The sequence below is a fragment of the Chenopodium album genome, chromosome 19, assembly GCF_948465745.1.
Source record: "Chenopodium album chromosome 19, dcCheAlbu1.1, whole genome shotgun sequence".
Lineage (NCBI taxonomy): Eukaryota > Viridiplantae > Streptophyta > Magnoliopsida > Caryophyllales > Amaranthaceae > Chenopodium > Chenopodium album.
The window spans coordinates 9,428,996-9,573,174 of record NC_137852.1 but is presented as its reverse complement, the minus strand read 5'-3'; the positions used below and the strand labels follow the sequence as shown (position 1 = coordinate 9,573,174).

Genomic DNA, 144,179 nt, shown 5'->3' with positions numbered 1-144,179 from the left:
CTTGATTACCTGCCAATTAAATGCTATTGTTATAAACTTTCCTACGAAAATAAAATTCTATTCTATTCAAAATGTACATGTATTCCTTTGAACAGAACACCATCTAGGATTTACCTGATCTAGATAAGGAAACTTATGCTGAAGATCATGAGCCGAGGGCACCTGATCACGCGGTCCAAACCCATCAATCTCTTGAACCAACTTCTTCTCCACTTCAGGGTGTCCAGAAACTAGATACACAATAGAAGACAATGTAAAGGCGGTTGTAGCTGACCCGGCTAAAAGGTGCTCATAAGCAAGTGCACTGATATAATCTGAGGTGAACAAATTTCTTGACACTTTCTTAGAGTCCCTAGCACTTAATATGAGGGACAAGAAGTCCTTTAAATCTCTCTTCTCCTCTTTGTCGCGCTTCATAACAATTTCATTAAGCCGGCTACTCAAATTTTTATTAGTCCTTTCGACTTTCCAGTCCATAGTTCCCGGTATCCTCTTAAGAACCTGTCTAAATGGCTCCTGTAAGAATGGGATTAACAGGCCTAATATGATTGAAAATGATCCAGAGAGGTCCATTTTGAGTGTGGTTGTGGAATATATATGTTGGTTGATGAAATCTGAGACTTCAGAATTTTTCGGTTGATCATTTGTTGAGTTTGGCTTAGAGAGGTCAAAATTGATGCCAAATGCTGTTTGTCCAATAATGTCAGTGGCTAACCTGAGGGAAACATTAGAGAATAGTACGTCTTTGTTGTCGTTGTCGTTGTCATTGCCTTGTTTGTGAGGATGGAAATTGAGGTTTTGAGTTGCATATTCTATGGATGATTGCATTGTTGGTAGTAAACTGGCTAGATGAGATGGTTGGTACATTGAGATTATTGTGTTCCTCATTGTTGACCACCTTGTATCCCTGCAAATTATGGAATACTTGTAATATGGCTTTATTAAAATTGAAAGTTGAAAGTTGCAAAGTAAATATTAGTCATATGTGACACTTTAAAGGGACATTCCTACAAAGTACAAGAATTCTTGGTCTCTTGGAGAGTAAAAAGATAAATGTACCATATTGCCATTTTTGTTACATTACCCTAAAAGTAATTGGAATTATATCTATTTCTATACATGAAATTGTTATTATAAAAGATTATGAAAATGACATTATCATTTGTTAAAACAATGTAAAAGTCTAAAGATGCATCATTGATACGAGTATCTAATTTTTTGTACTAGTATAAGAAAACGAAAACCATGATCATTCTAAAGTACACGTGTCAACTTTTCAAAGACATTTTTTTGCCAAAATATTTTTCCAAAGTTAAAGTTTTTTTTTTTTTTTTCATTGATGTTGAATTAAGGAATTCTAAACGAATTTTTTTTTTACAATTTTGAAATAATACATAAATTTGAAACAGAGTATCAAGTATACCATTTCAAAATGTAACAATTTTTTTTTCATTATTTTTTGGTGGGGGGGTGTGTGATGTAGCAACTCCATATTGGCATGATTTGGGCCAAAGATTAGTTCTTGTTCTCTTCAGATTATTTTCAGTTAAGTTCAGTTCAGTTCAGTTCTTATCTTGATTTCCTTCTCTCATAAAATGTTCAGTTCAGTTCAGCTCTAATAAGTTCAATTCAGTCAATCAGAACAGACCCTTAGTTAGTACATTACTTTGTTGGTTTTTATTAAGCTACAAAAAAAAATATGGTTCTTTTTTTGTTTAAGGTTCTTTAGATGGACTTAGTGGTTGTACAATTTCAAATATCCATGTACCATGTTGGGATAATCATGCCTTGAGAAGACACATCCTTCTTTAAGGAAAAATGATTTTATCATACTAAATATTGCTTTTGACGCACCATTTTAAGATAAAAGTACAGAAAATTGTGCTCTCACAATGAATGTGCCAAAATCAATATTTGATGTATCAATATTTGTTTGAAGGTTCATTAAGAACAATGGTTTTAGACTTTTAGCACACTAAATATTGATTTTCGGATTTGCTTTCTATCTAAGACTAGTGGCTCGCTGTACGATTTCAAAAGTTCATGCACCATGCTAGGCTAATCATTCCTCAAGAAGACATACACAAGTACACAACACACCCCTTTGTCCCCTAAATGAACCTTAGGAATTTGTTGTTGAATTTAAATGACAAGGAAACTTAGCCAAATTTCAATAAAATTAAATGCCAAAACTCAAGACTTGAGGGTAAAAACATTAAAAATTCTACCGTAGTCGTCGACTACGGACAACTATGGTCGACTACAATAAGAGATTAAATCTCAACCGTTTATTTTTAAATTGACTAATCCTAGACGTCCAAGTCATCAAGTCTAGTTATCAGGTCATTACACAGTCATCATGTTTAGTAATCAAGTCATTGCACAGTCATCAAGTCATTACACAGTCATTAAGTCATTACAAAGTCATCAAGTCTTATCATCAAGTTATTAACTATAGTTTGGTTAGATTTGTTTTTTCAATTTTTTTTTTTTTTTTTTTTTTGCTTATTTTTTTCAATTATTAAATTCTTATATTTTGTTTGATTTCATAATTAAATTGATCATCATATAATCAATAGTAAAAAAAAATTAGAAAAATGATGACATTCATGACATGCAAAAAATTGAAAATTAATTGAGAAACATTAAACAATGGTAGCCATTATTGATCGAAACTTGCAGTTCTCGAAGAATAAAAAGGAAACAAAAAATTATAAAAATGAAATCTCCAAAACATGGGCAATAAAAAGCTACTGTGTACGCTCCACGTCTTATTTCTTTCTTCCCCAAATCTAATGAGTACATACAAAAACATAATTCATGGAGTTTGATGTAAGTGAACAAATTAAATGAAATAATAGATCAATCATTTTTCTCTGTTCTTGATTGGAAAATGATTACTTTTTTTCATTGGAAGATATAATTTCAAGATTCATCCGCAATTGTTTTTTCATTTTTTTTTTTAAATAGCAATCCGCCATTGTTAAATGTTAAGATTGAATAAAGGTTGAAAATGAGTATAGGTTGAGATGAATAATATTATTTTAATTTTTTTTTTTTAAAAAAAAAATTCCTTTATTACATGCGTTTTATCAGGGAAACAAATATTCCCTCCCCTATACTTTAACGCTCAATATTTTATACAATTATGTTAATCATGTGTTTTTAGGAAATACGATGGCGGATTTCTCTTATGCTGATAAGTTAGCTGTGATGATGTCAAAAAAAAAAATGATAAGTTAGCTGTGTTCAAGTATGCCATAAATTTTCTAAAAGCCAGTTAATTTGGATGTTTACGGTGCCTTGGGGTACAAATTTTAGGAGTAAAAGAAGTTTGATAAAAATTGGATTGTAAAGCTTGCTGAGTAAATGTAATGTGCGTTGATCAGTTGATGGACTTTCTTTCTTTTTTTATTTTTTTTTTTATTTTAGCAAATATCATGCGTTTTTTAGGAAAAAGATAATTGTTTGTTTTTTAAGAAAAGATTATTGTTACAATTATGTTAATCTGAAAATATATTCTTATCCTTAAATAATACAATTAATTCTTAAATACATATAAATACACAATACGAATTTTTTACTCTTATAAGAAAAATACGGAATTATTTTATAAATACACAATACAAAATTTTCATAAAAATACATGATATATTTATACATATAAATACATATTATTATATGGATTTTATACACAAATTTTTATATGGACTGTTATACAGATTTTATACAGATTATAAAATCAAATTAAATAAGGGTTTAACGCTCAATATTCAAAGGAAATACAGATTTGTATACAGATTTTTTTACACGTATAAATACATATTTTTATATGGATTTTTCTTTAAAATACAAAATTCGGAATTATATTCAAAGGAAATACATGATACAAATTTATTTATATTCGTATATACTATTTAGTTTATTTATTTATACTCTTATTTAATTTGATTTTATTTACAAGTAACATATTATTTCGCATGTGAAAAGAACATAAACGTAGTACGGTGTGTGCATAATCTCATTAAGACATAAATAAATAATATGTAAAAATAAGAAAAGTTATACAAATAATACATTCGTGCAATTTGAAATTCTTTTACATATTCCAAAAAACTTCATCAAAGAGTTGATTAACTCTAAAGAGTAAAATCCTCAATGAAGAGTTGATTCATCCTAAACCCTAAACCCCTAACCCTAAACCGTAATTGAAAAGGCAACATTTCTTTAGGGCATATTCTCATTTACTGAGCAGAGCTCCACTAAATTGAACTAAACTAAACTAAACTGAGTTGAGCTGAATTAAACTAAACTGAACTGAAGTAAACTGAATTGAAGTGAACTAAACTGAGCTGAACTGAATTGTTTATGATAAGGAAATCAGGAACTAAACTAAACTGAACTGAAATAAACTAAACTGAGCTGAACAAAATTGTTCATGATAAGGAAATCAGGAATTGAACTGAATTGATCTCAGCTGAATTGTAGTGAACTGAGCTAAACTGAACTAAATCAAAATTAAGCTAAAGATAATTATGTCGTTAGAATAATTGAATATATTAATATTTCCATTATCAATACCCTAATGTATTGAGGATACCCAAATAAAGATTAGGAGGCCCTATAAAATAAATAAATAAATAAATAAACATTGCTAGTTTTGCATGCTTAATTAAATAAGTAATTAATCAATTATTTATCACATATTTAGAATCAAGTTCTTATTGGATTTGTAGGATAATTTAAAATTATGGACTCATCATACATTCAATGTCATGTTTCAAAAGAAGTACATTAGAGAGAGTGAAGTGTTGTTGTAAGTGCGAGAGGCACTAAACGGCAAGAAAAGTGGGCCCATAATGAATCACAGCCCAAGCATCATGACATGTCCATAACTCCAAGTGGGCCCACTTGTGTTCTTGAAAAAAGAAGCCGCTGTGTTTGAGTCGGTTTCTAATCAAGTATTAACAAAATTAATACTTCATCTGAAATAACCCTGTACTTATAACATAACTATTATCCAAATAACCTTGTATTTATAACATAAGTTCCTTTCAATCGATCTATATTTGTGTCAATTAAGTATTAACTTCGTCAATCGTACTAGTAGACGAATAAAAGTCAAATATTGGGCACGCCTAAAGTTAAATTGAGGATATCTAAAGAAGATGTTAATGTTTTGTATTTACGCTTTATATGGGTTTCCTTTCTACAGAAGAGAAATCACCGAAACTCTCAACAATCGACGGATTCTTTTCCAAAGTATTTAGACCCTATAATCATGTTGGAGTTTTGAGTCCATACTCCGTAGGTACTTCCCTGGTTGGAAGGATATACACAACTTCCATTAGCTTTCCATATTTAATTTCTTTTTTGTACCCTTAATGGATAACATTTTGTACACATAATCTATATTGTAGTCAAGTCTTGAATCTGTCAGTTGTCCTATCAACCAATGAAGTTTGATGTTTAACTTGGGTACGCCTAAATATTAAGTAGGGATATCTAAATGCAAAATTTAAATTATGTATGCTATCTCTAAATACTAAAATATATTCAAATAATGCACGGGCACGCCTAAAGTTAAATTGGGGATGTCTAAAATAGATGTTAATGAATTTACGCTTATATGGGTTTGTATTCTATGGAAAAGTAATCATCGAAACTTTCACCAATCGGTGGATTGTTTTTAATTTCTAATAAAAAGGATATAAATACCCTTTAATCATGTTGGAGTTTTGAGTCCATATTCTCCAATTCCCTAGTACGAAGGTAATGCACAACTTACTTTAGCTTCCATATCAATTTCTTTTTTATACCCTTAATGGAAAACATTTTATACACCGTGATCTATATTCTAGCTAGTCAAGTATTATCTTTTGCAAATGTCCTGATTAAATAATGAAGTTTGATGTTTGGGTACGCCTAAATATTAACTAGGGATATCCAAATATAAAAATTTAAATCATGTATGCTAGCTCTACATACTAAGATATATTCAAATAATGGGCACGCCTAAAGTTATATTGGGAATATCTAACAGAGATGTTAATGTATTTATGTTTTACATGGGTTTGTTTTCTACGGAAAAGTAATCACCTAAATCATCACCGATCGCCGGATTCTTATCCACATTAAAGGGCTGATGGACCCTATGAGAACAATGGAAGTAGTGCTGATGGGTGGAGTTCTAGCAAGGAAAATTGTAATAAGCCCTTGTTGCTGGGGCACTGTAAAACCAACGGAGATTGTGTTTCCAGTTCTTGGAGGACTTAAAGGAAGGCAATCCGTAGGCATGAAGCTACGGGTAGTTGGAAGTCAGAGAAGGAAAGTGGAGGTGGTGGGTCTGGAGGCTGGGACTTTCAGAAGAAAGAGAACAACGTATAATGTGAATTGTGGCAAGTAATCTAGATAAGTTTTATACAAGGTCAAATGTGATTATCCGAAATCATGAACTAAACTAAACTAAATTGAGCTGAGTTGAACTAAACTAAACTGAACTGAAGTGAACTAAATTGAGCTGAACTGAATTGTTTATGATAAGGAAACCAGAAACTGAACTGAATTGAACTCAGCTGAAGTGAAGTGAACTGAGCTAAACTGAACTGAAGTAAACCGAAATTAAGCTGAAGATAACATGCCGTTAGATTAATTGAATATATTAATATTTCCATTATCAATACCCTAATGTATTGAGGATACCCAAATAAAGATTAGGAGGCCCTATAAAAAAACAAAAACATTGCTAGTTTTGCATGCTTAATTAAATAAGTGATTCATCAATTATTTATTAAATATTTAGAATCAACTCCTTATTGGATTTGTAGGATAATTTAAAATTATGGACTCATTATACCTGCAATGTCATGTTTCAAAAGAAGTACATTAGTGAACATAAATAGGATACTCTTAAAACATGTACTTAAAGAAAGTGGTAGGATATTCGAATTTATTAACATTAAAATTTTTCATAGATTATTATTTTTTTTAATTTTTTTAATTTTTAATTTTTTTATACCTTTAATAGAAAACATTTTATACACGTGATCTATATTGTAGCTAAGTTTTGTCTTTGTCAATTGTCCTGATCAACCAATGAAATTCGATGTTTCGGTACGCCCAAATATTATTTAGGGATATCTAAATTGGAAATTTATATTATGTTAAATTGGGGATATCTAAAAGAACTGTTAATATTGGGAACGCCTAAAGTAAAATTGGGGATATAAAAAAGAAATGTTAATGTATTTACGCTTTATATGGGTTTGTTTTCTACAGAAGAGTAATTATCGAAACTTTCACTAATCGGTGAATTGTTTTCCTAATAAAAAGGATATATATATCCTTTAATCATGTTGGAGTTTTGAGTCCATATTCTCTAATTCCCTAGTACGAAGGCAATGCACAACTTCCTTTAGCTTCCATATCAATTTCTTTTTTATAACCTTAATGGAATACATTTTATTCACCGTGATCTATTTTCTAGTCAAGTGATGTTTTTCTCAAAATGAAGTTTGATGTTTGGGTACGCCTAAATAGTGACTAGGGATATCCAAATGCGAAATGTAAATTATGTATACTAGCTCTACATACTAAAATTCAAATAATGGAGAGGCCTAAAGTTAATTGTGATATTTTATTTAAGGATAAGAATATATTTTCAGATTAACATAATTGTAACAATTATCTTTTCCTAAAAAAACGCATCATATTTCCTAAAAAAAAAAAATACAAAGTAGTCTAATGGAACTGTACTTCATGTGACCAAAATAAACATTAAATATTTAAGATGATGGCATGAAATTTTTTTGGATATAAATCAACGTTTGATATGGTAAATATAAAATTATGCAGTAATCAAGTAATTCATATTTTATATAAGATAATTTCTTTTTCTCTCGCCTCTTCCTCTCTCCCTCTCTAAAAAAACCCTAAAATCTCCGGCAGCCGCTAGGGGCTACCATCATCATCTCTTTGATGATGGTAAGTCCCAATTCTTTTTTTATTTCCTTTGTTTTCTGTTTTCTAGTCATTAATAATCCTCCTTGCTCTCTCTTTATGAGAGTTTTCTTCCCAATTTTTGGGTTTGTTCTCTCCTTTTGTGAGAGTTTGGTGTTTGTCTTTCTTATCTTCCCTTATGGAAGATTGGAATTTATTTTTAGGGTTAAATATGAAATATTGGATTATTCATGGGTTGTTATTCGTACAAATTTGCAATTGGCGTTGGAATTGAGGATGCGATCGACATGGTCAAGTAATGAATTTTCCCGAAACTATGTCAAGAAGATGGACTCCCTCATAGAAGGCTGCATATTTCAGCGAACAATCGAGGACTGTGCTTCATCGTCAGATCTAGTTTCTCATCATCATAGTTTCTTTAAAGAGGATTTTTACTTGATTAATTTAGATTGTATTTTACTTTTCTATATTGCTTATTGTAGATGCCGTATGGCTTTCAATTAATGATATTTTATCTTACCCTTCAAAAAAAAAAAAAAAAGTAATTCATATTTTCATTGGAATATTAAATTTAGTGCTTTATGTTGGAGTAATTTTTGTTTACAACAAAATCTAATATATATATAAATAAAGTAGGCATTTTTGGAGAGCATTCGGTGCGCCACATAAGCAAAGGTATATTTCGACCAATTAAAAATTAGATTTCTATTTTATTTTATAATTAAAATATTCACTTGCCACCTAGATAAAATTGACGAATGAGATTTAAGAATTTTGCCACGTCATTAAAAAAACGAATAATGATTTATTAGATAGAAATTATTTAAAAAAAAAACTAAAATTATCTTTTTTAAAAAAACGAATAGTGAATTATAAGGATTTGATTTATTTAAAAAACTAAAAATCATTTTTTTTTTAAAAAAAAAAAAAAAATCATCTATAGATATAGAACTATATCTAACATAATCTTGATAGTGTTTATGATAAGATATAAAAATTATTTCTTAATAATAATTAAATTAAATTTTTTTATGCCTACCACTATAAATTGACACATCCTACCACACCAATAAAATTTCATATCAATACTAAACCAAATCAAGATAATTTTTTGTTAGTTTTAGGTCTTGCTTACATTTTGTTTATTTAGAATGCTTAATGATTATATGTTTAAAAGAAAAGTTTACTCTATATACTTTTCAATCGTCACAACTAAGAAACGAGTGGCGATTGGGGACAATTAAGCTCCAATGCAGAAATTTGATTTTGTACAATTGCAATTTTGGATCAATTTCACAAAAAAAAAAAAAAAAAAAAAAAAAAAAAAAAAAAAAAAATCACTTCATGATATATAAATATATTGATTTATTTTATAAGACTGTAAAGATTAATTTTATATAAATTTTATTTTTACTAACATGTTTTATTTATCCAGTTTTATTAGATGGAGAGATATGGGAATGAATGAAGAAATAGAAGATAAGTAGTATACATGTTTAGTTTTATTAGATGGAGAGATATGGGAATGAATGAAGAAATAGAAGATAAGTAGTATACATGTTTTTATTAATTTTTTTTAATATTTCTATTTTTTAAAAAAAACCAATGAATAATGATTAAGGATTAAAATATGTAAACAAAAAAAAAAAAAAAAAAAATTCTTTTCACATTAAAGATTTTATCCTAATATTTAACCAATAAATTATCATATTTACAATTTTTTTTTGTTTTGAAGATATTATATTTACAATTTATTCATATTTTTAAATTCAATTGTCATATAACTGATAACCACAAATAAAATACAAATTATACTTTTGTGATAGGCAATAACACTTTAATTAGATTATTATGTGTTTTTTTTTTTTGGTCTGAAATTATTAAATAGTAAAATAATCAGTACAAAAATATTTTTTCATGAGATTTATATGTGAAAAACCGTGCATCGCACGGGCTTTCATCTAGTAATATAGAAGATTGATATAAATGTGGAGTACTATATTCGACATATTTAGATTTTTCATATCTTGTTTATAAGATCTTGTATTATAAATATGATCAGTGAATGCAAATCAGAGGCAAGCTTCAAACCTTTAATAGGACTTATCTATATTAGTGTAAGATAATTAGAGATAAGTTTTGTCACAAATTCACCCTTGATTCACGGTAATTATACATTAAATTTTATTTTCCAGAATAATTAAATTTAGAAAAAAGATAAATATTACTTCCTATATAATAGGGAGTAACGCTCTTTACTCTGTAAACATGATAGGGAAGATTAGAAATATCAATTTACTTCCTTCAAAAAAAAGAAATATCAATTTACTTTACATACTATATTGACTATTGAGCGTTAAACGTATAAGGAGTAGGGAATATTTTCTTCCCTAAAAAAACGCAAAGGACATTTAAAAAAAAAAAAAAATTAGAATAATATTATTCATCTTCAACCTATACTCATCTTCAACCTTTATGGGGCTTGTTAAATATTGCCCTCAAATCTCCGAGTAACGCCCACAAAATATAATTAAATTTACAAACTTACCATTATGTATTAGCACAATTGTTTTTAGTTAATACCATCTCCAATCACTTTCATCAACACCCCATTTCACTCCACTCCATTAACTTTCACCAACACCACCACCACCACCACCACCACCACCACCACTACCACCACCACCAGGCCACCACCTTCCTTTACTTACAAATCACCACCACTCAACCTTTGTTAATGTAGTACTGTAGTTAATTAGGACAGTTAGTTATTGGTAATTTGGTAATAGGTGTTCTTAATTGCTCTTAATATATATCAATTGCTCTTAATTCTGGCTCTTAATCACCACTGTGTGTCAATTCTCTCCGATATTCAACCATTTTTTCTTTTATAAGTTATGGAATCCTTCAGTTCAGCAATTTCTTCTTTTTTTTCTATTATTTTTTCTTAATATGTTTTTTTTTCTTCCGATTATTCGTTTGCTGGAATTTGTTACAAAATGATGAATTTTCTGGGTTCATTTAGTGGATTTTGGTAGGAAACGGCCTTTTTTTTCCGAAATCTCTGGGTGGAAACGCCCAAAAATTTCGAACCACCGTCCAAGATTCGATTTTTTAGGCGTTTCCTACTCTGATGTGCGAAAAAAATAGGCGTTTTGGCCAGAATGTTTTTTTTACGCCCAAAATTTATGTTAGTTTGTAGTTAGTATTGTTATTACAGTATTATTATTGTTAGTAATAATATGAGAAGAAGACGACAATGAAGAAGGTGGTAATTGTGGTGGAGGTGGACAGGTGGTGGTTGTTGCCAAGAACCAAAGCTGCAGCTCGGCGCTCAGGCATATATGAAATCAATAAAATTAAAGCATATGAATTTTCCATCATTAGGCTTTGTTAATAATAATATTATTGTTTTTGTTGGTCAATAGTCATTAGTGGCTGGTGACCACTGGAGAGGACTATCAAAATATTTGAGGTAATTTGATGAGTTTTATAATAAGGGTAGTAACGTATTTTTAGGTTATAAATGCGGGCGTTATTTGGAGATTCGAGGGCGTCGTTTAGCGTTTCACATATTGAACCTTAACATTTAACAATGGTGGCGGATTGCTATTCAAAAAAAAAAAAAAAAAAAAAAAAAAAAAAAAAAAAAAAAAAAAAAACCGGATGTGACAATATGAAGATTGTTTAGCTAATCAACCTTAGCAACGTATAACTTTTTTTGTAAGTTCATTAAGATATTTTACTCCATTTTTACTATTGTTGTTTGATAAAACGATTTTGTGCTACGTCTACTCGCAAGAAAAGATTGTTAATTTTCATGTCAAATCTAAAACGTCTGCTAGTAATAGCTGTGATATGTAACATGATCAGTTGCGTTGTTATTAGATTAAAATCGATTATATATATGAAACCAAAATTTTGATTATATGATAATCAATTTAATTTAATTTAATTATGAAATTAAACAAAATATAAGAATTTAATTAATTTGAACCAAAAGAATGAATGTTGTAGGTTGAACATGAAGGTTTTTTATAATAGAGGTTGAAGATGAATATAAGATATTTTTATTCAATTGTATAAAGAAGTAAAAAAAAAAAAAATACCTTTTGAGCAAATTAATTTAACCAAACTAGAGTTAATGATTTGATGACTAGATTTGATGACTGTGTCATGACTTGATAACTAGACCTGATGACTGTATAACGACTTGATTACTAGACATGATGACTGTATAATGACTTGATTACTAGACATGATGACTGTGTAATGACTTATTGACTAAACTTGATGAATTGAACGCCTAGGATTAGTCAATTAACAAATAAATGGTTGAGATTTAATCTCTTACTATAGTCGACAATAGTCGTCCGTAGTTGACCGTAATTGACGACTACGGTAGAAGCATCCGTAAAAACATTACCTGGTGAAGAATAGGCCCTTTTGGTGAAGGGGTGAAGCAGAAATAGGTGAAGGAATGCTTCTGTTAGGAATATATTTAAACTTCCTTATTCCAACTTCTCTGCATAACTCTGCATCTGCTATTATTACTAGTGGTTGTCTCCCCAAATGAAATCTAAATTTTCACCAATATTCAAATTTAGACACTAATAAATAATTTCAGATCAAAAACAATTTCATACATATTGTTAACATGTAACAAGCCATCATATAAACAAAAAAGAAGAGAGAGAAGCAAACCAAACCTGTAAATAGGGCCATAAAGCTTAGCTAAGGCGGCGAAAACATCTGGACCATACTTAGCCATCAAAGGAAGATGACCTACCAAAGGGTAAGGTGGAGGACCAGGCACCCTTCTAACCTTCCAATATGGTGCATACATATAGTAACTCACTAACACACTTCCTAATAATATTGCCACTAAACTTGAGGGCATTAACATGGGTGCCCTTAAAATGGAAGACACTCCTAAATCAACTACTAATAATAGCTTATTTAGAGCTTGATACATAGTGATTAGTGATATTAAAGAAGGTTTAGTGAAGAAGAAATGGTGGTAGTAATGAGGCTAAGCACACAAATTTATAAGTGGTAAGACTTTCTATTTAAAGGCATATAGATTGTGTAACATATGATTTATATATTTGTCGGTATTGGTTTTAATCATTGTAGTTTTGACACTACTTAGTGGTGTATAGGTAGTGTCATGCTTTCGTTTGATGCTGTTTTTTTTAGAGGAAATTAAAGGTGAGAATAGATGGATTTCTAAGAGGAGTCCAATAAGGTATGTTTATGTGATTGATTGAAAATATTCAAGGTGATGAAGACATAACCTAGTATTTGTCACATTTGAAAAGAAATCACTATGTTGTGATTGTTGTCACGTTCACAACGAGCTAGTGTATATAAACACTCTTGTAACAAATTTTATTTGACAGTCGGATGTGGAAGCTACTCCCGTGATGACATGATACCACATAGTGGTTGAGAAGGGTGAAATTTATGTATAAAAACTCTTGTTGACAAAGTTTTATGTAGTCGGGTGGGAAGAATTCTCCCATGGCGTATTGTTTGTAAAATGACATGTATTATCATGTCCATGTTCATAGTGTATATATGAAGTTTACATATATTTTAGACGTTTTTATATATCTGGATATATAATAGAAAGATAGATGCCTAAACATGTATAAAGAAAATCGAGAGAGGAAGTTACCTTTGGTAGTTAGTGCCTTAGTGGTGAGAGGCCAATAACCTGACCAATATTGTTGGCTAAAGAAGGGGCACAGATCAGTGTCACTAGACGCACTAGGATTGGACGGATTTAAAAGCATATTTTTTTGTCATTGTGTTTAAATGTTAGAGGAATATGATTTAAATATCAATGGTATATGCACACATCTTTTAATCTAGGTAGTACTTCATATGTGATTTTTGTATACATATCATTATTTCTTTCATGAAAAACACTCCTACAAGCTTTAATTAGCTATAAGACTATAATTTTATAATTGTTTGGTTGTATAGGAAAGACTAGGGGAAAAAAAAGGGAGGGTAAAGAGGGGAGGAGAGATGAAAAGAGGAAAAGCCGGTAGATTGAATTCCGGTCTAAAAAAAAGAAGATGAACGTATGGAAAGTACTTGAACTTATTGGTAAGGGTTTGTATTACAAATGCTATAAGACGAGAACCCCTCCTACAGTCTTGCCCTTCCCATCACTTTCAAAAGAACTTATTTGTAACATTGGATTTTTTACTAGGACACTTTAATTTGAGGTTCCAATCCGATAGGACACTTCTCCTTACCAATTAAATTTTTTTTTTATAATTATTTTCATCCTAGGAAACCTTAACGATGTTTAAACTTTTTTTGAGTATTTAAGTGCTCCTAATCTAGACACTAACAAAAGGATGTTTGCTTCAAATTTCCTAAGGAGGATAATTGCATGATTTGCATCTCATTAATATCAAATATTTCTTATGACCAAGAAATTTTGACACATGTTAAAGACAAGTGATCTTTAGCTTGTGTAGAAGGTTTCCAGACGCTTGAATCAAAATATGCCCTCCAAATTTAAGGTAGCTGTTACTAAGTTGCTCTTATCCCATACTTCTAAGAAAGACAAGTTATGAGTTATGTGGGTTGATGCTTATGACATTAGAGGCAATATTTTGAGTTCTTTGGAAGTTTCAGATACTGTTTTTTGGTTGTATGGTTGCTAAATGAGTTGCAGACATGATAACATTAAGAGGAAAAGATCGATTTGTTGTGATTCATAACAGAATCCCGGCTACAGATTGATTGATGCAATGGAATGTTCAGATGATACACTTTGCTGGTCAGCATGACAGTATTCAGCTGAGGTCTAGCAGAAAGTGCTGAATTAATGGCTTATACCAGTAGTAGTTTATAGCAAAGCATGCAACTGATTGGGAATTTTGGACAAAGAGATACGAAGAGCTATCTGAACGGCCTGGAGTTTGGACAAAAGCAAACCTACCTGATGTTTTTTTGAAGAGAAGGTCATCTACTGTTTGCAGAGGAAGGAAAGACATTTATAAGAAACGTAAAACTAGTGAAACATTGTTCAAGGAAGCTGTTTTAAGAGTGGCATGTATGCATTGTTGACGTGATTCTGGGAGATAAATGGTGTTCTTAACTCTTATTACTCCGTGCTACAGCTATTCGTTTCTGGACCGTTATAGCCAAGGCTGCAGCCACGTTTTTGTAAAAATTGGCTTTGCCTCTCCTGTTGTTGAGTTAATTCAATACAATACCCTGCTGCAATGAATACAGTCGTGAACTCTTGATTGAGGCGATGCAATTCTGAGTCTGGTAATCTGGTTGCCTCCAGTTACAATAATCCACAGATGCAGCTAGAAATACCTAGGAAATTTTTATGTTAAGAAACACTCTTTTATCTTCTTATCTTTCCAGTGTATAAATAAGTAATAACTACTCTCAGATGGTCATGTATAATTTGTGGACTAGAAGTATCAGAAATTTAAGCATGAAAGGCTTATAATTTACATGACTTCAGTCCCTAATCCATAGTATTAGTGACTGCTACTCTTGAGTTCCTAGAAATCCAAAAATAGGAAGAAAAAGTAAAGAAAAACAGGCAATCTTTACATTAGAATAGTTAGATTGTGTTATATGATAACTGAATATTGGTTTTCAACTGAATCCAGAAATTGATTACAGAATAGATGTCTAAAAATAGGCAATTTTTACACCTGTTATAGTGTTATTACAGCGTAACAAAAGGGACAGTACTTGCACCATATATGAACACACCCAATACAGATAATTATGATCAATAAATTATCAGCACAAGATAAATTAATCTCCTAGTTCCAACAGAAAATCATCAAAACTCAGTTCCCTGAATCGAAATCAAATCTTCTCATCACGCTACCCTCTATCGTAGGATTGCCCTGTAAAAAATAAATGAATTACATTATTGCAAAATAAATCACAAATATATCTTACTTGATTAGTAAAACCAATCCCAAATAATACAAGAAACAAACTCTAAACCGTCAATCAGGTCCCCTTGCATCCTCCTGCCACCTCTCTGCATTACAAATTAAACATATCGTAAGAAATCAATACCTAGAAACTACAAACTTTAACAAACTAGCATACAGAAACAAGCTTATCCTGCTATAACATACCAATAACGAGGGCAGGAGCAAAGCTATCGAGGCAAGGAGCCATTACAATACAATCAAAAGAAAATCACTCAGGTTTTGATCTTAAAAAACCCATTTGATCAATTAAGTCTTGTAGATCCTCACCCCAATTCGAAGGATCTGGCACCAAGTCTTCTACTGGTACATCCACCTCTTGTTCATCACCAACATAACCTTCCCCCTCGCCTAACAAGTCCTCGCTCAGTAACTCTTCCCAACTAATCTCACCAACATTTCCCAAATTTGCACCAACTGATGAGGAAATTGGGTCAGGTTCCAATATTGGCTCCTTAACATCACTGCTTGACTCATCATCTAATGCAGCTGAGAACAAAGTCTGGATTTCTGATTCAACTGATGCCAACCCTTCAGTAGCTTCCACTGCAGCTGATAGCACTTCTTCTTGCAAGTTCTCTGTGCTTGGACTAGCTGTTAACCTCCTTTTTCTTCCAATCTCAATGCCTTCAAACACTCTACCCTGCTCATTACGTTGCATTAAGTTCTGTACAAAGGCTGGGTTTGTAAGGGCTTTAGCCAGAAATGTCATCATCTGTTGCTGCTTTCTCTCAGTAGACTGAAGTCGAGACTCCATAGTACGGATTTGCTCCCTAGAGACTTGCTGTTGCTGTCGTAGCTTCACTATTTCAGACATCAATACATTACGATCTCTCCTTAGCCTTTCCATCTCACCCTCCAATCCATAGTGACCTATCTCAACACAAGCTCCTCCTTGGTGTTGAATATTTTGTCCTACATTTCTCCTCCTCTTGATGTTCCTTAACAAATGCTTTTGCCCTCCTAGAAATCCTTCATTTGCAAATTCCCAGCGATCAGGATCAACCTTTCTGAACCCCTGAAACATTTGAAATTAACAACTGGTAAGTTACTGGACTTAAAAGATAAACATTATTTAAGGTAACTATTTTAAATGAGAAAGTGTATGATGATATCCGCAATTCATCAGTCTCACAGACATGATCACTAGAACCACTAGCTGTCCATGTGTGTGAGATTGATCAACCTCGAATATTAACATAAACTTCCTTGGCTCGAACATATCACACCAGCTATGACATCAGAGAAGTCTCAACTTTTAATCATCTTGAACATATCACACCAACAATAACACCAGAGAAGTTCCAAGCAATCTTCAGTGCAATGATTCCATCAAATCTTCATATCCTAGAAGAATGATCAAAACCAATAGTAACAACTTGAACTGATCAAGGAGCTAAATTTGCAGTCACATAAAATCAAAAATTAAAGATAAATCAAGGGTAAATATCAAAGTTGAAAGGCCCTTTTGGCAACAAAAACCAACTCAGGCACAGAACCTCAGAAAATATCTCCTTTGTAATGGTCAACTCTGAAGCATATTACTAACAAACAGGTAGCAGGCAACACTTCAACCCTACAAGTATCAGCAAAATAAACATTAATCATGCTGAGAATGTTGCATTCTCAACATACTCATCAAATGAGCAATTCTGAAATTCTGACTGTACCTATATCAAATTACTCAATCCTTAACAATATGAAGAAAAAAAATCAACTTTCAAGTTCCAACCAACAACCCAGCTAATAGAAGATCACATAACATTTCACCAAACACATGACACCCACAAATCATATACCCAAACCCTAAATCAAATTACAAATGTTTCAGCCAAAAACTATAATAATCGAATAACACAGAATTTCATACAAGCATTTCAACAAATAAATGATACCCAAGTCAATCTCCTAAACCCTAAATCAAACAACAAAAGTTTCATCCAAATATAAACAAAACCCACATCAAGTAATACAGAATGTCACACAAGCATCTCAACAAATACATAATAGTGATGATACCCAAATCAATTACATAAACCCTAAATCAAACAACAAAACTTTCCTCCAAATTAAACCCAGATCATATATCACAAAATTTCATACAAACATTTCAACAAACACTTAGTAGGCAACAAAGTAAAACCCCAAAGATAGAAAAATCTAACTTACATAAGTATTCAACTGACGAATAAAGCTGGAAAAATTGTTATGCTTGAAGAACTTAGGCAAAAGCAAAGTAGAAAACTTGATAGAATCCCAAACAATGAAGCTATTACGAGCTTTACTCCAAGAAACAATGGTATCCGTTGAAGGGTCTTCCACCATATCAAAAGTCTTGATCAAAAATGGAGGTGGACCCATTTCATGGAGCCCCTCCATGGGTCTAGCAGAGAAGCTTGATACTGATGAAGACGATGAAATCGATGATCCTGTACCCGCGTTACAGGGGATAGTTACTTCTTCTTCCTTAACAATCACATTTTCCATTTTTAGGTGAAAAACAGAGGAATCCCTAATTCTGAAATTTGGGGAAATTTAAGGGGTTTTAATCTTAATTGAAGATGGATTAATTCTGAGTTTTGGGGTTAAATTGTACTTTGATAGTTGGATGATGATTTAATGGCGGGAGAAAGATGGGAAGTGGGGTTGAAGAAGGTTCTAGATTGAGGAGAGAGAAGAAAACAGGGGAATTAGGAAGGATCTAAGGATTTCTCTACTTATCTAGGAAGTTTCTTACTCACTATTTTTTGAAATTATTGTCTTTTTTTGGGAGAATTTTGACAAAATTATTAAAGTAAATAATCCAATAATGGAGATGTGGCCAAGTGTAAAGTAGTGGGGTTAGATTTTGATTTTGTGATAATATCTTTGTGAAGTTCTGGAAAGTTCTACAATTTATAAGAAGTTGACAATTGTGTTCAGGCATTAATTTGGACCGTTGGATCATTGCCCGATTTGCCCCACTCTTTTTTTATGATCATTGAAATTGACAATAAAACGACCCATTTGGTTGGAGATATTCGTAATAGGAAGTATTATTTGTAGCGATGTAACATAAAGTAGAGAGGAAAAATGTCTAATCGTTGCGAATAATTCGACCTTGCTTGGGCCAGGCTTGGGTTTTTGGGCCGCATCGAGCTGAGTTTGTTAAGCTCTAATTAAACTTCAACAAAGTTCGGTTAAAAACGATGCAAAGGCATCTACATTTAGGGGGACAGGACCAGACATGAAAACCGATCGGAACTGGACCTGACCCGGACCAGTAGATTCAGGTTCGGTCCTCGGTCCTTGGAAAAAAGAGATTCGGTCCCGATCCTAACAGGTTCGGTCCGGTTTTGGACCGGTGTACACCCTATCTACATTTATTCAAGATCAATTCAAAAGCGATGTCATTAGTTTACAGTGTGTGAATAGTGACGGAGCCACATTGTCCTGAGTAGGGTCCTTTGACCCCACTTGAATTTGCTGAATAAAAATTTTTGAGTGTAAAATTTTGAAATTTGTCATATTTTCTATTAAAATCTGATCGTTTGCTCCTAATAGAATTTAAACAAAATGTATTTTGACCCCACTTGATTATATTTTCTAAATTCGCCACTATGTGTGATACTTGATAAGGCTTGATTACAAGTGCTATATATCTTTTATTATTTTTATGAAATCAGCTCTCCCATCCAAAAAAAAATAAATGAGTATGGTGCAATACAATATGTAGGCAACATTGTGATTATGGCTTGTAATTGGTGGAAAAATGAGTTTATTAGTAACTGTCCCTTTTAATGGAAACACTGAGGAAATTTATATGTCTCAATGTAAGAAACAATTATTCAATTTTTATTATCTACTTATGAAGGTTTTTTTTTTAATTTTTTTTGACAGGAATCTACTTATGAAATTATGAGTACTACTGACGTGTCAAGCCTGCAATTGCAATTCATGTGTCATTAACCTAGTAATGGCCTAAAAATTCCCAACGTTTAAGAGCATATGTTGGGCCGTGGAGGCCCATAAATTACTGAATTCAGGCCTTTTAAGATCACTAGTATTAGGGCAACTTGAGAGTTGGGCCTTAACGTTGATTGGGCCTTAGCTGAACCACAGCTGATGGATCAAGGCCCAGATAGTTCATTCGTCCGTAAACAAGTTGCCCCCTAATTCTATTCATTTTCTGAAGTATTAACCATTATTATTAATTATTTTTTTGATGTTTAGAGAGCTACAAAGGCGGATGAAGTGAATCGATTCCAAGATCTCTTAGAGCCGAGAAGGGAGCTCTAACCACTTGACTTCTTGAGATATCTCTCATGAACCATTATTATTGGCCATACTAAGTTTGTGCTCGATAAATAAGCTTAATTACAAAAATTGGTAAAAGTTGGACATTTTAAAGTAGTTTTGAAACCAACACATAACTTAAAATCAATGGTAAACAGGATATGGAGAAGAAAACAAACGAAATGAGAGATGGGATGAGTTAAAATAGAGGAGAGAGAGAGAGTTTAGCTCGATAGTTAAAGCAATCTTTAAAAGTTTAGAAAATAGTAAAATAGTTAGATTAAAGAATCGGCTCCCATCCATCGCCGGTACCTACTCCCCAACCAAACCCCACTAAAGGCACCTTCTTCCCACCCCAGCGCCACATCCCTTCTCCACTGAATTCCGACCCCACCCTATCCCCCACAGAACCCCAAAACCCTAGCGAGCCCCTACTGAACCTCCCTCCCCGACCTAAAAATATAACCATCCCATTATTCCACCCCATAAGTCAAACCTCCCTCCGTAGCCCCCACCGAATCCGACCTCCAAAACCCTAGCCCTACCCCGAAATGTCCCCTTCCCCAGCGGTGGTTGGTTGTGCGAGCTATCAATGGCTGGGTCATACCAGCAAGGGTGGCGTTGATGTCATTGGTTGGGTTGTCATAGAGAATTGAGGGAGGTGAATGAGGAAATGTCAATAAGTGGGCCTCGCAGTTTTGTAGTAGGGCAAACTAAATATAAACTTTCTACAAAGAAATACGCATCAACTAAAAAAATTTCCAAAAAAAAAATGCGCGTCAACTATAGAAAAGAAGGGGAGTATAATACTATAGTTACGTATTTTTTTCCTTAAATAATTTAATCAATACTCAAAATTTATTTGTAAAATTGATAATTTAGAAATATTTTTGTGTGTTTGTGACAAAATAATACATAGCTTATTATTATTATTATTATTATTATTATTATTATTATTATTATATATATTTTTTTTTTTGGTTATGCATAAATATATGATTTAAATACAAATAAAAGTCAAAGTATTGATATACTTCAATTTGATAAGAATATAACCTACCACCTTACGTCATAACGTCCAGATTCGAGTGAAAGGTCCAAAATAAGCTACATCTTAGACACGTATTACGTATTGGGTTGGCACTTTTGAGGAGAACAAATTAAGGAAAGACATGTTTAGTTGAAAAAGGTAGAAAGTGCCTTAGATATTTAGGTTTATGTCTTCTTGATGGGCTTGTAGTTGTACAAGTAACATTGTTATGTAGTTGTCAAATTAAAGTATATATGGCACATCCAAGCAGGTCAAAAGAAGAACCATTTTTACAATGCAACATCCACTAATTAAGTTAATTCGTCGAATACTTATTTTTGTTATAAGTTAGATACCTGAGTCATTTCTGTATCTCCCAACTCAAATTTTACCGCTTTGTCTCACATCTATTATCATTACTTAGTTGCTTACCTTCTATGATTCCTCAAAACCTCATGATCATAATTCATAAGGCCATATCTTTGAGAGCTATTAGGTGATTATTATGTACTTGGTAGCAGTTGATTGTTGGTCATTACAATTGCTCTCATTCATAACTTTTAAAGGTACGTATGTTTGGGAGGTTTAGAATAAAAAGTTGTCATCGAATCATGGATCATGATACTTAATTAGTGATGCTTAATTAGTTTACTAATACAAAACGCACTACCCTCAGGCCTCAGCAAATATACAGACATACATAATTCTATGTATTGTGTATTATTAGAGTTGTATTTTATTCAATTAATTGTACCTAAACTAGAATTAATTAGGCGCATATGATGACGAAATTGAAAAGAACTATAAGCATACAACGTTAAAAATGCAAAAGCACCAACATAAATATAGAAGTAAAAGAACAATAAAAAATAAATAGAAAAGATGATGATTTTGATTGCCCTTTCTCCTTAACTAAACACAATGCAATAAACTCCCGAAAGATGTGTCAAGTTGAAGTTGCATACATCATCATTTCATATATGACCTCATCATCCTTCAATTTATACTCAAAACAAACCACTCACTAATTTGTCAACTTAATTATCTAATAACCAACTAACCTAGCTAGCTACAAATTCATAATTCTTAATATATAATCTTAAATTTGGTTATGGATGATGTAGTTGGACTAATCAATTGCCAATGATCAATTTGGAAGTTGGGTAGTTATTACTCCGTACTTAATATGACTTGATGAATTGTTTAAATAAAAGTAAATTTTATATATAATGTTTGAGTACATATGCTTTTAATATTTAATATAAATTATTGAATTAATAACCTCATTTTAAAAAAGTTTACAATAGTATAAAATTTTTGGGAAAATGATTTTTGCATTCCTAACATCGATCAATATTTATACTCAAACTCTTTTCTCATAAAAAAAATTATTGGCATAGTGGTATTGTGCGGTGGTAAAAGGGTGTTAATTGATAAAAATTGAAAATTGGATATTGTATTTATGTGACTAATTAGTTTTCAGAACATGCTATTCAAAAAAAAAAATTAGTTTTCAGAACATAACATCGTAAAATTATGAAAAAATGCTTATGAAACTAAGGGTCTGTTCTCTTCAGCTTAATTTCAGTTCAGTTTAGTTAAGTTCCAATCTGTTCAGTTCTGTTCAGTTCAGTAAATCAGAACAGGCCCTAATTACATAAGGAATGACACGATAAAACTATAAATATTCTTCTATTGATGTACAAAGCTGCATGGTAAAACTATTCTTCTATATTAAAAATTATTTTGTATTCATCAATTATAAATATGTAAAGACTATTAAAACTATATATATGCTCCTTGCAAGGACTTCACAGCCCAATTTATTCTCCACAACGACATACTACATTATAGGGGCAAAGCAACATTGCATGTGATATATAATCTTTATAAGAAGCAATATACAAGTATCTTTATAAGGATGTGGAGTTGGCTTGATGGTAGCACTCCCATCTCGTAACCTCGAGGTTACGGGATCGATCCTTGCCTCCAGCATATGCTGGAATTTCCCCCGCCCCCCGTTGTACCCGCCCTTGTGGCTCATATGAATCAAAAAAAAAAAAAAAAAAAAATATACAAGTATATAGTGTTCTACATTAATTAGCTATTCAATTAGCCACATGATTAAATTAGTCTCCCATAACTATATATGCCGAGTAGAGAATTATTATGGTAGCTTTGAGCAATATATCTAATAGATCATCTATATATGTAGGAAAAATAGGAGTGTAATTTTCAAGTTGCTTTTGTATAATACGATGATGTAACTATAAATATTAAGAAAAGAAAATAAAACATTTAGACACTAATATATATTGTATAAGAAAACTCCTAATACAAAATACAATTGATAGATTGTATCTAATTGATTGTATATATTGTTTTGAACAATAATTTTGGTTTGACCCGCGACTTGAATTGAATATGATAGCCTTACTAGTCATTATCAAAAGGCATTCTCTTTCACTATACAAGAATTCGATTTCTAAGCCTAAAACATAACTCTTTTTTTTATTGTTGCCATGCAAATCAAAATGGTTTCAATAGCACCAACTTGGCTTGATGAGTGCAACATGATCTTTGACTTGCTAATAGCCAGAATATAACGAACTAATGTCATTGGTGTGAGACCGTGTGATCCATGCCATATATGATGATACATAATAGAGATTCCTCATCTCCTAAATTTAATAATTCAGCAACAAGATTCCTACTGTAAGTCCGATCCTCTCTCACAACCAAATCCAATAATAGATTATTTTTTCTACCTCAATTATAACATCAATTTGACACCATTTTCTATTCCTTAATACGGAGTATTAAATAAAAATACTTTCACGTAGGAAGTATACCTTTAAGGCATGACAGAACAAAGTCAACTACATTACATAGCATGGATGAGCAAATAACATTTCAATAACCTTTGCTTTCATAACAAGAACATTGTTTTAAGAACCATTGCTTTCCAAAACCATTTGCCAACCTAAAAAAAAAAGCTTTGAAAAATTGAAATATAAATTGTCTTAATACACAAACATGATCAAAGCAAGTCATCCAATGATCCAATGTACAAATTCCATGTGGCAGACACATTAACCATTTTTTTACATCACTCCCACCACCAACGGCTCACATTAATTTATGATTTGCCATAAACTTGGAGTATAAAATATTTGTTTATTTTTAAATTTATTTTATATATATTTTAGTCCATGGAAAAAGTTTTATTGTGACAAATTACGTCATTTCAATATTCTCTCTCTTGAATTATTTACGATTTGCTATTATTATTGAGGCCCTCCTGTCGCAAAAATAGTAGTAATAAATAATAATATTAATAATACAATGACAAAATGGAGTTGAATGATTTTTAAAAAGCTGAAAAATCCACTTCAAAACCCAAATATTTGGAATTTCTTATTTTGCCCCGGTCCCTCACTCAATAATTAAAGTTTCCTTGATTGTTTTTATTTTAACTCCTATATTAGTCCCTTTCTTCCTTTTCTTCTTCAAAGAACTCGAATATTGCTAAACATTATTGGACTAGAAAAAGGGAAAGTATAAGTTCTTGGAATAGATAAAATAAGAGTTTATCATGTTTTTATTGTCAAAGAAAACGATTACTATAATTAGGTCATATTCGTTCCCTTTATTTCCACTTATTTCTCAAAATTATATATTGCTAAGTTTACATAAAGATTATTCAAATTCAATCACCTTTAACAAACCTTTTATTTCTGATGGGTAAATTATAAAATTGAAGGATACATAAAACTGAAAATGTCAATCATCATTCTTTCGCATTAAGTCGACTCATACTAAAATAACGCAAGATTACAGAGCAAGTGTTTACAAAACTAAAATCTCTTTTTAAAATTCAAGTGATAAATTTTGTACTTTTTTTTTTGAGAGAAATAAATTTTGTACTTTGATGCAATGTTAAGTCGAAAACATAACAAAATCAAGCGCAACATGATGGATCGATATTCGATGGTAGTAATATAATGCTTATTTGTAACTATGTTAAATATTTTCCTAAAATAGGGAGGACAAATCGAGAAGACTTTAAGCAAACTTACACTGTTTAAGTCTATCTAATTGGTAAGAATTTATTCTATTGAGTACAATAATTTCAGAAAAAGAAGATTCACAGTCAACATCATGAAAATGACGTGGAGAAATGTGATTGGCTCCATAGTTTAGGAAATGAAAAATTACTACAAATAATAAAAAATAAAAAATGGGTTGATACCGATTTCCACTCCATGGGTGAAGGAGAATTAAAGATTCCACCCACGTGGCAGGTGGGGAGACGTCACTATGACGAGGATGTTGAAACCTTCTACTATGTCGTCACCTTCTTAGGTGGGCCCACCCCACTATTTGCCACGTCAGCTTATGCTCTCTTCTTAATCTACTTCGTATTAATCATCGATTCTTCCCTAGGGATGTACATATAGTTGGATCCAAATAGTTTCCATTGATTATTAACAAGTTTTGCATATAATATGATCATATAATTGAATTAAATTAGAGTTATATGGAGTAGTGTAAATACTTGTTAATGAATTGTGAGATTATACTAACTAATTGTGTGTTACAGGCTTTGTAGTCTTTTTGATAATAAGGAATGAAAGACCTATCAAACGCAAATCGAATAACGTTTTAGGAACAAAGTGAGTAATGTTTTCTCTCTTCTTGTGCTTGAGTGGGTTGGCACAAATGCCGATCATGCCATGGGCTAACATGGATACGGAGTACTATATTTTTGGGGCACAACTACAACGGTTTAACTCGCTTATTTTGATGAAATTTTTATTTATTTTTTGTGTAAATTAAGTTTATCTAAGAGGCCCGCTAACATTGCATGATCTAGCATTTCAATACAACACGACTTGTACTTAGCCATGATCAAGATTGACATGAGCTAACGTTTCACATCCTACTTAAGACTTGAGCACGACAAAACTCAAATCGCTGACATAACACGTGAGCTTGTACGACCTGTCCGTGCCCAGCTCTCAACTCATGTGTAGAGGATGACGTCAAAGATCACAAGTACACACAGAAAAAGGAGGTTAAAAAACGTCAAAAAGTCAAGGGTGACGCCACTAACACCAAGATAGAGCACATTTAATATCCATCACTCCATGTGCTATCTCTCCTTCTTTTCCTGCCTTTCACTTTCTTTCTCCCTTACGCTACTTCTACTCTCTCTCTTCTAAGCATATATCCTGTATTTCTCTATTTGGAAATCTATTTTACTTTTGTAATTTACCACATTTTTATGCCCGTAATATTATTACGTCATATTCGGAGTAATTTTTTTTATTTGACAACAAGAATAATTATATTACGTAGTTTCTTACGTAATAATACTGCGTGTTTTTTACTCGCCAATTATTGGAACTTGTTTCCAGTTGTCTAAACAACAGATGTTATTTATACTATTTGTGTGTGTAAATTATTTATTTTTTCCAAAAATTAAATTTTGCTCATAATCTTGTGCCCCACCATGTGGAAAAATTGTTTTGTGTTGCATCATCAATTCATCACCATGTTATTCACGCCTTCTTGCTTATCCTTCGATTATGACTTATTGTTGTTGATCAATACGGCAAATTACGTATCAAAATTTAAGATAATTCGTATTATATCAGCATCGATCGAGACAGATTTTAATTTGAATGAGAAGCTCGGCAAGTTTCAATGTCACTTATGCACTTGTCTGAACTTACGTTATTTGTATAGTTGTACCTATTATTATTTTTATTTTAATGTATCGGAACTTAATTTGTTTAATATAGCATGAATAACACAAAACAAACCCTTAAAATTATAGAAATATTACGGTTACAATCTGATATTAAGTATTAAAATAAATCGAATTTCGCAATGACAATGGACAGGTGCTAGCATATAAGAATAGTTACCTTGATTATAACAAGTTACAAAATATCCCATCTTTATTGTGATCGACGGACGGTACATAATACTCAAAGGCTCAAAGTTAAAATCTGGAATCTAGTACAGTGACTAAAAGATTGGACATTAGCTTTTGAAAAGGATACATAAAAAAGACTTTAAAACTACGAGTATGACCATAAATTAAAATAGTAAATGTAATTAAACTATGCTGCAATTTCACAAATCATATTTAACATAGGCCAACTGAAATTAAATATAATTAAGAATCTATTTAATCTGATTATTTATTTGTTTGTTGAATTCTTCCATAAAAGTTAGGTATTTGGAATTTGGAAGTTCCCAATTAGCTAATCTCTTGCTCACACCCAAAATTGGACTTGCTTTTTTAAAATGCTTACGATTAGAGGAGCCCGCAGATCTATGGTAAACACTAAACACTTAAATAAAAGTAGCAAAATGGTACGGATTTTATTTTTATTAACACTTACTAATATGTAAAATTGATTTAATTACGTAACCCTTTACAGATTTCAGTGATATCATGGTGTTATACTTGGGGCTTGTTCTCTTCAGCTTAATTTCAGTTCATTTCAACTCCAATCATTTCAATTCAGTTCCTAGTTTCCTTCTCTGATAAACAATTCATTTCAGATCTATTCAGTCCAGTTCAGTAAATTAGAACAAACCCTTAGTATGAGTTGTAGTGTAATACTTACCTTGTATCACTAATGAACTAGTTATTGTCGCTCTATTGTTACAACCTTCATCCTTTATTTGACTCTCCTTTTAAAGTGTGACATTGGCTTTGTGAAACTATCATACAAAGAGTTGGGTTTAAAGCATGTTTGGTAATTTAAAGTTTGCTAGACTCCAACCAATTTGATTTCGAGTTAGGCTATAATACCTCAATTGGTAGGGAAGCTATCCTAACAAATGTCATTGCATTATGAAGTCTCGAACCCAAAACCTTATTAGTTAAAATTAGAACAACTTCTTTAACAGCTAACTGATGGTCTAGAGACTAACGGCCTTTTCAGTTCAATTAAGCTCTAATAAGTTCAGTTCAGCTCAGCTCAGTTCAGTCAATCAGAACAGGCCCTAATTGAATAATCTTCATTAGATTCGATTTTGAGTCAAACAGTTATTTGACTCGGTGATTACTCTTTCAAGTCAAGAGTACCATCGGTATAGACTCACTTCCTCCTGTCCGTACACCAAATTTAAACCAAGTCGAACTCAGGTAACCCACGAGATGTCGCGAATATCCAATCTTAAGTAAATAAAGTAGTAAAGATACTACCCCATATTGCAAAAACAATGAAAAAAGCAACCCCGTAATTGCTTAATGATGTAAGCAAGCAAAACACCACCTTCTCATCAACCTCCCCTAAAATCAAAAAATTATTTATATATAAAACCCTCTTCTCCTTCCATTTTACATCCTCTCCCCCATTTCCTCTTCACTCAACTCGTTGACATCAACACTTTCTCTCTCTAACTCAACTTTCTCTCTCCTCCCAAAAAAAATAAAATAAAAAATAAAAAATAAAAAACATGCAAGGAGTTCAACACCAAGTAAGGCTAGAACTAACAACGGCAGGTAACACGTCACCACTAGCAATCGACGTCTCAGAATCAGCCGAAGTAAGGATCCAACGGCTAATAACAGAGAATCCAGTAGTCATTTTCAGCCGTCCATCTTGTTGCATGTGCCACGTCATGAAGAATCTCCTCCACACGATTGGGGTTCATCCAACGGTGATTGAGTTAGATGAGGTTGAGATCGCCGCCATACCTCCCAACTCCGGCGAAGATTCCGGCGAAGCTCCGGCGTTGTTTATCGGTGGGACACGTGTCGGTGGATTAGAAAGCCTCGTGGCACTCCACCTCAGCAATAAGCTTGTTCCTTTGCTTGTTGATGCTGGTGCTCTTAGTCTTTCTGTCCCTCTTTGGGTATGATCATAATTAAATTTCACAAAAATAATAAAAAAAAAATGAAATTATTTTGTTACTATTTTTAGTAAGTCCAATAATAATAATTATAATAATGATGAAAATTATTATTGTTATTATTATTATTTTAGGATTTTCTTAATTAATCCCCAACCCCCACCCTTCTTCTAAAATGCAAAAATAATTAATAAGATATATAGAGTAATTACTTGATTAATTATGATGATAATAATATTAAGTTGTAATCATAATAATTGTAATTTTAAGGAGGAAAAGAGGGGAAAAATAGGGAAAATCGAAAAAAAAAAGAAAAAGAGTGTATTATATGAAAATTATGATGTTGTTTATTTAACTGTATGTATAGTTATTAAGTGGTATGACAAGTCAGAAGTGTGCATGATTAGATTACGTGTTTGGTTATAAATTGTATTGGTATCTTTTCATTTTTAGTTCTCTACTAGTAATGCATGAGATTATTGATTCCTTTTATTGTGGATCTGCTTCTATTGTTCACACCTATGGATAAAGTATTTGGTTTGCGAAATCTTATCATTTTGCTCCGGGCCTTTATAGGTGGAATTCGATCTCAGGTCTTGAGTGACTAGAATTTCGTGAAGTTTTACATTGAATACTTTTTCACGGGTTATGAATTTCCCTTTTTTTTAGTAAAGTATTTGATCTCAGGTTTTGGATACCTTCTCGACATTAATTTTGCAATTTGGTCATCCTCGTGATCAATCCATTTAGCAAGTGTGACATCATTGTGGTCATCGATGATGAAATTGGTAGGTTTTCAAAGGCTAGATTGGAGTCGAGATATAATCTAGGTAGGAAATTTAAGAAATTTGGGGATGAATAATGGAAGATCAAATAAAATTTACCAATATTGGTATAAAATACTAGAAATGGACAATAATTTTGTCCTGTAATGCCGATTTAAGTATCTCTTGAAGGATACTCTACGTATTGGAATCCATTTAAATAATAAACGTTGAATGCGCCAAAGCTTAGGGCCTGTTCTCTTACGTTGAAATTCAGTTCAATTCAGTTCAGCTGAGTTCAGTTCAATTCAGTTCAGTTAAGTTCAGCTTCTAATTTCCTTCTCTTATAAAATATTCATTTCAGCTGAGTTCAGTTCAGTTCAGCTGAGTTCAGTTCAGTTCAGTTCAGTTCAGTCAATGAGAACAGACCCTTAGCTTGTGTACTATACAACTATATTATACTTCCTCCTTACACGTAATATAAATATCTTTTTATCAAGCAAAGCTTGGTGGAGTTGGTGGGAAACTCACCTTGTAACTTTGATGTCACAAATTCGAGCCTCACTAATTACAAAATACTTGGGTGTAGGGGGATTCCCTTACCCTCCCCCCTTTATACTCAAGCGTTGACCTACGGAGCTGCGGTGACTTAACTTGTGAGAGGTGTCGGTTCAGTAGGGTCTCTCTTCTTACTTTTTATATATATATATATATATATATATATATATATATATATATATATATATATATATATATATATATATATATATATATATATATATATATATATATATTAGGTTGTTCACAAAAAGTACTCATTTTGTTACTTTAAAATGAAAACGTAGGTCATGTTTTGTTCATCATCTTTGGAATTATTTTGTGGAAAAAAAGTTGTTCGAAAATAAGTAAGATTTGATAAAGGTTAATAATAATAATGGTGCACCTAGCTTCAATTATGGTTGAGATACATTCTAATATTTCACCCACTCAAAGCTCTTTGGCTTGTTCTATTCATATCTCTTGTGATTTAGTTCTATAACATGAAATCAACAAATGGAGCAATGCTAATCAAAGCAGATGTCCATGACAACATCAAATACTATATACTATGTACTTGTATAGTTGTATTATATATTGCCATAAATTCCCCTAGATTTGGGTGAATCTTTGAATTTTTTTTGTGATGACAACATCAAAGTTGTGAACAGTGGGAAAGAGGGGGGAAGGTATTCAATTGATCAAGGTGCTTGGACATGCGGGAATTTGCAGGATCTATTACGACACTCTTATACTTGGCCCAAATTTGTTTTAATACACATCTCTTTCTAGTTTTTTTTTTTTTTTTTTTTTTTTTTTTTTTTTTTTTTTTTTTTTTTTTTTTTGGCAAAGAAAACTTAGAAACTAAAATTAGAAAGTAAAATAAAGCAAATCTCTACGCCTAGCACCAACAGCAAGAGAATTAGCTTCCTGCACCGAGTCCCGTGAAACCTTCCAAATATGACAAGTAGACAGTGAAGATAAGGTATCCCTTATTTCCTGAACAATCCAAATCATTGAAATATTGGAAAAACCATACTTAACCAGCAACCGAGGAATGAGCATACAGTCAGTAAGAAGACTAATTCTTGTAAAGCCCCGATGACAATCATGCTTAAGACCAAAAAGGCAAGCCTGCAACTCAGCATGAACCGCTGAGCTTGCCATGCAAGCCCGAGCACCACCCCCTACATATTGAGAACAAATGGGGTCCCATAAATATCATCTTGTACCCGCATTATGACTCTCGCTATCCCAAGCACCATCAAAACACATAACAATATCACAGGGTATTTGAAAATTGCCGCGAAGAATCTGAGTTACCGAGGAGCAAGAGAACCCGGGAGGAAGATTTTCAGAATAATCTGAAACATCTCGAACCGTTCTACTTCTGTCACTCCAATCAGTGGCTAGATCCAAGACATACCGTGGAGAATAGACCCTAGACCGAAACCTAATATTATTCCGGGTTAACCAGATAGCCCAACTGATCCCGAAGAAATGATCCACAACAGACTAGTTTGTAGCTTTAACATAGCTTGAAATGAGACCCGAAAACGAAACATGAAAAGGAAGGGGATCTTCAGGCTTAGGAAGGGAATCCCAAGTAATGGAATCCCAGAGACGACGGGAGAAGGACAATCCTTGAATAAAAAAGCCACCGATTCTGGCGAAACATGACAAAACACACAAACTGAATCAACGGGAATGCCTTTACAAACCAAAACCTCCGCCGTAGGAAGAGCATTATGTAAGACTTTCCAAGCCAGTAATTTCCATTTTGGAAGCACAGGTAAGCCCTATAACTTCTTCCACCAAGAAGAATGAATGGAAGTGGTAGTAGGCAGGGGTAGAAATTGAGAAAGGATACAAGAATAGGCAGATTTAGTGGAAAAAGAGTCATCCCTTGTGTATTTCCAGTACACAAAGTCACCAATTTCCTGCTCAGGAATACAGTCCTAAAAAACTATTTTGATATTGGGCACCCAACAGTCTTGAAGAATGTTAAGCTTCTCCCCTGAGCCTATTTTCCAGGCCAAACCCTTGAGTAAAGCTAAGCCCCCTTCTGCCAAACCACGATTTCCCTAGGAAGGACGAGGACAAGTACTAGAAGGTTTGGAGGAAAATAAGGAAAGGTATTTAGTTTTAAGGATCGGACCCGGGATGCTAAAAGCTGAGGATTGAGCCTCAACCTCCAAGTTTGCTTGGTTAGCAAAGCCAGATTAAAAGATCAAAGATGACAAATACCCAAACCCCCCAAACCTTTAGGGAGGTGAATCGCTGCAGAGGATACCAAGGCTACACCCTTGGAATCTTTGTTAGATTTCCACCAAAATCGAGTAAGAAGCGAATCCAATTGATCACAAATAGTAAAAGGAATCTTGAAACCGAAAGAACATGGTGAAAGGTAGCCACCAACACAGAATTAATAATAACCAACTTCACAGTCGCTGACAAGCGGAGAGAAGCAAACGAAGACAGGCGTTGAACCACCTTATCCATTGGTGAATACTTGGGTCCAACTTGTAGATTTGGGTCGTGCCAAATGCAAAGAATTTCAATTTATAGTTTCTACTATGGAGTACTAAAACTAACATAATTAGGATTCTAGACGCACTTTCTATCACATAAAAAAACTCACCAACTTCTACTCGACCCTTTTCATGTCTACTTTTACCATATATAGAAAATTAGAAATAACAATTGATAACCAAACAATAACCTATCGTTTTAAAGTTATTTAACAAGATAAGTGTACAAACTCAAAACTAATATATGATGAAGGAAGTATAACTGTATATGTCATTCTGAGGTCTGCTGCGGTGCTGCTCTATTCAACCACTTAATTAGGGTATGTTCTGATTTACTGAAAACAACTGAACTGATTGGGGGTGAATAGAGCTGAAATGAATCATTTATGAGAGAAGGATATTAGGAACTGAACTCAATATTTGTAATATTGGTAATAACAATTTCTTCTACTTCATATTATTAATGAGTGATATTATTGTACTACACTTACGTTACATGTATATATCATCCAATATGAAGGAACTTATATATATGTGACCATTTACAAGATCACAGGTATTTGTTTTTGTCATTACATATAAATCACTAATTAGAACTTTGATCACGAAAATATATAGTAAGTGTACAAAAATTATAAAAAACAAAGGTAAAACAATAAGCTAAGGAAATTTGGTATAAACGATTTTATTTATTTATTTATTTATTTATTTATTTGGCAGAAGTTTGGTCAAAACAAATACTACTTATTAATTAATGGTAAGTTAAGGAGAATTTCATTTTCATTTGATGTTATATATTAGCACATGCAATTGTTTGACAACAAAGGTAATATTGATTTGAGAGGGGGAGACTATTTGGAGCAATGCAATTCATGAGAAGGTCCAAATTAAAACAATGCGAGAGAGGGGGCCCTAGCAAGTAAAAATATAATGGTGCTTTCATAAACTAAAAAGATTCTAAAGGCGCAACATGGAATATGGATCTTTTAATTTAGTTTTAAGGCCAAGATTAATTTAATTTTATTTCAAGGGACAAGAATAACTTTGTCACCATGCTAAGAAACACCAATAAGGTTTATGAGTGAATTATATGTGGCTACACCACTAAGCACTTAGGATTCTACTTTTATTTTTCATTTTTTTAATTAGAGTTTGAAAAAATTAATGCAAGTTGCTTACATATAAGCTATAAAGTGGGTCTAACCCACAGTCAAATCCAAGAAACCTATGCCCTATGGGAAAAGATAATTGATGCATTTCATGCATTAAATTGTTATTATTTGTTCATGTGATATTTTTATGTTTTTCTTCAATAATTTTCTATGATGTTACTTTCATGGCATTTTTGGTCTCATGGGATTGCTCAAAAGTTGGGATCAATGAACAAGATATGTTTTAGATTTTTAGAGATCTTATGTATAGTACTGTGAGAGCTTTTAGGTTTGTTAATTCTACTGCTCTTTTACGATTATTCCACATACGAAGTAATTTTAAATATTGTTAATAGTATTCGACGAGCAAGAAGCAGGGGAAAAACTAGGGGGATGGGTGGGAGTCGTGCCACCCTCATTTTTTGATTTTTTAGAAAATATTATGATGATAAGAATATTTAGTTATAGTTTTGAAAAAATAAGTTTAAAGTTTTTTATTTTATTCGTTAAAAACTTAAATGAAAATTTTAATCCCTTAAAATGAATTTCTAGTTTCACCTCAAATCTATATCATATCATAACTTGATTTATAACTTTTATCTAGCTAGTTACAGATAGATCTGCTTTGCAATAGGCATGTTTAGTGTGAACAAATTGAAGATGTGATCAATTATAAGTTTATATCACAACCACGTTAATTATCACCTTCTATATGTTTGGACACAACGATTCATTATTTAAGCAAGAGTTCCATTACGAAGGACAACAAATTCCGCAATCAATGGAAATCTAAGAAAAACCTATGTACTGAGAGACCATCTATTATGATCTCCCAAAGCATCAGTAACAGAAGAAATAATATCCATATGCACTAAAGAGAAAATAATTCATCAAGTTGCACTCTTTGCTTATATATTCAACCCCTTAGTTTGTTAAAATGTATGGTTGTACTTTAATTTGCGTGTTTTGATATTTCTTATATATCCTAGAAAATGCATAAAATCTAATTTGACTTTTTATATGGTGTATATGTATCAACCCTACTCATATGAATCACATGATCTTTAACTTGAATAATGTGTCGGGGGTGGGGCTACTATTATTGAACGTATGTATGCATATTTGATGTTTACTTTGCATCCAATCTAGGGAACTCCAATCCATTGTTTTCTGATAAAATTGATTGCTAGTATGATCAATTGTCAGATTTGTCACTTGCTCATGAGTTTCTTCAAAATAAAAATAAAAATAAAAATAATCATGAGTTGATGATCATATATTATTATGAGTTGGTTTTAGAAGTTAAAATAATGGTTGTATTGTAAAGAAAATATTTGATAACCTTAAATTGAAAGTCAAAATCTTAGGGGGGGGGGGGTTTATTATTTTTTATTTTTTTTATATTTTTAATAATAATAATTTTCACGGCATTTAAAACTTTAATCATCAATATAATTTAATTTATATAAAATATATATATACATGTGTAAATTTAGACAAAATCTATTAGGATTTCACATGATTTTATTTTTCATTTACTTATAATAATAAAATAAGAAATTTTGAATAGTACAAATTAAAGTGTAACAATTTCTCAAAAAAATAAAAATAAAATAAATAAAAAATAAAGTGTAACAAGAAACCATGAAAAAAACCTAAAGAGAATAGTACATCATATATGCAATCTATTTTACTTTGAATAAAAGCACTTTTATAACTAACTTCTTTGTTTGTCACTTCTAATTAGGTATCCTCTATTCAAATTAGAGTATTACAGGGAGAGTTTATATGATTAATCACATCATGTTTTACAACTTTACAAGTATTATTCAGACTCAAGATTCACATGTGTTTGAGGTGTTTCCTCTCCTCCTAGATTGTCAAAGAGTTTTTTTTTATTATTTTTTTTAAAATTTTTTTTTTGTAATTTTTTTTTTATTAATAAGAATTTTTTAAAAGGAAAGGAACACAAAGTTTAGGCCTTATTAGGGCATATCATATAGCTCATCTGTCAATATATGGTAATAATTGCAAATTCAATTCTATCCTAGCTACATACTTCGTATAAGCTACCTATTCAAGAAAAACATAAACTCTAAAATATAATAAGTTCGATTTTTATTTTTATTATTCTAAAAGTGAGCAAAATATCTTAACAAGAATTTTTATAGTATATTGTATGTGACTAGCCACATGGTGTGATCACCTCACATATATACAAGGTAATTAATTGAGTAGTAAGGATTACAGTGATGATCAAATGAGGTTACCTACGTATGTACCTTAAGGTCCTTAACGGATGTAGGGTTACTCCGATCCAATGGAAAAATGAGATAACTATCATAAATAAGTGGAGTTATTATTATTTTATTAGTCAAAACAAAATATTGGATTTGAGGTTATTACTTTTATGGACAAAAGGGGATTATTCCTATTATGAATAAATCAGGTTACTTATACGAATGAATACAAATTATTCTAATAAATCAATGTAGCCACACCGTGTAACTAACCACATACAAGACTTATTAATTACGGAGTACTACTTTCAATCTAAGCTAATTTATTAAGTTTCTTCTGAATTAAAGATTAAGCAAGCACTCTCTATATCTACTCATATAATCCCCATAAAAAAGTGATTATGGTATACATTTACTCATTTGAATTAATTGCATATTCATTTAATTTAAGTTTAGCTAATTTTTACTTGTCATATTTTCTCAACTTTTGGAATATACCATCTTTTTTCTTTTTTGAAGGAAGAATATACCTTTGTTTCCCTAGTTAATTAATGAAATTCACTAAACATAACAACATAAATCTAAAACAAAACTACATCGTCATTTTTTTGAGGATGAGACTTGACCATGATTAAGAATTAAACTAATGTACCGTACAAATTGTTAATTAGAGGCGGCTAGCTAATGACCAATAATTTACCTACTGCAGGAATATTGAGAGCACTCAATGTAACAATAACAATATAATCATATAATTTAGTACTATGATTAAAATAGACCTAAAGGAAGATTCCTTTGTTCTATAATTGGCTCCATTGGTTTTGTAACCAAGTACTAAACAAACCTTCGTTTACATATTCGCTTTCTCTACTTATAGTTAATGATGGAAGTTGAAATTTGATTTGTAATGATATTAAATATTAGGGTAGATTGTTTTTGTAAGTGTCATTTGAATAAGATTCTTCCATTAATTTTATTGTATGAAAACAAACATGATGTATTTGAATTTGAATGATATACTCTGTCTATTGTGTAACTTTTACATAAAATATTTCGCCTCCTACTAATTATACGTATAGTCCGTAAATCAGAAGTAAATTCCTCCGAGATTACCAACTACGCAATTAGTGAAGTTGTTACAAACTTACAACACAACTAAAGCAAGTTCCCTATTTAGGAAAAGAAAGATGTGATAGAAGAGGAGTTTAGTGGCAATTAACCCCACCTTCCATATACTTTTGAAAAAAAAAAAAAAGATACAAAATGGTGGTTAAGTGATGACAATATGATCATCAAAAGACAAATAGCAACAACCCACAAAAGGTCCACAAAACCCACAAAAAAAAAAAAAAAAAAAAAAAAAAAAAAAAAAAAAAAAACATTAGTATGTGCATTATAATTTTCTTTAATTATACTATGTAAATAGTGTCACAATTGCACGCACGTCATGCAAATTAAAGGACACTTGAGAGCAAAAACAAAGGAAAACCCACCTTATTAGTAGAATCTTTTAGCAACCTAAAAGAATCTATATTTGAATCTTTTGTACATAGATTTCCCCACATAACCAATTATTTTAGAAGTAGGGCAAAAAAAATATAATTGAGATTAAAACCTAACTTATCTACCCCACCAAAGAGTTTTATCTTTTCTTTGCATCACTCAAAGTCCAAAAGTTTTGGTAAAGCTTCTTTAATTTTACTTTGTTAATTATTAGTATTTTTTTCTTCTTTTTTTTGTGTTTGATGTCATCCGATGCTTTAGCTTATTAATTGGCGGTTTCTTCTTTGCATTTGCACTTTGCTTATAATAATTCTCTTCTCCTCCTCCTCTCCTTTAATATCCCTCTTTAGTATAATATCGAATGATGTATATATGAGGTAAAAATGAGTTAATTTTGAATGATTATGAGGTTACTTTTTGAGAAAAATCATACATAAAACAGATTGTTTTAAAAAAAAATAAAAAAAATAAATTAAGACGACTTTTAACAGTAATGACATCTTGTCTTCTTATTTATAATACGTAGTAGCAGTCTTATATAAGAAGAAACCTCATTGGTGTTTATTGATGTCATGTCAAATTTGATTTTTGAGTAATTCTTTGTTTAGTTATTGCGCTCCAGAAATGTATGAGCATAATAGTTCACAGTAGTTATAAAGACTACGATGTTATAATTAATATTAGAAATTTCAAACCAAGTTGGACATTAGATTGAAGGTATTATCTTATGCACACCGTGAAAAGGCATTTTCTAATGAAAATTTAACAAAAAATGGCCCCCCGATATATAAGTGCGAACATTAAGTTCAGCGACAAATTATTTTGAATGATTGAAATGATTGTATGAAAATACCATAACTACTGTCTTTGCTCCTAATGAAAGACCTCTAATTTTGTCAATCTCATTTTAAGCAAGATGTATTCACTTTTATAGCTTTAATACATTCCTAACTCCTTGCAATCATTAATTCAATTATTTTTTGTTGGAATGAAATTATTTTTATCTATCAGAATAAAAGTGTGACGAAGGCTTTAGAAATCTCCAATTAATTTCTTATTCTTCTTATCGAAACCAAAACATTTACAACATTTCACAAACTCGTATAATACAAGTAATCTGAACAACGCATGTATAGACTTAACAACCAGTTTTAATAATTAAAAACCCAAATTTGAGCCATCCTAGACCTCGCAATCATGGTAGTATGGTACAATGAAATCAAATTTTCTTTTCGTGGTGCATCATTTTTTTTTCCTCAAAAAATCATTAGCTTTTAGTTTATGGCTTAAGAAATGAAGTTGCTATCAAACTCATTATGATATCATCAAATATCATTTATTTAAGTTCCTTTTTTTCTTGTCCCTTCACAAATCACAATCCTTAGTTCCTTAGTACGTTTGTATTTTTTTTGTTGCCGGCCAAACATAAAAATTCATTAACAATTGGCAATTGCCAATGGTTTTTCATATTAATGCCTTGGAAAACATAGTCATGTGCCATTTTTTAATTTATTTTTTTTGTTTTATTATCTTAAAACTAATCTAAATAATTTTAAATATACTCCAAATGATGATGCAATTAGCCAATAAAAGGAATCATATTGCATCACATTGAATCCTGCATCCCACTCAAAGTACAATTATAACTCAAGTATAAAAGAAATACCATTAAAACAGGAAATAAAAGCAAATACTAGTATATGATCTCCAACACCCTTGTTAATAGGTCCACTTTTCCACTCTTTTTCCATCAACTTGGCACGGATTTGCTTACTCTACTCTACTTATTTGGAGGATGATGGAGCCAGTTCATTACCACAAATGTGTCATGATTATCGAATTTGGTAATTATATATTAGTGGTCGTTTGATTGAATACAAGAAAAGAAATTATAATTCTGTTTATGCTAGCTTCTCTTTGTAAAGACTAAAGAGTAGACACTAGACATATATAATATAATATTATACGGAATATCTGATCTTGCGTCTCTTCAAGAAGAGTGTGACAAATATGCCATAGAGTATTTGATTAAGTGAAAACATTTACTTTTAAGGGGGATTACACAAATTACCTTAAACATTTAGGCTCCGTTCTCTTCACCTTAATTTTGCTGAACTGAAATTATTTTTGCTGAACTTAAATTATTTTTACTGAACTGAAATTATTTTTGCTGAACTGAAATTAATTTTACTAAACTGAAATTATTTTTACTGAACTGAAATTATTTTTACTTAATATTATTTTTTAAGGTGAAGAGAACAGGGCCTTAGTGAGACTTCCCGTATTTTTATCAGCCAAATTAAATAACTTTTTGTGTGAAGTGTGTACATTTATCCTTTTGTTTAGGGCTAATATTTTAGAAGTCTCAATTAAGCTTGTGATCTCTATTTGGATACACTACTTTTCTCCCTCCAATTCCCTACAAAACTTTTTGTTCTTTTCACTTGTGACTTTTTTTGTTTTATAAATTGATTTCAAAGGACTAGAACAAAAAGGAACGGAAGAAGAATTAATACTACTCGTTTAATTTAATTTTTATATTCCATGTCCTGTCTCTTTATATACCTGAGTAGTTCTTTGAAGTGGCCACAAGCCCACAAATATAAATAACAAATTGATGCCTTAAAAAAACAAGGTTATATGCACCCTTTTTTGCTAATGTAGTACTTAATAATATAAGTATTATACCACTGTCGTCAATACAAATTTAAGTACGTAGATGATAACGTAATTTACTGGTAAAAGGAATCATATGACATCACACACAATTCATAATCATAGTTTAATGAAATTAAGGAAAGTTTATAAATCATTAAAAACAAAACTATGTACTTAATACAAATTAACATTCTCTCATATTAGCATTCTTTAATCCACTTTTGCTCCCTTTTCCAATCAACTTGGCACAAAAGTTGCTGACTTCATTCTAATTTTAAATAGTTGGGAGGAAAGAGAGGGAGCCAGTTCATGTATACTGGCATAATCATTACTTATTCACACAAATTAGATTTGGGGTTTTTTAGGTTAGTGATGAATCTTACTTCATTAAGTCTAATCCGTCTTAAAAATATCTAGCTAAAGTATCACCAATCAGATTCACCTCACCTAAATGTACCTAATAAACTAACCATTACAAATATCGATATTGAAATATAAAGTAGACCCGATAAAAATAACCCTTGATTATAGGAATTATAATACCTAGAAATTGATACATGAATTCGCATCCAAAGCAACTTCATCTATTATGATTTATGATAAGTTATTTGACATTCAGCCATAATACGACTTGTTCCAAATCGAATTCAAACTTGAATGACTGAAATTAGATTGACCTAAACCAAACCCAATCCACACGACCCAAGCCATTGGTTCCTCTAGCCTAAGACTCAAGGGCGCTATTATGAGTGGTAGCAATGTATGCAGTCACTTTGCTAAACAATCTGGAACTAAGAGGAAGACTTGTGTTATACTGTTGCATACATGCCCTCTGCCTGAAATTCTCTGCCTAATAGAACATATGAAGTCACAATGCATAGAATATCAACAAAAGCTATACGTAATTAGTGCACATAATATGATGAACCTCTTGGTAAATTGGAGATGAAATGAAACCATCTATACATGTATCAATTTTTCCTTTGAAAATGGAGTTTACAGGCTTTACTCTCCATAATCAGTAGCAAAATAACCAAGTTACAGGTGCGTATACAGAAAGATGGCAAAGTAGACAAAAAACCGGAGTCAATTTTCGTTCTTATTGGTCAGCTAAAAAATTCACAGTGTAGGCTGCTATAGCCAAGAAGGAGACAATACCAGCAGACCTATGTTTTGATGTGTATCCATCAGAATCTGTTATCAGGACACTATTGTTAAAGTTGTATTGAATGTTGTATACCTGAAACTGGAAAAAGAATCAATTCCTGCTAGAAGTAGAACCGCCCCAGTGCATGAACTTCTTGACTTCGTCGTATAAAACCAGAATGGCAGCAGCACCAGTACTCCTAAACATGTTTGAAACAGCACCTCGATAAAATGAAGAGAGCCCTTCAGTCCTATATATTGTCTTCCAGCAATCAAAAGTTTTTCTGTACATTGGTTCCTTGAGGCCAGATTGCATCATCATACGCCTTCGAACAGTATCAAATGGATAGGAAATGAATCCAGCAGAGGTAGTCACTACTTGAGCCGCCAACCACCGTTTCCATAATGCCAGCTCTACAGAGTCCTTGGCAAGTACATCTTTCACAGTATCAAATCCTCCAAAGTATAGACCACGATGAATAACCATTCCATGGAAAGAAGCAGGGAGTCCCCTGTAAAGCCCACGAATCCCTTCTAGCCTGTAAATTGTACTCAAGAAGTGGTATATGCCCCGAAATTGACGGGAATCAGCCTTCCCGATGTCTGCAGCAAGTCGTGTGTGAGCAATATCAAGCGGATAAACAATCATCAATGTGGTGCAACCAGCTGCTGCCCCAGCAAAAAAGTTGGCAGCTGGACCAGTCATAATGGGTGGGCCATCATTGTCATTTTTCAGTACATCTCGATAAAGATCCTGCAGCACGAAATTAAACATAAGAAACGTATCTACGTAATTTCTTGTATGATATATAAATGACATGATAGAGCTTCTCTAGTTTTCTTCAAGTCTCCATTGATCATGGGCAAGGCAGCTTACAGTTGAACCTGTCCAAACCTTGCCTTTAGGGGGATTCCAAACTGATATTATTTTACAACACAGATAAATACAAGATGCATAAATTGTCTGTTTGTTCTAGAACTTGGTCACTCCTTACAAGAGGTTCCTACTGCAGTAGTTTCTCTTATATCAATCCAAAAGGTACAGCAGTGCACTTTCACCTACGAAAACTATAATAGTAAGGGCGAACATTCACACAAATAGCTCTAACTTTTAAGCAACTATCTTCCAACCAATGCACATACTAGAATTCAATATTTCATGGAAGCCTCCAATTACTAAACAGCAATGATTGTGCTAGCCTAAAAATTCCATGTGAAGTTACTTCAACAATTACTTTGTAACATTCTCCTATAGAAATTAGGCTCAGCATAAAAGAATTTGTTTGGCAGGAGCTGCTAGCAAGTGCATTCCAAAATGCAAATGAACTTGTGATTTGCCAGAGAAGCAGATCAGAAGCATAAGGATTTCACAACTCACAAGTTTAGTTCACAGTGTAACTCGAATCAACTAATTTAGCACCAGCCGCTAAAAAATGATTTGAAATCTAACTTGAACCATATGGTTCAGACTCTAGAGGAAAACTATTACAATGACCTCCCTCTATATATGGTGTCTTGCACCTTCCTGCACTAAATTGCCACTGTTCAATGCCAAGAAATTTGGGACAATAACACAAAAAAAAATCGGGTATAATAACAATTATGCAAATAACAACTAAATGATTTGATGCCAAATTTGGTAAATATAAGTTTCCTTTTGTTGGTCTGTGCATCTTTTCCTTGCAGAGTCCTTGTTCCCACAGCTGCTTAATCATGCATACAACTAAGAAGATTATTGAATTATGACGGATTTTCACCATGCCTTAACTTTGCTAGGACTGAAAATTACCACCTAGTCACTTTATTTCATATCCATCTCACCCAGAATTCTAACTCATTGATGGTAAAGCTATCACAACAGCAAGAGCAAAGGTCTCTTCCTACCCATTTCCCCTACTGCAACTCATTTCACATTCATGTTGCTTGTCCTTGACCAGCATTAACTATGGCATGCAAGAATTACAATACAGTGCAGGTTGCTTGTCCAAAGATATCATTAGTTATCAATTATTTATATATATATATATATAAACCCCTCCTAACCAGAATAGTGAGTAAAAAACCAGCTGAAAGAAGGGATCAGGGTGCATAAAGTTCTAACAGCCTTAACCCTAGCAAACCAAACTAAATTGGGACTGTAATATTCAAGTTCAGACCACATAAAGCGCAACATCTGTTGTCTGAAGTCTAACAGCCTAATAATTACTCAAGACTATACATGTTCATTATTATTAGATTTCCAAACTAACCACAATAAAATCCCGACGGGACTACATTTTTACTTATATGTTAAAAAAATAAATAATTATTAAACAACCCAGTGAGTACAACGAGCACCATGTGCATTTGTTTCAGTTAGTTTGGACACTCCTAATCACATATGCACTTTCCATCTCAAGGTGATAAATTAAGTGGACTTTGTTGACCAAAGTTCGATTTATGCAAAGATAAGGAAGTGGAAAACAAAGACTCATTATAGAGTGGAAGGACTATCAATAAGGTTTAAACGGGATATAAAGACTGTTCACCTTTGAGCAACATAATTTTGGCTACTTAAGTTTATGCTACTCAATGGAAAAGTTTTGGTCTAGATTTGACATCCATATCCAAGCCCATATGGAAATTTGGCTAGAATTTTGGAAAAATGGTCAGTCAAAACAGTTTGATCTACAGCTCTGAGTTAATAATATATATCTTCAGATACAACATAGCACCCTTTTCCATTCTGTACTCTGCAAAGGGGCCGTCTGCTAGTCAGATGTTCATGTCAAATTTTTTTTACTCATGCTCTCTTTATCTATCTCATAGCCATCAGACTCATAAGCTCATCCTAGCAGCATCATTCTTTTGACAAACAGGTAGCCTAGCCTACTAAGCACGTGTCGGGAGAGCTAGTGTCAATAAGGAGAGAATAGACTAGGCTACTGAGAATGTGTGGGGCGAGCTAGTGTCAAAAAGGAGAGCATAGACTTTCACAGAGAAAATTAAGGAGCTGGCTCTATGTCACACCCTTGTTATTTTGAAATCTATTTATGGGTATATAAGAGTCCAAAACATCAGAAGAACAGTTCAAGCATTTTTTTGGGAACAAAAAAAGAACCAGACTTCTTAAGTATCAATAATTAGTACAAGTGTAGCCTCTTTACATAGATATCATTATCTGGAAAATGAGGATCCGAGGTGGCAAGAACAAAAAAAACAAGGGGAGAGTTGGGCATTTATGAATAAGGACAGTGAGCAGGGTGGAGGTAGACAGCTAGGGGATTTTGGTGACTTTGATGGCATGGAGTAAAAGGAGAGAGGACATAGTATATTATTTAAAGTCAAGGATCTAAACACCCTTAAATCAAATAGGGAAAAAAAGACAGAGAAAGAAGAACAGCCAGATGACAAGATGCTCTCAAATATGAAAGCAAAAACAGCACATAAAATTAGATCCTACAAAGAAAAACATTCATAAAAAAGCTAAGAACAAGAATTGGAGTAAGAGAGCTAGACTAATCAAATTCAAACTCCATTAGACAATTGGTAACATTCTATTACTAAGCGTGGTTTAATCAAATGATCTCCAAATAGTACAATGAGAACTAGCCAAGGAAAATGTGAAAATTGCATATACTTACTGAAACTATCAGCATATACACCAGCACTCCACTTTAAGTTTTAAAATCATAACAGTGCTTGCTAATTTGGTATAGTATTATAACAACATATGCCACAGAAACCATATAACATATAACAACTCAATTATCTTCAATCCAACAAATCAACCCACAATCTTACCCTAACTGACGACCCAGAAATTTGCAACTCAAGGTTCAGATAATTTTGGGTTTTAACTTGTTTGTTTCTTATTGTTTTTGGGTCCATTTCAAATCAAGTCAGTTGCCTGTCCAACTAAAACTACTCAAAAAAAAGTGGCTCCAGTGAAAAAAGACAAAAATAAAAAAGCAATACAATAGTAAGATTTTAATGGATTCAAAAAGACAAATACTGAATGGAAAGAGAATATTTTGGTTTCACTCCAACTCTCTAACCTATACTATTGCTTTACTAAATCCACTACAGGATGGGGAGTATGTTGTGATAATTTCACCAGATGCAGAGGCTTTGAAACCTGTTTTATTTACAAAACATTTCTTTGTACTGTATCTCTTGTCACCCACATAACCACAAAGAAACACTTCGATTATAGAGCTTCAAGCCTAGGCTTGTAAAAAGCTAAATGGAAGATAACACCCCAGTAAGTCATAGGGTTTGCAAATTTCATAAAACAACACTCACTCACGCATAGTCATATGGTTCAATGGAACAAGGTCTGAGAATGTGGAAAACTGAAACCATATGGAATGAAGAAGCATAAACATCCATTATGTACTTTGGTCTCTTCCCCTTCTTTTCAGGGGCAGGAATGATCAGCCAGGAAGCAGGTACTTAAGTCCAAATAAAGCACCAATTAATCTCCATTTCTCAAATCACTAGTAAATCCAATTTCATTAGTCAAATGCCAATCCCAAGGCATTTTCAGTAAGTAAATACTTCGTCCTTTTTTTAGTAGACAAGATTTGACTTTTGACACTATTTACAAAATTCACTTTGACTAGCTTTTAAGATTTATAGCAATGATAAAGCATAGTCATGTGGGATATTATTTGAATCGCCTCAATGTAAATTTATTATTTCAGCTTTAAATAGTTTTTACATGTTGATAACTACAGATAGTAATTGTTAAAAGTGTGCGTTGAAAAACATAATAAAAGAAACGTGTCAACTAAAAAGGAACGGAGGAAGTAATTAGTATTGCTTGGAATTCTAAAAAAGTCCCTTCCTCTTCAAGAGTAAAAATAAAAAAAGAAAATGATAGGCCCAAAGACAACATATAATTTTGAGCCAAATGATACAATTTGATAGAAATCAATCACATCATAATACATCTAGAGTCACTTATTGCCTTACTATGCACAATAAAAAATAAAAATAAAATAAAAAATAAAAATATTGAATTAACCTTTTTACTCTAAAGCAAGCCCATCACTTTTTTGAAGCTAGGGAGTAGGAACTGATTTAAGCACACACAGTCAAAGTATGTAAAACTTGCTCATTCTATTCATCAATGTCCCTTTAAATAGAGGACAAGACTAAGTTCACTTCTAAGTCAAATGTTGATAGACAATACAATATAACAATATGAATTGAAATTTCTCACATGATTAGCTGAAATTCACTCAAGACAGCTATTTCTGAAGCTCCCTCAGCAAGCAAAGTGTCAAACCCAAAGCACTCAGGTACAAACTTAATACTCTGTCCATACGACAAACTTTTTTTTTTTCCCCTAAATTCAAATGTCTCAGAACGCCAAAATCTTATCGTTTCCCTTGAAGTAAAAGTCAATAGTTTTGAAAACAATAATCCTATCTTGCTCTATATCACATTAATCCCAGTTTTATCACTTCTATAATGCTTTTCCATACCCTTTATCTCTCTCCATTGACTTCCTACTATATCATCTACATTGTCCAATTCTATTCTTAAAAACCAACCAATATCAGCCATAGAGCTTATTTTGTAATGGATGAAGATGAATCAGTATTCTAGAGAAATAACAAGTTTTTACCTAAGTCTTGTGTTCCTTTTTATGACAGCACATGACTACAGGAGGAGGGAAATTATAAGGAAAATAAATTCAGAGGGGGCAAAATATTCTTCTCTAGACAAAAATACAAACCAATCCTGATTCATTTCTTTGATAAGAACAAATTTCGTTACACGAGGAAGGAAAAAGCTACATATACAAAACAAAGAGGACACTAACTAACAGGAGACGATCTCCGCATAAGAAAAAAAAATGATGCAAGGAAAACAAATCCATCGCACAAGACAGTCATTGAGATGCCTCCTAGCAATAGCACTTAACCAAACACATGAAGTGCAATAATTATATATCATTATATCTCACACAAACTAAAAAACCTAGTAAATGCTTTGCAATAAAACCAGACAAACCTGCACTACACCCACAACCCTCTTAATTACACACCACAATAATTCAGCAATCAGCACACTCTCAGAGTCTCAGACTCTCAGCACACAGATTTGTGACTTCCTCTCAATTACTAAAGATATAGCACAAATTTGAGGAGAGGGTTTTACTAAAGCCCTCAATCAGTGATTGTTATTAGTATTGAAAGTTTCTTCACCAAACATGGCCTTCATCCTTTTCAGAATCTCTGCTAAGTGCTAACTAGTTCAAAAGAGAGAATGGTTGTGTGTATCCAATTGTTGGTTAAAAGAGTAACATACAAGAAAAGGCACCACTGGTGTTCAACCAATTGAACTGTAAACTGTTGAATCAACATAGTCTTTGAACTTGCAATTGTTGCAAATCTGTCACGACTCACAACAGCTAACTTCCAGAATCTTAAAAGTTAAAACCATAATTCTTCTGTAACAGATATCATTCAAATTTCTCTGGCAATTTGTCATAAAGCAGACTAAAGCAAGTCTTCAATATCTCCACTTGTATGCAGGTCACAGAGGTCAAACAAATTCTTGACAAAATCTGGTGCTATAGACCAATATAAATCATGTCCATCATTAAATAAGAAGCTAAAGTTCAGACTTCAGAAATAAACATATTTCAGTATCATCTACCTACACATCCCAAGAGCATCCATTATGCACCCAGGTGTACATCCATTCAACCAAGGCTAACTTATGCTCATATGGGAAGGTTAAACCTCAAAAACAATGTTTCTCACAAAAAGATGCAATTTAATGAATCCATATCAAACCCATCATTCAATTTGGAACCAAAAATCAGTAAACTCTCACCATCCAACAATCTTTACCTCATTCACAAAAATTCTAAAACCAAATAACATACTTCCAAAGCCAAAACCTCAAACATAATGTTCCTCAAACTTATACTGAATTTTGATTAAATCCATTATTCAACTTGGAACCAAGATTCAGTAAATCCTCACCATTCAACCATCTCTATCTCTTTCACAAAAATCACCAAGAACCACAATTCCTCTTCCACAAAAATCAGCAAGAACCAAAGTCATGTTACTAGTTCAAATTACACTATAAACACAACTATCATAAAATTCGAAACCAAGGCAATACAACTACAACATCAAATAACATAAACAAAACTTTAATTCAAAAGTTAAAAAAAGAAAAGAAAGATTATATATACCTTAAGAGAGAAATTGAGAGCAACAGAAGGGTAATACCGAAGAACACTGCTACCATTACCCCTCCAAAGAGAGACAAAACCTTCTTCCTTGACCATACTAACAATGCAATCAAACATACCCTTAAATTTCCTGTGTTTTCCAACCCCAATTGCAATGTTACTCTCTTGTGTTTGCAGCAAAAGCTTAGCTCGTTCAATGGGTGCAACAATGGTGTGAACTACACCCCCCATAACTGCCCCCGCCATTAAATCTCTCTGAAAGCTCGTCGCATACTTCCAAGATTTGTAAGACGAAGACCCAGTTGATGGTTTTGACTTTGATGGGGTTTCTTCTCCTTCTTCTTCTGCCATCATTACAACTTGATTTACTTACACTACTAATTCTTGCTGAAATTTGATGGGTTTTCTTTCAATGGGTGATTGTGATTGTTAAAATGGTACATTGCCTTACTGATTTAGGTGCTGTGATTTGGGGTAAATGAGGGATTTTTGTTGAATTTTTCTGGGTTTTGAGTTGATTAAGTTGAGGGATTCTTTGAATGTTTTAGTTCGGATTTTTGTGGGAAATGAGTCTTATGATTTTTTAAGAAAATGGGTTTTTTTGGGGTTTGTATTAAAAGGAGTTTGGTGAATGATAGAATCGACTACAAACAAAGAACAAGGATAGGAACAATTTTTATTTCAACACCAAAAATTCTTTCCTTTTCTTTGGGGTCAATCTCTTCTAACACACGTGGCAATGATGATTTATCCAAATTCCAAAATCACTTCTTATTTCCATGAGTAAATTGATTTGGTTTTTAATTAGGGACGGAAGACGTATGAGTGTATGATTGATTCGAGTTCACCTTATTTTGTAATCTTATTACACGTATTTAGATTAAATAAAAATAAATAAATTAAATAAGATCGAATCAGTAAAAATAAGTTTTAATTCTAATCATACTTTAAACTATGAAGAATATGTGATAGATTAGTGGCCAACAATAATCACATAAAACTTTATACAAAAGCCAATGTGATGATCTTAAAAATGGAGAGTAAGAATCTTGTTGATTAAGTTTTCAATTCTTTGGGCACCATTTAGAATTGAATATATGATTCTTTCGTTGATGAAGGATAATGGTGTCTACAACATGGTATAATTTAAACACAATTGAAAATAGTTTTATTGGGAAAAACACACACTAATAAAAACACTTTTTCTCGAAATTGATTAAAGTTTTCTTCACGAATGTAGGCAAGCGGAATGCTGCAGTATGCATCTGAAAAACAATTGAAAATTAAATTAGAAATAATTTAATAATAAAGTACTCTGTAACATTGCAAATTTAAATTCATGTTTTGTTCACCATATTATTTCCACTTTTTTTTTTAATTTTTTTTAATTTTTTTTTGAGGGAAACATTATTTCCACTTATTACAAGAGCACAAGATATATAAGCTCAAATAAGAGTTATTAATTTCATATAAGATAAGTCAAGTACTTGTAATGAATAAGTTCACATAATTTCTTATTAGGGTAACTTAATCCTAATGTTAGAGATATATATTTTCGATATCTCATTTCTCTAACACTTAATTTACAAATAAAATAAACTAATTTAAGTATGTTTTAGATAAGTCAAAATCAAATGAATATTATACACTCTAAGGGATCGATTATATCTTCATGCTTTTAATTAGCCGCTTCTTAGATTATACAATTATTAATAATTTTTTATTTTTTTATTTATTTATTTTTTTTTTTACGGGCATGTGCCCTAAACAAGCTTTTATGTTGGGAGGGAAATTGGTTTTGATAGTTTTTTTTATGCATAAATTCTTCAAAAAGATAGGTCTACGTTAATTTATTGTAAAACGGGTTAAAATTATTTTAAAAGTATTTAAGTTATCCTTTATACTACATAATAGTAAATTTTATTTTACAAAAAACTTATAATGTATTAGATTAATCATATTAGCCTTTATAATATGTAATCATGAATCTATAAGTAATTAAACTTTCAAATAAAATCCACACTAACGACAAATTAAAAGTTACCCTTTAAGGGGTTAAAGTTATCATAAAAATAGTTACAGTTATCCTCAAACAAACCGTCTTACAATAAAATTAACGTACACCCATCTTACACAAAACTTATTGTTTTTTATGTGACTATGTGAGTAATAAATATAAAACTGTGTTTTCATAATAGGATATAGATATACAAGTTTATTCGAAATTATATGTAGAGTGACTAATTCATTTCAATACACCAATTTGCTCATTAAAAGGGAAGAAAAAATTCACCAATGATTTCAATACACCAATGTGGAAATTGTAATAATAATAGTAATAATTATTGGAGAACTTTTGTATACACCCGGTTTTCAGTAATCTACTGTATATCGGGTACACTTTTGTCAGATTTAGTGTAACTTTTGTCAAATTTAGTGTCACTTTTGTCAAATTTATCAATGAAACATAAATAACTCATATATATCAGGGTAACTTTTATGCGTTTTAGTATAATTTTTGCGTATTTTATTGTCAATTTATAACGGATGTTCAATAATTTACTGAACATCCGTGTTATTTAAAAGTTTGTGATAATTATTAGGGGTTTTGAGTTTATTACCTCTGAGTTATAAAATTTCAAAGGCTGGTTTGATATCCCAGAATTTTTGTTTTCGTCTAACGGGTTGACCTGGTGCAAAAAGTCAACAGGTGGCCCTTCAGTAGAGCAAAGCATGTATCCTATGACGCCACTAAAATAAAAAATAAAAAATAAAAATAAATAAAAATAAAATGGGGATTAGTAAAATTTTAATGCATGCTAATAATGCTATTTTCTTCTTGAAATAAAAAAAATTAGGTGCAACTGATATTTCCTATACAGAGTATCAATAGTTTAGCCATATTATAGTTTAGCTAGTAGTAATGTAAGTATAATCCAATTTCAATCCATTGTTGAGTATTCTAGCTAACACACAATAATTTTCGGCTTATCCTCATGTACATCAAATTCTATATATATAATTTTAAATTTTCAGCGCATTAATATGGATACATTATATTTTATTTATTTATTTTTTTTTAATTATTTATTTTTTAAAAAAGCATGCAGGCCACTATGACTCAATGAGCGAGGATAAAATGATATGATAAAAGAAACGTAGTAAACTTTTTACACATAAGAAAAAAGGGAGAGGGAGGGGTGCAATATAATTGACTTACCCAAGGAATCTATGACATGAAATGCATCCAATATCACAACATCATAACTTCCTTGTGGAACAGACTTCAGAAAGGCCACTCCTATAAGGAATAATTAGTAAATAAATTAAGATTTAAATTAACCAATTAATTTTAGAGCAACTTTTGTTGGTCTTACCATCTCCCACATGTAACTTCACTCGGGGATCCTTGTAGCCAATTGCTACGTCTGGGAAATAAGTTGCATAAACCTGAAATATGTGTCAATAAAAACTTTAATTTGGTTTAGAGTTTAGAGTCTCTTAGTTTCAACTTGTTATACTGTCAATTTTATTTCAACCAAAAAAATAAAAATAACTAAAGCAAAATAAGTTTTAGATTAGTTTAAGCAAAGTATATTATTTATTATGACATATACACGCTCACTATAAAGTCTAAGGTCATGTTCTCTTCATAACAGAGCTAGAAAATTGAAGTACATAATTAAATCCTATTGCATGCTCTCTCGATCCCTAATGTTCCAAACCTAATGATCTGATCTATTTGGTAGGGAGTGAAAATGGAGGTTATGTAACGAATTTGTAGAATTGTGCTTGTTCATAAGGTTATGTCATTTACCTAGATGCCTTTTTTTTTTTTTTTTTAGCATTGATGAAATATTGAAATCTCACACAAGAATTAAAAACACATTTGAGGAATTGAGGATGGAGTGAGCTTTTTCAATGTCTTAGGACCTGTTCTGATCTATTGAACTGAATTGATTTGAGCTGGATTGAACTGAATATTTTATGAAAGGAGGATATTAGGAACTGAGCTGAGCTGAACTGAACTGAAGCTGAAAAGAACATGCCCTTAAACATGATTACATGAATTACAAACGACTTTCCCAACGTAAAAAGCCACTTTTTATACGATTATTATCTTCATGGACTTCATCTTAATCTGACATAGTAACATGGATTACTTCCTACAAAACAAGCCGTCGAGGCGTCGATACATATAATTAGCAAAGCTTTTATTAAACATACAGAAATTAGAAAGCAACTCACATCTACTGTCATTTGGTCAAGCTCGCATATGTCAATTTGTTCCAAGGAAGGATGGCGAGATGCTTCACGTAAAATTCCACCATCTCCTCCTCCGATCACCAATAACTAGAATTAAGAAATTAAAATTAAAGATGATTATATTAATCAAATGTTTAATTAGTAACTAGTGTGTACCCCGGGCATTAGCTCATTAACAATTATGCTCGACTATTTGTGTAGTTAGTGTGTGTAGTGGTTCGGGCGTTGCCTTGGATGTCACCTCTTTTTTTTTCTTTACATCATATATATTTATCTTTTAATCTTATGAAAAATAAATGAATTATATTACTTAATAAATGAAAGGAATATTATAATATTTTGTGAAACTTGAAACATCAATAATAATTGGTTGAGATGGTAAAAGTATTATCTAAATATATTGGAGGTTATGGGTTCGAATCTTGTTAAAAGCATATTTTATTTTGTTAAATGAAGTGGCTAGCTTACGTGTCGAATATACTTTGGATGCTGACGTGGCATTGTGACATAGGCACACATAACGCCATACAAGATGCTCCATCCGATTAATTTTGTTTTTCAATAAGGGAAAAACAAAAAGGAGCAAAAGGAATAATGCATGTTAAATTTCTTGAGTATGTAATATAATTAAGTAAATTCATTAAAGGACGAGGAGAAAGGCAAACCTTCTTAGGGTTAGGGATGGAGCAAAGAGGAAGGTGTGTCAACATTTCTTGGTTTGCCCACTCATCCCTCTCAGTTATCTGAAGTTCTTTATTGAGAACCAAAATCTTCCCGTATGATGCATTCTTGTAAATTAGAATAGAAAATACTAATTAATTAATAATGTACAAAAATATTGCTCACTAGTTTATATACCTTGTTCTATTTCCTTGTTTTTCATGAAAATTGCAATTTAATTCGTAGTACTTGTGATTATTACTATGAGTATATACATATATTTAAATCAAAAGGTGAACTTGTTTTATTCACGACATATATCTTAATACTACTCCGTATTTTATAAGGTAGAAATGATTATATGGTGCATGGAAATTGTTTGTTTGAATAAGATTTTATTTATTTATTAATGAGTACAATCACATACCATTAATCCATTATACCAAGCAAGACTTGACATCATCAAAAGTAATAACAAAAATGCTAGTGTTTTCATGTTTATATTTCCTTAAATGAGATATACAATACTGATTAATTAATTAAGGGCATGTTCACATTTACTGAATTGAGCTGAATTGAATTGATTGGAGCTGAATTAAATTGAACTGAACTGAATGGAGCTGAACTGAACTAAGCTGAATTGAATATTTTATAAGAGAAGGAAATTGGGAGCTGAACTGAACTGATTGGAGAAGGAAATTAGGAGCTGAACTGAACTAAACTGATTGGAGAAGGAAATTAGGAGCTGAACTGAACTAAATTGATTGGAGCTAAACTGAACTGAAATTAAGTAAATGTGAACATGCCCTAAGACTTTACATCGTCAGAAATAATAGCATATGGTTTTTTTCCGGTTTTTTTCCCTCTTTTTTCTAGGGAGAGATACTGTATTAAAATTGTCAATTTGTCATACCTCAAATACAAGAAAATCTTGATATTTAGATTTTCCTTCAAATAAAATCTTTTCAGCTTTGAAGAGTTCTGCTTCCCCTGTACATTGAAAAAATATTAATTAAGCAGCACATTTTTTGTACGTGTGGCTAGTGATCGAGTAACCCCTAGCCGATTGACTAATCCATAACTGATCAAGTAATGTTTGACCAAATAACCCTTGACCGAGTAACCCGTGATCGACCGAGTATCCCTTAAGCGAGTAACCACGTCCACACGGTGTAGGGGTAGCCAGTCACATATGAAACTTTGAGTTAATAATATTATTTTAAAAATTATAAATTAGGATATACTAATATTTTCTTACCTTTACTGTATCTTAAAAATCTTTTATTTATGGAAGGAATCTGTAGTTCCCTAATGTATAATATTGTCTTATTATTATTATTATTATTATTATTATTATTATTATTATTATTATTATTATTATTATTATTATTATTATTATTATTAATTTTAATATAATTATTTTTCATTCCTTTACCCACCAATAATTCATCATCTTTACTCAACACATTATTAAACACATAAGATTGTGACAATTTTTCATGTCATACATATTGTGACTTTTAATTAGCTGAACTAGGTTGAGTAACTTTTTTAAGTTGATATTTGCTTTCTTGTCAAGAAAAAAAGTTGATATGTGCTTATTTCATAATTAATCAGATTAAATCAGCCCAGACCAGATCAGACTAGATCAGATTGAAAATTTATATTTTAAAAGTTTATAGCTTTACTAATATAATGACATATCATTTGTTTTTATTTTTTTTGTTATCTTTTTTTATCTTATAGATTAATTTACAAATTAGATCAAAGTTTGGTCAAATCTGAATATCAGATCAAACATATCAAATCAAAAAAATTTAGATCATACGATCAGTATCAAACATCAGACTAGAAAATTTCAATCAAATAAAATCTTTTTTTTTTTTTTTTTTAATTAGGTCAAGTGAATTGAACAAAACAAAACATGTCCTTAACATTTTCAAAGTTTTTTCAACAAACACTTGTAGAAAAACTAATAATTTGTTAGTAAAGCATATCATTTTCGATTAAAGAACAAAAATAGGATTAGAGAATACTATACCCACCAGGAAATTCGTCGCATTTATTAACATACCATCCATGAATCGAAGGATTAATCTTTTCAAGTGCATTCTCACACCCATCATTCTCAACGATGCTACTATTTTCTACTTGTTGAACTCCCTTCACAACGACGTCGTCTTTGTTGTTGCTAGCATCAATTGTAATCGCATTTTCAACAGCCATTTTTGTGATTCTTTCACCTTAGTCTAATGTTTTAAATTTATAAAATGATATTACTTACAATTGTGAATTAACTTTGGCCACTAATATATATACTTGAAGGTTACAAAGAAGATTGTAATATAAAGATGACAATAGGCTATAATGCACGAGACCAACGTTAGTTGCTGAATTATTTGCATGTCAATATGTCATAGGATAAGCATGCATCATTCTTACCATAATTTCGTGCATGTTTACCAATTGCCTATTTCATTTAATTAACTTTGACCCCAATTTCTGTTACTCCATTTTTTTTTTTTTGAAAGAAATTTCTGTTACCCTATTCATTTTATTTTTTTTTTTATTTTTTTTTTGACAACAGCTACTCTATTCATTTTAGAATGTATAATAGTTGTGTCATTAATATAGAATGTATAATAATTGATATAATTTGTCCTTTTACACTATTTATCTATATACTTTGACCATATATTAATACTAATAATGTTATAAATAATAATGCAAAGTGTTGTTAAATTAATATTAATACGAACTGCATAATTTCATAATATCAAATTTTTATAATTTTTATCGATTTAGTTTTACATATATTATATTATATTATATTAACAGTCAAATTTATACACTGAAAATTTGGTATGTGTGCCTTGTCATCCGATGTCAATTACGTACTCTGAAATGGAGTAAGTACTTCACAACAAATTTTGAGTAAGATACATTATTCATAAAAAGTTTTATGACTTTTGACTACCACAATTTTCTAAAATGAATAGCTGATATTATTTGTTTATTTATTTATTTTTAATTAGTAATTTTAATTAAAAATAATTTTTTTAGTTATTTTTAATATATTTTTATCTTTTAGAAATTATTTTTTAATATTTCAAATTTTGGAAATAAAAAATATATAAAATAATTAAAAAAAATGATTTTTTAATTAAATTTACTAATTAAAAATAAATCAAAAAAGAAATAATTTCAACCGTCCATTTTAAAAAATATTATGGTTGTCAAAAGTCATTAGACTACATTAGAATTTTGAATTAATTATTTAATTGGGTGTGTTTCGTTTAGTTAAGTTTCACTGATTAACATTCATCTAAATTTATCTGAACTTATTAGAATTATTTTTTTTAAATAAGTTGAACATGGTAAACAAGTGTCTATATCATTTTATTAATAAGGGACATTAAATTGAAATTACCGCGGGTATTTTATTTAACAATAGTTTGAGTATTGGAGCATAAATGAACCGTCTTCTCTCTTTTACTTCCTTATAGAGTTATAGATGAATTCCCCCTTTCAAAATATATGAAGTAGATATCTCCATTAAATTGCATTGGAAGATCAAAGATGAAATGTAAATAACCATGCCATCTATATGAAGTATATGCTATATATTGTAGGGAATATGCATCCCAACTCCCAAGTTCCACATGGAAGAAATAAGGAGGAGGAGAGCTTGTTATTGATGAGATGTTCACTACACTAGTATGAGACCTTTTGAATTGTGCCTAAAAACAAATCCATACGGGTTTAGCCGGTCCAAAGCGGACAACATCATACTAGTGGGTGCGTGAACGTCTTCGGTGGCCCCAACATATATGAGCCGAAAGGTTAGTCATCAAGACATTGCTAGAATTAATCCTTAGTTAAGTCTTAATTGCATGTGATAATATGAAACATTGCTTCTTGAATTCGAAAGATTAAGAAATATACTAGTACTTTTTAGAATAAATAAATTAATCAGTATGTACTGACATTGCTCTTCTCCATACATTTTTTAAATGGAAAATGTCAATAAGGACAAAACTTGACTTTATAGTTTTCAATTGATCTTAGTTTGCTATGCACACTTTGCCAAATTGCTAATTAAAAACAAATTGTTTACTGTACTCTCTTACAAAAACTTTTGGTAGATCCAATTTACATACATTAATTTTATTATATATCGGCCTTGGTAAGTGTTAACCAGTTTGGAGTAACTATTAACCATATTTAGGGTAGCTATTTTGTGTAATTATGTTATTATAAACGGAAATAAGATTTCTTAAGGATAAATTTTTATTCCATTTTTTAATGAGGGTTACTTGTATGTATTGTGAGTAATTCTTATGGTGCAAATTTCTTTGGAAGAGAGTAATTTATCATCTAAAAAATAGGTTATCCTAACTTTTATTTTGTATTAAAGCAAATGTTGATTTTATTATGATAACTTTTACACGTATTTTATAGCATTTCTACAAGTGGATTTTCTTATCAAAAACTTTTAAAAAATCAGGTGTACAATAATCATTGTACATCCATTATAAAGATAGCCTAAAGTGATCAAAAGTTACCCCTGAAATGAATAAAAGTCACCCTAATATGCATTAAAGTAACCCAATACAATAAAAATTATCTACGCTTTATTAGTAAAGAATCACATTTTAAATGACTAAAAATTAATTATTAGTGATTAAATGCAATTAAATTACTTTTATAAAACTTTTCTTATTGTCTATTTATGTAAAAATTGTATTATGTTTAAAGTTACCCAAAAAAAGACAAAGTTACCGTAAAATTACCTAAAAGTTACCCCTTATACTGCTCGATGTACACTAATATTAGTGTAATCCGAGTGTATACAATTTTTTTTTTCTTTTCTTTTTTGAGACAAAACAAGCAAGTGGAAATCAAACAAAAGATTAAGGGCTTATTTGGCATTGTTTTTTTGTTTTCAGTCTTCAGTTTTTTTGAAAATCAAAAACCAAAAACAGGAACCAAAAAAAAGTGTTTTCACTTTTCTGTTGTCAGTTTTCAAAATTATCATGATTTTAATAAGTTTGACTAATTTTTAATTCATTATATGATATATATCATATGATTTTATAAAACAAAAAACCAAAAAACAAAAAACCACAGTGATGCCAAACGAACCCTAAGTTCTCTAATATTTTGCACATCTGCGGGTTCTTATAAGATTTGATATACACTTATATAACATAATAATTAGCATTACTATAATCAAATATTCAATGCATTACATGTTTTTTTTTTTTTTTTTTTTTTTTTTTTTTTTTTTTTTACAACATTTACAAGTTATAAATCTTAGGAAAAGATAAAATGCCCTATATTTAAGGCTTGAATAACTCAATGCCATAAGATATGGATAATGTTAAGCAACTACATTAATTTAGAATGTAAATAATCTGAAGATAATTATAATTGAATTAGTCTTCGTGACAATGAGGCAGATGTGCTCATTTCTAGAAAATTGGTTAATTATATAATTCTATATTTTCTTTATCTGTCAATTACTACTCTCAAGAATATTTTATTTCTAAATGTGTATTAAACGCAACAAGTTGACTTAATTAATCTAAGCTACCCTAAGAATTGACATACAGTACTTGGTAACCATACATTCTAGCTACTAGCTGTGCTATTTGAATGTACAATTAATTGTACATAATAAGATGGCAATGCCTGTTGTTTTGGCTGTACTATTGTTGTTTGCTGCAGTTTCTGATGGAGTTCAAACTACCGGCGTCAGTCAGAATGAGGCGTCTGCAGGTACGAAGCAGCCTTACAGGACAGCCTACCACTTTCAGCCTCAAAAGAATTGGATGAATGGTAAGCCTTAATCAATCTGAACTTCATTATAAGTTATTCTTAAATGTTGTTTTGAATGATTATACTACTATATGTCTGCTGTCAATCTGATGTTTAGCCTATTACTGTTTTTTCTATGTTCTTATATGTATGTAATTGATGGTGGGGATTGTTGAATCGCGGCTAATGAACTCACAGATCCTAATGGTATGTCCTGTTTTCTTTTTTCTTACTTATACTTCACAAAGTGGTGAAACTGAGATGTTCTCTGCATTTAAAAGAACGAGTGTGATTCGCATGTAAAATTTGCTTATGACAGGACCATTATACTATAAGGGTGTTTATCATCTGTTCTATCAGTACAATCCTTACTCTGCAATATGGGGGAACATGACATGGGGTCATTCAATATCACATGATCTAGTCAACTGGATTCATCTCGAACATGCCCTTAATCCAACCGAGCCTTATGAATTGGGCGGCTGCTACTCCGGATCAATCACCATACTCCCAGGAGGAAGACCTGTCATTTTCTATACTGGTGCAGACACTCAGAATTTTCAGTCACAGAATTTGGCATTCCCCAAGGACCCCTCTGATCCCCATCTGACCGAATGGGTGAAATCGCCTCATAATCCTGTAATAGCCGCGACAGATGGTGACACTGATCCTAGCAATTTCAGAGATCCTACAACTGCTTGGCAGACTGCTGATGGTACATGGCAAGTACTAATAGGCGGGAAGATAGATGGTCGAGGAATGGCATTTTTGTACCAGAGTAAAGATTTTGTTAATTGGACTAGAAGTGAGAAGCCTCTACACTCATCAGCAAAAACCGGAATGTGGGAGTGTCCGGATTTTTATCCTGTGAGCATTGACAGTAAAGATGGAGCAGAAAACTATCTTATGAAGGAAAATACCAAATTTGTTCTTAAGGCAAGTTTTCTTGATCATGATCACTATGTACTAGGCTTCTATAAGGCCGAAACAAATGAATTCGAGGTAGATACAACTGACTTCATGGAAGGTAATACTGATTGGAGATATGATTATGGAAGTAAATATTATGCTTCCAAGACATTTTTCGATGGTGAGAAGAAACGACGAATATTGTGGGGGTGGATATTGGAGGCGGATGGCAGAGCAAATGACAAGAAAAAAGGGTGGTCAGGGCTTCAGGTAATATGCACTACTGACATTTATGAAGTTATAATCTTTCCTGGCAAATTTGGTTCTTTTTTTCGCTTTAAATTTTTGCTTTGATGTTATTCTTCGTCGTGAATGAACATTAGATAGAAAGTTGTTACAACAGATGTGAAATAGTTTAAACAGAATCAACAAACACAAACACAAGTTCTTTTGCTGTCATATTTCTATCTTTAGCACAAATGAGGATGAGATCATTTATAATTTGCAGTCTTTACCTCGAGTAGTATGGCTTAGTACTAGTGGAAAGCAGCTAATGCAGTGGCCTATCCAAGAGATTGAAAGTCTTCGTAAAGATAAAGTAGAAATCCAAGGCAAAGAACTCGAGAGTGGATCATTGGTTGAGGTAGATGGCATCACATCAGCACAGGTAAGTCATATAGCAAATTATGACAGCAAATCTTTGTTCTTTTTAACAGCTATGCAGTGATTTATGGACTTTTTCTTTTCGTTGTTAGGCTGATGTAGAAGTATCATTCGAAATGCCAAACTTGGAAGATATCGAGCAGATGGAACCTAGTTGGACTGATCCTCAGCTGCTCTGTGCTCAGAAAAATGCAGCAGAAGAAGGCAAATTAGGACCATTTGGCTTACGAGTTTTGGCAACCAACAACTTAACAGAAGAAACTGTAGTTTTCTTCAGGGTGTTCAAGAGTCATAGTAGGCACATAGTCCTGATGTGTAACGATTTAAGCAGGTCGATTTCAATAATCAGACAACTCTAATTTCTTGCATAATCTTTTAAAATTCTCTGTTTTTTTCTTCATACAATATATAATTGCATGTTTTACAGATCCTCCTTGAGTAAAGAGGTTGATAAAACTAGCTTTGGAGCTTTCGTTGACATCGATCCCCTTCAAGAGAACATCTCTCTAAGAACTTTGGTAAGTAGTGTACTAAAATTTCTGTTTATTTCGTATTATCAAATAAGTAACTCATATTTTCTTTGTAATTCTGTTTTATAGATTGATCATTCGATTTTGGAAAGTTTTGGAGGGGAAGGAAAGGCGTGCATCACAGCAAGGGTCTACCCGACTAGAGCCGTTGACAAGGAAGCAAGATTGTTTGTGTTCAACAAAGGAAGCCTTAGCATAAAAATCTCAAAGCTGAGTGCTTGGAGCATGAAAGAGGCCAAGAGAGTTTCCTTCATGAAAAGACGAAAGCCCGGCGGCCTTGTCTAGTACTCCCTTTGTCACTAAATTATATGTCTCTTTCTCTTTATTATGTGAGTAATAAATGCTAGAAAGAGGCTTTGTATTAAGGGACGGAGGGAGTATTAAATTTTACAATGTAGCTTAGGAAACACAAGTATTTTAGCCTGCAAATGATCATACAACTTGGTTTTGTGGAATTTTTATTTGCTGTGAAACTCTTTCTTAATTAACCACTTGTATTTCTTTCCCATTCCCATTTTGATGCCGTGATTTGGATGCACAAAACTCTATATTGTAGGCTTCAACTTTCTTGTCTAAGGGTCTAATTGTATTCGATCACAAGTTGTATAAAAAATTGTATATCGAATTTTGATTTACACTCTCCGTTTTTAAATACTTACTCCGCTATCCTTTTGCAGCCGTTTTTAAAATACTTGTTTCATTTCCTTATTTGGAAAACTTTTATAATATCTAATTCATTTTTCTCAACTAGTGGGACCCATTTTTATTACTTTTAGATTCTCTTCACTAATTCACCTTCTAGTAAATCCATTGCCTCTATATCTTTTATTATTTTCTCCAATTTTTCCCAAAACTCTGCGCATGAAAAAATAGAGCAAAAGTATTAAAAGACGGAGGGAGTAATATATAGGCTATTGGTCCTATGCAAAAAGGTATACTAACATAAATGCTTATATGTTATAGTAGGATCCGCAACACTAATGATTTGAGTTTAAACCAAACTCAACCCAAACCCGAAAATAACCCAAACATGATTTAAGCTATGAAACCCACAAAAAGTGTGGTTTAAAAGGTGCCATTAGACAATTTTAATTTTTTTTTATTTAAAAAAAACTTGGCAAAACTTCTTTATTTTATTTTCTTTTCTTTTCCTTTCCTTTTTTTACCCTTATGTTTTATTTTTGTCACGTTTTCTCTTCTTCCTCCTGTTTTGGTGCCATCACCAATTCACCATCTCTTGCCGCCAAAGGTTAGTTGCTTTTCTTTTTCTCTCTTTTGTTTTATTTTATGTCGTTATTATTATTGATTGATAATCATATGTTAGATTTGAAACCCTAAAATTCAACATTTTATGCATTTGGAAATTATTTCATGAATCCCAAGTGAAATTTTCAAATTTAGTAACATAGCAAGTATCAATTTTTAATTTTCAGTTTTGTTTATATCATCTATGTTGATTTTAGGATAATTGAAGTGGTTTTTAGGGGTTTTTAAGTGTAAAAACTATCAGGATTATGTACATAATCCTTGTTTTAGTGACGAATTTAAAGATTGTATATTTTTAAGGGTTTAAGGGGGTTTTTAAACAGAATTTTACTTAGAAGTCTATATTAAATGATTTTATAATAATTGTAGGAGAAATATACTACTTAAATTATGTGATTTCTTGTTAAGAAATTGAAAGAAAGGGTTTACACAAACTTTACTAGACTACTAGTTATCGAAAGCCTGAACAAGTGAACATAGTATCATTTGTATGTAATTGTAGAATCTAGGAACTACAAATTTGCTACGCATGTTGAGATCAATTCAGTTGCTGAGAATGTACGTGTTTTCATGGTTGTTAATGTGACACATGTTGAGATGAATATTATGTTTGTATGGATTATTGATGCACGCGAACATGTTAAACAATATTTTTTTTTATTAGCCATGTAAATAATGATCAATGTTACGATTATTAGTTTTAATCGTTCTTTCATTCTCTCCTCTATCAGCAAGACGAAAATGCAGAGTTGTGATGGCTGCTTAGTGGCTGCAGGTGAAGAACAACGACATTGTGGTAATTTTTGTTCAAATTCCATCAATTGCCTTTTCAACTTGCAATTTTTTTTCGATACTTGTTCTGTTGTTGAAAGTTGAAACTGTGTCACTTTATTAGTTATATTGCTAAAACAGTTTGGGTTTTTAGTCGCTATTGAGGTTGATATTGTATTATGGTTTGGCCACATGCATTATGTAATAACCCAGCCTAATTATGGATTAATCGTGTTTGAGTTATTATTTTTTTTTTTCGTGTTTTATATGAATTACATATAGTGTTTTGGAACAATATATGGCTCTGTCTCTTTCAACCGTGGAATGTTTGTCATGTTGTATATGGTGCTTAAGTATGTAACACTATTTTGCAGGGAATAAAATGGATACTGGGTCGTGCTTGGGTTGTAGTTCTGAGTTTGATTCAGATTTAGATGTAGAGGGAAATTCAGGGTCAGATTTGGGTTCTGGTTCTGAGTTGGAGTTAGAATTAGATTCGGATAATGAGTCTGATGATAATGTGAGAAGATCAAGGGCAATTGATGAGGAACAAGCTAGGCAAGAAAGGGAAGCATGTGAAGAGTCAAGGCTCATCAACATTATCCAAGAAGAAGAATCAGATGGATTTATACTGCCAACAGAAGAGGTATTTTGTGTGCTTCATTTTCTTGTTTTGGTAAAGTGCATTTTGTTACATGTATAATTAATTGCCTTTCTTTTACTAATTTAGGAGCTTAAACAAGAGGCTAATCAACCTCCTGATCTTCCAAGCTTTCAAAGGAGGATAAAACAAAGTATGTTGAGCGAGACTAGTACCATGTATTAGTCTTTGTTTACATTCAAAAATTCGGGTTTCTTTCATTTTCTGTATCAAGCTGTTTTTGATCAATATTTATTTCAATGGTTTTAGCTGTTCAGGTGCTTTCGAACTTTAAGGCTTTGAGGCAAAATCAAGGGGCAGGGAGGAATACTTACATTAACCGGCTGAAGATGGACTTGTCCTCGTACTATGGCTACAACGAGTTCCTTATTGGGATGTTGGTGGAGGTACAATATGGCTTTATTTTATGTGAATTTAGATTTTTATTTATGTTGTACTTTGCTTAGCTTTATCATTGTTCATCTTGAGCAGATGTTTCCAGTTGATGATTTACTCAGCCTTATTGAAGCCTTTGAAAAGCCTCGTCCTATCTGCATAAGAACTAACACCTTGAAGGTGTGCAGTGTGCTAGCTCATGATTCAACTTTCTAGCATAGTGGTCATATGGTGTAAGGCTTTTTTTAAAATCTGTGCTTTTTGATGTAGACACGTAGACGAGACCTGGCTGATGTTCTTTTAAACAGAGGAATGAACTTAGAACCTGTTAACAAGTGGTCCAAGGTAAATTTAGCATTCATGTTTTGTGGGAAACGAGGTGATATTTTTGTAGCTGATCACTTTATTTTTACAAAGTTACATTGATGTCTGTCTCTGATTTACAGGTTGGGCTGGTTGTGTATGATTCACAAGTGCCAATGGGTGCCACTCCAGAATATCTTGCTGGTCATTACATGGTAACATATCAAGTTATAATGTGCATTATGCGTGCTTTTTGTTTAAAATTTATATTTACGAGCAATTGAGGCAGCATCTGCTTTCTGCAGCTTCAAAGTGCAAATTCTTTTTTGCCAGTGATGGCCTTAGCTCCACAAGAGAAAGAGAAAGTTGTGGATATGGCGTAAGTGATCATTCATACTTCATCTTTTACATGGAAATTCATAAATAAGTCTTCCCCTTTTTTGATAATGTTGAACATGGTAATGAAACTCCCCATTTCCCCAATGTGATGCCTTGTCGTCGTTCTTGTTGTTATTGTAGGGCTGCACCTGGTGGGAAAACCACTTATATTGCTGCTCTCATGAAAAATACTGGTATGCTTATATTTCTTTTCTTGCTGATATGATGTGGTTTCGTATTGTCTTTATTTATTGTAAGATTGCTTAATTCATTTACCTCAACTTTATAGAGGAGTTTTAGGTGGGAATCCAAGCTATTTTTTGGTTTATCTATTTCATCACTATTATGCTTTCAGGATTTTGTCTTTTCATTATCATATCTAGCTTAGTACTCGTATGAAATAGCAGCTTGTCTTTTATCTGTATAATTTCTTTAATTTGGTTGCGACAATTTATATCTAAATATCCTAACATACAGGACTAGTGTTCGCTAATGAAATGAAGAAGCAGAGGCTCCATTCTTTGTCAGCAAATATTAGCCGCATGGGGGTTACAAACACAGTAGTTATCAACCATGATGGGAGAGAGGTCTGAATGTCTGATTCTTGTACTTGCAAATTTTTTTTTTAATTTTGTTCAGATTATTATTTATGGGTGTTCTTCTCTTGTATTTTTTCACTCTATTAGTTGACTTTATGGTCCTAACTTAACTGATTGTTATAGACTATATCATTCGATTCAATGATTTATTTTGATTTGAACTTTCTAATCAACCTGGCTCTTTTTCATTTAGCTCCCACAAGTGCTCGGAAATAATTCATGTGATAAAGTGCTATTGGATGCCCCTTGCAGCGGTACTGGGGTAATTACAGCTTACTTGTTCAGATATCGCTAATTATAGATTCTCTGATGTTAATACAAGTACATGATTTGCCTTGTCTACTGTCCATCCAGGTGATATCTAAAGATGAGTCAGTAAAATCGACCAAAAGCTTTGAAGAAATCCAGAAGTGTGCACACTTGCAGAAGGTGTGTAACTGTGATTTAGTATGTAAACAATGAATTTATGTATGCCAAATAGAGTATGATATTAGCACCTTCATAAAAGTGTCATTGCATATTATGAATAATAATAAAAGGAACTGAAATTGTTAAGAAATCGGACCATATGCCTACATCCTTATGTAGAGAATAACATAGCCGACACTTAAACCATATTTTTTTCCTTTGAGTTCTGTCACTAGTTTATGTACACTAACGCGTTCAATGGTAACTGCAGCAACTTCTCCTGGCTGCTATTGATTTGGTTGATGCAAATTCCAAAACTGGAGGATACATAGTGTATTCAACGTGCTCTATAATGGTTATGGAGGTTTGTAACAGAGACAAAATTCAGAAAAAAATATGAAAGTAGTTTGAGTAGCTCTATACTAATTATGAATTCTTGCAGAACGAAGCAGTTATTGACTATGCCTTGAAGCACCGGAATGTAAAGCTAGTCCCATGTGGAATTGATTTTGGTCGTATAAGGAAAGGGTGATGTTAATTTCTGAACTGTAGGGAGTTAAATACTTGCATATAGTTTTTGTAACAATTTCTGAACTCTCCCTTTGTTTCTGCAGATATACTCGCTTTAGACAGTACAGGTTTCATCCATCCTTGGAGATGACAAGGCGGTTCTACCCAAACGTTCACCAGTTGGATGGTTTTTATGTGGCCAAGGTAGACCTTCTTTGTGAACATAGTTTAAGACTAATCATACATGTTCAGTCTTTACAAACATGTGCTAATATGTATCTTTGTTTTACAAAATTAAATGTGGATGTGTGGTGTTGAACTGTGGGTTCTCTTGTTTGATAATGTTTCCCTTATGCAGCTAAAGAAAATTAACAACGCGCAAAGTTCTTTTGAGGTGCCTGAAACCGTAGAGCAGGATGACACTAAGGAAACCAGTGAAGAGAAAAGTAAGAAACGCAAGAGGGTTAATGATAAGGCGTCGAAGAAAAAGAATACCTCTAGCAATTAGCACAATGAATGGTTACTGAATCGCGAAGCACCAATTTGTGGAAGCCAGGGGGCAAAGAGCTTTTGCTCATCAAGGAACCATGCTGTTTGAAGAATCCATTTTATCAGAATTTTATATGCTGATCAATATTTTTTGGTTCACAACTCTTCATTATAAACTTGATCTATTTAAACAATTTGCTAATAACTTATACTTCATACAAGAAACTTGTAAGATTGTCTAGTGAACATCCTTCAAACTGTAGATTATTTCAAGCAACATCCCACTAAAATAGTGAAATGAGGAATGAAACAGAGCTGGGTGTTTGAATGAGCTCCATTGCTGCTTGTAAAGCTATTAAATAGCTAGGCTGTGTTTCCTGTATAATATATAGTCTATGTTACGTCGAATGCGTGTTAGTTACTAATAAAAAATTCTTGGAAAACAAAAGAAGTCACTAAACAGAAAGATCCATCCCTTGCCAAACACATTGAAATTACATAGGGAAGCAAGATTGCTTGGAGCATGAAGAGGCCAAGAGAGTTTCCTTAATGAAAAGACGAATGCCCGGTCACCTTGTCTAACACTAACACTCTAAGGTTAAACATCATTTAGATATTATTTGTCGCAGATTTAGAATTATTTCTTATACCCTAAGATAAAGGATTTTTTTTATTCCACCTGGTTCCAATCCTCTCTCGATTGTTGTTGCGGGGGATCGAACACAGGTTCGATCTACCAAGTGTAGTCTCAATCACCACTACACCAACAACCAATTGATAGAAAGATAAAGAATTTAATAGTATAAAAATAAAATAAAATTGCTAATCTAATACGGAGTACTACACATTGCTAGTATATCAATCATGTCAACTGAAAACTTTAGGAAGAATTTGGGAAAGTAATATCATTGACAATTCAAGATTCCAAGCCTAAACCAAATTCGACCAACCGAGAGCTTCTATCACCGGAAGCCTGACTGACAATGCCCAGAGGAGTATGGGATGGGATTTGTGCTTGATGAGAATCGAACCTCACACCTCTGGACCACTAGTCCAAGAGATCATTCTCGAACCACATTCGACTTATAACAACATATATTTACATGTGTTGAAACCCGAATTATGCTTGACTTGTTACTATAAGTTTTTCCATATAACTTTGATAAGTTTCTTCAGAAATAAGTCCTCTATGGCGGAAATCGAGCGCGGTAGCGTGATCAACCGTAGTAATGTCATGGATGCTAGCCCTCTTCGTATTTTTTTGTTTTATTTTCCTGTGTTTAAACTTTTGGGCATGGCTAGCTACTTGGACTGCAGACCTTGATTTCACAACCATCTTTGATATATATTTCCAAGAACCTTCTCCATAAATCTTCTCACCGATCAAAAATAACCTACAATATTTACAAGAATAATGAATTTATGTATTTGGGATGTCAATTAATAACGTGCAAAGAATGCACAAAATATTTAATGAACTTTTAATATTAAAAAAAAAAAAAAACCCCACAAATTCTATATTAAATTATGTATTAGATTAATTATATTAGCTTTCATACCACGTATTCATTAGAAATTACACTTTTTAAAATCAATCAAACTCATTACATGCAAATTAAAAGTTATCCTTAAAGATATTAAAGCTATATCGATCAAAATTGTTAGTGTCCTTTAAATTGACCGTCTTACGACAAAAGTAAGTAATAAAAAGATATATAGGGCTTTACGACACTATTTTTTTTTACAAATACAGGTTAAATCTATAAAGAATTTGTTAATATAATTTGACGGATAACACAATTAAATAGATTTTAACAAGAACAAAAAATATTTATGAAAAAAAAAAAATAAACCCTACTTTCTCAAAAACATAAATAATCAAACATTGATGTTAAATTATGACCAAAATTATGTAATGATTAGTATAAATTGATTGACTGATGCTTGTAATAATTATATATATTACGTACCTGTGTTCATCTTTAGACCATTGAGTATATGTATTAGTATTCTTGCGGACGAAGTTGTTGTGACCATTATACTTGTCGTCCTTGTACTTCGGTATGTATACCCTGCCATTTTCGATCTCGTTCACGTCGTGCACAAGCTTGTTGTAGTGATTCTTAACCTCATCCGGTGATCTTTTGCCTTTGAGATGGATTTTAGCGATTGAAATCCACGGGTTGAGCTCGTTGTCAATGACTTCTTTTGCTACACATATTTCAAATGTCTTGTTTTCCTCTTTAGTCCACTCTTTGTAATTACTCAATGATGATGATGATGATGGTAATTCCATTATTTTTCGCTAATTATAATTTAGTGGACCAATTAGTCAATTTTATACAAACAACAAAATCAACCCTTCAAACCCTAATACTGTATTAGGGTATAATACAAAGAATTTACGAAACCTTTTTCCCTCGAATTTAAAAGAAACGTAGAAGAAATTGGGGAGAATATAAGTTAGATTAATATGATAAAAAGTTTGTGTATATATATAGAGTTTGAATATGAATAATAGTTTGATTATATGTAGGAAACCTCTAATTGAAATCTTATATAATACAACTAGATATTTTTTTAGGTGCAATGTACAAATAATACACGCGGAGTACTAGGTATTCCTATTCCATACTTCCATAGGATAATATTTTTTATTATTAAAATTAATAAGATAGATTTTCGGAGAATCTTTCGAGTATAAAATTAGATACTATATTAAAATTAGGATAATAAAATTAGCAACTGAAATTGTTTAGAAATCAATATGTGGAAGCCATGGGGGCTTTTGCTCAAAGGACAAATAACCGCGCTCAGTGGCGGATTCAGGATTTGGGAAATGGGGGTACGAAATGAAGTTCGATAAAAAATTTACAAAATAATATGCGGATTGCAATATTATTTTCTTAGCTAAATTTTGAGTTTACTAAATTGTAAATCATAAATAATTTTACTTTGTATTAGTATTTGCGTGTACGATACACCCCATTCTCCGACAATAAGTCTTACGAGTAATATTGAGTAACTACATATGTTTTTGGAAAAAAAAAAAAGAGAGAGATTATCTAAGAGACCTGTATTTGGAACAAGGTCTCTTTGATCGAAAATACTAATCTGGCTTCAAAAAATAAGAGTCTAAGAGACCCGTTTTTAAAATAGGCGATCTCTTTGAAGTTATCACAAAAAAGGGAAGGCTGATTCAGTGCCTACTGCCTAGGCTATAACTACATAACAGTAACTAAGAGACCACCTATTTGATACAGGCGGTCTATTTATTAACCAGTTTTTTTTTTTTTTTTGGTCCTTTTTCCTTTTCCTCTTTTTTTCTCTTTTGCGGAATGAGGGTACAGCTGTAACTCTTTATTATAAACTTTATTAATTCAAACAAATGAAACAATCTCTAATAACTTATATTTCATACAATACCACGACATTAAAGTGACTTGGTAAACTAAAAGTTTCCATTGATAAACAGAGAAATTACGTACATTGTGAAGCAAGATTGTTTGAGTTCAACAATTGAAGGAAGCCTTAGCAAAAAATTAAAGCTGGATGCTTGGAGCATCAAAGAGGCCAAGAGAGTTTCCTCAATGAAAAGACGAAAGCCCGGTAGCCCTGTTGAACACTAACATTATACGATGTAGCTTAGGAAACACCAAGTATCCAAGCCTGAAAATGATCGTATACCACTTAGTTTTTTGGAAATTTTGTTTTTTACCGTCTAACAAAAACACGAAAATCCCTTTTACCACCTCCAAAAAAAAAAAATATTACTTTACTGCCTCATAAAAAACACGAAAATAGGTTTTACTACCACTTAACGATTTTCATCCAAAATTCCCGTTAAGTGTGGCCCACAGTAACACGTGTCATCATTTTATTTGTTCAAAAAAACAGAGAAATAAAAATAAAAAAAAAAAACAAAAAAACCTTAAACTACTCCAGCCACGACCACAGCGCCACCACCGCCTTCCCCCCAACTCACCACAACCCTCCCCGAAACCACCACCCACGTCGCACCACCAGCCCCAACCCATCTGAACCCTCCCCCTCCCTTTCCCGCAACAGCATCGCCCCCAAAAACCACCAAACCCAAAACCCTCCTTCCCTAATACGGTCACGATTTCGGCCACAAATGGCTGAAATCGGCCAATTTTGGGGCTGAGTGGCCTTAACCGGCCGATTTCGGCCATTTGTGGCCGGAATCGGGGCTGTTTTGGGGGGATTCGTGGTCATTGAGGGTTGTGGGTTGGTAGTTTTTGGGTCGATTGCAGTTGCGAGAGAGGGAAGGGGGCGTTCAGGTGGGTTGGGAGAGGGAGAGGGAGGGGGTGGAGCCGTGCCGTCGGTGGTAGGTTCGGGGGGGCAGTCGTGGGTTGGGGGGAGGGCGGTGGTGGCGCTGTGGTGGCGGCTAGGTAGTTTTAGGTTTTTTTTATTTTTTTAATTTTTAATTTTTTTTTAACTTTTTTTTCTTTTTTTGGCCAATAATAACACGACACGTGGCTTTATGGGCCCACTTAACGGATTTCTAAACGGAATCAGTTAAGTGGCGGTAATACCAAATGTTTGGAAATTTATTTGGTGGTAAAGTAATACATTTTTTTGGGAGGTAGTAAAAGAGATTTTCGTGTTTTTGTGAGGCGGTAAAAAAACAAAATTTCCTAGTTTTTTTAAAAAATGTTGTGAAGCTCTTTCTTAACCATTTGTATTATTTTCTTATTCTCTTTTTGATACGGAAAACTTTAATTTGTAGGCTTTAAATTTCGTTTTTAACGGTCCTATATGTAATTCTATATGGTTAGAATATAACAAAGATGCAGCCTCGCCAAATGAGCAAACCTAGGGAAAATTATGTTTACATTTTACAGTAGGATCTACAACATTATAACTCATTTTTGAGCCCAAAAATATATATATTTCGCTCTGTAATTTACTTACAAATCAAATCACGAATATATTATCACGATGTAGGAGGGAAGACTTCACACACATTTTATAATTTATATCCTCCATCTTGATTTTTTAAGAGCTGACCCAGTCAATTCCCCAGATTAACGAATTTGTTTATCTGGGGGTATAATTATCTTTTCAAGTAGCAATGGAGGGGTATATGCGTCTTTCCATGTACTAGTTGAGGGGTACATGTGTAATTTCCTCACTAAACAGTAAAAGTAAAAAGCAAACAGTAATTGAACATTACTTGAACAGTACGTAATAAATGACCCTGCTTTTTCAATATATTTACAAAAATGTCATCAGATTAACAAAAATTCGTTTATCTGGCAGATTAAATTGTATTTTCCCTTTTATTAATGATTTAAACGTTTTAATATAAATCATCATTTAGCAAACATCAACACATGCACGCTGCATGCTACGCACGCATTAACCAACTGTAATCATCAACAAAAATTTCAACTTTAAAATTAAATATTTAAATTGTATTAATTTTAAAAAAATCTAATATGCATTAAAAAGTAATTATTAATATATTTTCTAATTATTAAGGTTGTTATTAATAAGTATGTGCATGCACAATAAAAGTATTAAAAGAGAATGCATAGTATGTGTTATTATGGATCATTTTTACCAAAACTAATAGAAATCTAATCATATTAATCGACAACCAAGCTATTTCAAAAGAAGAAAAAAAATTACCATTTGACATAAATCCTACAAATAATTAAGTTAGATTGGATTAAATTGAAAGTTTATGTGACGTATTGTAAATAATAACATTAATATTAATTAATAAAAATCATTGCTTGGATGCAGAGCCTTAAAATAATATGTGGTACAAAGAGCGAGTCTAAATATGATATGTATAAAATACGAGGTATTTATTACTCATAATCTTCCTTAAAAATAAAAAGCCTGTTTTATTTATATTTTGGGTCACCTATGTAACTATGTTCATTCAAATACTTAAGTTGACTATACTCTATATCCATACATTTTGAAAAGCTTAAGAATATTTAGATTATACCCACTAAAATGTTTATGTAATTCTTTGCCCTCATTAATGATGTGATAAATGTCTTTTTTAACTTTCAAGAATAGTGTGCGGATATTGATACCTCTAAGGGGTTGTTTGGTTGAACTTCTTAGAATGGGTTGGAATGGATTTAGAATTCATTCTATGATTTTATTTGTTTGGTTGGGTTATTTAAGTATTATATTGAATGAATCTCATATCTGGGGGATTCTAACTCTACCCCATTCTCTTAAAATCTCATACTCACCTCTCCTCCAAGGATTCATAATCCATACTACCACTCAAGTATGAGAATCCATCCCATAATTAAACCAAACAACTTTAGATTAATATGGGATATAGAATCCGTACCACTCAATGACTCAAGTATGATAATCTATACCAATCCATTCCAGCTTAGTGAATCAAAAAAAATATTTGTTTATATATTGTCCCTCATTATTAATGATGCCAATAAATTAAGTTAAGACAAAAGCCAAACCAAAATTGTTTTCGAATATGGCTAATTGTATATGATGTGTGTTAGCTGCCCTAGTATAATATAAAATTATTTTAAAAAAGTCACGACGACCTATATCTATCATCTTCTAATTTTTATCATACACACTCATTTAATCCTTTTGTGATAAATGCATTTGAATTTTGGAAAAATAGTCATGCGTAATCTTATTTGATTCACCCTTTTTTTAAAATTGTTTTTACTAATATGTAATTAAATTTAAGGTATTAATGATATAAAACATGCATTAATAACGACCTTGTAATAGGTTTATATGGGGTGCAATATATTTTAAAATAATAACTTCCACACATTCTTGAATATGGCCAACTTTCATTATATTAACTTATTGAAAGACAGGTTAGAGTTATCCTAAAAGTTTTTTAAGTTATGCTTCTTATATAATATTAAATTTACTACGTGTATATTTACCAAAAATTTTACCCTTTAAAACACTAAATAAATAATGTATTAGTTTGATCTTATTAGCCTTATAACTAACATGCATCCATTTGGAATACACGTTAAAATATAATCAAAATCATTACAATTTAAAAGTTACCCTTAAATTTTCCTTCCAAAAAAAAAAAAAAAAAAAAGAACCCTTAAATTAAATGGGAAAGTTCTCCAAAAAAAATTGTTTAAGTCACTATAATATTGACTGTCATTCAATAAAATTAACAAAAGTCCGCCTTAATCATACAAACATATTAGAAGAAGGCAGACTCAATTATATGGACTTATGGAGCATAACTCTATCAATTAACCATATAAATAATACAATCGATCCTATAATACATACTGTATAACATTCACAATTCTATCTACTTACAAATCACAAGGGCTCACAATTAAATTTAGTTTTCCCTTAGGATTTTTTTAAACAAAAACCACTATAAGTCTATATATTTTTGATTCATTATGTGACATATATAATACACTTTTAAAAAACAAAAAACCAAAAAACAGAAAACCACAGCGATGCCAAACAAACCCTAATTTTTTTGTTTTATGCTTCATGCATTATCTACATTAATTTTTTTGAAGAGATTTTCTTTGATTTATTTGTTTAGCAACAGTAGAGTACTTGTTGGAATCGTTTCAATGAGTATATTATTAACTTTCAAATGTTATTATTTACACTTATTTATAATAAAAGATATTATTTGTCAAAATTTTTCCAAGGAGAAATAGAACACTTATTAAAATGACAAACTTTTAAATAAATCGGATATACAATATAAAGTTACCCTAAAATGAGCAAAAGTTACTCTAATATGAATAAAGGTTACCTTGACAAAAATAAAAGTTATGAAGTTTTTATATTTTATTGATAAAAGATACCCAAAAAGTTGTAAAAGTGACTCTAAATTTGATAAATGTAACCCCCGAAGTACAGTAAATTACTGTACACCGGAGGTATACAAAAGTTACTCTATTAAAATATGGAGGGAACAATATATATACCATTAAACTCCCTCCGTTTTTTTATAAGCTTGAGTTACTATTTTCGTCCAATTTTTATATAAGCTAAAGTTCCATTTTTGGAAATCTTTTACAATTTAATAATATATCTTTACCCACTAATATCCCCATTGTTTTTTTTTTACTTTATCATCTCTCACTCCTTCTCACACCACTTTATGATTCAACAAAATAATAATCTTATTAACCCCTCTAACATCCTATTTTTATTAAACAATCTAAATCTCTGCGCAATCTCATCTTTACTCTTTATCCTATAAAAAACGGAGGGAGTACTAAAAAAAGGAGTTAAAATAACAAACGAATAAAATTACATAATGTTTCATATATATAGAGAGTACTAAATACAGAGTATTTCTTTTTCAGAGCTTTTTCAGTGCGGCAGGCCACATGGTGCGGCAAGGGTTACTTGTATTCTGGGTTACTTGTTTCTGGAGTTACTTGTAAGTGTTACTTGTAGAATGTTACTTGTATTCTGGGGTTACTTGTATGTGTTACTTGTATTCTGGGGTTATTTGTATGGATTACTTGAATGAGTTAAGTTACACCTACAAGTAACCCCAAACCAAAACCTCATACCAAACCAATAACACCCTACAAGTAACTCCTGACCAAAACCGGTAACACCCATACAAGTAACCCCAGAATACAAGTAACACCTACAAGTAACCCTTGAGGCCTTGACAAAAACCGGTAACACCCATACAAGTAACCCTAGAATACAAGTAACACCTACAAGTAACCCCTGACAAAACCAGTAACACCTATACAAGTAACACCAGAATACAAGTAACACCTACGGTAACACCATACAAGTAACCCCTGCCGCACCATGTGGCCAGCCGCATACAAAATTTTGTATTCTTTTTTTACAAAAATAAAACAAAACGTGCATCGCACGGGTTTTATTTAGTTATTAGACTTATTATGTACTCCCTCCGTATTTAATACTTCATAATTTCTTTTTGCACTATTCACTTGACCTATTTTGACTAATATTTGTTATTTATACATAACGAAAAATATAGTCATTGTACTTATTGAAATCGTTTCAATAAATAGATTATTATTTTTCAATTTTTATAATGTAAACTTATTAATAATTAAAGTGTTTATTGATCAAACAATTAATTGGAATACATTCTAAGGAGAAGTTTAACACTTTTTATTTGACACAAGGAGAAGTTTAACACTTATTAACGTATGATGAGAGTAGTATGTATCCAATACCAAAATAAACAAGATAATAAAAATTTACCAACGCTGCAAGGCCTGCAACGCATTTATTTAGTGTTACTTTCACATTTGATCTCTAGAAGATTTTGTGGAAAAAAAAAAAAAAGGATATGGATGGAATTTATGTAAAACAATTTACTGTATATATGCCATTTTCAAGCAAACTATATTTTCTCTTTTTAGAATGTAATAGATAAACAAGCCTTTACTTTGACTCAATTTCCTTCCATAACGCCTTTTGAAAATTTGAAAATATAAAGGGGTATGACACTATGACGAATGACTGAATGAGGCTATGAGCAATGAAACATGGCAGTATTTGACACTAAATCTAAGATAAAATGATAACCCAACATGTTGGTCCATTTCTTTTTGGGTTTCTTAACAGCTTTTACATGGAAATAGAGGCACACTACGACTCAGATTATGGACCATACAAAATGCTTGACTCCGTATGATTATTATCCCACCTTTAGCCTTTAGGCCGTCCGCTAAAAATAATTCCACCTTTGCATTATTTTAAATAATCTTACCTTTACTCCTAATCCGCTTTAAATGATCCCAACATGTCATGTAACTTGTTTATAACAAGTTATTTGACACGTGTCAGCCTGTGATTTATCAAAAAAATAAAAAAAAAATTAAAATAGTTAAAAAAAATTAAAAGAAAAAAGTTAATTAATAATTATTTATGAAACCACCACCCACCCAAGCCTTTCCCGCTGCCGCTGACACCGCTGCCCATGGCTCGCGTTGGCCTGAACCCCCTCGCCTGAAGCATCAAGCTGCCTCCTCCCTCACGAAACCAAGCAACGTCGCCCTCGAAAACCCAGGCCCTGACCGTTGTACTCCTCCCCATGAACGCGTCGACCACCGCATCCCTCCCCTAAACCACCAAACACCTTTGAAACCATTCCCCGTCCCGATCCCGATTTCCCTTCCCCTTCCCCCAACACGTTGTCGGCCCTCTCCTTTTCCCTTGTCCCTTTTCCAGCCCATAAATTCATCTCGCCACCCTCGAAAACACCATCTCCTTCCCGATTCGGCCTCCCTCCCCTTTCCCTGGCTCAAGTTCGGTCTCCCCACCATGACATCGGCCTCCGTCAGACCGTTACTCTCCCTAGCCTCGAGCTCCGATCTAATCTGCTGTAATTCGGCGATCAAAAGCGGTTGTTGGGGCTGGTGGAGGTGGTGGCTGTCCCCCCTTTTTAATTTATTTTTTTAATTTAAAATTTTAGACAAATTGTATGGTGACATGTGTACTTTAAAAAAAAAATTATTAACAGGTAACCGGTTACCTGGGACCATTAGGAGCAAATTGGGGGTAAAGGTGGGGTGGGATCATTTTTAGCGGACAACCCAAAGGTGGGATTATTGCGGGCAATTTTTCTTTTTACATATTTTGTATTTTACATATTTACAGGTTGTATGATATGTATAATATACTGTATATTTCTATTCACTTAAAAGTTAAAACACATTTTCTCATTTATATGTGGTTGTCGTCCTTAATATACTTGTCACACTTCTTTTTTTTTTTTTTTTTTTTTTTTTTTTTGATATAGAGCCAATTATGATAATCAATCATAGGGTCCCCTGAAATCGGAAGCTAAGAAAGACTCTTATCTACTACCATATCCCTCCTTCTCAATGAAACCATAACATGAGTATTATAAATACCAGTAGATGGAATCAACGAGTTTATTAGTACAAATTAAGAGGGAAAAAAATATATTACCATGAAAGTAATCTCTAGGCACATAGTGAAACCGGCTGAAGAAACATGGAGAGGCATTAATGCATTATGCCTCTCTCAGTACTTGATCAAATAGCAGAAGTTACTAGTTCATCACATATATATTTCTATAATAAACCAACCCAAGAAAAATGGGTAAATCCATCAAACAACAAAGTAATTGACACCCTTAAAGAGTCCTTAAGCCGTGTGTTAGTCCCATTTTACCCTTTAGCCGGGCGGTTGAGTTGGGTCGGGGGACGAAGACTCAAGCTTGAGTGTAATGGCATGGGCGCGGAGCTCATTGAGGTTGAGTCTAGTGAGAAAATCGCCGACTTAGGCGATTTATACTCTTGTAGTGAAAAATTCCGATATCTACAACCTCATTTAGATTACTATAAAAAACCAATACAAGAACTCCCCGTACTTGCGGTACAAGTCACTAGGTTTGCTTGTGGCGGGCTTAGTGTAGGGATATGCATGTCCCACGTAGTTGTAGACGGGAAGAGTGCATTCTATTTCACCGAGGAATGGGCTAGGCTTGCTCGAGGCGAGCCACTAGAGAAACCACCTTTGCTAGACCGTCGACTCCTACAAGCTGATGAAATGTGGATCATGAGTGCACAACAAAAGCACAAGTTTTAGAAGGCCAAAACTTGAGCATTTTTAGTCAGCTTTGTGTAAACGAAAAGGGTTATAACACTAATAATTATAACAAGGTTGACACTTATAAAAAGGTTACTCCTACTTTATTATTTTTAACAAAGGATGAAATTGAAAAGCTCAAAGAGGTTGCTAATAATAATAATAAGAAAACCATAGAAAATGGAAATTATAAGCGTCCATATAGTCGATTTGAAGCCATTAGTTCTCATGTTTGGAGATGTATGACCAAGGCGCGGGAGCTCGACGATGAGGACATAACTACCTTAGTAGTTTCCGTTGATACGCGAACTCGTTTGGATCCGCCATTACCATCAAGGTACGTACCTTCGGTATCCTCTTCTTTATAGTTTATTAATTCCAACTTAATACTTCATTCTTTTGTTTCATAAATGATTAATTAACATTTGATACAATAATAATCGTTTGAAATATGATTATCATAATGTTCTAATAATGATTATTTAGTTCATATATAATTGACTTTTTTTTGTAACCATATAATTGACTTATTTATCTCTTAGTAATTAATTATATTATTTTATTTTTTGTGTAAAATATTATCATCAACATTTTTTTGACTTATCGAAATTTTAGTTTTATTTATGTAATTTTTATTGTTATTTTATAGCTTCTTGAAAATATTTATTGTATCTGGATTAAAATTTTCAAAAAATTATAAGTATCTGCATTGCAGATTTAAAAGACTAATTGTGGTCCTTTTACAACGCGGAAAAATGAAATGATTATATTGTATATCATTAAAATAATATAGTAGTCATTTTTCAAACAACCGCTGTAAAAACATGACACCTTAGGTCAAGTATTGTCTATTAGATGCAATTTATTTTTGCAAATTAGCTACCATTATAACAGTTTTTAATCTTGATTATGAAATACAGTTACTTCGGAAATGGTGTGATTCACGTAGAGGTAACAAGTACCGTGAAGGACCTAATTTCGGAACCTCTAAGCTATGCTTGTAATAAGATAAGGGAAGAAACGAGCAAGGTGAATAATGAGTATGTGATGGATTACATAAAGTTCTTCAAGAATCAAGAGAGTTTAACCAAGTATCAATTCATGGATGATCTAGGAAAAGTTGAATGTCTTTCGATACTCGATGACGACCAAACCGTAGGGGTTGTGAGTTGGTTGAATCTTGGAGGTTATGGCATCGACTTTGGATGGGGAAAGGAGTTTCATATGGGGCCTCCTTTAGTTTATGCAAGCGATGGTGATGTTCTTATTACTCAAAAAGACGATGGAACTGTGGTTGTTAGAGTGTGCGTGCAACCTAATTTAAAGTTTCAAGAATACATTAGTATTATGTGAGCCGATATGTTTAATGAATTCGTTAAGTTATAAGTTACAACTTTAGGTATAATTTGTGAAACATAAAATATTTCAAAATTATAACTAATGCTTAACGGATGCGGCATTATGTTTTTATTTCCTGGATTTTGCTCAGATGAATAAGTTCTTTCATAATTTACTTTTGAGAGGTTTGTATCTTGTATCGATAATATTTGTATTGTGTTTGTTTTCTATCTAAGAGTTATTTTTTGCTTCCTTTGTAAAAAAATTTACGGATTTGCCTTTTGTATTTTCATAATTATAACTGCGTGAATCTGTTTATAAATATCTCTTTTGTTTTATGGGTACGACTAATTTAGTATATATGGCACTGAGTATATATAATATATAAATTCCAAAAAATATACTTGTTATATGAAATATTTAGTAAAATTTGATAAGTAAATCTTACTTTATACATGTTTAAAAGACGAACAAATTATTCAAAAGTTCATCAATATAATAAAGGAAAAATTGCTCCCATTAATCTGAACTTTGCCTCGTCCGCCGAAAATAATCCCAACTTTCGTTTATTATCTATTGCACCGAACTTTGGGGGGTATTAATTTTCGTTGCACCCAACTTACCTGCAACCGGTTAATCCGGTCAACATTTGTGTGTTACATTGTTTTTGGACACGTGTCACTACATGAACGGTCAAATTAAAAAATTATAAAAAAAACAAAATTTAAAAAAAAAATAAAACAAAATTAAAAAAAAAAACAAAATTTAAAAAAAAAAAAAAAACCCAGCCACCCCTTAACGGCAGCCACCGTTAATGGCAGTGGGGGAAGGGGGCGGAAACGACGGGGAAGCTAGGGAGGCCGGATTTGGGTCGGAAATGAAGGGGAAGGGGGCGGAAACGACGGGGAGGGGGAAACGGCGAAAACGAAGGGGAAGGGGAAGGGGATTCTGGTCGGAAAACGGCGGGGGAGAGGGGAGTGACGGAGGAAATAGGGGTGGGGGAGGGGTTTTCGGGGGTGGGGAAAGGGAAAGGGGGAGTTTTGAGGGAAGGGGGAGGGTTGAGCGGCGGTTTCCGAGAGTGAGGGAGGGGTTTTCGGGGGTGGGGGAATGGTTTTCGGGGGTGGGTTTCGAGGTAGGGGGAAGGTTGGGCGGCGGTTTCCGGCAGCAGGGGAGGGGTTTTTCGAGGGTGGGGGTGATTTTCCGGCGTGGTGGGGGTGGGGGTGTGGTGGCCGGCTGCTGGGTATGGGGTGGTTTGTGGGGTTTTTATTTTTATTTTTTTTTTGTTTTTTTTTAAAAAAAAATTTAAGCCAATCATACGCTGACACGTGGTTAGGTGACCTGCTACATCAGGTTAGATGACCTGTTGGGTGCAACGAAAATTAATACCCCCTAAAGTTGGGTGCAATAGATAATAAACGAAAGTTGGGATTATTTTCGGCGGACGAGGCAAAGTTCAGATTAATGGGAGCAATTTTTCCTAATAATAAATTTGAAGCAGAGTTTGTTTTAAAAAAAATTGAAGTAATTAAAATATATATCAAAGTACTTAGTACCTATAGGGATACGAGTGTGTATTGCGTGTTCGATACAAATACGATGATCATAGAAATACACATCCATCAAAATGTACTTGCTTTGTAATGACACATGCCTGTTCACATTTACCGAACTAAGCTGAACTGAACTGAACTGATTGGAGCTGAACTAAACTGAACTGATTGGAGCTGAACTGAACTGAACTAAACTGAGCTAAATTAAATATTTTATGAGAGAAGGAAATTAGGAGCTAAACTGAAATTAAGTAAATGTGAACAGATCTACAGTTGCTAAGACTTCCTAGGGCTTAGCTAATAAAAAAATCTCTAACTAGTATGCCTACATCATTATTAATTTATTATAATACTACGTATTCCAGTGTATAGGATAATAAGGCTTACTTTAGCTAGCACTAGCATTATTGAATTTTGAATGTTTTATTTATTTACTCCCTCCGTCCTTTTATTAGAAACTCATTTCTCTTTATTATGTGGGTAATAAATGTTAGAAATGTGTCTTTAGGAAAGAGGAAGTATTTTTTTATTTTACGGAATGTGTTTCACAAAGGGAGGACCAATTATTTTCGTTTAAAAAAGAGGGGGCAGGACCAGTTATTAGAAAGGGAAAAAAACACATTTGGAGGTCCATAGAATATATATTGATCTTTTTAATCATAATATCATGTTTGGCATTGACGAATCGTGTTTCATGAATTAGCAAGAGACCCAAGAGTACATCCCCATATGGCCATATGAATAATGTTTGGCATCATTGACGAATCGTGTTTCACGAATTAGCAAGACCCCATCATATACATGGAAAAATTATCAGTCCATATTAACCATTCTTTTAAATGATTTTTATTATTCCTATCTATGATATGAGACACATACGCGCTAGAAACTATGAGTAGTCAAAACTTAAGTTTGGCTCTATTTAATTTGAGAGTGGGTTTCACACTTTTATACAGTACAAGATTTAAACCCGTGAGATACATGAATCTCTATTACTCCGATCCTTATGTTTTTTTTTTTAAGTGTTAGGCGTTTGGTTCAAACAATGGTATGAGTTTGGAATGAGGAATGAAATTTGGATGGTATGGGGTTGGAACTTAATACATGATTTCATGTGTTTGGTTTTTATGTAGGAATAATAGTTATTCTTTTAATTTTAAACCTAAAGGTATGGGTATCTCCCCCCTTGGGTTTCAAAAACACATACCTTGAGAGTTTGAGGTATGGGTTTGAAAAATGAAATTTCTAAAAACAAACACAAGGTATGGGATTTGGTCATTCTAAACCCATACCTTATACCTATTATGATTGAACCAACAACCAAATGTATTGAGATGTTTTTGCTTTTTTTAAGCCTTAATTTTAAATATCATATTTATAAGTTAGGGTTAATTAGTTTCCTAGTTAGATTAGAATTTGTTCTACACGATTTTAGACTAATTGTTTAGCTTATAAATAAGTGGTTAAGAATTAATAAAAAAATCATATTTGAAGTTTGATTATTTGATAAAATGTGAGCTTATCTTGTTTTTGTGGTTTGATCATTATTAAGTCATTTTTCCAATGTAATTCTAATTTTTTTTATTGGTTAAAATAATATCGTTGCTTATTTGGCGCGACGATTGCTCTCGAAAATTGTCTATTTTATTTATAATAAAGATTAGCTTAGTAATAGTAATAATAAGATTACATAATTGATTCTTGTAAAAAACTAATAAACTTAGTATTTAGGGCCTATACCGATTTACTGAAAACAATTGCACTGAACTGATTGAGGCTGAAATGAACTGAACTGAATAGAGTTGAAATGAATTATTTATGAGAGAAGGAAATTAGAAAATAAACTAAACTGGAATTAAGCGGAACAAAATATGCCCTTACTTTTCTCTTTCTATTTCTCTCAATTAGCCGGTCATTGTTCACCATTAAGGGACATCTTTTTATTTTGTCAAACTAGTATTGGACTATCATTGGATATAGATTTGATACATACTTGTGGATCATGCGATTTGGGACTTCACTTGCGGCTCTAATCTTTAAAAAGAAGGAACGGTAAATAGAGGAAATCATGCAAGTATCATAGGTTATAATATATACATACATATATATACATACATATATATATATATATATATATATATATATATATATATATATATATTGTGTGTGTGTGTTTAGAGATTGCCACAAGAACGGGGAGTGAGAATTGATCACAGGATCTCCTGGATCGGAAAGAAAAGCTTTTACCATTTGATATTATATAAACGCATGCTATTTTGATTTATGCATATGCAAAGATAAAACAAGATAATGTCCAGCTATACTATCCAGATAATTTTGACAAAAAATATAAATTATTGAAAATCCAACCATTATTCTTAGCGTTAATATTACCCTACCAAGTTGTGGTGATAGTGATGTGCAAAATCGATTCGGATCAAAATCCAAATTTGTACTCCGTGTCATGCAACTATCAAATTTTTTTTTTTTTCTTTTTGGGTGCAAGAGAGGGGCAGCCCTGGAATGCAACTATCAATTATTCAATTATTTATTATTGACATATTGCCCCAAGATGAATACATCGCAATTCAAAGGATAGCAACAAATTTATTTTTATTTTTCTAGGAAAAATGGAAACAAATAACCTCACCTTTATGTAGTCTGACAATAATAATCCCAACTTTTGATTATTACGAGATAATCCCACCTTTGCATGTCATATTCTTTTATCAGACCCTGACTTGTTAGTGACCTTTTTTGTAGGTTATATGCCACGTGTCAAAATTTAATAGGTCTATTTCATTTTTTAATATAAAAAGCAAAAATAAAAAACAGAAAACGAAAAAAAAAAAAAAACCAAAAAAAACCCAGCCACCAACCCCCACCGTGAAACCCTATCCCCTACCCCAGCCACCACCAAAACCGACCGGCCACCCTCCTCAACCTTCGAAAATGGCCGGCCGGCAACAGGGATGAGTTTATAGGGTGTTTAGGGGGGGGGGGGTTTCGAGGCTAGGGTGGAGATTTTCGAGGTCATTAGGTAGGTGGGATGGAGTTTTCGGCTGCTGGGATGGAGCTTATGGCTGGTTTGCGGCGATTGGGTGGTGTTTTCGGCGGGTTTCCGGCGTCTCAGTCTGGAAGGGGTTTCCGCAGGTTTACGGCTGCTAGGTGGGGTTTTTGGGGTGGTGGAATTGGCCTGTGGTGGTTATGATGTTTTCGGGGTGATTTCGGAGGTGGGTTTTGTTTGGCGGGATGGTTTTTAATACTAGGGGGTTCCGACCGGCCATTTTCAGGGGTTTAGGGAGGCAGCCGGCCGGTTTTTGGTGGGGCTAGGGTTAGGGTTACGGTGTTTGGGGGGTGGCTGGTGGTGGTGGGTCTTTTTCTTTTTCTATAAAAAAAATTACATTTTTTTTTATGTTTTAAACTTTATTTTATTTTGACCAATTATTATGCGACACGTGGCTTTAAAATAATGAAAAATAACATTTTAACTTGTTTAACAGGTTGTTGGTAAAAAGGTTTGTTAAAAGAAGATGATATACAAAGGTGGGATTGCCTTGTAAATTGTAATAATCAAAAGGTGGGATTGTTATTGTCAGACCACGCAAAGGTGAGATTATTTATTTCCATTTTTCCTTTTTTCTATAGGAAATAGCAACAAATTTAATAAATACAATAAAACTATGTACATGTATACAATTTACTTTACATGAAATTATTACGAGTATTATTTTATTAATAATATTATTATTAATGAACAAAATCCAAGAAAAAATATGATACACAATGGAGGAGTCGGCAGTCCCTTATTGTAGATGATACGGAGTACCTTGATACTATCTTCCTTGTATATCACAGCGGTACTGCGTGCATATCATATATCATGCAAATATTTTGTGATCTTTTAATATTGTACTCCCTCCGCTGCAAATCACGACCACGAACCACAACTTTAATCCCACCACGCACAAAAATAAATTTGAGCAATAATTTCTATCACGATCTGCCATTTTTTTAATGATTAAGTTCGCTAATTTATGGTTTATAATTACAGATTGTTAACAAAATTTTTGTATCAAGGATTTCTTCTTTTCCTTCACTGACAAGAGGAATTTTTCTTTCAATTTATTTGGGCCCGTCTTAGACCAAGATCTTTCTCATACACATAACAGGGCCCCCAAAAGCCAGGGCCCAAAATCTGGTTCAATACTCCATCTTTGATATTTCGTGTACAATTGTCCACGCACCTTATTTCCAAACAAAACTCTTATCCAATTAATGCTTTTTGACTTGTTTTTGAATTTCTAAACAGAATTGAACTCTTTTTAATTACGGAGAATCTCTCTTAAATGATATTGTAATTCATTTTATTTTTGAACGGTGGTAATTCATTTAATTGTACCAGATTATCTTTTTTTTTTTTTTTAAGAAAATTAAAGGAGTAGGCATAATTAAAGGATAGTTTTCAAATGGCTACAATAAAATTGTAGCCATTATACTAGATCAAATCTCAGCCATTCATTAGATTTTGACTAATCATAACCTTTTATTGGGATGACTTTGTAATTTACAAAAAAAAAAAAAAAAAAAAAAAAAATACATGTTCATTCAGTTTCTATCCTTCAATGCCCTCCAAACAAACAAACAAAAAAAAAAAAAAAAAAAACTATCCTTCAATACTTTAATTTGCTTTGCTCCATTATTTCATTCATTTGCTATTACTATATTATGAAACTAAATTAATAATTCGCAAATCCTTGCACATGGGATGACCGGATGATGGAAGTTGGGTGATTTATTTTAAAGTATGATGAATTGATGATGATGAATGTTTAATTTGGGTGGGGGAAAATCTAATTACCCTTTGTTAATTCTTAATTACATAATCAGATCACCATGTTTACAACATGCTTATATGGCTCATGGTTGTATGCATATTTGATGGAGATGTAGTACCAATAAATGGCGGCGACAAGACATTTTTTCAAATTAGAATTACATTTTTTTTTTTTAATAAATGTCAAAATACTACATGAACGGATTAGATTGATCCATAAAATTTAAAGGGTCAAGATTGAAAACAGTTTCAATGGCTACAATAAAATTGTAGCCATTGAAAGTCTTCCATAATTAAAAGGGTAATCTATTCTCCCTCTTTCAAAAAAAAAAAAAAAAAAAGGGTAATCTATTCTCAATTAAAAAAAAAAGAGTAATCTATTCTCAATTGTAATGTCTATTTGATACATTTTAAATACTCTCTCCGTTCGTAGTTTATTTTTGTTTATTGTCTCATTGAATCTATTACTACTCTCTATTATTAAAAACTTAGTAATATTAAATTATTAAGGCTCTATATCTTGTAAAAATAGTCATGTAATAATAATGTTTATTACCTAAAAATATTTTAGGGCCCAACTTTTATCATTAGAATAGGGCCACCGAATTGTCGGAGACGGCTCTGGCTTTTTGTGTGTCAATACTCAATATTCAAGGTTTTTTCTATGGTCTAACTGGGTTTTAATGTTTTTTTTTAAGAATTTTCATGCCTTTTTTTCTTCATTCTTGTTAATTTTTGGGAGAAATATTTATTGCAAAATCCCTAGATTATAAACTGAATGCGTTTAACTAAATGAGTAACAACTAAGAAGGAATTTTTCGTTCAACAACATAGTCAAACACTCATGTTTTTTAATTTTTTTAAAAAATAATGATTTGAATAGATGATTAACAGATTAAGCCATTAGAAATTGAGTCATGGTCCAATTGTTATTTACGAGTTTAACGAACCACGTAAACCCTTGTATTGGCCACCTATTTCGAATATCGATTGGGGTGGTGTTAAATTATCCACCTTGCGTACTGCTGGGCTGCTTTGCACTATAAGATGTCGAAGGTTAAATATTTGGTATGGGCCGGGCAACATGTCTTATCCAAGTGCATATACTAACGAACTCTTATTTAGAGTAATTGAATTCTCATCATCTAATCATGTTAATGGGCTTGGAAGAATAATTAAAAAGGATTGGTGCATGAAAGAGGCCAAGAGAATTTCATTGAATAGAAAACAATACGAATAATCATATTTGATTTTGTGGGATTTGATAGATACTTGTACTTGTATTATACAAAGATAATATTTGTTGCATTGGGGTCTATAAAACTTTAAATTAGAAGGGGAGAATTTCGAAAAGTAATATCATTGACAATTCAAGATTCCAAGCCTAAACCAAATTCGACGAATAACCTAGCACTCGCTTGACTTTTTACTAACTTGACTCGAATTAATGTCATCCTTATTAATCTTGGGCAAGTCTTTCCATATAACTTTGATAAGTTTCTTCAGAAATGAGTCCTCTATGACAGAAATCGAGCGCGGTAGCGTGATCAACCGTAGTAATGTCATGGATGCTAGCCCTCTTAGTGTTTTTTGGATTTAGTTTCCTGTCTTTATACTTTTGGGCATGGCTAGCTACTTGGATTGAAGACCTTGATTTCACAACACCCCTTGCTATACTTCTCCAATCACCTTCTCCATAAATCTTCTCACCGATCAAAAATAACCTACAATATTTACAAGATTATTGGATTTTTATATTTAGGATGTCAATAAAAAATGTGCAAGGAATACACAAAAATATTTAATGAATGTCTAAAACAAACACAAATTCTTAATTAATGCAGACTTTAAATTATTGTAAAACGGTTTTAAGTTATTCCTTATCCTTATGTAACCATTTTCCTAACATAAACTATACCCTAAAAAACACTTGTAATACGTTAGATTACTTATATTAGTTTTCATACCACATATTCATTAGAAATTACACATCAAAATACAACCGAACTCATTACATACAAATTAAAAGCAAGAGGTACGCGTGTAGAAAAACAGATAGAAGAAGAACGCGAATTCGGAACCCGTTATCCTTAATTTTTCTTTTCTCAAAAAAAAAATTCCTTATTGAAATTAAAGCTACCATGAAAATTGTTAAAGTGTCCTTTAAATTAAGGCCTTACAACAAAATTAAATAATAATAAGATATATAGGGTTTTACGACACTCGTTTTTTTCCAAATACAGGTTCAATCTTTAAAGAATTTATTAAAATAATTTGACGGATACAACGTAATCAAACCAATGTTTTAAGTAAACAAAAAATATTTTTAAAAAAAAACCCTACTTTCTCTAAAACATAAATAATTAAACATTGATGTTAAATTATGACCATAATTATGTAATGATTAGTATAAATTGATTGACTGATGCTTGTTTTAATTATATATATTACGTACCTGTGTTCATCTTTAGACCATTGAGTATATGTATTAGTATTCTTGCGGACGAAGTTGTTGTGACCATTATACTTGTCGTCCTTGTACTTCGGTATGTATACCCTGCCATTTTCGATCTCGTTCACGTCGTGCACAAGCTTGTTGTAGTGATTCTTAACCTCATCCGGTGATCTTTTGCCTTTGAGATGGATTTTAGCGATTGAAATCCACGGGTTGAGCTCGTTGTCAATGACTTCTTTTGCTACACATATTTCAAATGTCTTGTTTTCCTCTTTAGTCCACTCTTTGTAATTACTCAATGATGATGATGATGATGGTAAATCCATTATTTTTCGCTAATTATAATTTAGCGGACCAATTAGTCAATTTTATACGAACAACAAAGTCAACCCTTCAAACCCTAATACTGTAATAGGGTATATAATACAAAGAATTTATGAAACCTTTTTCCCTCAAATTTAAAAGAAATGTAGAAGAAATTTGGGAGAATATAAGTTAGATTAATATGATAAAAAGTTTGTATATATATATATACAGTTTGATTATAGGTAGGAAACCTGTAATTGAAATCTAATCCAACTAGATATTTTTTTGGGTGCAATGTACATATAATACGGGGTACTAGGTATTCCATAGGATAATATTTTTTTATTATTAAAGTTAATAAGATAGATTTTCCCAGAATCTTTCGAGTATAAAACTAGATACTATATATTGGATATATTTTTATATTTATTTTTGAAGAAATTAATTGGCTATAATTTTTATGGATAAATTCTAAGTTTAATTATTTCTCTGATTGAATAATAGGATTACAAATAAAGTTACCCTAACATATGTGGGGTGAGTTGAAGTTTTTTTTTTTTTTTTTTTAGTCAAAACACTTATAAACCAACTAGGTTAAACCCGTGTAATGCATATATGAAGTATAAAAACGGTGAATTGATTGACAAGTGTTAAAACGCATGAAATATACTTCGTATTAATACTCTTCAAACATGTGATAAAAAATATTTAAATATGTAATAGTTATAAAGTGGATGTTGATATTTTAGAAAGTTTACTTTGGATTTTATATAATTATAATAAAGTCATAATAAATCTACACAAATTTTTGTATGTGGCTGGCCACACCATATGGCCAGCCACAATTTTATTAAAAAATACATAAGTCTTTTCTTTCCTTTATCTCTCTCCTCTTTTCTTAGCTTCTTCTCCAAGCCAAACCACACATCACCAACAACCATATGTCTACTCCACCCATTTTCTCTCTCCTCTTTTCTTAGTTTCTTCTTCAAATCAAACCACACATCACCAACAAGCATATCTCTACTCAACCCATTTTCTCTCTCCTCTTTGCCAAATTGATGCAATTAAAGCCCGAAATTGTAGAATTTGGGTGTTAAATTGCTGTGAAAATTGCGATTAATTAAGCTTAAGATCATCAACAACATTTGAAGTAGTGAAATCAATGAGAACCGGAGAAATTTGAGGTCGTTTTCTTCGTGGAATCTTCGATCGAACATTCTTTGTCAAAAAATCAGCAACATAAACAACAATAGTAGTATGAGCAGATTATAGAGTGTTACTTGTCAAAAAAAAAAAAGTGTTACTTGTAGGGTGTTACTGGTTTAGTTAGGGGGTACTTGTACGGTGTTACTGGTTTGGTCAGGGGTTACTTGTAGGTGTTACTGGTTTGGTCGGGGGTTACTTGTAGGTGTTACTGGTTTGGTCAGGGGTTACTTGTATGGTGTTACTGGTTTTGGTCGTGGGTTACTTGTAGGGTGTCACTGGTTTGATATGGGGCCTACAAGCAACTCTTAAATAAGTAACTCATACAATTCAAGTAACCTTGAATAAGTAACTCATACAAGTAACTCATACAATTCAAGTAACCTTGAATAAGTCTCTCATACAAGTAACCCTTAAAAGCTCAAATTACCTAATCTTCATTCAATTATAGCAATTTGGGCATGGCTTTATAATTTGGCTCTAAAGGTAGACTTGAACCAATATTTAGCTCAAAACAACCTCTTAATTTGTTAATTAAATTAAAGCTTGGGAGGTTCTCGTGTTACCCTTACACATATTGATGAAATACTGAACTAGGCAATAATGTTAGGACTTACACAAATGTTTAAAAAAATCGGATGTACAATAGTGCTATTGTAAATCAATAGCACGTGAGCCTCTTCATCACTTTCTTTTATTAGTTTCTCTCTCTCTCCTCACTTATTTCACTCACTACGGAAGCCACCGTCGCCGCCACCACCGCCGCAAGCTTGAGCCTCTCTCTCTCCTCACTTATTTTTCACCCACTACGGGAGCCGCCACCACTGTCGCGAGCTTGAGCCTCGTCAACAGTGATCTGACGATTGTTGAGTGTTTGGCAGTTCATTCCTTCGATCGCGGCATCAAGCTCTTCGTTCCTTGCTTCCGAAGGTAATGATGGTGACGATGCTTAGCTTGTATGGTAATTGGAAGCAGTAGCAGAAATTTTGGAATCAAAGTAAAATAATACTTGTATGGTTTACTATTGAAAAAAAACAAAAAAAAACTAGTGAGATTTTGATACTTTGTTTTGCAATTTGCATATGTAGCTTAGTTACTTTGTGATAAAAAGGGTCACGTTTGTGAAAAAAAAAAGGGGGTCACTTTTGTATAAAAAAGGGTCACTTATGTTAAAAAAAGGGTCACTGTTGTAAAAAAAAATGGGTCACTTTTGTGAAAATACGGGTTACTTTTGTAATAAAAAGGGTAACTTTTGTAAAGAAAAAGGGTAACTTTTGTAAATAAAAAGGGTCACTTTTTACAAAAATGTTCGATGTACAATAAAATTATTGTAAACCAGGGGCACGCAAAAGTTTTTGTAGGACCTATTTGGTTAACATAAAAAAAAAAAAAAAAAGACATTGAAGACAAGGGAGATTTCTTAGGAATTACAAGTTAAATGTTGAGATTTGCTTACCTAAATTAGGTAAGTAGAAATTCCCACAAAAGCTAATTTCCTCATTATAATTAAACCAAATACTCCGTAATATTAGAGAATTCTCGTAAATAAGATTATACAATTTAATTTTCATATATTTGAAATTTACAAAACTATTAATCCTATATGTGAACCAAACGACCACTTAATACATGGTCCATTTTACTAACCGAAGGTTGTACGAGTAGTTTAAGAATTGCTAATAGACAAAGAAGGGCACGGGTGGGCATGTCTCCTCGGGGATACGGGACACCAGCCGTCAACATCACTTCACATGCTATTCTTTCTTTCTTTATTCATTCGCAACGTGTCCTTCTCTATATTGGACGACATTCGTCGACAGCTCACGTACACCTCCCATTACATTATTTTCATTCTCATAAAAATATTACACTTATTCTGATTTATTCAACTGAAATGAATTAATTGGAGCTGAACTGAACTAAATTGACTGAACTGAATTGAGCTGAAATGAATTGTTTATGAGAGAAGGAAATTAAGAGCTGAAATGATTAAAGTTGAACTAAACTAAACTGAACTAAATTTAAGCTGAAGAGTACATGCCCTTAATTAGGTTATATTTAGTCGATTTATTTCGTCTTTCCACATATTAATTGCAATAATTTTACTCTTTGTGTAATAACACGATGCTTTGATCATTATTAATACATCTAATTACCTCAACTATTACGAAGTATTTGTACATATGTAATAAACATTTAAATGGGGCAACAATCTGTGTACAACCATTGCAAATTGTAATAGATTGTTCCAAATAAAGTTCTTGCATTAGGTTTAGTGAAACAATTATAGGGTGTTATTGATGTTCTCTTTAATGTAATCGTAAATGTCTGAAACTCACTGGCATACATGTTATTATGTTAAAAATAAGTAAATTACTATCTCATACTACTAATAATTTGGGACGAATAAAGTAATATAGGATTAAATAATACAGTAATAGTTTGGATATTAAATCTCATGTTAGGTTACATTTTTTTTTGAAACCTCATGTTAGGTTACATGACATGCATGGAAGCCGCCATAAAATTATACATTGTATATAAATAAATAATTTAACAATTTAACAAAGATTTAAAATTCAAGAATGTTACTCGTATATTTCATTAATATTTAATGTATATATTTGTTTATATAGGAGTGAGTTATTAGTAATTTAGTATGCATACATGATGTATTTGAGAATTCTCTTATCTCTGGTAACTACATAAATATATTCTACTAGTATATATGTTTTATAATAGTCTAGAAGTATGAGAAAAGTAGTATTATCCCAATTTTGAATTGAATCAGATTCAATACATTGTCAATTGTCATTAATCCCTGGTTGCATGTGTAAATCTAGCTATCTTAAGTGTGCAAGTTGCGTGTGAGAAATGAGGAAGCTAGGTAAAGTAGTCTTCACATACATTAGGAGTTCTAACACTTAGCAAAATTATACAAGTAGAATTTAATTGTGTGGATGTCCGAAAACTATAAGCTGAATTAAATACGAATGTATATGAATTATACGTAGTAACTAAATATCCTCACATAAGAAATTAAGAATTAGCTCCATCAAATTAAATTAAGACACAAGGAATTAACATATTTATTTGATTATTTACTTTTAATAAACAGTTTTTTTTTTCAAAAAAAAGTAAAAAATATAATTCCTCCGCCGACTATTATGTGCGACAATGGGGTATTATTTATAAGATATAAATTAAATTATGTATTTGTTGCACATAATAGTGGGTGGAGAAAGTATAAAGTATTTGATAAAATTAAACGTAGAATATGCACCTATTTTTAATTTATACTTCGTAGTACTCATAGTTAACATTATTGAAAGTAAAAAATAATGAAATTAAAAAAAGAATAAGGGGGAAAGCATGCTAATCACTGGACCAATCATGCAAGTAAAGAGGGTCAGAGGAAAGATGATTTCCTTTTAAACAAAAATTCTTTACATTTTATCGGTCCACAAAATCCAAGTCTTCATCTTCATCATTTCTCTCTGCCCTAGCTTTTAGTTTACGCTCAGGAACTTCTGAACCAAAACAAATTATTTTAAATTTTGACTAATTTCATTATTTTCTGTGTTTATATTACTTTTATTAGGTCCATTAAAACGTCTTTTAATTAAATTACGTGTAATTATAGTCCTAGTTTATACATTTTACTTATAAAAGTTATCTTAGTTTCATCTATTGTCTTTTCAATTTTAATTATCTTATCCATTTCATTTTATTTTTTTTTACCAATTTCATCTAAATTATCAACTATTGTTACAAGTGCTTTAACGAACTTAACACTTAGCTAATTAGTTCAATGAGTGAGTGACACTAAAAAAGTCTCACCTAATATGCCTTTATTTTCTCTATGGGATGAGATTCCGGCCATAACCTTATCCCTCGTATCGATTCCCTACCATCCATCTTTGTATGTTGAAGACACCTTAATAACTTTGACCGCTCGATTTACAACAACTCAACAGTAGCAGGAGTCATTATCACATTCATCTGAGACGGCAGCTAGCCTTTATCAAGGCATATACGTTCAATATCAGCAAACGCAAAGACATTATTCACAGCAAAAAGTATAGCCCTCATAAGGGAGTACAACTAGCCTTTCATCATCAACACATTCGTAAAATTCAAATTATTGAAGGTGATAATAATTATTTACTAGTCATCATTTAATAAAAGACAATTGGACAATCCCTTGACCTATCGAGCACATCATTAAGTACATGAAAAACATACATTCTCTCCGCAATCAATTTCACATTACTAAGACAATAAGAATACTTTCTAATTTAATACTACGTGCAAAGTAGGAGTTATATCTATAATATTCACAATATATTAGAAGTTCTAGTGAATATTATACATACACTATACTATTTAAGTATTTCATGGCTTGACGAACTTAAAAGATTTGTGTTTATTTAGTAACAACGAACACTACTTTGTGTTTCTTTTGACTCTTTTGGGTTTAGTGTTTTTCTCTAATTTGTCAACATGCTTTATATGCCATCTAACTAAAAGTGCTTGATTTAATGCGTCAATACAAATAGGTGAGGATTGCCATACAAAATTTTGGTTATTTTATTCCAATAAAATATAAAATTGTGCCTATTTTCATGTTAAGCTAGCTTTTCACTATTTTATTAAAAATAATATTAGAGGGAGAAGGTTGTGGACAATAATTAAGAGGAGGTGGGGGTGGGGTGCGAAGGGGATTGGAGAAGGTAGTTATCAACCTTTTTTTCTTTTCTTTTTAAATTTTTCAAATATTGAAAGCAAAATGTCACTAAGTTTTCGCCTATTGGCAATTTTGCTCCGTAGCAATCACCTATTAATTGAGAAGCTATAAAAATTAAAATCGAAAAACATAATAAAAATAGAAAAATTAAAAAAAAAATCAAGATCAAATTTCATCTATATTATTTGTTTTATACCTCTTCCGTTTTTTATAATGCATCATTTCGACTTTTGTACTATTCACATGTTATATTTGCCCTTATTTTTTTGCTGTTACATAATGTGTCATTAAATTTATCACAATGTTTACTTTCGTAATATAATTTTGTTACAGCCTTTATAAATAGACAAATAAAGATATTAATGGTCAAAGTTATGTCGTGACAAATATACCAGTTAAACGGGTGCATTATTTAAAAAAAACGGAGAGAGTAACTCTTGTAAAATCTACAATAAACAATAAATAAATAAGTAAATCATGTTGTAAAATTAGAGGTATGAATTCTTTTTAATTATTTAAGTTGAAGTTACTATCAAACACTACAAATGTGCTTTTCTATCATTTTAGGGCCATGTGGGCCATTGGTGTGACTGTGGACTGAGGTTGAAAAAGAAATGAAATCCGTCTCTCCACCGGTAGGAATGTGTCTCCATACTTTTTTAGTTTTTACAATCTACGAAGTAAATTTTATACAGCCCTGTTGTCAAAAAAAAAAAAAGAAAAAAAAAAAAATCTAAATTTTATACAGTATTAATTTTTTACTTGATTCCTTTCTTAATAATTATCGAACTACAACATTTATATATTTAAAGCTGCTTATACTCGCTATATTTTCTTCTTTTGGATATACAAGACATGACTTTGAATTTTTTTTTTTTTTTACATTTGTGTTATGGTTATATTTTTCTCAAATATATTAACATTAAAAAAATATAAAAAAAAATTATGACGGATAAGTTAATATCAATAACAAACTATAATTTTGAATAATAATTTTTACTAATAAAACGATGTATTACAAGTATTGATGGTCGAAGTTGATTGGTATTATTGTGGTAATTAAGAAGCTCTTAAGTTATTATCTTAATTAGATTTCACTAATTATACTCACTTCTTTGCAATAATATAGAAGTGATAACAACTCATCATGATTACTTTCACACTAAGATGATGAAGTCACACACACTGTATGATCGAATAGTATGATGGCCATGTAAGTTTAGCATAGTGCCCATTTTTTGGCACTAGTGGTCACAGTAAGTATTCCATTCTCAATTGTGTACTTATTATTGTACTTATATCATTGCATCTCCTAATTAATAAATATACTCCACGAGTCCACGACACAAATATAGAGCACACAACCTCAACAAATCAACCAATTTATACGACCTAAAAAAAATTGAGTGCCCAACTATATCTATATTTTTTATTACCATGCAAAAACTCTCTACTTTTAAGATATATGGCTCAAAAAAGTTATATATCAAGGGATAATTTGTGTTAATATAGAGATAGATAACACAATAGTAGATTGCAGGGTGATCGACTTTTCATATATTGAAGAGTTATTATGAAAAGATTATACAATTCAAGGTAACTTACTACATATCTCACCTACTCTGTATAAATTAACCGTGATCAATCATACGAAAGACCAACAATAACACATCCAATCATTGACCATCATTCAATGCATACACATATAATGGTATGAATGTCTCTAGTTACTTAATTCAAAGGTACAAGTACAAGGTTATTCAATAGAAGTAGCTAGCTAGCAGTAAATTTTACACACACACACAAAAATGAGACAATAATAATTATTATTACTATTAACAAGCAAAGACAAATTAACTTGATAGTATACTACTAGTAGTAATAGTAAGAAAGAAAGGGAACAAAGGATAGGACAGAAAGTGCAACTTCAGAGGAGTGTGACTGCCCCAGTTTTTAGCTTTGGAAGTGTACATTACATAATTTAATTTAATTAAATTACTAAATTTTTATTTTATTTTTTATTTTTTATTTTTTTTTTTTTTGAGTGGTGGACTTTACAAGGGGGAGGAATCACCCTTACCTTCTCATCCATATCCCTTTCTCTCTCTACTTTCTCTCTCCTCTCTCTCCCTTCTCTCTCTGTCTGTGGTTGCTGTTTTGTCTATCTTTATAAGCATCATCCAAGGTCAGTTTTATTTATTTATTTTTTCATAATAATAATATCCTCTTTTTGGTTTCTTCTTCTTTGTTTTTAGCATCTTAGCAAGTATCAAAGAATTTTTTCTATTTTAATAAACCTCATATCATATAATTTTATTTGATTTCCCACCTCCTTTTAAGATATATTCTTATTCATCAAAATTATTAGTAATAATATATATACCTTAATATAAAATCAGATTTTATTTGATATTTATTGTTATTATTAGGGTTTGTTTGTTGCTTTTTTTAGATCTCAACTCATCAAATAATTAAACATCTTGATCAAAATTATTGTTTTCTTACCATTTTTTTTTTTTTTTTTTTTTTTTTTTTTTTTTGTTGTAGATAGAATCACTATGCTTCATTAAGCAAGCTAAGGTATAGTACAAGTACAAGTACAAGTTTATATTTATTTATCAAAGAATTTTAAAGATGATGAAAGGGTTGGGTTTAGATGAGAGCATGTCCAATTTGACTTCTACTATATCTGGTGAAACAAGCATTTCCTCCAATGCTAGGAATGATCAATCTTCCTCTACCACCACCACCAACGCCAACAACGCCGCCACCAACACAAACACGAACACGATGCTATACACTCAAGCATCTTCCTCATCATTCGCCTCGCCTCATCAAGTTCAACCTCCTCCTCCTAAGAAGAAACGAGGCCTCCCCGGTAACCCAGGTCGGTAACAATATCCTCGTAACATATCTATATCTGTATCTATGTCTATATCTATATCAGCAGTATCGATACTAATAAAGTATCAAACCAGTCATGTGACTTTAACCATCAGCTTAAACTTTTGGTTGAGTATGTCTCGCATTATTACTATGATAACTCATCTTTGATGTTTACTATCAGACCCAGATGCGGAGGTGATAGCACTATCACCAAAGAGTTTACTAGCAACAAACAAGTTTATCTGCGAGATCTGTAACAAAGGATTTCAAAGAGATCAAAATCTACAGCTTCATCGTCGAGGTCATAACCTACCTTGGAAGCTTAAACAAAGAGCGAAAGATCAGATAATACGAAAAAAGGTGTATGTGTGTCCCGAGCCTAGCTGTGTTCATCACGAGCCGTCGCGAGCTCTCGGAGACTTAACCGGAATTAAGAAGCATTTCTGTAGGAAGCATGGTGAGAAGAAGTGGAAATGTGAGAAGTGTTCGAAGAAATATGCAGTTCAATCAGATTGGAAGGCTCATTCCAAGATTTGTGGTACTAGAGAGTATAGATGTGATTGTGGTACCCTTTTCTCTAGGTAAGTTTATTACATATGTAACACATTATATTCATGTTCATATTTTGTTATTAATAGTATGGTGGTATATATCATGAACTTAATCTAATTTGGGAAAATTCAATGATGATAACGTGTTGAAGTTAATATTTACTGTACTTCTTACATGTTCTAAGTCTAAGTTTCTAGTTTACATGCATGTATCCATTGACTATGTGTATTGATTCAAATGTGTCTAAATGTCTAATTATTATGTTTACAAATCACTAACTAAATTGCATTTGTTGATCGATAACTCAATGTAGGATTTTTATTATAGGAGAGGGGTTAAGACGGAATTTAATAATTAAAAGGAGTTTCAAACGAAATCATACTTTTTACAATATCATCGGGATGATAACAAATACTCGAGTAATAAGATAACTTTTGAAATCATATGCAAATTAGTCACCTTAAATTACTCAATGTAATGCAAGATGACTTGTATGATTGCATGTGAATTTCCGAAAATGGAATTATTATAAGCTAGATTTGTAATATAATCAAACTAGTTCAACTCTTTTCTCACATAGACTATCTTTTATACTAAGGCTTTTAAACCCAACCATGGGAATCATACTTTTAATTTTTATAATTATGTCTCACTCATTATTACAATTTGAATAACAAACATACATGATGCATAAAAATGTATTGGGATTACCAATTTGTATTCTTTTCTTGTAAAAATAAACAACTTTATTCTTTAAAACCTTGGGATGTCTTTTCATGAGTCAAGCCAATAATTATAATGTGCCCGTGAATGTGTGTGTAATGTGTATGTATTCATATGTGTGTGAAAGTAAAGAAGGCAAAAGCATATATGTGGGGTTATGCAATGAAAAAAACTGTTTGAAATTTTTCTAGCTGTTTGTTTCCAACTTACCTCCATCTTAGTTGTACTATTGCTTAACTTCAAAGTTCATGTGTGTGTGTTTATTTTTCCAAACAACAACAAAGATGCTAAGTAATCCCTTTTCGGTTTCTCTTTTTTTAACGGGGTGTGAGAATTGCGAAATTACCATTAATGACATGCAACAAACTAGTAATTTTATTATATTAAGGATATTGCATTGTGGTGTACTGTAAAGAATTGGACATTTATAGTTGTTCCTTTTGTTGGTACGAGTAGTATATTTTGTAATTTTTAAAACTTATCGTCGATGTTGTGGTGGTGTGTGCAGGAGGGACAGTTTTATAACTCACAGAGCATTTTGTGATGCATTAGCAGAAGAGAGTGCAAGAGCCATTAACCCTCTTAGTACACTTCCATCATCAGTATCACACCAAAGTGGTGGACTTGCTGGAATTACCACTAATAATTCTTCATCCCACTTTTCTTTTCCACCTCACTTGACTTCTCATCATCAACTCCTTCAGTCTCTTCCTCTCAAGAGAGAACAACCTGATCATCACCAGCACCAATTCGGCCAACACTCGAATATGATCAATGTTAGGTCGGATATCCCACCGTGGTTAGCTTGTCCTCCTCCTCCGCAACAACAACAGAATGTTGTTGATGGTGGAGGTGGACAACTTGATCATCACCCGTCTCATTTGTACTCCTTCCAACAACACCACCAGCAACAACAACAACAACAACAACAATATGAACAACAAAGTTCAAGTAATAACAATGCAATGGGGTCTACATTGTCATCTTTTCAAGCCCCGGCCAATCCCCATATGTCCGCCACCGCCCTCTTACAGAAGGCGGCTGAGATGGGGGTGACCGTAAGCAATCAACAACAACAACAACAACACGGCGGCCATCAAGTAGTACTAACAAATAGTACTAGTTGTGGACTAACCGTCAACCCGGGGTTCATGGAACAAAACCAAGGTATGACAACACCCGAGGGGGACGGAGTCGGAGGAGGACAATCCTCCATGCTGCATGATGTAATGATGCTAAGCTCATTTCAGTCTTCAGCATCATCAGTAAGTGGGGGTTTTGACTCGTCGAGTTTTGGTGACTTCCACCATCAAGATATGACCGCGACAAAATCACAACTTAACGGTGGAGGAGGTGGAGGTGGAGGAGGAGGAGGAGGCAATGGTGGTGGTAATGGCGGCAACGACGGGTTGACAAGAGATTTCCTAGGGTTGAGAACATTTACACATAAAGACTTCCTAAACATGGCAGGGTTAGGACATATGAGCCCTTCATCAACCTCATTTGAGCAACAACATGAGCAACATCAAAATAATATTAATCAACAAACACCTTGGTAAGGGCATGTTATGGGTAAATGAGTTAATTTAAATTACATTTTGTTTTGTTTTTGTATTTAAAATTTTTGTAATGCATGTTTATAGAAATTAGTGAACAATATTTTCTCATCATGTAACAAACTTTGTAATTTGTCACAATGTTTAAGACAAAATAAACTTTTTGAGTAAATTTTTTGAAATAGTTTTTTTTTAATTTTATTTTTTGATGGGTATAGTATGGTAAGAGTTTTATAATGGAATCTTGAACATGAGGGCAACTGATGATAATGCCAATACATTTCTTCAGTCAGACACCTTTTTTTCCTCAATCCCGAGAAGTATAGTGTAGCACTGTATGCTTTAGTTTTGATTCCCCTTTTATCAAAAATTTTAACATAAAAATAGTTTTTTTTTAAAATAATAAAAAGTCTTAATTTTTAATGGTCTAGAATTCTAAATAATATAGCTAGGTCCATTTTAAATTAATTGTCATTCATGTTATGATGTTAATAATATAATGAATGACATGCGCTATAGTTCACTAACAAATGCATGTCACTTAGCTTATTATTGAGATATTGCATTCAATCAATAGTACATTATCACCATTATTTGGTACTCGGTAGATAATACAATTAGTAGTACGGTATACAATACAATTATATTTGCCCTAAAGTAAATTGAGATCAATGACATATTGTCCTAATATTTCTATCTAAAACTAATCTGAGCAAAAAAAAACTAATCTGAGCAAATGTATGATTCGATTGACCTTCATGGTTAACCATGTAGCTAGTCATATAGATACAATCTAGTGAAACTCATAGAAATCTTGCTTTTACAAGATAATGCTACTTTTTTTTCCCCATAACACTAACCCCATCGTTTTTATAAGTTGAAACTCATAAGATTACTTGTGTTTAATTATAATTTCAATGCACATTAATAAATTATTAGGCACTTTAAATAAATTACTAATCCCTCCGTCTCTATCTATAAATTCTTTATGTGGGGTTTTTTGGAGGAATATTTTCCTCCAAAACCCTTATTTTAATTAATTTTTAGTTTATATTGGAACTAATAAATCTATTATGTAATTCTCCAAAAGAAAATATATGCATGATAACTCTATATCTTATGAGCTAAGGTAGTTATTATTTTTCTCTAAGCTTTCTAATAATTGAATATACCAAATTCATTTATATCAATTGTATTCCTCTTCATTATACATTTTTTGTTAAAAGTACATGCATCTTCTTATGATGACTAATTTATGCAGACTAAATTGCAATTTATTTATCTATATATTTATTTTAAAAAACGAGGATAGCTCATACATTAACTAGTATAAAGTATTAATTAATATACTTCATTAAGAAAGACCTATAATAGTAATATAACTAGTCTTATATATATATATATATATATATATATATATATATATATATATATATATATATATATATATATATATAGATAGAAGGGGAGGGATCCGGGTGAGAATATGTCCATATGTGAGAATTCATACTTATATGAGAACTGATTTAAAATTTAGAACATATGAGTAAAAAATTAGAACATATGAGTAAGAATTTAGAACATATCATAAAAATTCAGAACACATGATTTAAAGTTTCAGAATACATGATTTCAAATTTTGAACACTTGAGTAATAATTTAGAACTTCTACGCGACTAATAATTTAGAACATTTGATTTTGGATTTACAACTCGTGATTAAAAATTTTAAAAACCTGATTTAAAATTTATAAAATTTGAATAAATTTTAGAACATCTTATTTAAGATTTAGAACATGTGAATAAAAATTAAGAACACCAGATTTCAAATTTAGAACATATGAGTAACATTTAGAACATGTAAGTAAAAGTTTGGAACATACTAGTAATACTTTAAAACATATGATTAAAAAATTTAGAACATACAAAGTATAAGTTAAAATTTAAAACAAAGTTAAAATTTAGAACCAATAATTTAAGATTTAGAACATGTGAGTAATGATTTAAAACATTTGATATAACTCATTTAAGATTTAGAACACATATATTAAAATTTAGAACATCTGATTTAAAAGTTAGAATATACGAGTAAAAATTTAGAACATGAGAGTGTTCTCACATATAAAAGATTTCTCACATAAAGAGAAATTCTCACATGAGCCTTCCTATATATATATATATATATATATATATATATATATATATATATGGTGATCATGAAAAGCATAGAGTTGTTTGACAAATGGTTTTTTGCCAACTTTTGATCGACTTTGACCTATATCAAATAGGCAAAAATATATGATTGCCAATTATGTATATTATTTGTTGGCTAGAAAGTTAGGCATCAAGCCAAAAACAATGCAAAAGTTGGTTAGGTTAGTTTTTTAACCTTTGATTGTTGCTTTTGCATGATAAAATATATTTTGATTTATCAATAGTAATTATTAGTATACTAATTACTAAAGACTACTCCGTACATCCAATCAATACACATTTTAATTCACTAAATATGCATCTTTATAAAATATACAGTGGTAATAAGCGAAGAGAATGAGCTGAACTATTAATAAGTTTGACCTACACATTTTAATTGAAACTTATTTGACCTACAAATAAAGTATAAAGTATACATATATAAACTATAAAGTTGTAGGTCAAATAATTTCAATGTTATAGTTTACTCTTGCAAGTTTGTTTTCTTACAATAAAGTCTAGCTATTATGTTGTAGGGCATGTTCTGATTGACTGAGCTGAACTGAATTGAACTGAACTGAAGTGAATTGAACTTATTATTGAAGCTAAGCTGAACTGAATTGAATATTTTATGAGAGAAGGAAATTAAGAACTGAACTTATTGGAACTGAACTGAACTGAATCTGAAGAGAACAAGCCTGTAATATGTACAATGAGTCCTAATAAGTTCAGTCCACACGAGCGGGTGAACTTATTAGTCTGTAAATAAACTATTTTATTAAAGGGTATTAATATATATAATCATCAGGGATTTAAGGTTGTATATAAATAACATTGTACATAAGCTAATTTAGTAATAATTCAGAAGTGCAGAATAAAATCATGTGTCGATTAGTATGTTTAATTAAACTTACTAATTTTCCTTATGAAGTCTAGTACACAATACTCCTACATACAAAAATCCACAAACTAAAAGATTTCATATTTTTTTAATATATGGTGGGACCTCCTACATACTAAAATCCTATTCAAGCTATCTCATAATGTTAGTACAAGTTACATATGTCGGGAGAAGAGGATAGTGAAAGATAATTGAACTCATGTCCTACACATAATACGTGACCAATGTAAGAACTAATTGGATACATTATACATTACCTAGATCTTTAATTTATGCATAAAAATCTTATGTTGTGAAGTAATTACTCTTTATTTCACTAACTAGTTAAAGAAATTTCACAAATAGTAACTAGCTAATATCGATGATGAGCAAGTAGTAGATGTGAAATGATAATTTTAGTCATTATTGCCAGCAAATGATAGAAAATTAATGTCGTCTAGGGATCAACAAAAGAATTAAAAATCATAATTGCAAAAAGATCGAGTAACTAAGCAAACAGCATTACAACTTACAAGTACTACAACTAGTTGTTTCCTACTATACAAAAGTCAAGTTGTCATTATGCAATTGGCAATTGCAAGCTGTCACCTCACTAGATTGCATTCACTTCAACAAGTAGTAAAGTAGTACTCTAATAATAATAGTAGTAGTAGTACAAAATAAAACATATTCATCTATTTGAAGTTTGGGGTTATTGTAGATTTGCATTATTTACTTTAACATGGAATAGACTACATAGTAGTCATAGATTTGATCAAGTGTGGAAATTGACCTATGTTGTAGATTCTTTCTTTGGAACCGCCCTTCTATACTCTATAGTCCTACACTCCTATACATTTTCGTGTCTCTTTCTGTTTGGATGCTTGCATTGCGTCGCCTCCGACATGTTTAGGAGGTGACAAATAGTTCGTTCTAATCAAGTTTACTCAGATTATATTTAAAAGATAAATTTTTTGTAAATTTTTATATACTTCATTTGTTTTAAAAATTAATTGCAACACGTTGATTAAGAAAGTAAGAACTTATTAGTCACAGTGTAGTAATTATTATGAAACAAAGAAAGAAATCATTAAAATAAATATCTTAATATAGAAAGAAGTCTAAATTATCATCTTCAAACCAGAGCACCAGTCCAAGTTTGTTAGATAAGTTGGTTTTGATCGATGTTTAGGTCTTTAATTTTTAAAACTCTAGTGTTCGGCTTGGTCTTATTTGATAATGATAATACATCTCTAAGTATACTTCTTATTTTTGGTATTTAAAAACACATGAGAGCGGATGATGGTGAGAACCGATCCTAAATCCCCTAAAATCGGAGGAAAATTTAAATCACCTGAGCTATAATGCATATTAGATGTAACTAAAGCCGCTTACATGACTAATTAGATAAATTCACCTAATGCATATTATTAGATGTATGTAACTAGAATATCGGATGTAAACTAAAAGTTTTGTTTACAAGCAAGAGACATGATATAACTGACGACATCTTCAACAGTAAGATTTGACGTAGTGGTAAATAGAGATACTTATACGTTTGTCTAATCCAAATGGGTCAAGGAGGTCGGACTAATTTTGGGGTTGTAGGATTACATTTATACTTCTTTTTTTTCTTTCAAAAACAACCTCATCACTATTGGGGACCTCATCTCTATAGTGTACTCCAAATGAAGGAAGAATATACTTCGTATTATTCAACTAGGAGATAATCAAGGTTATACATGCACTTAAATTAAACAAGGACTCTCGATCTTCAAAAGTCCTTTTTTTATTTATATTTTTTCTAATGGAAAAAAATATCGTTAATAATAACCCGTACATTATGATTATCAAGACTTGTAAAATACTGATTTAAAGATTTAACTCCAACTTTCGATCATAATTAAAGCAATTAAGTTGTATGTAGCTAGGTTACAGAGTAAAATTTTTACTTCACCTCCTCCAGCCCAAAAAAATGTCAAATAAAATCTTTAATTTCCTAAATAATTTCTGATTTCGTCCTGAATTATATACAATGATAAATTAATAAGATCATTGTAACTATTGTACTATTCAATTTTTTGTAATTGTATGGTCATCTAGAAGAAGGTCCAAGTTTCTACTTGTATTATGTAGTAATAGCCTAATAGGTAAGGAGAAAGCAGAAGAATCTTCAAAGTAAGAATTAGGGTTAAGAGTTAAGTCCATGACAAATTTACAATACAATCATGATATTGTCATAAAATAAAAAATAATTAATAAAGTGAAGAAAATAACATGAGAATTATGGCCTACATCAAAAAGACATTCAGAAACACATATGATACTGTTTTTGAAGAATCGTTTTTAGCAATAAATGCAAGAGTAACATGTTGTTGCATGCCCTTTTTCTATGTGTGCGTGTAACATAGTGCTCTCATAAGTTGATAAGTTAACTTGCAAAATCTTTACTTTGTCTGGATAATACATTTTCTAAATTTCTATGTAATAGCTTATTTTACCTCCTTTTCTTTTAGTTCGTCCTATGACTAGCAATGGTAAGGGTGAAATTTATTCGGATTAAGAGGGTGTCGATTTGTTTAGGACTTTGGAGTTTTTTTTTTGAGCAAAAGGAGTTGTTTCCCTGCTTCTAAATTATCTTTGGAGTGATTGGCTAGGAGCCATTTGAAAGCTTTTTGGTCCAAAAGGCTCTTTTTTAAAAACCTTATACGAAGAGTTTTAGCTTTTTTGTTGTTTTATACGCTAAAATAGCTACTAATTAAGGGTATGTTCTGATTGACTGAATTGAGCTGAACTGAATTGAATTTATTGGAGCTGACTGAACTGAACTAAACTGAATATTTTATGAGAGAAGGAAATTAAGAACTGAACTGAACTGAAAATATATAATATGAAGCGAACAGGCCCTAACATCTATATATCAAACACTTTTACACATATAACTTATTACAATAATTTTTTTTTTTTTTTGGAAGACTATTACAATAAGGCCTCGTTCACTTCACCTTATTTTTGCTGAACTAGAATTATTTTTACTAAAATAAAATTATATTTGTTGAACTTAAATTATTTTAACTGAACTTAAATTAATTTTGCTGAATTGAAATTATTTTTACTGATTTTCTATGTTAATTCTTATTTGAGAAACTGAATTTTACTGAACTGGACTTATTTTTACTGATCTAATATTATTTTTACTGAACTGAAATTAATTTTACTTAACTGAACTTATTTTTATTGAACTGAAATTATTTTTGAAAGGTAAAGTGAATAGGGTCCAAGTTAGTCAAACCTATTAATTAATACAAACAACTAACAACTAAAAGCTAATTGTTAAATAGAGCCTAAATTTAAAATCAAATTAATTTAAATTGAATTGTAATTCAGGTTGCACTGAGCTCATAGTTTGTATAATATCCAAAATTTCACACCAAATCAGATTGAGCAAAACTGGACAAACTAAATTTATCTAAACAATTAATTCATTTTAAGAGTTACTTCATATAATTTTAGACTTAAATTTAAACATGCACATAAGACATTTATATTGTTATTTAAACATGCACATAAGCAGTAGTGGCGGATGCAAGCCATATTTGTGGGGTCCTTTGACCGGGACCCCACTTGAGCTTGAGAAAACAAAAATTTGCTTATAAAATTAATTTTTTTACTATTAAAATTACTTGTATTTATATCAAATGACCCCATTAAAATATATTTAATGTATTTTGACACTGTTAAAAATTTTTCTGGATCACCCTCTGCACATAAGACGTCTATGTTGTCAAATAAAGTTAAGCATAGATTTCCTTAGTTTAGAAAAAAAAAAAAAAATTATGAATTAAAACTTATTAATTAGCTAGAATGTACTCATGTTAGATGTTTTGGCTCCTCTTTCAGTTGATTTGTTAGTAGCACGCACTGCCAAAAGTATTGTGTTGAGTTATAAGTATACTATTAATTATATTAGATTAGATGTATAAAATAATTCTATGATTTGAAGTAAAGTTGCTTAATATCTTAATAGTGCGCTCAATATTCTATGAGTGGCTTAAAAAAGTCCTTATCCTTAATAGCCATAGATGATTAGAGGAATAGCAAAATCGGATTATTAGAGATATGTACATTCCACACAACCATAGAATTATGATAATTTTATTGATTGTGTTTTGAGGTATCTAATTTCCCTTTTGAAAAGTCAATATGCACTTAGATCATGTTTACTTAACCTTATAAAAGTTCTACATTCAATTTTTTTTTAATTGTCTACTATTTCATATTAATTAACTTTCACACACGTTTATCGATCCAAACTCTAAACACTAAATCACTAATACACCTATAATTTTATACTTGTATTATAAATAATAAGAAATTTAATCGTATTATTTTGATTTTGTATACTAAGATAAATCTGATAATAATTTACATAGTGAAACTTATTTTTATATTTTAATAGATAATAAGACATGTAAATACCGCAAAATCTATATAAAAAAAAAATTAAAATTTGAATTATATATAATTCTCCATAAATAATAAAAAAAAAAACAGTTGTCAAATATAAGGTATGTTTTTAGTATTTACTTTATTTTGTAAAAATAAGGTTAAGCTAGAAAGACAACCCTATTGAATCAAAATTCTCATAGGTCAACTTTGGTCAAGCTTTGAATGGGAGGCCATGGTAGTAAACGAGAGGGGATGAATGGATGATCCAACTCAAGGCCTGTTTTGATTTACTGAAATGAGCTGAAGTGAACTGAACTGATTGGAGCTGAATTGAACTGAATAGAGCTGAAATGAATTGTTTATGAGAGATGGAAATTAGAAACTGAACTGAAATTAAATTGAAGAGAACATACCCTCAATAGAGTTCAATAGAGTTATGGACAAAATTAGAACATGTGAGTATGTGACCATTGTCGTCTCATAATGTGGAAGCTCTAAGACCAAATAGGTAAATAACGATGAAAACAGATGTATAATAGGAGCATAGATACCAAGATTTATCAATCAACATTTATAATTTTTCATACTTTGGTATGTTTCAAATGGTATCCAAAATTAGAAGGCAGCCCAAACCAGTAAAAGGCGTAAATCACATGTACTAGTTTACAATGAAATGGCCTATACATACAGACCGGCCCAATTTACCACACCCAACCCAGTTATAGTTTTGGACCAGCCTGTTAGAGTAGCTTTGTAGATTAAATATTGGAAACAAATCGTTCTTCTTTTTCATTAGATTGGTTGCATTTCACTTTTTAATCAAAACCCAATCAAATCATGCAAGAAATAGACATGATAAACGTGGAGTGGGTAAAGGCCTAAAGGGTATCAATGCTTCAAAATAAAAAGTTTACTTCCTCTTTTTCAAATTATATAAGACCTCCTTAAAAAAAAAATATATATATATAAGACATTTTAAATGTGTACTTAATTAGATTCAATTTTTAGTATTTTGTAAAATAACATAATTAAGATACTTTTGTGATAAAAGAAACATGTCATCTAATTTGAAAAAGCGAAAGGTAGTACAAAGGCTAAAAAGATGAATATGTAAAAATAAACAAAGTATGAAATTTGTTTAAAGTATTGTGGATCACATATGTAATATAAAATTTGAAAAAAAAATAATAAAGAAGGGGGAGCATTATTTTTAGTTTGGTGCAATAAAATAGAATTCAACAAATATTATAACAAGAATGAAGATGATGTATTATTTGTGCATTTTTTAGTCTAATCCAACCAATCAAAAAGTGCATTAAAAAGACATAATGCAAGCAAGACATGGAATATGGATATAGAATTCAAAATGAGCTGAGAAGATTATGACTATGTTCAATTAAGCTTAATCTAATATGATCTATTTCGATTTTCATATTTAATTAAACAGCGACCTTATAAGTTCAATAACCCTTAAGATAAATCAAATAATTTGTCTTAGCTTAGATTCACATACATTTGAATTTCATAGGCAAATGGGGGATTTCAATTTCACAATATATGACCATATCCTTTATTTTTATCTCTTTTTTACATCCTTGCTTTCCACAAAATAATTAATCATCGTAATTTTTTTTTTATCACACATAATAAAATAAATACTCGTTTATAACTTTTTAGTCATACAATGGAGAAAAAAAAAATGAATATGTGGTACCTAAAATCATTTTAAAAACAAAAACAAAAACCGTGCACATGCTATACAATTTTAATTAGATAACAACTCAACATGATGTGTATTAAGTACTATTAAGCGGTTAAGCCTTTAAAACCAAATCACAAAAGCAAATCAAATTATAGGAGCACTAACAAAGTGACAATGTTACTCACTTACTCGTAAGTCGTAACTTGTTAAGTACTCAAACAAATGTACAGAAATTGGAGATTAATTAGGACAGTTAAACACTTCTCAAACTACTACCAATAGCGTGGGCAAATATGGATCACCGACCCATTTGATTCATACCCGGTAGATATTTTACTCTCTTGTTCTGTTCATTCCAAAAAAATTAAAAATTAACAAAAATCAACTACTTGACTCACAAATTTCTTCATTTCAACCAAACGCTACATTTTACATACATCAAGCTCTCTCTCTCTCTCCTCTCTTTCCCCTATTTTTCGCGATTACTGGGCACCCAAGTTATTAATTTTTTTTATTGTAACAGATTCAAGATTCAAGATTCAATTTTAATTGAGGGTTTGCAAAAATTGGGGGAAAAATTCATTGGAAAAGGGGGAAGATCATTTCTTTTAGCTCTCTTTAGGAGAGAGAGATAACTAAAAAGAGGGATTAGGGGTTTAATGGCTTGGAGGCAACTTCTTAGGCAGGTTTGTGATTGAATCTTTCTATTTTATTGATACCCATTTATTGATTTTCTGTGAAGTTTGGTAATTTATTGATTTTCTTGATCTTGGAACCCTAATTTTGTTGTTATTAGTTGATTTGGGGAATTTTAGGATTTGGGTTTGTTGAATTCATTTGTGGGTATTGATTAATTTGTCCCTTTTTTTTTGTGGGTTTGATTGAATTATGTTTAATTGGGTGGATAGAGTTGAAAGTTGGGGGGTTTTTGAGCTTAGGGTTTTTGTAAAGATGGATTTTTGCAGAAATTTTAGCCGCTTAGTTTGGATTTATCAGTTAAGTTAGGTGTTCTTAGTTGGTAGCTTATCCATTTGATGATGGTAATGAAGGTTTGAAGTAGTTGAAATCAGAAGTGTCAAATGAAATGGCTACGGAAATGAGTTTGAATCTTTGGATTTTGATGAAGATTGTACCTTTTTTGTGTGTGGATTGTCTTCCTCTACATGTCGACCGCCTTAACTTGGAAGGTGTTTTGATCTGGGAGAAGAGTGTTGATTGAATGTCTGCTTCATTTATTATGCAATTGGAAATTTACGATCCCGTTTTTTGTTTTTGGCAGGCGGCAACACGGGAATACGAGCTTGTACGATTGAGGACCATTTCAACTAGGCTTTATTCAACTTTACGGCAGCTGCACAATGTTGGAGGTGAAACTTTTTTTTTTTTGGACTTGTTACTGGATTTTGCTTTGATGTATTTATAAGAGTTGTAGGAACCTAGGTGATTCTTCATGATATCTATGGGTTATTGATAACCAATTATCTTATAATTGGTTGATTGTTAGTTTGTTATGCATGTGTAGTGTCCGCTAACTAAGAATTGGACGCAGTATGACAGTATGACACCATGATTGAAGGAAATTGGTTTTGAATGCAATAAGTTTGTCAAGGATTGAAATAGGAGTTGATAGTTTTTAGACTCGTATATTCATTGTTCCTATGGCTTCTTTTATTGAGACATGAGTGTTGTAAAAACTAAAACCGAAAGAATCGATAATTGGATTTTCCCAATATTACCACTGCTCGACATGGGTTGGTTTTATAGTGGGGAAAAAGGAAGCTGATATAATGGTATGAGCTTCTAGCTATTTTGTAGACCATTTGGCTTGGTAGGAATGCAAGGGAGTATTTCATACAAGTCTATTCCTGTGATTTGAATCTTAGATTATGTGGGTTATTTTGTGTTGCTTTGTGCACTTCCGGAGGTATTAGTTTAAAGAATCTCTGAGTGAGATCCAACTTTATTTGGTTTGTCTGGTGATAATAGTTTCTATTATGAGGATGTCTTAAGCTTTAGCATCTAATTTTTTTAATAAGAGCTTCTCAGTTAAATTTACTATAAACTTTATTCAGGTTCGTGTCCTGCCCAATTACTCTTTATTTGATTAAATTGTTGTTTGTTTTGTTTGTATCTTTGGCTAGATTCTAGATTTCATTTTTAGTTTGGGTGACCAAAAACATATTACTAACTATATGATTTGTTTTGCAGAAAGTACACTTGCAGGATCTCAGAAGAGATATCAATCGAGCTATGTTGGCAGCTTAGGTCGAAGAGGTCGAGATGCTGAGGGAGCAAGTGATTATTTTAGGGATGTTTATCGTCGAGGAGATCCAGAAGCAGTAATAAGAGCCTTTGAAAGTCAACCTGCTTTGCATTCTAGTCCTATTGCTGTGGCCGAGTATGTTAAAGCACTGGTCAAGGTTGATAGATTGAATGAAAGCGAGTTGCTCAGAACATTGCAGAGAGGTTTGTGTTTTAATATGTGTTTTACTTAATACATTTACAACAAGCTATGGTGACTACTTCTCTTTTGACATCTCATACAACACGTCTCTTGCCAATGGTGTCTGCTGATGAACTGAAAACTATGACTTCTCTTTGGAAAAGAATTGCATGTTGTCCCCTGGAATATGTTCTGTTTCTTTGGGAAATTAATTTTATCTATGCATAATAAATGGCATTTTGTGGATAATGTGCGTGCTTACTTTTCTTCTGACAAGTGAATAATTGTAGGGTCTTTTTTAACTTGTTTTTGTGGTCTTTGACTATTTTTAAGTGCCACTCTTGGAATCGTTGTTTGTGAGTTTCATGCATTCGTTTGTTTGATTTTCATCTCAATATTTACTTGTTTAAGTATCTATCTAGTTCTTTTATGTGGTGCCATCTGTTTTTACTCTTTTTTTTTTCTCCTACTGAAAGGATGTCTCTACTCTGCTTTGATCCCTAATGTCAGTAAACTATTTGTCTAAGCTTTGATCTTCTGCTTTTAGTCTCGGAAGATATTTGAAAAACACCTTAAAATTATGTAATTGATGAATTCCTGTGTAGTAAACTAGGCACTATGGCAATGGCTCACTTGCTCATTTCATTGACCTCTTTAATTACCAATAATTTCCACCTAATAGCTGATCCTGCTGCTGGCTTGCAGGTGGAGCATTCCATTTCTGCATTGTCCTTGCTTCTCTTGAAAGTCATCTCTGTACTAATCTCATTTTCTCTATTTGTTGGCTTGATCTCTCTTTGGCGCCCTTAAATATTACTCCGTAATATGTACTTTTTTTTGCCATCTGTTGTCTGCTGTTAGAGAGGCAGGTATCTCATGCCATATCCTATTTCCCTCCCCCCCCCCCCCCACACACACACACACGTACACACGCATGCACGTGCACACCCAAATCTCTAAGCAACGGAGGTTCTTGGTACATGTGTACTGCGCAAACACACAGATATTGGTTTTTCTTGTGCAATCTCACAAGCCATTATTTTCTTGTCTCTAATGTAATTAAGTCCTATTTTTTTGTAAGTCATTTGGTTTTAATCTGTCTCAGTTATTTGTTCTCTTTCTATTTATTTCACTGCCCTCTCTCTTGCTTAATTGAATTGCTAATATTATCAGGAATAGCTGCCACGGGCCACAGCTTTTCTGAGGAAGAAAGCATGGGTGGACTGTCTGCTTTCCGCAATGTGGGAAAATCCACAAAAGATGGAGTACTTGGAACTTCTAGTGCTCCAATACATATGGTGTCTTCTGAAGGAGGGCATTTTAAGGAACAGCTGTGGCGTACTTTTCGTACCATTGCTTTAGCATTTCTCTTAATATCAGGAGTTGGGGCACTAATTGAAGACAGAGGAATTAGTAAAGGTACAGAAACTACGAGTGCTCTGAGTACATTAGTCCAGGGGAATAAGGGCTAGGGTCTTTCTTTCTTCTAATTTTTACGGAGTAATTTGTCGTAGAGCTTATTCATAAAATCCGCCTTTTTTGTATTTCAGGACTTGGTCTGAATGAAGAGGTGCAGCCTAGTATGGAGTCCAGCACTAAATTCTCTGATGTGAAAGGTGTTGATGAAGCAAAAGCTGAGCTAGAAGAAATTGTTCATTATCTTCGAGATCCTAAGGTTAGTGTATGTTAGATCATGTATATAGTTTCCTTTATTTGTGTCTGCTTTGACAATCTTTTATGTTCTTTTAATGAAAGTACAATTGGATTTCTATTATATTTCCTTTTCCCTTTTATCAGTAAGTGTATTTCAGAGAGACCCATTAGTGAATTGTGTTTAAATCTTTTAATCTCTCATATCAAGAAGATAAAGAGTATATACACTTTACAATTATGACCAGTGTTATAGACTCTTCATTTTACCTTATGTAAACTCCATATGTTTTGGACTCTTGGCATTATAATTTGTTTAAATAGTACTTCATATATTACAGTTTAGTATAACACGTAACTATCTGGTCCTGTTTGATAGTTTGAAAGAAAGTGTTTTCATTCTTTTGTGTAATACCTTGGTGAAATATTGTGCCAATGGACCCCCAAATTATGTCTGTGATATTAGATTTATTATGATACTTTCCTGGATAGTTATGTCTTATTGATACATATTTTATATCTACAGCGTTTCACTCGTTTGGGAGGTAAACTCCCCAAGGGTGTTTTGCTTGTTGGCCCTCCTGGTACTGGCAAAACTATGCTAGCCAGAGCTATTGCTGGAGAAGCTGGAGTACCTTTCTTCTCTTGCAGTGGCAGTGAGTTTGAGGAGATGTTTGTTGGTGTTGGAGCCAGGAGGGTTAGAGATCTGTTTGCAGCCGCTAAGAAACGGTCACCTTGTATAATTTTTATTGATGAGATTGATGCTATAGGGGGAAGTCGTAACCCCAAGGATCAGCAATATATGAAAATGACATTAAATCAGTTGCTTGTTGAACTTGATGGCTTCAAACAAAGTGAGGGAATTATTGTGATAGCTGCAACCAACTTTCCTGAATCATTGGACCATGCATTGGTTAGACCTGGACGATTTGATCGACATGTTACCGTTCCCAATCCAGATGTTGAAGGACGCAGACAGATTTTAGAAACTCATATGACTAAGGTATGAAATAGTGGTGACAAATATCTGTTTTCCTGGAATAAATAGTTCATGTCTTTTGCATTGGTGTTTTAAATGAAGAGCTATCATCTAATCAGAAATACAGAAGTTTGTAACATCTTGGGAGGGTGAGTGGTTTATATTGTGATATTGCCCTTAGATGTTACTCCTGCTATCCCACAACTATTCTCTTGATACATTGTCACTGATAAGTATTTGAATTATTCTAGGAGACCTGTCAAAACCTGTACATGTTTACCAAACTCAAACCCGGACTGTACCCAAATTGCATGACCCAATCATGAGGTGAACTGGTAATATACATTACCTAGAATAAGGACCTAAATTGCTTGATTTATCATATTAATTTAATTAATAAAAGACTGGAATATGACTTGATTCAGACCTAACTACTCGTAACCCATGTATGACCCAAATCAAACCTGATTCAAGCAATCCGTTTCCTATCTCATGCCATATTCATAGAAGCCAAGAAAATAGGAGTAAATCACCTTGTTTTCTGTTGACCAATCACTGTAAAGCAATCACTTCAATTTTATTCTCCCTTATTCTTTGGCTTAAACTTTGTTTTTTTTTAGGTCTGAGTTAGGAATTCTGATAGACGAAAGCCCTGTGTTGATTGCCTGTGGTGATTTTTTCTGCTCTGATTATCTGTTGTCATTGTGATAATAGTAAAAAACTTGTGATTGTTAGTTAGATGAGCGTTTCAAGTAGAAGCTGTGTACATGCACTAATGCTATTTTTACCTTTGGGTCGTTCGACATGTTTTACTATATACAGGTGCTGAAGGGAGAAGATGTGGACCTCATGATTATTGCTCGAGGAACGCCAGGCTTCTCTGGTGCTGAGCTTGCTAACCTAGTTAACATAGCTGCTCTAAAAGCTGCAATGGATGGGGCCAAGGCAGTGAGCATGCCTGATCTTGAGTATGCCAAGGACAGAATTTTAATGGGCAGTGAGCGCAAGTCTGCTGTAATCTCCGAGGAAAACCGGAGGATGACAGCGTATCATGAGGGTGGTCATGCCCTCGTTGCTATGCACACTGCTGGTGCCCTTCCGGTTCACAAGGCAACAATCGTCCCTCGAGGTGTCTCCCTTGGAATGGTTACTCAACTCCCTGAGCAGGATCAAACAAGTGTTTCCCGGAAACAAATGCTTGCCCGCCTTGATGTTTGCATGGGAGGTCGAGTTGCTGAGGAGCTCATCTTTGGGGAGAATGAGGTAACTTCCGGTGCATCCTCTGATCTCCAGCAAGCAACAAAACTTGCACGGTCAATGGTAACAAAGTATGGGATGAGCAGAGAGGTTGGGCTTGTGACTCATGATTATGATGACAATGGCCGGAGTATGAGCACTGAAACTCGGCTCCTTATTGAGCAAGAGGTTAGGTTTTTACTCGAGCAAGCATACAACAATGCCAAAAACATTCTTACAACTCATAGCAAGGAGCTCCATGCCTTGGCTAATTCATTGTTAAAGAATGAGACACTCACGGGCAATCAAATAAAGGACTTGATTACAGAAGTCAACTCAGAGCAGAAGCAGCAGCAGCAACAGCAGATAGTGGCCACTCAGAACAGTGAGCAGTCTAATCCGTCTCCACCATCAACCCCAGGTGCCGCAGCATCAGCAGCTGCAGCTGCAGCAGCTGCTGCAGCCGCTGCTGCAACAGCCAAAGCAAAAGGAGTTGCTCCAGTGGGGTCTTAAATGTAGACTCTATTTATAAAAAAGATTTTTTTCTTATATAAAAAAATTACTGAATCCATTGTGCATATATTTAGCTGTTAATTTTTATTGGAGGATGATGTTCTATTTCCTGTCATTCGCTACCATTTCTTGCGTGCATTTGCTGCAAGTTATCTGGTGTTTTCCCTGTATCATGAATCTGTGAGTTGGAAAGTGAACTAGAGATGTAGAGAAACTTAGCGGCCGAAGCAGATCTGACACGTTAAAGTTGTGTAGCAATATAAAGGTGGTTTGTTCTTTTTGCATATGTGCAATAACAGGTTCTACATTTATCAATAACACTCAGTTTAAGTCGTCTCTTTATTTACTTCAGCGTATTTTGGTGAAGAGGGAGACTGTTCTGTGGGATTAACAGCTTACAGGCGTTACAGAGCGAACAGTTCAGGCATGCCAATCTTTGTAGAGTGTGGTATGTTAGTCTCAACAAATACATACTTTTGTTAGATTTTACTGTAAAAAGAGGTTGAATCCTTGCTCAACTTACTTCATCGAATACCTAAGAGGAAATAAGGCTCGGAGAATAGAGACATAGTTGTACTTTATTATTGTGTATTATTTTCGGGGATTCAAATCCTCAAAAATTACTACGAAGTATATATTTTTATTTTCTAGAGATTCAAGTCCACTACTTATGGTTACCTTCTATTCTACTTTTCTTCATTTTGATTATTTTCAAAGTCATCTTTAGTACATCAAATATCATTATTCTACCTTGACCATACATTATACACGCCGAATCAAGCAAGACTTGAGTCACTTGACAAATCAGAAATGTTTGAACCTCGAAGCTCTTAGGGGGTGAGGAGCTGGCGATTTCCTTACCTTTCCTTGAGACCTTACCAGCTAAGCCGGGATGAATTGACCCGTGAGGATTCCATTCAAACAGAGCAGTTTATAGGAAACTCCATCTAGTTTTCTATTCTTGTCCCTCCAAAATACTATATTTAAAAGTTAGGTAATATTTGTATCCACCAACCACCCAACAAAACCCTTCCTAGGCCTCAAGTTAACTTACAGAAAAACACCCAAATTCCTTACAAAAAATGGCTGAAATTCTCTCAAATTCTGAAGAAGACAGATTAACCTCACTCCCAGACACTCTTTTGCTGGTAATTCTTTCACTCCTCCCATTCAAATCAGCTGCTGCAACCTCCATTTTATCTCGCCGATGGTGCTACCTTTGAACTCAACTTCCTTGCATCTTCTTAGATGGGCCATGGCCGCGTGCCACTGACTCTGATCATTCCCAAGAGTTCTACCAATTCATCACCACTGTAGACCGTATCCTCCATAAGATCACCTCCCCACTTATCCGAACCTTCCACATACATATCCCTTACCCTCTGACTGTTGAAAATGATGAATTTGAAGTCTGCTCTGCTTCTTTGGAAGCTTGGATTAAGCTAGTCTGTGCCCGAATGGTGGTTAAACTCAAGGTAAGCTGTGACTTTCCTTTCTTTATCGCGCCTCAAGTTCCATTGCCGTCTTGTGTACTTGAAACTGAATCACTTGTAGAGCTTGAGTTGGGTGGAAATATCTGCTGTGTACTGCCAGAATCTGGGACTGTCAGTCTTCCGAATTTGAAGAAACTTGTGTTGGTTGACTTACCATCCTTCTATGTGTTTAAAACTTTACTTGAGTCATGCCCACTTTTGGAAATGTTGTCTTTGGAATTAGATTCTGATTCTGCTAACCTTAAAATCTTCGATATATCAGCTCAGAATCTGAAGTCCTTGATTATCAGAGGAAAATCGCGACATTTTATCTTTATGATTGATGCACCTATGTTTGAACACATTGAAATTTGTGGTTTTCTTGGAGACTATAAATTTGTAAAGTATCCGAGCAGATTATTCAGGGCTGATCTTGACATTTGGAATTTTAGTTATAGTAGGACTGATTATCTTAGCCTTATACCAAATGTTCTTCAAGGGGTTTCTAGTGTTGAGTCTCTTAAACTGTTAAATGGTCTGGCTGTATTCAACGCGCTCAATGACTTTGATGTTGATGTTGGGTTAGTCTTTCGTAATTTGGTCAATCTTATACAATGGATATGTCTACGAATGAAGTGGACTGGGGTGACAGAAATCCAATACCTATGTGCTGGTTAAGTCGGCTTAAGAAGATAAAACTATTGAATGTCAAGGGTAATGCTAATGATGTGAAGTTGCTAGAGTACATTTTAAGCAAGGCAATTGTCCTCGAACGGCTTTATGTTGCCTCTGCTTGTGATGATTATGGCGATGATGATAGTGAAAAAGATCAGCTATGGAGGCAATATAAGCTGTCTAAAACACTGCTATTGGTTCCAAGTAGTTCCAAAGTCGAGTTTGTTGGTGGTTGCATCCATTTATCAAATGATGCATCCCAAAATGGATGCATTGTAAGATTAAGTGATGATGATCCTGCTTGTGGTTAGACACCTGACACTGAAAGGCAGGTATGATTTTTATCATCATCATCATCGTCATCGTATGTGAGCTCATCTTCTCTTGGAAATAGGAAGAGATTCATGACCAGTCTCGCTTCAGCTTGAAATACACTCCTGCTGCTTCCTGAGCAAATTGGTTTAAGGACATGTACTGTTTTGTTGGTCTGTTTGTTTGGCCACCTAATCACCTATATAACTGTCTGTTCTTCAAGGTATCTCTACTTAGTCTCATCTATATAGCAAATGTTTTCATGCTTACTATATCAAATTACAAAATCAAGGCTGCAAATCAATGAAAGGTAAAAGAGTACAGTTTAATCGATTAAACTCTGCCTAATAAGATCAGTGTTGGTTGAATGTCCTCCCACAACTTCATTGCTTAACCAATCTCAGTAATCTTATAAAAGAACATAGAGTTCGGAATTCCAAGGCAATGCATACCATGCTCATGACGTTCTTCATAGAAGTGCCTCACAAAAGCAATTTGACCCGTGTGTTTTCCACATATGACACTCGAATTCTTGATCCACACCATCCCAATCCTGCTGCAGCTCATTAAACTTTACAACATCTTCTTCTCCACCACTTTCTAAGTCATCAAGCCCATGATCTAGGATGTTCTTAACATCATGTTTAGTTCGCTCAACAGTCTTCCAGGAGCATACACAACCTGTTCACTTTCGCTTCTACAAGTATTGTTGCTTTATAATGAAAATGTTGTTCATCCTCTTCTCTTCTCATCTTTAAGTACTACAACCAATTAAATTTTTGAAAGAAAAAGCATATAGTTTGATTTTCCTTTTGTTAAGCTATCAACTTTATACTCTTACGGTCTTACCTATGAAGTTTTTGTATACCTACCCTTTCATGAATAATATTACCCCCAACTTTTAATAGTCACCTTAAATCACATAAAAATCACCCCTTTATAAAGTTGTACCATAAATGATTAGTGGATAAGGTGATCAAATTCGTGTTTATTTACAAGTGTTTGGGGACCATATTGATTTGAGCCAGTAAACAAGAGTTTTAAACACAATTTTCAATCTGAAACCTAAAACAACCCGCAATAGTTATTCAAAACTAACATTCACCTTAAAATGATATAAAAATCGACTCAATTCTAGAATTATTAAAAAAAATGACCAATCCAACAAGATCCAACCTTCCCTAAAGTGATCTGTTTAAGAATTCAACCGACACAATGATATAACATGACAAACTAGACTTAATTTGATTATACCTGACTAGACCCAACTCACTCACCTGAATTGACACCATGAGTCCATGACCAACTAGAACACAAATTGACTATTTGAGATTTTTTGAGGTTTATAGACAAACAGGCAATTGTGCCACACAAAACTATTCAGAAGTGAACTCCCTCGTACTCATTTCCCGGCAATCTCTCTCTTCTTTTCCGACTGACGAAATCCTTCTGGTAAGCTATCCCAATACCTCATTTTAATATTGAATCATGATTTTGTGCTTAATTTTGAATTTGATAAATTGATTCTTTTGGAAAATTTTCTGGCGAATTTGACCATTAATTAGCATGATTTTATTAAATTTGAGCAAATTATGTTTTTAATTTTTATATTGTAGAGCAGCAAAACCCTATAATTGATGCATATTAGAGATGTTAATAATGCAGTTGGGTTGTCATAATTGGGAAGGAAACTTAGAGAGGTTTGAGAGTGATTTTTGAACAAATTGTAGATTGTAGATCATAAAATTAGAAATTTTGATTGAAGTTGTTTATGAAGGGGAGAAATGTAGATTATTGGGCCTTGTTTGTTTATTTGTGAGAGTATGTAGTAGACGCTAGGAAATGGAAAGTTGAAGAAAATTGCAATCTTGCAAAGTGGAAAGATGAACAACAAGGTCAGATTCTTGTAACATGTAGATCAATGTAAAAGAACGAAATCGATTCACTGTTGTAATATTATCCAGTCCACCTAGAATGTTGAATACTAATGTAAATTTGAATTGGTTTTAGTTGAAATGGGGAAACATTAGTTGAATGGTATTAGGATAGAGTTGTTTGCTATGATGCTATCTTTAAATCAAGTGAATAGATTATTTTCAACTGGATTCATTGCCTTTCACATAAGATTGGCTTCTGATAAAATTAGAAATGGGGTTTTTGTAGGTGTGAATGTTGAATACTAATATGTTTGATTTTGATTGTTGGTTGAACATAGCTCTTAAAAATCATTTACAGTAAATGAAGGCGATGTTTGTCCTGATTTTGAATTGCAGAATGAGTATATTCTTATGTTGCATAACTTTCCACCTGAAAATTCCACCTAATTTTGATCTATAAACTATGCCACTAGTTTAGCTGCAAAGATACCATCTCGTAGCACCTGTCATGCTAAGTTGTTGAACTCAGTGGAACGTGTTGGGCAAAGACAAGTGCTACAAATTATTTTTCCTTCTGTAAAGTCTTATGCTTGTCAAAATGTTTTGTAGGTAGTTTCAGTTCTTGTATGTACTCAAAGTTTCAGATCAAACATCTATAGAAGAGGAGATACTCTTTCCTGTAATGTGTCAACGTACTACTTAGGAAATATCTTAATTCATTTTCTTGCTAATTCTCATTAATTTTGGAGTGGATAAAGAGTTATCCGATACCACTTGATTGTTTAAAGCCGATGTATGGTTCTTTGCAAGTCATAAATGTACTTTTATATATGGTCAGGTCTCATTGTTGAATGCTCATTAATTTCCGAGTGAGAATTGCACAAAACAAATACTCCATATAAAAATAATGAGGATATATAGAAATATACAAATAACTGAATTGAAGCAGCTGATTGTTTTAGTCTGTCTCAAATCCTGTTGAATGTGTTGTTCTGTTCACTACAGACTAATTCTTGATTGTCAGTTTTGGCTGTGCTATGTTAGGTCTTAAATCAGTTTCAGGCATCAGAATACTTGCAATCCCAACTCCAAGACGATGCATGACACACCAGATCCGGCCATATCGTTTAACCCCTCGAAAGCAATATCAGAACCTTAGGAAACTTGTGGTTTGTGCTAAAGAGCAGAAGAATGGAGATGAAAATGAGATAAGCAAAGAGCCAAAACCCAACAATGAAAATGGCACTGAGGCCAGTGACGATCAGCAGACACCACTATTCAAACTAAGATGGACTGATTTGCTGCTTGATCCAGACCCAGACAATGTATTAGCTGTGGGCCTGACAGGTTTGCTTACATGGGCGAGTGTCCAGGTGGTGTGGCAGCTGTTAGCTGTCTCATTGGCTATTGTGATTGCTGCGCTTAAGTACTCTTTTGTAGCTGCTCTTCTTATTTTCATTCTCGTCGCCCTTCTTTAACTGCATCAATTGTCAAGATTCCTTAGCTTGTGAAATGTACATTTGTTTGATGGCTTGTAATACGTTATTGAATTGTAAATGTGATTCATATATATGGTATTATTGGAGAAAATTTTATCAAATGGTCTTTTTGAGGCAGTATAAAGAGGTTGTACAGGGAAATCATACATTGTAGTTCTGATCTCCATTCATTTATTAATTAGGGCATTTTTTTCCCTAAAAATCCATAACATGTACGTAATTGCAGAATTATAAGACTACATTCTGTAGTTCCATTTTTCATTTGAGCAGATCTTATACAGTGGACTGTCCTGAACAGATTAATTTCCACACTTCATATTCACATTATGCAAGAGATAATATTCAATTATTCAGCTCTTTCTCTTCACAACTCAGCCTCTCTTCCTTGGTACTCTTAGTTTCTTACCGGATCGGACTTTCTAGTCGGAAACTTGAAGACTATTGTTGTCTACTGTCCATAGTGAAAAGAACAGTTTACTCGACCAAATGCTTCAGGATTGTTGCTGTTTCTATATCGGTTTTGAATGCACAAGTGCCTGAACAGATAGTTTCAAATTTTAGGCAGGGCATTCAAGATTGATGAGTTTAGGCAGCTGAAGGACTCATTTGAATCAACTCTACATAGAGTAATAGTAACACAACTAAAAAGATGTTTGTGTCAAGTCGTATAGTAAGATTGCGTGACAACTAATTCGAGACAAAAGGTGTGCTTGCAGGATCCAAGCAAAGGCAGAATGCGAGTAGCAAAAAAAATTGGCCCATGCAGGGGTCGAACCTGCGACCTTGGCGTTATTAGCACCACGCTCTAACCAACTGAGCTAATGGGCCACAATGTTGTTATTGATATCTATTATAAAAATTATTATATTAACTTAAACTGAATAAAAAATAAAAAATGAATTGGCCCATGCAGGGGTCGAACCTGCGACCTTGGCGTTATTAGCACCACGCTCTAACCAACTGAGCTAATGGGCCTTGACATTACCGATGCTTCACTATCACCAATATATATTGCATATGCTATAAATTAAGTTAGGCAGAAGAGAGAGCAATAAAGTGATGTACTTTGAATGCAATTACGACAAGGGCTTTTAATCCGCCTAATATTTAGATATGTTCTTGCAACAAGCAATACCAAATCGCACTTGGCATGCCGAGGATCATAAAACATATTTAAAGTTCCACCCAAGAAAGTAGAACTCCTAGTTCATATTTCAATGTTTGCAATTGACAGTCTTAGAATTAAACTTAATATTGTAACATAAAACATCCTAATAGTATTTGTAATTGTGTGGCATAGCCGCTGATGCATATGTAGATACGAAAAGATATAAATTGTATTATACATAGAAATAGACAAGAAATGTGGAATGTAATACAACTATTGAATAATCGAAGAATAACAACTCCCTCTAATATTATATGAAGTATGTGTTTGCTGTATCGAAATCTTATCGACTTATTCCCTATATTATATGAAAAATTCAAAATTTTATACTACGTATTAGGGAGGTGATCGATTTTTTTGTAATTTTTTTCTATTTAAACCTATTAAAACCGTAGGAATGATCGGAATTTCAAAATGACACCTACTTCATACTTTTTAGATTTTCTTTTACTTGCAAGTTGCAACACTACATTTAAGCACGCAGTTTAGGTCATTAGTGAAGTTAACTAACGGTTTTTTTAAAAAAAAATTAGCACTAGGATTAGAGAAGGTTTAGGACCATGTGTAAAAATAATTTTGATTGATTTTGTCATTCAAAATATATAGTCTCGACCTCAAAGTGCGTGTTGTACGACTGTGTTGCAACTTGCAAGTACTACGAGGAAGGGCCCTCATCACGCTCTAGGGACTCTGGTGGCTGAACCACCTCAGCAGCCTCCAGATCTGGGGGGTTCGTCTCCCCTATAGCAGATCCGGTCGCAGAGACCACTGGTGAGGCAAAATCACCAGCAGCAACACCGACAACACCCTCAACTTCAGCAACCACCTCAGCTGGTGGTTCTTGGTGGGTAACCCCCTCAGAGACCACCACCTGTGGTGTCTCCTCCTCATCGCTCAAGTGCTCCACGAGTTTCGCTCCTCGAATCCTCCTCCTAGCAATCAAAGACGCGCGTCGCACTGGTTTCATGACACCAGTATCCCGCCGCGGCTTGTAAAGCACACTTCCAGACCGACGGCTTGACTCACTGGACTCAAGGGTTTCATGGCAGGTTAGGTCTACCTTCTTTTCAGAGGAGGAAGCCATGAAATCAGTTGAAATGATGAAACAGAGAGGGAAATAGAGGAGAAAACAGAGGAGAAAGTAAGAGAGAAACTAAGAGAGAGAAAGAGAGAGAGAAAGAGTGGTTCGAAAACGGCGAGTGAGGAGAGAGAGTTTTAGATCTAGGGTTTATGTTGGAGGGATTTATTCTGGAGATTTCTCCAGAATAAATGTACTCCAATTCATCCATCAGATGAATTGAATGAGGAGCATTCAATGGAGGTAGTTGGGGAGTTGATGAATTTAAAGGGCTAGGGTATAATTTTGGTGGGAATGATTAATCTAACTAATTAGTTTTAGTTTTTAATCTGATATTGTTAGTAAACTAATAATGATGAATTAATAAAATAGTAAGGGTAAATTGGTAAATTTGCCTTTAAAAATTTACTATATAAGGAAATAAATTGGAAAGTTGCAAGTAATGTGGACCATCTGAAAAAGGAAATAGTTGCAAGTAAAGTGGACCGGAGGTAGTATGATTTTATGAACAGTAAGTTGGGCACGGGTCAGGCCGGGCCGCCGGGCCACCATAACACATCACTCAAAATCTCTCGCCCAATTTTTACACCTTTTCGCCTCCAATAATTTCTCTAGTATGGCTGATCATCAACCCAAAGACTCTAATTCGACCGTTGGGCAAGATAATGCTGGAATTAATCAGCCTAATCATTCTCAAAGTAAGTAATTTATATAGTTTTTATCAGCTTAATTCTAACCTTAAACTTAAGAATTACAGTACAATGTTACAAAAAATTTGTGAGTTTTTCTGTTTTCAATTTTATGGGGTTTGGTTTTATAATCATTCATTTAAGTTGAATTCAATTTTAGAAAATTTCATGTTAATTTGGGATCACAATTTAGTGATTTGCCCATGCAATACTGGCTAATTTGATTGAAATGATCATAAAATTCTATATTAATTGGAATTTCTGTAAAATTGGAGTCTTTATTTGTTACAATTGACAATGAACATTTTTACCTGGGTTTGGCTATAATTGATGATATGTGATGGTTTTATGACTGATTCAAATTGTTGGTTTAATTACCCTTTGGTGAGTTCACATAGTATAAGCATTGCATATATACTGAAGTATGTTTAAGGGTATTGTACCCTAAATGCCAAATGATAATGTTGACATAGTTTATCTGTTAGAAATGAAGCATGGAGTTTTTGTGATCATTCTGAGTGAGTGAAAATGATTGAAGTTAAAGATAATGGTCATGGATTTTGTAATAGGTATTGGCAAGTGGAAATTGTTTGAATCTAGTTTTACTTTCCATTCTAATCGGAAGGGGGTCGTATCACACTGCAAATTGTTGAGTCATTAACTTTGAGACTAAAAAGGCAGCTAAACACGGAATTATTTCTATGGGCGGCTAGGAGTTTCTTGTAAATTGAGGATAATAAGGATGTGATGTGCGGAAGGCTGGAAGCAACTCGATCTGTTAGTATTTTGAAAGTTATGAATCAGAAAAGCGTCCAACAACTCTAAGTAGTAAGCTCTTAGTGATAGTTTTGCTTAAACTAATTGTTGTTTGATTTCTATGATTTATAGCTTATTTGTCATCTTGATCATTAGGTTCTTTGTCATCTTTGATCATTAGGCGTTAGGCCTTCTCTGTCTTATTGCAACAAACTCAGGGAATATGTGACAAATCCAGCTTTTGATGATGCCATACTGGAACAGGAAGTAATTGGCTTATGGGAGTGGGGGGTTGGTCACTTTGATTTCCTTTGCCAATTTGTTTTCCAGAACATATTAGTCCAATCAAATTACTAATTCACTACATAACCATTAAGAGTCTCTGTGGTAGGAAAGACCCAATCAATAATTGAGTTTTTATCTCATCATTTTCTAGGCAAAGTTTGGTTTTATACCAGAAGATGAGAAAAGATTTTGAGTAATAGTAATGGGAAAGGCTGGTTATTGGCTAGAGAAATTAAGAGCAAAAGTAGGAGAAGACAGTAAAGGATGTAAATGTGTTCACATGGTTAATTAGCTACTATGAAATTTAGTTTCAAAAGAAACAAAGAATTGGAGAAAGAGGGTTGTTGTGAAGGAGCTAAGGAAACAAAATGTGGATGTCAAATTCTTGGAGTAGACCTAGTAAGGGATTTTACATGGAAAAATGACTTTCCATATGTAGCTGACATAAGTATAATAAACAAAACCTAAATCTACTTCATGATGGCTAGTTCTAGCTTCTATAGTGTAGGGGACTAATTCGCTATGTGCTCAAATAAGTTTTGGGGAAAACTTCTAAAATTTGTTGTACTTTTCATAAATATACAGTTTTTTTTTCTTCTGTTTATTTTATTGTGCTTAAAGTCCCGATCTTTAGTATTAGTCATATGTTCAAAAGCTATTATCTCTTCTTTCTTGCCATTGTAAAATCTCTACTATAATTCTACGTAGGGACTGTACAAACTAAGGTTGTCATACTAAATCATCATGGTGAAAAGCTAGTGGGGATATTACATGATACAGGTTCCAAGGAGCTGGTAATTGTGTGCCATGGAATAAAGTCCATGAAGGTAAGTATTTTCTACCGGAAGTAAGACTACCTATATTTTAAGCTGAACATCATTGCTATAGATGCAGAGCCTAAATCCTTTCTTCCAAAAAAAAAAACAAAAAGCCTATATCCTAAACATTGCCTTTAAAGCCTTTTGCCGTACTGCATTGCATTTTCCCCATCGCTTTAAGAGATTGCCTAGTGAATGTTGTATAGTGGGACTTGTTCTTTTGATTGAGATAAAGTCAATCACAGACAAGAAACATTGTTATGCCTTGATGTTAATTACTTCAACTTTACATGTTCATTGCATCATTCATGCTTGTGTCTGTGTCTTTTTCCTGCCGCAATTGTCATATGTCATGGGTTGAGAAATGCATCCTGGATAGTCTTCTATAGAGTATCATGTTTAGGCTGTAGATGTAGATAAGCTTATGGGTTTCGTGGCTAAGTTGTGGTAACAGTGTTGTGTTCAATGGTAAACCGATATGTTCTTGACGGACTATTAATAATTTAATATTGAATTGCTTTGTTGTTGTGTTTAACTGAAGAAAACCCAAATTTGTTGGAAACACAATTAACATTCTTTTAACTTGATGTCAGGAACGCATTCCCATGGTAAGCCTTGCTACTGCTATAGGAAATATTGGAGTGAGTGCCTTCCGCTTTGACTTTGCTGGAAATGGGTGAGCTATGTGAACTCCTTATACAACTTGTCTATTCTGACACAAGAAGAAAAGAAAGATGTATCCAAAAAATGAAATACTCCCCCTTCCCTCAACAAAATAAGCAGAAATATATTAGCTATAATTATTACGCATGCTTTGGGCTTTTAGCAGTAAGAGTAGAAATTTCATGTATTGATGTATAGCAATAGCAACTAATAGTGATTTATTTTGTTTGGAGATCTTTTGTGAAGATTCTTTGATTCCTGTGAATAAGGTTCTTTTATCTCAATTGCTTCATGCAAAGATGATAAGAAATCTACTCATATGTAACATTTGTTTGAAATGGCTAAAAGCTCACTCTACATTGCACCCTTCTTGATGCAAAAACAAATGTGTATATCCTATGCGCTCTACTCTATCAGTCTCCGCTAGCGTTGGAGTTTTTAGACCCACACAAGCTACATTGTTGAGAGGAAAAATGTTTACAACTGTGGCCTGTATTGTATTTGTATACCTTGATGTGGCTTTCTGAATACTGCATTACTCTCTTTTTTAAGCAGGACTTAGTATACAAATGGGGCCTGGAAATTTTAGTGCAATATGCCAATATGGCAATAAGTGAATCATTAACTTAGTTGGTACATTTCTTGGTTGAATTTGGTAAAAGTTTTATGTAGATGACACATTGATTACTGTGCTCTTTTTGTAGCGAAAGTGAAGGTTCATTTCGATATGGCAACTATCGCAGAGAAGCTGAAGACTTGTGTGCTGTTGTCCAACATTTCCACGGAACTGGCCATGTTATAACCACGATCATTGGTCATAGTAAAGGTTTATATGCTACATCTAATTTCTAGACTTGAGTGCTACGAAAAATTGATATTGGGTATGGAAGGACTTTGCTTTATTGTCGCTTATTTGACGAAGCATATTTAAAGTCTCCTTATATTTGAGCTATGGAGTTTTAAGTACTTTATGGATGTCACATTAATTTAGTATGAATGACTTGCATTGTGTACTGCTCAACAATATGCTTATAGGATTGGAAGTTGCAGATATAGTAAATGTTGATCTCAGCCTTGCATTTCAGATATCGTAAATGGTACCTCCTCATCTTCCATGTGTTGGTTGTAAATATTCAACCTTGCATTTCAGAGTCTGTGTGTTGGGGTGAGGTACTGGGTGGGGTATGTGTTGGGGGGGGGGGGGGGGATGAAGCATAAAGAAAGAAAGAAATTAACTTAGTCAACCTGTTAATCTGTTATTAGAACATGTAATTATATTTTGGGAACGCTTGGAACTTATTAAAAGAGCATTTCCAACTAATAAAATATGAATATACTCCGTACAGGCGTACTTGTCATGACTCATGAGCTTTCTTTGTTTTACTCTAATTTATTGGGGCTAGGTTTTTGGTTTTTAAATTGCTATATTCACTGCTCTATTTTGCTAATTTCAAACTGTATCATAATTTAACTCTGGGATTAAAAAAGGTTCGTGCAGGTGGAAATGTGGTGCTGCTGTATGCCGCTAAGTACCATGATGTTCATAGAGTTGTAAATATCTCTGGCCGCTTTGATCTTGAAAAAGGCATTGAGGGTCGCCTGGGCAAGAATTTTCTGGAAAGGATTGAGAGCACTGGATTTATCGATGTTTATGGTAAAAGTGGTAAGTTAAGGTTAAACAGTGTTCAAAATAAAGCGATTTTTGTTGCTAAAATTTCTTCTATTTCTTTGTAATGGTTGTCCTGTATATTGCTCATGAAACATCTTTTTTTTTTTTACTTGGTATTACATGCCTCCCACTCCCTACTATGCAAATTGGAGCTAGATACCCTGTCTTTTAGCTTTTAATACTTGTATGTATCATGTTTTACTTTCTAGTCATCGGAAAGTTAAGTGTTTACAAAAAGTGAGTGCATACTTCTTGACTTTCCCAACCGTGGGCAGCACTGAAGTTCACTGAGTAGTGGTGTCTTGTTGCAGGAAAATTCCAGTATCGTGTAACTAAGGAGAGCTTAATGGATCGTCTATCTACGGATGTTCGAGCAGCATGCCACTTAATACCTGAGAACTGCAGGTCAGTTAAGGCTCCGTTTATATCAGCAATCGATTCATAATTCTTATTAAAGGGTCATTGAAGGTTTTGTCTTTCTTTATATCAGTGTGCCTTTTGATTTCCTATTGTCTCCTTTACTTTAACGTGAAATGCACTCTAAGATCCTAGACAAGAGGTGGATTAGTATGCAACTGAGTTCTGAAAGTTTAGTGCAGTTCAGCAGTTGTCGGTGACAATGGTTGTAAATCGATATATTTAAGCAATTAGCACAAACTATGGAGAGAGCAAGTACTGATCGACTTGCCGGAGCTTAAGCGTTCAGACTTTTCTTTTATTCTTTGATGTTGTACAGATGATGCATATGTATAATCTGCCTACTTACCAATTTACCATTTACCAAATATCATCATCTTTAAAATGTCTGAAATTGCTGTCAATGTTTAGTGGATCCGTGCAGTTTAATTATCTAAGACAACTTGTTACTCCTGCGTTGTGCACTGATTAAACTGCTTGTTTACGTTCCTGGATTTGTTGTCACTGGAATGATGGCTATGGTTATCGCGTTTACTTTTGCTTCAGGTAATTTAGGTGTCTTGGTCACTGTGGATACATTCCTGGATTTGCTCACTGAAATGATGGCTTTGGTTATCATGTTTACTTTTGCTTCAGAAATTATTAGAATTTAGGTGTCTTGGTCACTGTGGATACTTCAGTCACATGTGGTTTTCATTACTGCTTTGGGCGGTATAAACTTTAAGGTTCTACCATCCTCTATCAAAGACTGGTTGGTGTTTGATAGATCTGCTAATGCAATAGCTCTTCCTTGCAGGGTTTTGACTGTCCACGGTTCCATGGACCAAATTGTACCTGTTAAAGACGCCTTGAAGTTTGATAAAAACATTACCAATCACGAGCTTCGAATTATAGAAGGGGCTGATCACGAGTATACCTTGCATCAAAAAGAATTGATGCGAGTAGTTCTTGATTTTATCAGAGATCAGAGTCAATGCAACGTCGGGATGAAGCACTCACCATCTCTTGTACGAGGTCGGCTTTAATAGTTTTCTTTACAGCAGAGTATGCCTAACGCAACAAACACCAGGAGGCAAAAGGGGTCAGAACATTGAAGACTCTAGTACACCAGGATCTAGAATCAGGGAACAATACTCTACGGCTCATAACCTGTATTCTGTTTTTTTTTTTTTTTTTTTTTTTTTTTTTTTTTTTCTGTTGGGTAATCCATTGAAGCTTTTACACATTGTATGACCATTTTTTCAAACTTTCCAGGAATGATTGAATTTATAAAACTAGGAATTGTATTCTTAAGACACTAATGTAATCCATAAAAGATGCCTCATTGGAAATCTGTAATTGATAAGATAAAAATCCTTGATTCCTTATAGCCCCCATTTGAGGTGTTGTTTGATTTTACAACTTTTGGCTCAAGAGCTGAATGAATGTCAAATTTCAGAATGGGCATTGTTTATCAGACTCGAAAAATGGGTATGGCTGATCAGAAAACAGTGTAACGGACTTGAAACTTCCAGGAGCCTCAAGTCTGCCCACAACTGCAGAACAGTCGAGCAGCATATATAACATACATCAGGAGAATGTGCTGTTATGTATACAGCATTATTCCAATTGTGCAGTTGATTTGTTCATGACATCAAGGGCGAGAGTACTATGGTAGTATGGTATGGAAAATTGGTTCATGCTTGTTTTTTACTTGAGAAACATTTGATCAAGCTTGTTCAAGTGTTCCATGAAGTTCATTAATAACCGAACTTTAACAAGCCAGTTTTTTAGCTCTTATCAACAATTTCTATATTTGTTTGTTACATCCATAAAATACGTAGTAGAAAGGATAAATATGTTCAGAATTATTAGAAAGGATGAAATGCAGTACTAGCGTCTAGCACATTAAGTATATAGGTTTTGGTCGATCAAACCACATAAAGATAGTATACATCAAAAGAATTTAATTAGTCATTAGTATGAAGTAAATAACATTATTTAGATTACGTAATTTATTTGTTCACGTACAGCAAGAAAGTGAACACTGCTCAACTCTAAATTGCAGTCTTGCAGATAATAGAAAATTGGTTCATGTTTGTACTTGAATAACTTTTGATTAAGCTTGTTCACGAGTTGTTCATGAAAACATTTTTCTTTAGCAAAGCTATTGAGAAACCGTTTATTCATACATAAGAGGGAGCAGGGACATTGATGTCCACAGCAGTGACCAACAGCAAGCAGAAGCACATTTCTATTAAAAAGATACATTGTAGAACTGCATATGAACCCTGAAATGCTAGCATAAGCTCCACATCTACAGCTTCCTAATTTACTCTGTGTAAGAATAACTTAGTTGACTAAAACAACACCAGATAAAATATTGTCACCACAAATGATCAGCAAAATCTTGAAAGGTACTCTTACAGTCTTACTCTTAAATTAAGCTCGAAGAGTTTGTGGCTTGACACCGATCTTTTTCCAGGAGACACTTGGCATAATCTGTTTCGTGTCAACACGATCTTTGTATTGAATTGCAAAATTCAGCACGGAGTCTAGGAGTGAGTCTGATAGAAGGTGTGGTTTGAGACCTAGTTCAACGAGTTTAGTATGCTTAGCATTGTAGTAATGCTCCTCTGCCTCAACTCTTGGGTTAGGCACTGAGGTGGTTTCAACACTAAGCCCAAGTTTTTCTCCTGCTTTTGTTACGAGTGCAGCAAGTTCTCTTACTGAAAACTGCTCGGTGAATTGATTGAAGACTCTAAATTCACCAAGTTTTGCAGGGTTTGCAATGGCCAACTCTACACATTGCACGGTATCTCTTATATCAAGATATCCCCTGGTCTGAAACATTTAAATGCAAAGAACGTTAGAATTACATCTATGCTAGTATTTCAAAAAGGCTACAAAAAGGAACGTGTACAGGTATCAATCGTATCATTCTCCTCCTTTCTTAAACAATCATCTCTAATATTCCACAAACTTTGCTTTAATGACGGTGGGAGTCAATTCATACTCCGTAAATTCTATTATCAAACTTAAAATACTTGATGCCTGAAAAATTTCTGTTTGGCATGTCACATACTAAGAAAAAAGACAAAACTCTTCATTTGGGGTAAATAAAAGTAATACATTGTTTAGCACCTATGGACTTCGCTAACAAGATACATTGATTGCTTCCTTAATCAAAGAAAGCAAACACAGGAAAAGACTGTATTTATGCAATTTACAGATGACAGAAAGAAGCTTATAACCCACCAAGATCAATCTTTTTGGATCTGTCCAAGGTTTTGGCCACTCCAGACCGAGAAAGTACCTGAGTCAGGGACTCAAAACCTCTACATATGGAATCCACCAAATGTGAAAATCAAAGATATGTTTCAAGTATCCAACAGGCTGCATAGTGGTTTAGATTTTGGCAATTAGAACCTAAATGCTAATATGGACTACAGTACCATTATTTCAATATTTAAAGGGTTGTGAGCTTTTTTTTTTTTATCCTTACATAACCAATTACGTGCCTAACGAGAAAATGTTTTCAGACAAGTTAGTCAATTCAAAATTTAAAACCTGTTTCATACAGTAGCCTACAAAAAGATAAAACACTTATTAGAGAGCAAATCACAGAATATTACCTGACCCCCTTTGCCATAGACTGTAAGAGGATGACCGACAGCAGCCTGAACACAAAATCGATTTAATGCAGTCCCAAAAACAGCATCATAGTCAAACCTGTTACATAATTCTTCATGCATTGCAGTTTCATCTGTCATCACACCGTAGACCACACCTTGATTCAAATCAGTTGCTCGAATACCCCAAGCCTTGCATGTAAACGCTATATTATGTGAATCATGGACCTTGCTCAAATGATAGAAGGAGCTAGCCTGCTTGGGGTAAGGTAAAGTATCTGTTCTACCGTTGTGAGTGATTGTTATAAAACCTTCTTCAATATCAATATTTGGAGTTCCATATTCACCCATAGTTCCCAGCTTTACCAGATGACATTCTTCCCTGAACTCCTTTATGGCAAACAGAACATTAAGAGTCCCAATAACATTGTTATGCTGAGTGTATACAGCTCTTGAACGGTCAATCATAGAATATGGGGCAGATCGTTGCTCTCCAAAGTGGACAACAGCATCAGGCTCAAATGACTTAAAGGTTTCTGCTAAGAACTCAAAGTCACAGATATCACCAACATGAAGTTCAATGGTTTTACCAGTTAAGGACTGCCAGCGGCGTATGCGGTCTTGAATGGAGGCGATAGGGGTCAAGGAATCAAGACCAAGTTGGTGGTCAAATAGCCGACGAACAAGGTTGTCAACAATGGCAACCTCATAGTTTTTATTGGATAGGTGAAGGGCTGTTGCCCAACCACAATATCCATCTCCACCTATAACCATAACTCGCTTGCGACCAGATGAATTTCCTTTGTTCTCGAAGGAGCTAGAGCCAGATTGAGCTTTAGTTTCCTGGTTTAAAGGTACAGTGGTAGCACGAACAACATATAGTTTTTGTGTTTTAACTCCTTGGTGAACAAGCCTTTTAAATGCTGACTTTGAAGTTTGTGGAGTAAATGACATGGGACAATTTGTCAACCCTACGTTCCAACATCTGGAGGAATGTTTCTCACTAGGAGATACTTTCATGGAGCAAGAAGTTGAAAGTAGATGAGCCATGCTGACAAATGGATCTCCACCAATCTGCAAAAAACCTACAATTAAAGGGGGGAAAATTATATGGAGTACTTGATAAGATAAAAACACATTTCATATTTCGAACAAAATTTCAAAAACCAGGAACTCTTGTGCAAGTACAAAAATTTATATTTTGTATTTTTAAAGAGATATACAAAGGATAACATGAAAAATAAATACCTTCCGGAAATAATAACATGAACTTCAAGTTTTCAACAATAGTCAAAACTCAACAATAACATAAGGCAAAATAACACTTTGGGGCATCCAAAAATTAATAAACAATTATGAATGAAATAATTAGTACAGAGTACAAACAAATGCAATTCTCTAACACAAGCCCGTCATCTAACATGCAGTCATGCTCCCTTTAACTCTCTTTATATAGAAACTACTATGGCTCGATTCTCTTTTTTTTTTTGAGAGTAATGAATAACAAAATACACCCATAACTCTTAAGCTACATGCTTCAATCCTACTATGGCTACCAAATATACTGCAAGGAACCATCTAACCCTATTCAAAATAACAATTCAAGCAGCAAAAATGGCAAAATTTAAGAAAACTACTGACAAAATTACAAATTTGATCACTGAAAGTTTCCTATCTTGTTCATGCATACATATTTCGAAGTGAAAAAAAGGCAATTTACCCTCCAATTTATCGAAACCCCAACTGACAATCTGCAATTTAGATGATCTCAAAAAGAACCCCTTGCAATTCAAAGGACATCCATTATAACCCCCAATAGACAAGCTACGATTCAATCAATGAAAAAAGAACCCTTTTTGCAATCCAAACAACATCCTACGGAATTACACAGTTTCAGCAGCACAAACTACAGAAAAAAAAAACGAGCATTTGGAACCTTTTTCACACAGACAAATTAGCAAACACATAGCAGGCATAAACAAATGACAACAAAAAACTCATAAATCACAGATCTTTCAACAACCCATTACATTTTCAACTAATCTGAATTAAAGTAACAACACATCATAGCTTAAATTTGTCAAGATAATTGGATTAAAAAGCTTCAATTATGGTATAATTAACAAGTTTAGAGAAGGAAATAATACCTGGTATAAAATTAGAAATCAGAGCAAAATTTCTGAAGTTGAGAGAGAATAAGTGGGTAATTGAGTAGGAAAATCACATGAATTTCGTAGCTTTAGAGCTTAATTATCTGAAAAAATCGAGTATCTAAGAATATTGCAGGATATTCCTCATATCTTATTTCTTTTCTGATAAATACAGTAATTTCTACGGAGTACATCATCTATTATGTAAATTTGTAGGTAATACCGTAATACTCCCTTCGTCCCCAATACATCAGACGTTGGACTTTTTTTTTCCACTATTCTTGCATTAATTTTTGGAAATTTTGACTTTGTTATCTCATAAACACCTTAATTTCAACTTTGCTACCTATCAAAACTTTTATTTTATTTTGCTACCTAACACTTGCCCTTTTTTTAAATTTTGCTACCACTGAACGGAATCCGTTAAGTGGGTCCATAATGACATGTGTCGTGTTATTATTGGCCCAAAAAAATAAAAAAAATAAAAATAAATAAAAAAAAACTAAAAAAAATAAATAAAAAATAAAAATAAAATAAAAAAAGGAAAAACCTAAACTACCCAGCCACCACCCCCGCACCACCCCTGCGCCACCACCCCCTTCCCCCCACCTCACCGCACCCCTCCCCGAAACCACCAGCCGCGTCGCACCACCACCCCCTACCCACCGGAACCCTTCCCCTCCCTTTCCCGCAACCGCCTCGCCCCCAACACTTATTAAAATACGAAAAGAGTATAAAGTTTCATAATATAATTTTAAAAATAATTTTCATTAATATTTAATTATATAAAAATAATTTTCATTAATATTTAATTATATAAAAATAAAGTCAAACCAGTGCATTAATATCTGTGTAATGCTTGACTGTGTCATGTATTATAGGACAGCAATTTTTTTTTTTTTTTTTTTTTTGAGTAACCGTAAATTTCTAATTTGTAATACTAGTAGTCTTGTACCAATAAAGTGTTGGTTCACTAGTTCTTACCTTAGATCCTAGAAGTTTGAAGTTCGAATCTTACCAAGTGATGGTACTTGGAGTCTTGGAGGTACGGGTAGGGATTCCCTTACCCTCCCATCTACAGCTCTACCCTCAATTCTCAAGTGTCTACCCAGCAAATATTGGACAAAAAAATTCGGGAGGTCGGGTTAAGAGACTGATCAAGGTCTTTTTTCTTACCAATTTTTTTTTATTTATTTTTTTTTTTTAAAAAAAAAGGTTTGAAATTAGATCTGACCACACCCAATCTGATCCAATCACTCGAATTGACATCTCTAATTGGAATTAGTGATTGGTTTGTTTAAAGGTAGAGACCTTATTGCTTACATTTCCCAAACTTGGAACTCCAATTTTAGAAACATCTTCCTCCTCTCTATATATCTCTCGTTCAACTTATGATTTTATATATTTTGTGAATAATGTTAATTCTCTCTTTTTTTTTTTTTTTTGTAAAGAGAAATGTTAATTCTCTCTTAATCCTTGCTAATTATTCTTGCATGAATATTTAATCTATCTCTATTTTACTACTTCACTCAACTTTTAAATTTCAAGATAACTTGAGATTTTATTGTTTAGATGTGCTACACCATGGTGTTTGAGTAGTCTTTTAGCTAGGGCTTGTGAAAACATAACCAAGTGGTTGATCATTTTGGATATTTTTATCATTCTATGTTCGATCTATATAGGTTGCAGTTGTTTACTCTTGAGTAGAATGATTACAGTGCATTTTGGTGACCAACTTTATGCTCATGTGTCGTCATTTCAATAATCTTGCATCGAAAGGTGGGGTTTGGTAGTGAGTATATATTCTCTATGTGCAATTCGACTATATTCACTTCATGATTTTGGACTTGTGGTTGACTGGTTTCAATGAATAGAATGCTTTATTTAGTATGATAATTAGGTGAGAAATATAGTTATTTGTACTTCATGTTATATTGGATCGAATGATAAATTTCAGCTAGAAATCCACTTCTTTTCATTGAGGCTTTGTTTCCTATCGTGTTAGTTGTTTGGTTTAAGAAATGCTTAGTGTAGTGACTTTGAAAGAAGGCGACATGCATTGAGTTCCCATTTTATTGCCCAAGTGTGCTCATGTTCTTTCCAAATTGGTGATTTGAATTCATTGGTTTGGTTGTTATTGAATCCCGTCTCTTCCCGACAATATCATCTCCCTTAGTGCATGCAATTTAATCGCAAAGTACTTCACTAATTAACAACCAATCTTGTGACCGAATTAGCTGATAGTCGTTTGGCATGTTCGGTGTTCATCTAATTAAATTAGTCATTTCTTGGTGGATACAATCCTCTACTTGCCCTAAATTTGTTTTACGTTAGTTTAGGTTATAAATACAGTTTGGTTTAGGTGTTTCATTTGATGACCTGAAGTATCCTTTTGTTGCTTACCCTTTAATCATTAAAAATGTCTCAGTTTGAGTGCCAAAAAATACTTATTAATAGTGCATGTTGTAACCTAATCAACAGTTGGTGGTGTATGTTCTAGTGACTATTAAAGTTTGGGGGTGTTGGCCTGAGTGCACCCAACCTATATAGTTTAGTATGTTGAGACCAATTTGCCAAAATTAAATAGTGAATCTCAATTTCATCTCGACTAACGATTTCAATTAAATAACAATTATCTTTTTCTAGTGCCACTTCATCATTTCATGACATGGTAACATTTAGTATATTAGATCATCTGATTTGATTTGAATTTTTTCTGATCTGATTTGATATAGTCTGATTTTCAAAGTTGACTAAATATTAGCCTTAGTTATAAACTAATATTAATTAAATTTCATAGATGATCAAATCAAATCATGAAACATGGCATAATTAACCCAAGCAATTGGTTAACCCCAAAACGAACGGGTCATTACTCATTTTTGGAATATCCTCTATAAAAGTCTACTTATTTTTAGTTTAACAAAAGATTGCTTATTTTAATGGAAAATTTGTCAAAAAAAACACCACCTTTGGGCGGTCTTCCAATAATAGCACCACCTTTTGATTATTCCAGAATAACACCACCTTTCACATGTATTTGCCAAAAATGAAACAAAACTGGTTGGTAACATGTAAAACAGGTTACCTGTAACACGCGTCACAATGTCATTGGCCATTTTTTTTTTAAAAAAAACTAATTAATTAAAAACACAAAGTTAAAATTAAAAAAAAAAACCACCTAGCCCCCCTGGCCAGCCCCTTCCCCCTCCCCATCCTCGCCGCCGATCGACCTCCCCAGCCTTCCCCCTCCCCTAACGACACCGCTCCACCCATTCCCCCGTCCTTAAACAACCCGCCACCGCTTTCCCGTTGTCGTTTCTGGCCCCCTTCTCTTTTTCGTTACCATTTTCGGCCTCTTCCCCTTCCCTTATATATCCATTTCTGGTGCCCCATTCCTTTCCCCATTTTTGATGCCCCTGCCCATCCCTTCTCCATTTTCGATACCCCCTCCCTTTCCCTTCCCAATTTCCAACCCCTACCACCTATCTCCTTCCTCGAAACCAAACCTAGTCAAAAATATTGGTTGTGTAAAGTGGAAGGGCTCGAAATTGGGGACGATGAAGGGAGGGGGAATTGAATCTGCTACGGGGAGGAGAGGTGGGGGCTGAAATCGGGAAAGGGGAAGGGAGGAGCCCGAAATTAAGGTGGTGGTTGGTCTTGGTGGGGGTGGTGGATGTCGGTGGGAAGAGGAGCTGGGAGAGTGGGAAAGGGTTTAATTTTTAAAAAAATTTTTTTTTGTTTTTTTTTAGATTTTTCAAAATTAAAAATAAAAATAAATAAATTAACCAATCAAACTAGAACACGTGTCCCAGGGTTACCTGTAAAACAAGTTACCGGTTTTTTGTTCCATTTTTGGCAAATACATGTGAAAGGTGATGTTATTCTGGAATATTCAAAAGGTGGTGCTATTACTGGAAGACCGCCCAAAGGTGGTGTTATTTTTGACAAATTTTCCTATTTTAATTAAGCTAATTGTGCAATTAAAGATTTGTTTATTCTTGACAATTTTTTAAATCTTACTATTTTAATACAATATCTATATTGATTTATGACAAAATTCTTAGGATATCATACTTAGAAGGCAAGAAATAACCAATTTCTAATGTCTTTAAGTGCATGATGATTTATGTCCTAAAGTGTTTGATACGAATCTACAATTACCAAAAAAAATTTGTGTATATTATTTTATGATACAAATCAAAGAGATTTGTATGATTTATTAGACAATAATGTGATTAATCAATAATTAAAACTTAATAATAACGGTTGGAGGGCCGGGTCAATACTAATTTTATAGTCAAAATATTCATTATGAAAATAAAAGAGAGGTGGATGAAATTGGAACCATGATTTTTTGCCACGTTAATTCTTGATGTCATGTTAAAGGATCAATCCATGATTGCGTTATTAATACATTATATATACTACATCGAAATGACAAATTTATATATGTCTCGCTCGGTCACTCTAGCAAAATCACTAACAATTTCCCCTTCTTTATTCCAATACTAAAATCTCTTTTGATCATTCACTAATATCATTCTTGATAGATCATATTGAAAATGGGATCCCATGTATTCTTGTTCTCCGTCGTTTTCAATTTACAAAATTCATTATTTTCACTTGTGAGTACACCGATTCACAAAGGCCATTTTCAAAAGAAAACAAAATTTAAGGCTTATTCTATTAAGCCTTACAACATCAAATCAGTGAATTACCTGCATGTAAGTATAATTTCTATATTTTCTTTGAAAGTAAACTTGGATGATCCAAAATTATATTAAATTAACCAGTTAGAATTTACTTTGAAAAATCAATCATACTACGTTTATTGATCATATTCTCGTAATAATCTCATCAACTGCTTTTTCATTAATATTTATTTTAGCCCCATAATTTGTTTGCATTGGTTTATTATGATTTATTTGAAAAGTTAAATTTATGCAAGAAGATGGTCAAATTTTGACATAATTTTGTTCAAATAATTTTTATTTTTTTTTAATTTAGACCTTTTTAGAAAAAAGTTTTATATTATTTGATTTTAACAATACTAATGATTTCTTATTAATTCATTTAAATGAACAGATAAACCAATATGGTCTTCATCTCTGGACTATACGCGAGCGAGGTTGGTTGACAGTAGTTGCTGCCACTAGTGGTAGAAGATGAGGACAAGGCCAAGGGGGACAACTGCCCCCCCACCCCCATCCACTCAACACTTTTTAAGAAAAAAATAATTATAAGCAAATAGTGTGCAATATAATCATATAACTAATATATAAAGCTAAACTTTTGGGCAGGCGACGAGACAGCGACACTTGGACGTTCTAACTTTTCGTCAAGTGTCATGCCACGTAGGATAGAGTTATATAGAATTCAATTTGTAGGATAAAAAAAGTTAATTTAGAATTTTATTTTCAATCAAATTTGGGATAGAATTTTATGATAAAACTGTTAATTTACAGTTTTATTTTCTATAAAGTACTAATATTTCATATGTAGAAATTGAATTATATTTTTATTCAAAAAATAATTAGATTTTAACTCTCATAAATTATCATATAAATTTGTTTTTTGTATCATAATTTTTTTATTTTGGAGCCAAGGAATCAATTCAAAATGTACCACATCCATTGTTTATACCTGTCAATCGGGTCGGGTCATGAGTCATTTTGAACAAGGTCATTATTTCAGGTTACGAGCCAAGAAATGTTTTTCACCAATATTATTATTATTATTGGTCATTACATGCCTACTATACTGTTTAAATCGTGACAAAAACACATCGATTCCTAACTAATTTTGTATCAATATGTTTTAAAATTTGACATAAATAATAAAAATTTATTTTAAAATTTAATAAACAACCCGGGTATCGCACGGGTACAAAACTAGTTAATAATAAAGAAAAAGAGGTGGTCTTGAGGTTAAAGTGTTTACCATTGTTCTTTAAGATTTGGGGTTCAATTCCTTTAACTAACTTGGGAAGAATGTTAGGAGATTTTGATCAAATACATTGCGATAATTGTTTAATAAACATAGAATTATGAGTTTATGACTTATGGTAGTATGTATTTGATCCTAGCTAGGTTGTCTTGATTCATTGTAAACATACTACATCCGCTTCTCATTACGTGCAACAAATCAATAATTTTCTACATGTCACAAATAATATTAATTTATTGCACATAATAAAAGACCCAAGTAATATATATTTTTTGGGCTTTTGGCACTACATTAATTACTTGGCTCAGTACGTAAGTAACGTAACTAGTATTTGTATTTGTATTCACTTTTTTTCTTATTTTTTATTTTATTTATTTTATTTTTTATTTTGAAACAAAGCAAGAATATAATATATATATATATAAAGGGGAGTTTTTTCCCGAGTTTTTAGAAAGCCACGTAGGATCTAATTTTCTTAGTGCTCCATGTAGGATTATAAATCTTAGTAATAGCCAATTAAATAAGAGATTATTAATTTCTTTTAGAATTAAATAATTCAAATGCCACGTAAGCAAAATTGGCGAATGAGATTTTTAAGTTTAAAATAATATTAAATATTATCTTTTAATATTAGGAATTTTATCTAAATATATAACAAATTTTAGCTCATAGATACAAAAAATAAATAAAAAAATAAATAAAAAAATAAAAAATAAATTAAATTAAACAAACCGTGCATCGCACGGGCTTCATCTAGTAGCCTTATATTGACAACTAGATGAAGCCCGTGCAATGCACGGTTTGTTTGAATTTTTGTAAATAATTTTTTTTAATATATGTGCTAAAATTGGTTATATATTTAGATAAAATTCCTAATACCAAAAGATAACATTTTATATTTAATTACTTTAAATTTAAAAATCTCATTCGCCAATTTTGCTTACGTGGCATTTAAATTATTTGATTTTAAAAGATTTTATCTCTTATTTAATTGGCTAGTACTAAAATTTATAATCTTACATGGCGCACTAAGAAAATTAGATTCTACGTGCCTCTCTAAAAACTCGAGAAAAAACTCCCCTTTATATATAATATATTAGATTTATCCATCAATACATAAGGAGAGACCTCACAAGGACTATGGTTCTCCCAAACTTTTTCAATACCAAAAGGCACATATGAGCTAAATTATGAGCCACCAAATTACCATCTCGCTTAACATGACACCAAGAAACTGAATTAAGTAAAGTGCTAGAGTACAAAATATCATGACATTTTTAACTTTTAAATTTCATGATAACTTGAGATTTTGTTGTTAAGATGTGCTACACCATGGTGTTTGAGTATTCTTTTAGCTAGGGTTTGGGTGAAAACATAACCAAGTATGTAGTGGCTGATCATTTTGGATATTTCTATCATTCCATGTTCGATCTACATAGGTTATTGTTTTTTACTCTGGATGAGTAGATTGATTGCAGTGCATTTTGGTGACCAACTTTATGCTCATGTGTCATCATTACAATAATCTTGCATCGAAAGGTGGGGTTTGGTAGTGAGTATATATTCTCTATGTGCAATTCGACCATATTCACTTCATGATTGTGGTTGACTTGTTTCAGTGAATAGGATGCTTAATTTAGTGTGATAAGAAATACAGTTAGTTGTACTTCATGTTGTATTGGATCGAAAGATAAATTTCAGCTAGAAATCCACTTCTTTTCATTGAGGCTTTGTTTCCTATCGTGTTAGTTATTTGGTTTGAGAAATGCTTACTGCAGTGGCTTTGAAAGAAGGCGACATGCATTGAGTTCCCATTTTATTGCC

At 32.7% G+C, this 144,179-nt stretch overlaps 13 protein-coding genes, 2 non-coding genes and 2 pseudogenes across 19 annotated transcripts in view; 8 read left to right on the top strand and 9 right to left on the bottom strand.

Annotated features, from left to right (window-relative positions):
* LOC145594577 (cytochrome P450 711A1-like) overlaps nt 1-13,003 on the bottom strand; it is a 13,607-nt gene extending 604 nt beyond the window's left edge. The window contains exons 1-4 of the mRNA XM_081650896.1: nt 12,669-13,003; nt 12,386-12,538; nt 115-907; nt 1-9 (exon numbers count right to left, since the gene is read on the bottom strand). The exon at nt 1-9 is cut by the window's left edge and continues 87 nt beyond it. Coding sequence (XP_081507022.1) covers nt 1-9; nt 115-907; nt 12,386-12,538; nt 12,669-12,934 — 1,221 coding nt within the window. The 5' untranslated portion in view covers nt 12,935-13,003. The remainder of the gene's footprint in view (nt 10-114; nt 908-12,385; nt 12,539-12,668) is intronic.
* Nucleotides 13,004-15,550: 2,547 nt separating this feature from the next.
* On the bottom strand, nt 15,551-18,661 carry LOC145594574 (heat shock factor protein HSF30-like). Of its 3 annotated transcripts, none has more exons than XR_014102845.1 (3): nt 18,123-18,661; nt 16,101-16,971; nt 15,551-16,000 (listed from the first exon to the last, which is right to left on the bottom strand). XR_014102845.1 is itself a non-coding variant. In XM_081650893.1 (3 exons), the coding sequence occupies exons 1-3, from the start codon at nt 18,438-18,440 to the stop codon at nt 15,838-15,840; spliced, it is 1,089 nt and encodes a 362-aa protein (XP_081507019.1). In that variant the 5' UTR covers nt 18,441-18,660; the 3' UTR covers nt 15,551-15,837. The 3 variants fall into 3 exon arrangements, 2 of the variants coding, with proteins under 2 accessions (XP_081507019.1, XP_081507017.1); XM_081650893.1 differs by having other exon boundaries at nt 15,551-15,860; nt 16,224-16,971; nt 18,123-18,660; XM_081650891.1 differs by having other exon boundaries at nt 15,551-16,971.
* A 9,906-nt stretch (nt 18,662-28,567) lies between these two features.
* Nucleotides 28,568-29,628, top strand: LOC145594710 (glutaredoxin-C6 pseudogene; annotated as a pseudogene).
* An 11,831-nt stretch (nt 29,629-41,459) lies between these two features.
* On the bottom strand, nt 41,460-49,502 carry LOC145594812 (ADP/ATP translocase At5g56450-like). Its single transcript, XM_081651146.1, has 2 exons — nt 48,868-49,502; nt 41,460-42,420 (listed from the first exon to the last, which is right to left on the bottom strand). The coding sequence occupies exons 1-2, from the start codon at nt 49,219-49,221 to the stop codon at nt 41,779-41,781; spliced, it is 996 nt and encodes a 331-aa protein (XP_081507272.1). The 5' UTR covers nt 49,222-49,502; the 3' UTR covers nt 41,460-41,778.
* A 2,219-nt stretch (nt 49,503-51,721) lies between these two features.
* On the bottom strand, nt 51,722-56,019 carry LOC145593972 (spermidine synthase 2-like). Its single transcript, XM_081650327.1, has 7 exons — nt 55,839-56,019; nt 54,707-54,783; nt 53,799-53,921; nt 53,116-53,220; nt 52,245-52,317; nt 52,088-52,168; nt 51,722-51,741 (listed from the first exon to the last, which is right to left on the bottom strand). The coding sequence occupies exons 1-7, from the start codon at nt 56,017-56,019 to the stop codon at nt 51,722-51,724; spliced, it is 660 nt and encodes a 219-aa protein (XP_081506453.1).
* Nucleotides 56,020-59,477: 3,458 nt separating this feature from the next.
* Nucleotides 59,478-62,194, top strand: LOC145593971 (beta-fructofuranosidase, insoluble isoenzyme CWINV3-like). The gene is made up of 7 exons (XM_081650326.1): nt 59,478-59,634; nt 59,812-59,820; nt 59,933-60,792; nt 61,031-61,189; nt 61,278-61,516; nt 61,613-61,703; nt 61,785-62,194. Exons 1-7 carry the CDS (start codon nt 59,478-59,480, stop codon nt 61,998-62,000), a joined length of 1,731 nt encoding a protein of 576 aa, XP_081506452.1. The 3' UTR covers nt 62,001-62,194.
* Nucleotides 62,195-63,656: 1,462 nt separating this feature from the next.
* On the top strand, nt 63,657-67,748 carry LOC145593970 (26S rRNA (cytosine-C(5))-methyltransferase NOP2B-like). Its single transcript, XM_081650325.1, has 16 exons — nt 63,657-63,777; nt 64,127-64,398; nt 64,483-64,546; nt 64,663-64,799; nt 64,885-64,968; nt 65,059-65,133; nt 65,235-65,306; nt 65,397-65,470; nt 65,611-65,663; nt 65,947-66,056; nt 66,262-66,330; nt 66,423-66,497; nt 66,748-66,840; nt 66,919-67,004; nt 67,091-67,190; nt 67,345-67,748. Exons 1-16 carry the CDS (start codon nt 63,657-63,659, stop codon nt 67,492-67,494), a joined length of 1,635 nt encoding a protein of 544 aa, XP_081506451.1. The 3' UTR covers nt 67,495-67,748.
* Nucleotides 67,749-68,391: 643 nt separating this feature from the next.
* LOC145593969 (transcription factor SRM1-like) lies at nt 68,392-69,771 on the bottom strand. Its single transcript, XM_081650324.1, has 3 exons — nt 69,446-69,771; nt 68,614-68,869; nt 68,392-68,523 (listed from the first exon to the last, which is right to left on the bottom strand). The coding sequence occupies exons 1-3, from the start codon at nt 69,769-69,771 to the stop codon at nt 68,392-68,394; spliced, it is 714 nt and encodes a 237-aa protein (XP_081506450.1).
* Nucleotides 69,772-78,426: 8,655 nt separating this feature from the next.
* LOC145595609 (spermidine hydroxycinnamoyl transferase-like) lies at nt 78,427-80,445 on the top strand (annotated as a pseudogene). Its single transcript, XR_014102979.1, has 2 exons — nt 78,427-79,404; nt 79,988-80,445. The product of XR_014102979.1 is annotated as a spermidine hydroxycinnamoyl transferase-like (transcript).
* A 7,806-nt stretch (nt 80,446-88,251) lies between these two features.
* LOC145593968 (transcription factor SRM1-like) lies at nt 88,252-89,573 on the bottom strand. Its single transcript, XM_081650323.1, has 2 exons — nt 89,248-89,573; nt 88,252-88,516 (listed from the first exon to the last, which is right to left on the bottom strand). Exons 1-2 carry the CDS (start codon nt 89,571-89,573, stop codon nt 88,252-88,254), a joined length of 591 nt encoding a protein of 196 aa, XP_081506449.1.
* Nucleotides 89,574-97,585: 8,012 nt separating this feature from the next.
* LOC145595906 (uncharacterized) lies at nt 97,586-101,405 on the top strand. The gene is made up of 4 exons (XM_081652337.1): nt 97,586-97,691; nt 98,054-98,393; nt 98,574-98,973; nt 100,176-101,405. The coding sequence occupies exons 2-4, from the start codon at nt 98,141-98,143 to the stop codon at nt 101,224-101,226; spliced, it is 1,704 nt and encodes a 567-aa protein (XP_081508463.1). The 5' UTR covers nt 97,586-97,691; nt 98,054-98,140; the 3' UTR covers nt 101,227-101,405.
* Nucleotides 101,406-110,781: 9,376 nt separating this feature from the next.
* Nucleotides 110,782-117,919, top strand: LOC145595905 (ATP-dependent zinc metalloprotease FTSH 4, mitochondrial-like). The gene is made up of 7 exons (XM_081652336.1): nt 110,782-111,132; nt 111,726-111,813; nt 112,655-112,912; nt 114,063-114,308; nt 114,440-114,564; nt 115,066-115,542; nt 116,341-117,919. Exons 1-7 carry the CDS (start codon nt 111,106-111,108, stop codon nt 117,265-117,267), a joined length of 2,148 nt encoding a protein of 715 aa, XP_081508462.1. The 5' UTR covers nt 110,782-111,105; the 3' UTR covers nt 117,268-117,919.
* A 430-nt stretch (nt 117,920-118,349) lies between these two features.
* LOC145593967 (F-box/LRR-repeat protein 13-like) lies at nt 118,350-119,725 on the top strand. Its single transcript, XM_081650322.1, has 4 exons — nt 118,350-118,415; nt 118,516-118,558; nt 118,678-119,331; nt 119,376-119,725. The coding sequence occupies exons 1-4, from the start codon at nt 118,350-118,352 to the stop codon at nt 119,723-119,725; spliced, it is 1,113 nt and encodes a 370-aa protein (XP_081506448.1).
* Nucleotides 119,726-123,856: 4,131 nt separating this feature from the next.
* On the bottom strand, nt 123,857-123,930 carry TRNAI-AAU (transfer RNA isoleucine (anticodon AAU)). The gene has a single exon. It is a non-coding gene; the product is annotated as a tRNA-Ile (tRNA).
* A 73-nt stretch (nt 123,931-124,003) lies between these two features.
* Nucleotides 124,004-124,077, bottom strand: TRNAI-AAU (transfer RNA isoleucine (anticodon AAU)). The gene has a single exon. It is a non-coding gene; the product is annotated as a tRNA-Ile (tRNA).
* A 1,883-nt stretch (nt 124,078-125,960) lies between these two features.
* Nucleotides 125,961-131,989, top strand: LOC145594786 (putative uncharacterized protein YDL057W). The gene is made up of 7 exons (XM_081651120.1): nt 125,961-126,046; nt 127,787-127,905; nt 128,490-128,572; nt 129,264-129,385; nt 130,058-130,222; nt 130,540-130,633; nt 131,442-131,989. The coding sequence occupies exons 1-7, from the start codon at nt 125,965-125,967 to the stop codon at nt 131,668-131,670; spliced, it is 894 nt and encodes a 297-aa protein (XP_081507246.1). The 5' UTR covers nt 125,961-125,964; the 3' UTR covers nt 131,671-131,989.
* An 862-nt stretch (nt 131,990-132,851) lies between these two features.
* Nucleotides 132,852-136,580, bottom strand: LOC145595904 (UDP-sulfoquinovose synthase, chloroplastic-like). 2 transcript variants are annotated; one of them, XM_081652334.1, is made up of 3 exons: nt 136,404-136,580; nt 134,260-135,341; nt 132,852-133,468 (listed from the first exon to the last, which is right to left on the bottom strand). In XM_081652334.1, the coding sequence occupies exons 2-3, from the start codon at nt 135,304-135,306 to the stop codon at nt 133,067-133,069; spliced, it is 1,449 nt and encodes a 482-aa protein (XP_081508460.1). In that variant the 5' UTR covers nt 135,307-135,341; nt 136,404-136,580; the 3' UTR covers nt 132,852-133,066. The 2 variants fall into 2 exon arrangements, with proteins under 2 accessions (XP_081508460.1, XP_081508461.1); XM_081652335.1 differs by having other exon boundaries at nt 134,260-135,330.
* Between the last annotated feature and the right edge of the window lie 7,599 nt (nt 136,581-144,179).

What these genes read in the sequence shown, in the direction of transcription:
- LOC145594574 (XM_081650891.1), bottom strand. Translation starts at nt 18,440, where the DNA reads ATGGAAAATGTGATTGTTAAGGAAGAAGAAGTAACTATCCCCTGTAAC. An exon ending in TTCGTCAGTTGAATACTTAT is followed by an intron (nt 16,972 to 18,122) that starts GTAAGTTAGATT and finishes CAAATGTTTCAG; the next exon opens with GGGTTCAGAAAGGTTGATCC.
- LOC145594812 (XM_081651146.1), bottom strand. Translation starts at nt 49,221, where the DNA reads ATGATGGCAGAAGAAGAAGGAGAAGAAACCCCATCAAAGTCAAAACCA. An exon ending in CTCTCAATTTCTCTCTTAAG is followed by an intron (nt 42,421 to 48,867) that starts GTATATATAATC and finishes TTCGTGCTGCAG; the next exon opens with GATCTTTATCGAGATGTACT.
- LOC145593972 (XM_081650327.1), bottom strand. Translation starts at nt 56,019, where the DNA reads ATGGCTGTTGAAAATGCGATTACAATTGATGCTAGCAACAACAAAGAC. An exon ending in TTGACCAAATGACAGTAGAT is followed by an intron (nt 52,318 to 53,115) that starts GTGAGTTGCTTT and finishes CACATATTTCAG; the next exon opens with GTTTATGCAACTTATTTCCC. An exon ending in TCATGTCATAGATTCCTTGG is followed by an intron (nt 51,742 to 52,087) that starts GTAAGTCAATTA and finishes TACTCTGTATAG; the next exon opens with GAAATATCAGTTGCACCTAA.
- LOC145593971 (XM_081650326.1), top strand. Translation starts at nt 59,478, where the DNA reads ATGGCAATGCCTGTTGTTTTGGCTGTACTATTGTTGTTTGCTGCAGTT. An exon ending in ATGGCATCACATCAGCACAG is followed by an intron (nt 61,190 to 61,277) that starts GTAAGTCATATA and finishes TTTCGTTGTTAG; the next exon opens with GCTGATGTAGAAGTATCATT. An exon ending in ACATCTCTCTAAGAACTTTG is followed by an intron (nt 61,704 to 61,784) that starts GTAAGTAGTGTA and finishes TCTGTTTTATAG; the next exon opens with ATTGATCATTCGATTTTGGA.
- LOC145593970 (XM_081650325.1), top strand. Translation starts at nt 63,657, where the DNA reads ATGATCAATGTTACGATTATTAGTTTTAATCGTTCTTTCATTCTCTCC. An exon ending in TCAAAGGAGGATAAAACAAA is followed by an intron (nt 64,547 to 64,662) that starts GTATGTTGAGCG and finishes CAATGGTTTTAG; the next exon opens with CTGTTCAGGTGCTTTCGAAC. An exon ending in ATGGTTTTTATGTGGCCAAG is followed by an intron (nt 67,191 to 67,344) that starts GTAGACCTTCTT and finishes TCCCTTATGCAG; the next exon opens with CTAAAGAAAATTAACAACGC.
- LOC145593969 (XM_081650324.1), bottom strand. Translation starts at nt 69,771, where the DNA reads ATGGAATTACCATCATCATCATCATCATTGAGTAATTACAAAGAGTGG. An exon ending in TGGTCTAAAGATGAACACAG is followed by an intron (nt 68,870 to 69,445) that starts GTACGTAATATA and finishes TAAATATTGTAG; the next exon opens with GTTATTTTTGATCGGTGAGA. An exon ending in GTTATATGGAAAAACTTATA is followed by an intron (nt 68,524 to 68,613) that starts GTAACAAGTCAA and finishes CTCTTGGACTAG; the next exon opens with TGGTCCAGAGGTGTGAGGTT.
- LOC145593968 (XM_081650323.1), bottom strand. Translation starts at nt 89,573, where the DNA reads ATGGATTTACCATCATCATCATCATCATTGAGTAATTACAAAGAGTGG. An exon ending in TGGTCTAAAGATGAACACAG is followed by an intron (nt 88,517 to 89,247) that starts GTACGTAATATA and finishes TAAATATTGTAG; the next exon opens with GTTATTTTTGATCGGTGAGA.
- LOC145595906 (XM_081652337.1), top strand. Translation starts at nt 98,141, where the DNA reads ATGATGAAAGGGTTGGGTTTAGATGAGAGCATGTCCAATTTGACTTCT. An exon ending in AGGCCTCCCCGGTAACCCAG is followed by an intron (nt 98,394 to 98,573) that starts GTCGGTAACAAT and finishes GTTTACTATCAG; the next exon opens with ACCCAGATGCGGAGGTGATA. An exon ending in TGTGGTACCCTTTTCTCTAG is followed by an intron (nt 98,974 to 100,175) that starts GTAAGTTTATTA and finishes TGGTGTGTGCAG; the next exon opens with GAGGGACAGTTTTATAACTC.
- LOC145595905 (XM_081652336.1), top strand. Translation starts at nt 111,106, where the DNA reads ATGGCTTGGAGGCAACTTCTTAGGCAG. An exon ending in GCAGCTGCACAATGTTGGAG is followed by an intron (nt 111,814 to 112,654) that starts GTGAAACTTTTT and finishes TTTGTTTTGCAG; the next exon opens with AAAGTACACTTGCAGGATCT. An exon ending in TAGAAACTCATATGACTAAG is followed by an intron (nt 115,543 to 116,340) that starts GTATGAAATAGT and finishes TACTATATACAG; the next exon opens with GTGCTGAAGGGAGAAGATGT.
- LOC145593967 (XM_081650322.1), top strand. Translation starts at nt 118,350, where the DNA reads ATGGCTGAAATTCTCTCAAATTCTGAAGAAGACAGATTAACCTCACTC. An exon ending in GACTCTGATCATTCCCAAGA is followed by an intron (nt 118,559 to 118,677) that starts GTTCTACCAATT and finishes ATGAATTTGAAG; the next exon opens with TCTGCTCTGCTTCTTTGGAA. An exon ending in TGATGTTGGGTTAGTCTTTC is followed by an intron (nt 119,332 to 119,375) that starts GTAATTTGGTCA and finishes CTACGAATGAAG; the next exon opens with TGGACTGGGGTGACAGAAAT.
- LOC145594786 (XM_081651120.1), top strand. Translation starts at nt 125,965, where the DNA reads ATGGCTGATCATCAACCCAAAGACTCTAATTCGACCGTTGGGCAAGAT. An exon ending in TCAGCCTAATCATTCTCAAA is followed by an intron (nt 126,047 to 127,786) that starts GTAAGTAATTTA and finishes AATTCTACGTAG; the next exon opens with GGACTGTACAAACTAAGGTT. An exon ending in TTTGACTTTGCTGGAAATGG is followed by an intron (nt 128,573 to 129,263) that starts GTGAGCTATGTG and finishes CTCTTTTTGTAG; the next exon opens with CGAAAGTGAAGGTTCATTTC.
- LOC145595904 (XM_081652334.1), bottom strand. Translation starts at nt 135,306, where the DNA reads ATGGCTCATCTACTTTCAACTTCTTGCTCCATGAAAGTATCTCCTAGT. An exon ending in TCTATGGCAAAGGGGGTCAG is followed by an intron (nt 133,469 to 134,259) that starts GTAATATTCTGT and finishes TAAATGTTTCAG; the next exon opens with ACCAGGGGATATCTTGATAT.